The sequence below is a fragment of the Anomaloglossus baeobatrachus genome, chromosome 3, assembly GCF_048569485.1.
Source record: "Anomaloglossus baeobatrachus isolate aAnoBae1 chromosome 3, aAnoBae1.hap1, whole genome shotgun sequence".
In the NCBI taxonomy this organism is placed as follows: Eukaryota; Metazoa; Chordata; class Amphibia; order Anura; family Aromobatidae; genus Anomaloglossus; species Anomaloglossus baeobatrachus.
The window spans coordinates 351,271,014-351,415,192 of record NC_134355.1 but is presented as its reverse complement, the minus strand read 5'-3'; the positions used below and the strand labels follow the sequence as shown (position 1 = coordinate 351,415,192).

The window sequence follows — 144,179 nt, the reverse complement described above, 5'->3', positions numbered from 1 at the left end:
TCATTAATTCTCATCGGCATTTTACAGCCTTAGTTACAGCCAGTACTCTGAAGTACATAGACTACAGACTACTGTAAAGCACTCCACAGTAGGCAACAGTTTGGAAATTGAAATCCCCTCAATATTGCTCAGTATTTTCAAAAAAACTGCTGATACGAAATGGAGTGAAACAGATAACTCTACTGTCGGAATGGTATCTGTACATCCCCCTAATATATAATTTTAGCCCTTTGGATCCACGTGTTTCATTTAACATGAAATCAGTTTTTAAATCTGAAGATTGAAATGGGATGCAAACAGAGTTCTCATAAACTGGTTCAAATGTGGTTGGTACCACCAAAAAAAACCAAAACAGCAGCAGAAATAAGTAGTGTGGAAAAGGTGAGAACTAGATGCATTAAATGACAATGGGGCTAATCCTTGTGAGGATCTGTTGTACATCCCCACCAGAAATCCAACCTCTGATTATTGCCACAGAAATACACAAAAGCTCCGATACATCAAGACCACCATTGTTCCAGCCTTGAGGAGGAGACAAGGTGACCTGAATCATTAATAGGACTGGAGTAAGATTTGTGGTACAAGGTATGCCACAACTCATCATGAATCAGGTGAGCAGGTATCACTCTGCCCATGCAGTCCCGCCTCTGCCAATTTTGGAAAATGCCAACTATTGAAAAATTTCTGTGCAACCTAGACTGTGATATGATTTTCAAATTTCTCAAAGCTTTCATGTGGTATAAAAACTTTGATGAATCAGGTCCAATTTTGGAAAATGCTAACTATAGAAACATTTTGAAAAATGAAAACTATTTTCACATGTTAGTGTACCCTGAACTGATTTGTCCCATGAACAAAGTTTATTTTAATCAATAGGTCTTGGAATAAAAATAAATTCCACAATTTCTCGTGCTATAAAAAAATGTTCCTGTGCTGTTCCTGTGCCTTATAAATGTATATCTGCTATTTCATGGGTAATGGCTGACCATGCAGGAACAGTCAGCACACACCACAGCTTCTGGCCCTTGAGCAGGGACAAAACAGTATACAGACAAGAAAGCATGAGATTACCGCTTCTTCTTTATGTGAGGTATAACATTTCCCTGATGGTTTATAAAGGTTTTATCTCATAGGAAAAAAAAAAAAAAAAGTTTTACCTCACAGAAAGAACCAGTTGTGATCCCATGTCTGTTTTGACGATGCCCAGAGAGGCATGTGCTGCTACATGTGCAGCTGAAATTTTGTTGTGGCGATTGAGCCGTAACTGTCTCCTGATGAACCCTATATATAAGTAGGGAGAAACGCGTTGAGACTGAGACTTTGATATGTATTACTGATTTGGATAAGGACTATGGAGAGCGTGGGAATTTTTGAATATTGGAGAGAATAAGTAGAATGGAGGTATTCTCTTGAAAATGTCTGAGATAAGTACTATTTTTTTCTGGTATCATATTTATCATCCTATGTATCCTGATCAATAAGGAGGGAGATATAGGGATAGATACCAAGGGACAGCCGCCGAGGAATGGGGGCACCGATTTACATTTAGGGTGCGTGTAACATCAGTTATATCTCCATTGCTAGGTAGTGGAGAGAACTAGCGAGGATCCTCCTAGAATCTATTATTAATGAATATTGGTTTATTATCCCAATGAAATATCTTTATTCAAGTATCTATATTTGACTAACGCTCTTTGTGGTCCTGGTCCTATCGGGTTATGTGATCACGGTGTGGGCTTGTTGGTGACTTTGTTTTTAAAAGAATATGAAATAAAGATGTGCTTTTATATATAGGAATTTAGGTAGTCCCTGGATAAAAATTGATTTAACTACCTTACAGTATATGATTTTCTTTTTCTGGTTGTTATACTGACGTTCTCCTGGCAGAAAGATCAGAACAAAGTTAACTTTATTAAACCCTGTTACATAGTGTTATAAGAAACAAAGTATAGAAGTAATGCATATAGACATGTTAAGTGATTTTTAATGCTTATTATTATTATTATTATTTATTATGATCATTCTTTACCACTACTTACTTTTCTGTAAAACAAATAACTGTTGTAAAGTCATCACTGAGCCGCCTTTATTGTGCAGATGCATCTCGCACCTGTTTTACACTTGGCATAAGTCGCAGGGTGCAATGTTCCAGAGCACAAATGGTGGGCCATTCAGTAAACGAGTCCACCAGGGGCAGCACTTCTTTGGGGCTTATACTTAGCAACCTACCAAAATTTATGGCAAACAATTTCTTTTTGTGGGACTGGGTAGAATGACTAAAAAAAGCATGTTATTTATGTTTACCATGACACTTGCCTTACAGGTGGTTAGGGCCCTGCTGACCTTAAACGGAAAGGCCCATCAGACAGTTTGCCGACCAAGAAAATGTCAAATGGTTGATAATTAGAAACTTAGGGTATAAGCATGGTAACACCACTGACTTAGGCAATTCACTTATTCCATCAAATACAAATGGAAGAAGAGACGGTGGCCCAGTACATGCGTGCTGTGCAGCAGGAAATGTCTCACATCACTAAGAAGACTGATGGAGAATACCAAAGGATGGGACAGCTGGAATAGGTGCTACGAGAACAGCTTGTTGTGGGTTTAAGAGATACCTATCTGAGACATGCCCTGAAGGAGTCTTACGTTATAACTCCAATATAAGCTTTCTGGTGGTTGGGGGGGAAGCTAGGGTTCAAGACCCAGAGGCACCAGCTATGAAAGATATAGCTTGCAGTTATGAAGTAGTCACCTCAGGGCTTCCCCACATTGAGCCAGACTGGGTCCAGGAATTGTGTCAGGAGATACAGGAAATCAGATGAGAATTACCCTCTATTCAAAGAACCATCTCAACTACCGCAGAGCTGAGCACTGCACCCCAGCATCAAGAGAGGCTAGAATAGGGTATCCCCCACCTAGAGATCAGCAGTACCAGCCATGTCGAACACCTGAAAAACATAGAGCCGAATGTTGGACCTGTAGAGGTAAAGGACACATGTCCATGAGTTGCCCTACCTGAGAAAACCAGTGGCAAGGGAAGGCCCCACCCATCATGGGTATCAAAGAAGAGAAAGGACCTGAAAATTTGTCCAGTCCTCCAAAAATTAAGTCCTCTTGGGGGAGTGCAGCAAAATGCCAAGATGTGAGGTAGACTTTGTCCTTGCCTCCGGGAAGACATTTGCCTTACCTTGGTGCCTAAAACCGACTCTTGTGGAGCCAGGGCGTGCAACGGAAGTTAAAGATGATGGCGACTTTAGAGAACAGAGATCAGACTCACATCTGATGACCAGTCCGGTTTTGAAACTGTTCACAAATGCAACAGAAGGAGGCACCGTGTACTAGGGTACACAATGATAAAAGTGTATGAAGTCTGCCCTGAAGGGGCTGAGAAAAAGACCAAAGCAGAAGATGCTGTACCAATGGGGTTGACGATGGTGAAGATAAGTGGTTTACTGTGCCTGCAGGTTTCATGGCGGCAACACCTTCCCCCCCAACTATACCCGAATAAGGAGCTGAACTTAAACTCGCTGTAACGCCACTGGTAGCCGCACTCCACTCAGCAGGGACGCTAATACGCTCATCGCCCTGGCCATGCAGCTGCTCCTGTTCCAGTTCCCAGTGCATCTCTTTGCTCCCAGGGCATGATCACACCACAGGGCGCGCGTGCACTCACTGCTTCTTAAAGTGGCAGTGTGCACATTCTGGAATTGTCCCCAGACAATCGATGGAGGACACTGGCTATTTAAGGCACTCTCCCCTTTTGGGAAGGGCCCATGAAATTTTAGTACACTGAGTGTGTCTTTCACCTGCTAGTTTGTTAGGTCCCTGTGACCTTGTTTCCTGCCTGAACACAAACCTGCCCTGTCTGCACAAACCCAATCCTGTTCTGTCAGTCTGAACCAGAACCTGTCCAGTCTGCCTGTACCCAATTCTGTCCTGCCAGCCTCAACCAAATCTGTCCAGTCTGCCTGAACTCATGTCCGTCCTGTTATCCTGTTCCAGCCATTCTCACTTTTGTTGGCAGTAGTTTAGACATTTCTGGTTGTGTGTTGAGTTATTTCGAGGATACAGCAAATTTACCTAGTTATTCAAGCTGTACACTGACTATTTTACATTGTACCAAAGTGTAATATCTTCAGTGTTGTCCCCTGAAAAGTTAATAAAATATTTAAAATGTGAGGGGTGTACTCACTTTTGTGATATACCGTATGTATAGAGTGCTGTTGAACATGTAACCCAGATGTCTGAAAATGATATAACCTTTCGAGATTTTTGGTACATACTTGGGATACTTGTAGTCACATCATCTGTCATTTTTATTGATAATATTTTCTATCATTATTATGCATGAAATATATTCTATGTTATAATGCAACATCTAGGAATAATGTTAATAAATGTGCCTTTTAACCATATTTTGCGTCCATACTCGGAGTATATATTACTGCATAGGATAGAAACAGAAACTGTTGCCTAGTAATCGGTTTTGCCAAGATTAAACACAGCTTCAAAAGCACAAACAGATCTCATTTAATAGCTCCCTTCAAGATAATGAAGTCCTCTGGGAATGCTGATTAGAGAAGAAGACTCAAGCATTTCCTTAGCACTTTAGAAAGAAACTTTAATTGTAAAATAAATACACTGATTTATTGAAAACATTATAGTTGTCAAGTCATTTACTGCATTAGCTCTTTTCCATTACTTTTAAGGTGCATTATAATGTACGACTATAGTGAACGAGCTATGTTAGGCATGATAATTTCATGATAATTGTGCAGGCTGCTGATCCCCCCAAAGGGCTCGCAGCAGACGACCGCATTTTCCGTCCAAGTACTATCCATCCAAAAATCGGATCCCATTCTGACCAAAATCTCACTTGAGCAATGCATGTGACTAGTTTTTACACACTGGTGACTTTGAGCTGTCATCACCAACAAAGGCTTTTGTATAAAGTATTAATAAAACTTCAGCAAGGGTGTTCAATACAGTTTTTTCCTGTGACATTTCTCATTATTACACATCACTAAATTTATGGGCACCTATGGTTTGATTTTACTGCCTGTGTGGATTGGACGGGTTGTTATCAACTTTTGGTGAGTAATTCATGTCAATAGCACCTTTAGAAATATGCAGTAACAAGCAAAACAGTAACAATGTTTTGATATTTTGACTTTCAGACTCCATATCTCACAATCCATTACAGCTTCTAACATGAGACTATCTTCATTTTATAGAAAATTTTCATGGCTATCTCATACATAAATTTGATTTGCAGCTTGTCAGCATATGTATAGTTATGCAGATTCTTGTCAGGTTACTGCATTGTTACTGTTTAGCTTCTGAAAATCTAAATGTAATTTCTGCTATTTAGTTAGTATTTTGTAAATCCACCTTTATCTTTCAACACTGCCTGAATCCTTCTGGGCATGCTCTAGATAAGATACAAACATGTCTCAACCAAAATCTGATCCAAGGTCTCTTCTGTATGTTCCCATTGTTGGTGCATACTGGTCAACTCACTTAGGTATGTATACAGATTTTTCATCAACTCTACCCACAAAGGTTCGATTGGCTTGAGGTCTGGGGAGGGAGGGGGTCAATCCAGCACCTCTACTTCATTGTCATTGAACCATTTATTCACCAATCTAGACATATCCTTTGAGTTGTTGTCGTGCTGGAACACGGTCATCCTTTTCATACTTATAGTACTCGAGTGTACAAAGCAGCTCAACTTTTAGGATACTCATATATAGCTCAGCATTTAAACCACCATTGATCCTGGTAAAGTATTCAACACTGTAAAACAACTGCATATCAACATGCTTCCTCCACTGAATTTGACAGTTCCTTTAATTTCTCAATCCGGTAACCCTTTTTAACTTTGTTTCTCCCAGACCTATTTGTACCTAGCAGAGCCTAGTCTATTGACTTTCTTTTCATCACTCCAAATCACCCATTTCCAATCTTCTACTGTCCACTCCTTGTACTTCTTTGAACAATCGAGTTGGCACTTGATATGATTATATTGAAGTCAAGGTTTCTTCCCGTTTTTTTGGAGCCACCATTCCAGACTTGTGTAATGTGCATCACACAGTGCTTGTAATAACGTCTGTGACCTCACTATTACGAAGCACATACACCCCCTCCACTGCCGTGTTTATTGTGTCAGAACTGGTAGACCTTGTAATGAGCAGACTTGTTGACCTCGATAGTTTGCCTAGATGTCCACCTCTTTGCACTTTGAATGGATGGATGGATTTCATTTCGTATTCTTCCTACTGTCATGGCACTCATATGATGCAGTTTGGCAATTTTCTTGGCCAATCGACCAAAGAGCTGAATGATGCGGTTTCTTTTCTCATGGGAAATCTTCTTCATAGCTGCTTCTTGATTTGAACAAGTGACTTTTTGCTTGGGAATCAACCTAATAAAACAATCAACTATTAGGAAATGTGAGAAGAGGTTGTAATTTGTAGTATTGAGAAAGAAAAAAATTTTTACACGCCAGGAACAAAACCGTAAAAATTCAGTAACACGACAAGAATCTGCATAACTAATTATTTGCTAAATAGTTGCAAATCAAATTTATGTATGAGACAGCCGAGATGATTGTCTATAAAATAAAATAAGTCTCACACTTAAAGTTATAGTCGATGCTGTGATATGGAGCCTGAAAGGAAAAAGTTCAAAACATTGTTACCCGTTTGCTCGCCACTGTATTTACTTAGAACACTGGTGACATGTTCAATATTTATTTCACCCACTGTATATTGAGGTCTGTTGACACATAGAGAAGTTTAATATTACTGTCCCGATTGGGTACACATTGTTGCTGTGCAATTACATTTTTGGTCAAAATAGTGGTATTTTATGCAATATATTTCATAAACTCTGGTTATCAGGTATAAGACACAATTGCATAGATCCCTAACTAAAACATAACATTTAATGATATTATTAAAATGGTCCGTAACCCCAATATAAAATCATAGAACAAACCGGTGCACAGCAGGGAGGAGTAAATAAATCCCGACAATATACACTCCCTCCTGTGCCCTACCTAGCCATGGAGGTTGGCACCCTAAATGTACGATATGGCGTCCCCAATCACCGACGGCTGTCCCTACTGTTACCCTGTAAACCCCTACAACCAAAGATAAAGTGCAGTGCGCATTACATAAAGCGATATAAGTGCAATAACCGGGTTCACAAAACCCCCCAGAATTCCTAGGAGGTCACCAGCATTCTCTAGGAGAACCACAACATAAGCAGGGACAGCCTGTATGATAACTTATCTTATCATTGCCTCATGCCTCGACGCGTTTCCCCAACAAATCTGGTTCATCAGGAGGCCGATAATTATCCAATGTGACTAGATAAACCAAGTAGCAGCAACCATGCTGCCAGATATAGACGATACTAAGAGGTATCCTTAGTATCCCTTAATATCGTCCATATCTGCCAGCTAAGTTGCTGCTACTTCTTTTATCTAGCCACATTGGATAATTATCGCCCATCCCCTGTAGACTGTGAGCCATCGCGGGCAGGGTCCTCTCTCCTCCTGTACCTGTCTGTGCCTTGTATTGTTTATGATTATTGTACTTGTCCCTATTATGTATACCCTTTTTCACATGTAAAGTGCCATGAAATAAATGGCGCTATAATAATAAATAATAATCGGTGCAGGGTGCCAAACCTGGCATTCCCATCAATAGATAAAACAAAATAGACTCTCTCCAATTCAAGTGAATGGGGCAGAATGAGGTTGAGCTGCAATACCAATGTTCAGTCACAGTCATCTGTACTGTATGTTGGTGTGCTGGGTACTGCATTTGAAAGGTTGCAGAACTCCAGCAAATGCTGATGCCCGTTTCGACTGCTGGTGAGGGTCCATAGAGTCGTACCCACCAACGAACATACGTTGATGGGCTATTCTAAGACATAACCTGAAAACTCCTTTACTGCTCTATAAAGTTGTTTGTATATATTGGCCACATCCAGAAGAGGTTATTATTTCACATGATCAAATACAAGAAGCACTGGAAATTATTGCACTGTTGGGACATTGTTGGGTAGACTATAAACTGTAAGGAGAACAGTTTTTTTTTGTTTTTTTTTAATAATAAGGAATAACAATGGCTATGCCCTATACTGTAACAAAAAGGAGGATTATGATTCTGCAGTCTGTCTTAAAATTGGTGAAAGTACATGCTGTGAGAGGGGAGATGGAGCTGCAGGAGGCAGACATCTGATAAGAAACAGATTTGGATTCACACCTTGAAGACTCTGGTCACACAACACAGAAAGAAAACTAAATACGGAAGTGATGTATAGCAACGCAAAATATTATATACAACTGTTCAAGCTACACATCATTTTTACATCTGCAGCAACCTAAACAGGGAATTACTTTATTTTTATTGTGATTATAGGAATGCTCTAAATCAGTTTGCAATTTCATTTCAGGTGATTTTTGCTTCCTAATAGCTTCTTATGCATATACAACAAAATTCATCAAATTGTTCCTCCAAAGGTGTTTGGAGTATAATCATCCTTATGAATAGAGGCTTGGAATGACAAATTAAAGTTAAAGACTAATGCAAAAATGATTCAAGATTTACATGTTTAAACATCATAAGTGTACATGCCAACACCACTTAAATTGATATAGATAAGAGAAATAAGAATAATAGGCACTTTATAAAATTACATATTTTTTATTTAAATCATCCCCTGAGGAAGTGAGTGACATGAAACGTGTGTTGGGGAGGTGGTACAGCATTCTCCTTGAATCCATTATGGGTAAAAACCCTATGTACTATTCTTGGTTACTGCAATGTACAGCCGACAATATTCTCTGCATGGGCATAATCAATGTAATGGTGTTATAAGCATTATTGATTATTGTTATATTCTATACTGCTCTGTATTATATACATTATATTATTTATGTACTGGTCAATCTACGCATTTAGTGGTATAATATATGCTCTATACTGTTTGAGAACCCCTGGTCAAAATTACTATTATTGTGAACAGTAAAGACACAAGCCAAATCTTTATTACTGCCCTATTCCTTTGTGCTTGATGTGCTTCTCATCCATCATGATTTCTGACTAGTGAAGAGTGAAGCCATGGATAAATCTGGTTCGCCAAACCAGTAGGTGAAGAAAAAAAAAAAACTAATCAGTGAGCAAATTTGATGCTGAACTTAATCTCAATCAACGAACCCCATACAAGTTGATGGGGATGAGACGTTTGGGGTGTAAAATGTCTGTAAAATAGCCGTAGGAAGCGCTAGGAGGCTGAGGTGGAAGTTAAATGGTAGTAAAAGCAGGATAGTTATATGTACTGTGTTTCTCGGAGCATCATGCTGTCAGACTTTTTTCTGGGCCCACTAATTAGCATTCATGAATATTCACTGCTTCCCCTCCCAACCAATGTGCCAGTGTCTGTGATTAGTTGCAGATTGCCATACACAGCCCCCACCCTGTGGTTTTCAGTTTGCTGTATAGTAGTGTAAAAAAAAAAAAAATTACATAGGCGCCTTCCATATTTTGATAGCCAGGGTGGGTAAAACTACAGCCGCAGCCCCCACAGGTAAGCTTTATCGTAGTTGGATATCAAAACATAGAGGGGGGAATAGGCTTAGTGTGCTACCCATTTTTTATGTCCAGCCATGGTAAAGCAGACAGTTGGGGGCTGGTATTATCAGGATGGGAGGCACCAAGGATATTGGCCCCCCCCAACCTAAAAATACCTGCCCGCAGCTGCCCAGAATTTTTGCATCCATTAGATGCAACAACTCCGGGCTTTACAATGGTCATCCTGATTGCCTTTGTGCGGTTGCAATCAGGATAATATAAAGGCGTAACACAGCTGTGATTTGTCAACTGCTATCAAGCCCTAGATTAGGTATGGGAGGCGTCTGAGACCCCATTACTAATCCTGAAAGTGAAAAAGAAAAATACAAACACTGAAAAAATCCTTTACTTGAAATAAAATACACAAACCCTCTTTCACCACTTTATTGACCCCCAAAACATCCGAAGTAATCCATACAAGCTCCCACAATGATCCCAGCACTGCTACATCCGGAGCCTGAAGAGAGGTGAAACATGTCTGCTCTCTACAGGCTGTGAAAACACTGACTGCTGCAGGGAGAGCCTGGCAATGAGCAGTGACGTCACTCAGCTCACTGGAGGTCACAACCAGATTCTCACAGTATGATCTCTGATGTCTTAACTGTTGAACTGTTTGACTGCTAGACACGGCTTTGACACAAAATCCGACAGTCGTCAGCGGCTTCAAAGTGAAAGTGCTGCCAGTCCAACAATCCAGCACACTTTCACTTTCACTTTGAAGCGGTTGCTGGATTATCGGATTGCGGGAATATAGTGAATACATTTTCAGCACCATATCTACATCTCTTGGCAAAAAAACAAAACAAACAACAAAACATAATGATGCTGTTTTGGTATGGTTTCTGCCAGGAGATGCAAATTTGGTGCAGAAATCTGGTGCAATCATTTCAGCACCAAATTTACATCTCCTGGCAGAAAACCTTTTTTGCCAAGAGATACAGATTTGGTGCTGAAATTTATACACCAAATTCCTGCCCCAAATCTGCATCTTATGGCAAAAAGAAATTGCATCAAAACTGTATTTTATTTTGATGGGATTTTTTTCGAAAATGCAGATTTGGTGTAAAATTTCAGCACCAAATCTGCATCTCTTGGCCAAAATAGCGGGTTTTATGCCAGGAGATGGATGCAGGTCTAATTGAACTCCGTTCACCTCAGGTGAGGTCACAGAGTTCAATGAGGTCACCTGAAGCGAGTTTACCTGCGGTCACAGGTGGAGTACCGTGGAAACCTCCAGCTCTGACCACACAAACCTAGCGACGTCACCACTCATAGCTGTGGCTCAGTCAGCCTCTGCCTGAAGCCGCAGTGGGTGATCACATTCTGTGCCTGCACTCTGCGACTTCAGGATGTAGCAGAGTAAGGATCGTCATGGGAACTCGTGTGGAGTATGTCGGACCTGGGTGTTTGTGGGGTGAATAAATTAAAGAATGTGGGTTTTTTGCATTTTATTTCAAATAAAGATTTTTTTAATGTTTGTATTTATTTCTTTTTACTTACAAGATTAGTAATGGGAGGGTCTCATAGACCCTCCCTGTTACTAATCTAGGGCTTAGTGGCAGCTGTGAGCTATCATGAACCCCTTATATTATCCCAATTACTACCGCACCAGGGCAATCAGGATGAGCCGAGTACAGTGCCGGGATTGTCGCATCTAATGGATGCAACAATTCTGGGTGGCTTTGGGCTGCTATTTTTAAGCTAGTGAGGGCCCAATAACCATAGGCCTAACTAGCCTGAAAATACCAGCCCTTCGCTGTCGACTTTATCTTGGCTAAAAACAAAATTGTGGAGAACCGTACCTCAGTTTTTAACATTATTTAAAATATTTAAAAAATGCTGCATGGGGTCCCGCTTATTTTGATACACAGCCAAGATATTGTGCACAGGTGTTGGCTGCAACCTGTAGCCGTATACTCTATCTACGCAGGGTATTTATATACAGGGGACCCTACGTCATTTTAAAATGTATTTATTTATTTTTACACTTTACTCAGGCAGACTGCCTCTGTAAGACCAACCAATCACGGATGCCGGCTGTCTGACTGCAACCAATTACAGACGCTGTCACAGACAGTGGGAGGGGGAAGCAGTGAATATGCATGAGGGATTATGAGAGGACCCGGAAGCAGTGTTACAGCCAAGCCATGGAGACTGGTAAGTATGTCCTGCTTTACCATTTTGCTTTTTCTCACAGTGATTTACCTGTGGTTGACATAGCAGTGATGGCTCCGGAAGTTCCCACAGCATAATAGCATGCCGATTGACTGCTCTGCAACTGTAGCGTACCACAGGGCCTTAGGGTACTCGTCACCGGACCAGTGGTTCCTTGGGGTAGCTGTGACTGGCCTGACACGGTTCAGTGACCCTGTCAGCTACATGAAAAACAAACAAGTGTCCAGTACAGATGTGGATGGAAAGAGGGTGACAGGCCCCTGGGAAGCGTATCACCGGCTGCAGCGGTGACTGGGGTCTCAGCCTCTTCCACTGCCGACCCTTCCTGCGACCAGTCCTCTCCCATGGGGCAGTACTGGATGGGGAATGGGGATGCTTCGCAGCGCCACCCGTGGTATGTGGGTAGGAATTAGCCGCCGCTGCCCAGTCTCTCTCCGGGGTAGGTGTTAGGTGCAGCCGGGATGGTGTCGCTCCCAACAGGCAGAGCGGGGAACCCCGGAAGGTCGGTGAGAATGGGCAGCGGCAGTTACTCACAGAGTCACCAGGTGCGGGTTCCAGTCACTGTATTTACTGGCTCAGGTGGTATTGCACCCGGGGTGCTGGTCCTTGCCGTCAGAGACTCCAGTTGATCCCGGATAGCTCAGAGGCTGGATCCGGTTTGGTAATCTGTGGCCTTTCTCCTCCATGCACAACTCTGTACTTTCCGCTGGTTTTGGTCCGTACAGGCCGGCAGCCCGGACCTCTCATGGGTCAGACCTCTGTCCCATCTCCCAGGCTCCCTCTCTGCTGCCACGCCACGGCCACCCAATCTGGGGCTCTGTACATCTCTTGTGCTCAGTCCCATGCTCTGGCGACTACTTTCTTTTAGTCCACGATTACAGGTGCCAGGTCGCGTCTGTCTAGGTGTTACTGGTCCCAACTTGGTTGTGCTGTCTCTGTGGTATTGTATCCAGACAGCTTTGTTCTGCCTCCCTGAGGGCCTCACAGCAACCCTTAGTGAGCTGCACACCGTGCGTCTGCTCTATCTCCTGTCCAAGCTGTTCTCTGACTAAAAGTGAAACTGCTTTGTTTTCTACTCCTAACTGCCCATGCCCCCCACCTTTGCAAGTGGCTATGGCAACCACTCCTGATCTAATTAGTGGAGGCCACCTGGCGTCTGCCAGGAACTGTGTATGTAGAAACATTGTTAACCCTTTCCTAGTGACTGCTTCTCCCTGCTGCATGGTGGTGTGAGGTGTGTGTAAACTTACCAGGCCAACCTCTCCCTGCCTTGGGAAGGATATAATTATATACCCTGTAGCGAACAGTCTCAAGGGCGCTACACAACCTTTTAACAAGCTTTATGCAGGTGATGAACCCGAACAGCAACCAGGCGTAAAGTCAAAAGTCTGTGTTCAGCTTTACAGTTAGGGTTCATTCATCCCTATTTCTGACCCATTAAAGGGAACCTGTCAGGTCAAATATGCACCCAGAGCCACGAGCATTATTGGGTGCATATTGCTAATCCCTGCCTAACGGTCCCTGTATACACTAGCATAGATAACGAGATCTTTAGAAAAAGCATTTCTAAAGATCTTTTACCGTGTGCTAATGAGCGAGAGCACTGTGGGCGTGCTAAAATATTAATGAATACACAGCGTCACAGGATGATCTCACTTACCTCTCTACCGCCATTGCGTCCGACAGGGGATTTCGGCTCAGTGCGCATGACCCTGGAGTTTGGGTCATGCACACTACTTCAGTTTGAAGCCAGGAAGCATACACCCGGCTTCATAGTGCGCATGACCCAAACTCCGGGGTCGTACCCACAGGGGCGTACTAACATGCTAATGAGGGGCGACTGGCCAGGCAACTAACCTAGGGGGCTAGTGCCTTCACTCATTGGCAAACGGTAAAAGATCTTTAGAAATACTTTTTCTAAAGATCTCTTTATCTATGCTAGTGTATACAGGGACGGTTAGGCAGAGATTAGCAATGATAAATCATAAAAATAATTAATAAAATCATAACGATATGGTTATGATTAAGGGCGTTAAGCCATAAACGCGTTAACAATGTCTCTATACATTGTCTGAACTGTACTGAATAAATCACCTGATCACGCAGCTGGATCACCTTCTTCATTTATCGTTGCTGTGCGGCCAGGGCAGGGCCGGATCCGAGTCTGAGGCACGGTGAGGTCAGACGTGGGTGAGCTGGATTCCTATACAAGAGATTAGCAATATGCACCCAGAACTGCTTGTGGTTCTGGGTGCATATTGCACCTGACAGGCTCACTTTAAATACTGGGTTTCTGAGAAAAATTAAAAAAAAAAACTTATTGTGGCATTATACAGAGTGCATAAACAGATTATAGAGAGTGGCATTATACAGATAGAAACTGTATGACACATTTGTAAGTGATCCTTAAAAATTGATGTAAAAAAAGTAAATAACAGCGGTCTTCATATTTTTTGTCTTATGCATGGAAGAGTGAGCATGGCCATACCACCAACACAAACATATCAACTTTACAAGTATATTTCAGGCCTTGGTATAGTGCTTATTTACATGCATGCTTCATCAGGAGTAGTACTTGGCTTGCATTCTATTCTTTTGTTTTGTATACACTCAGGGCCGTATTTGCCACTAGGCACCCGTGGTCCCGTGCCTAGGGCGGCACGTTGCGGGGGGCGGCACTTTCTGGCAGCAAAAAAAAAATAAAATAAAAAAAAAAATATATATATATATATATATATATATATATAATTATTTTTTTTTTTCCTTACATCCCCGCCCCCCGTCCCTCCCTCCGTTACACTCGGCTGTGTTCGGTGGGGGGGTTGAGGGGGAGGAGAGGCGCACTTCTGTCTATTTAAATACACGGCGGGCGCCAGGCATAGTGAGCTGATTAACCCCGGAAGTTCCATCGCCTGCACTTCCGGGGTCAGAGGCGCGCGGGCGCGACAATCAGCTCACTGCCCCGTGCTGCAGCGTCCAATGCTGCAGACAACACACGCTGCGGAGGAGGACGCGTCTGAAGCTGGAGCAAGCCAGCAGAAGAGGATAATCACCAGAGCAGGGCAGCCGGCAGCGGAGCAGATAAGGCAGAGCCTAGAATGTATGGGCACCTTACAGGTTAGTTGATGATGGTTGCGATGCCTCTTTTTGTCCACTATAATCATGCAAGGGGAGGCTGGGGGGAGAGAGGCTGAGGCTGGGGGAGGCTGGGAAGAGAGGGAGGCTGGGAAGAGAGAGAGAGGCTGGGGGGAGGCTGGGAAGAGAGAGAGGCTGGAGGGATGCTGGGAAGAGAGAGGCTGGGAAGAGAGGCTGAGGCTGGGGGAGGCTGGGAAGAGAGGGAGGCTGGGAAGAGAGAGAGAGGCTGGGGGGAGGCTGGGAAGAGAGAGAGGCTGGAGGGATGCTGGGAAGAGAGAGGCTGGGAAGAGAGAGGCTGAGGCTGGGGGGAGGCTGGGAAGAGGGAGGCTGAGGCTGGGGGGAGGCTGGGAAGAGGGAGGCTGAGGGGAGGCTGGGAAGAGAGAGGCTGAAGCTGGGGGGAGGCTGGGAAGAGAGAGGCTGAAGCTGGGGGGGAGGCTGGGGGGAGAGAGAGGCTGAGGTTGGGGGGGAGGGTGGGGGGAGAGAGAGGCTGAGATGAGAGAGGCTGATGCTGGGGGAGGCTGGGGGGAGAGGGAGGCTGGGGGGAGAGAGAGGCTGAGGCTGGGAGGAGAGGCTGATTCTGGGGGAGGCTGATGCTGAGGGAGGCTGATGCTGAGGGAGGCTGATGCTGAGGGAGGCTGGGAAGGGGAGGGGGAGGCTTGGAGGAGGGAAGCTGATGCTGAGGGAGGCTGAGGGAGGAGGGAGGCTGATGCTGGGGGAGGCTGGGAGGAGGGAGGCTGATGCTGGGGGAGGCTAGGAGGAGGGAGGCTGATGCTGGGGGAGGCTAGGAGGAGGGAGGCTGATGCTGGGGGAGGCTGGGAGAAGGGAGGCTGATGCTGGGGGAGGTTGGGAGGAGGGAGGCTGATGCTGAGGGAAGCTGGGAGGAGGGAGGCTGATGCTGGGGGAGGCTGGGAGGAGGGAGGCTGTTGCTGGGGGAGGCTGGGAGGAGGGAGGCTGATGCTGGGGGAGGCTGGGAGGAGGGAGGCTGAGGCTGGGGGAGGCTGGGAGGAGGGAGGCTGAGGCTGGGGGAGGCTGGGAGGAGAGAGGCTGATGCTGGGGGAGGTGGGAGGCTGATGCTGGGGGAGGCTGGGAGGCGGGAGGCTGATGCTGAGGGAGGCTGGGAGGCTGATGCTGGGGGAGGCTGGGAGGAGGGTGGCTGATGCTGGGGGAGGCTGGGAAGAGGGAGGCTGATGCTGGGGGAGGCTGGGAAGAGGGAGGCTGATGCTGGGAGAGGCTGGGAAGAGGGAGGCTGATGCTGGGAGAGGCTGGGAAGAGGGAGGCTGATGCTGGGGGAGGCTGGGAAGAGGGAGGCTGATGCTGGGGGAGGCTGGGAGGAGGGAGGCTGATGCTGGGGGAGGCTGGGAGGAGGGAGGCTGATGCTGGGGGAGGCTGGGAGGAGGGAGGCTGTTGCTGGGGGAGGCTGGGAGGAGGGAGGCTGATGCTGGGGGAGGCTGGGAGGAGGGAGGCTGAGGCTGGGGGAGGCTGGGAGGAGGGAGGCTGAGGCTGGGGGAGGTGGGAGGCTGATGCTGGGGGAGGCTGGGAGGCTGATGCTGAGGGAGGCTGGGAGGCTGATGCTGGGGGAGGCTGGGAGGAGGGTGGCTGATGCTGGGGGAGGCTGGGAAGAGGGAGGCTGATGCTGGGGGAGGCTGGGAAGAGGGAGGCTGATGCTGGGAGAGGCTGGGAAGAGGGAGGCTGATGCTGGGGGAGGCTGGGAAGAGGGAGGCTGATGCTGGGGGAGGCTGGGAGGAGGGAGGCTGATGCTGGGGGAGGCTGGGAGGAGGGAGGCTGATGCTGGGGGAGGCTGGGAGGAGGGAGGCTGATGCTGGGGGAGGCTGGGAAGAGGGAGGCTGATGCTGGGGGAGGCTGGGAGGAGGGAGGCTGATGCTGGGGGAGGCTGGGAAGAGGGAGGCTGATGCTGGGGGAGGCTGGGAGGAGGGAGGCTGATGCTGGGGAAGGCTGGGAGGAGTGAGGCTGATGCTGGGGGAGGCTGGGAGGGGGAGGGGGAGGCTTGGAGGAGGGAGGCTGGGAGGAGGAGGGCTGGGAGGAGGGAGGCCGATGCTGGGGGAGGCTGGGAGGAGAGAGGCTGATGTTGGAGGAGGCTCATGCTGGGGGAGGCTGGGAGGAGAGAGGCTGATGCTGGGGTAAGCTGGGAGGAGAGAGGCTGATGCTGGGGGAGAGGCTTCTGCTGGAGGCGGGGGAAGAGAGGCTGCTGCTGAGGGAATGGGAGAGAGGGGCCAATGCTAGAGACAGAGGACAAGGGTTGAGGGATAGAGCAATGACAATATCGATGGGGGGAGTGTAAGGACTCAGAATAAAAGGGGGGCAGCATTGGGAGCTCATTATGGAGAAGGGGCAGCATGTGTCGGCTCAGTATGGAGTGGAACAATGTAGGGGAGTCAATATCAAGAGTGGGGTAGTGTGTGTGTGTGTGTGTGTGTGTGTGGGGGGGGGGGGGTCTCAGCATAAGCGCTAGTGTGGTGGTCTTAGTATGATGAGTGGGGCAGCATGGAGGTGTCATTATGGAAAAGAGGAAGGCAGCATTAGGAGCTCATGGAGAGGGGCAGCATGCACGGGACACTGTGAGGAGGGGGCAGCATGCACGGGACACTGTCAGGAGGGGGCAGCATGCACGGGACACTGTCAGGAGGGGGCAGCATGCATGGGACACTGTGAGGAGGGGGCAGCATGCATGGGACACTGTGAGGAGGGGGCAGCATGCATGGGACACTGTAAGGAGGGGGCAGCATGCATGGGACACTGTGAGGAGGGGGCAGCATGCATGGGACACTGAGGAGGGGGAAGCATGCATGGGACACTGTGAGGAGAGGGAAGCATGCATGGGACACTGTGAGGAGGGGGCAGCATGCATGGGACACTGTGAGGAGGGGGCAGCATGCATGGGACACTGTGAGGAGGGGGAAGCATGCATGGGACACTGTGAGGAGGGGGAAGCATGCATGGGATACTGTGAGGAGGAGGCAGCGTGCATGGGACACTGTGAGGAGGGGGCAGCGTGAATGGGACACTGTGAGGAGGGGGCAGCGTGCATGGGACACTGTGAGGAGGGGGCAGCGTGCATGGGACACTGTGAGGAGGGGGAAGCGTGCATGGGACACTGTGAGGAGGGGGCAGCATGCATGGGACACTGTGAGGAGGGGGAAGCGTGCATGGGACACTGTGAGTAGGGGGCAGCATGCATGGGACACTGTGAGGAGGGGGCAGCATGATGTGTGCAGGACAGGACAGGACAGTGTGCAGATCATATTTCATAATTGAGGAAGGTGTGGTGGGTATAATTTATAAGGGAGGGCAGTGTGTAGTTTATTAGGGGCAGTGTGACAGTCACAGTATATAAGTGGGGACGGTGTGGTGGGAATATTTTATACTCATGCTATGTTTTGATGTGCCTGTGGTGATCCCCATTGGGTGGTTAGTGCCCTTCATTTCTCATTGATACTTTTTAAAGTGTTTTACAGGGTAGATCTGCCTTAAACAGATGTCGTGTGCGAAAACTCAGTTTTACGTTGTCACTAAGGGGCGCGACCACTTAAAGTGCCTAGGGCAGCACGAAGGCAAAATACAGCCCTGTATACACTGCACATTACTCTATATGTAAGGAAAGTACTACTTGCATGGTTGGAAATGAGGTATTTTCACGTGAATTGTCTGATGAATACAATAGAAATAGAAAAAGAAAAAGCCGTAAGCGATAGACGTAATTCATGTGCTCTATGGCTGGTTGTTCATTTGAGTGACTTGTATTAATAGTGAAAAGGCCATTGCAGGGACCATGTATAGTTAGACATGACGTTCTTTGATCATAATAGCTGATCACTAAGGGTTTTTAAAGAATGAGTAAGAAATAGATAAGACAGATCAGGTCAGACAAGACTTTCTACGAAGGATCGCTCCATAAAATCAATTTTTCCACATATATTTTTTTTATATAGGCATTTGTTTAAAAGTTTGTTACAGTTCCTCGTCTTCGGGTTCTCATGTGCATAGGATTTGTAGAACAAACCTGCTACTGCTTCTTTCATTATTGGCTCTGCAGGTTGCACACACAAAAAATCACTTTTCAGTCAAGTACTCTTACAATACCTGGAGTTTCTCTTGTTCCCTAGATATTTCACTTTGCTATTCTCTATGCTAACGGTTTTGGCAGAAAACATTAGTTTAAGGAGCTTTTTCTTTAGCTACAGAAAAGTTATTTGAGGTTATGTTACAGTATATGGATTGTTAATCCTTATGTTTATATTACCCAGATCATAACAGCAATTTAAGAAAAATTGGGGGAGGTTTCAATCCAAAAAGCTACCATATGTCTTTAAATACAGTATAGTATATATGTAAATAGTAATTTAAGGGCCACCCATTCACCCCTTAAGAATCAAGCTTCATTTCTCAATCTGACGTCATTTTGTGAGTTAATAACTCTGGAACACCAACATATCCCAGAGTCTTTTTTCATGACATGTTGTACTTCAAGTTAGTGGTTACATTTTAGTCAATATTATTTGCATTTATTTATGAAAATATAAAAATTTTGTAATTTTTTTTTAAAAATGTAGCAATTTTCAAACTTTTAATTTTTATGCCCTTAAATCAGAGCATTATTTCAATCAAAATCGTTAATAAATAACATTTGCCACATCTCCGTTACATGTGTACCATTTTTAGAACATCATTTGTTTCGATAAGAAGGTAGAAGGGTTTAAAATCTATCAGCAATTTGTCATTTTCCCAACAAAATTTTACAAAACCAATATTTTTTAGGGATAACATCTTTAAAGTTACTTTGAGGGGCCTATGTGACAGAAAGTACTCAAAGTGATAACATTTTGTTTATTAATCCTTTAGGTGCATCACAGTAATTAATGCAATGCGGAAGGAAAGATTTTACTTTTTTCCACAAAAACATTTCTTTAGCCAGAAATTTTGCATTTTCGCAAAGGTAACAGGAGAAAATGGACTGTAAAAATTGTTTCACCGCTATTTCATATGTGGTGGAAAACTACTGTTTGGGAGTACGGCAGGGCTCAGAAGGGAAGGAGCTCCATTTCACTTTTGGAACTCAAAATTGGTTGGAATAGATAGTGGACACCATGTTGTCTTTGCAGAGCTTCTGATGTGCCTACACAGTGGATACCCCCCCAAAAGTCACCCATTTTGCAAAATACATCCTGCAAGGAATTGATGTGTGGTGAGCACTATGAACCCACAGGTGCTTCACAGAACAGAATTTGATATACAATTTCTTCTGAGTATGCCAAAACCCCATATGGTATAGAAAACCACTATCCGGGTGCATGGCAGGGATCAAAAGAGTAGGAGTACCATTTGACTTTTGGAGCGCAAACATGGCTGGAATGGACAGTGGACGCCTTGTCACTTTTACAAAGCAACAGTGGAAACCCCTACAGGAGACCCAATTTTTTAAACTATACCCCTTGAGGAATTTATATAGAAGTGGGGTGTGCATCTTCAACCAACCCTAAAAAAATGTTGTTTTAGCCGCAATTTTTAATTTTCACAGGAGTAACAAGAGAAAATGGAACTTGTTGTACAATTTATCCCAAGTTACAGGGATACTCCACACATGGTCATAAACTCTGGTTTAGGCAATCAGCAGGGCTCGGAAGGGAAAGAGCGCTGTTTGATTTTCAGAGTGCAAAATTGTCTGAAATATATTGTGGATGCCGTGTCGTATGCGGAGAGCCTCCAAGGTTCCAAAACCGCAGGAATCCCCTAAAAGTGACACCATTTTGGAAAGTACAATCCTAATGCAGATTTTGAGCTGTTTTTAGATGGCTCCAGGTATTGCCATGAGAGGAGTCAAAGTTCAGGATATGATTGCTGTGACCGCCTTGCAAGATGTGTTAATACAGCAAGTTTTCTGGTCCTCCTGTTCAGCAAAGGAGGCGAAGCTGAAGGTACTGTCTGCAATGTGTACAACGGCAGAAGGTCAAACTGTGAACATTTATACCGACTCTCAATATTTATTTAGAGTGGCACATGACTACGGACCCATATGGAGGAGCAGGGATTTTGTTGGGTCCTCAAGTAGGCCTATATATACTTTAGCAAATATGAGGCAACTTTTTAAGGCTTTAAAGCTACCTAAACAGGTTGCTATTATTAAAGTCCAGGCTCACACTAATGAAAAGACCAAGAAAGCTCAGGGGAATGGCCTTGCAGACGCTGCCACTATCAGTGAACTTTGTGGATAGTGTGCACCAGGACATACCTATGGATTTTGACCTATTAGGTAACATATAGCAACAGTCCCCACCTAAGGAAAAAAATGGAACCGTAAGGGAACGATGTTTGTGTGTGATGTGTGGAGATCAGGTGAGAGGTATTGTCTTCTTAGGTCACTCTTCCCTATAAAGACCCATTTGACACATGATCAGATTCACTGTGCTACAGAAGCTATGGTAAATTTGGTGAATCAACACTGGTCGGCACCAGGATTTAATCATACTGCACATGTTTCTGCCTGTATTGTCTGTGCCCTCCATAATCCAAGAAAACCAGTTAAGGTTCCACAAGGACGGAGTCCAAGACCATTGTATCCAGTCCAGGTGCTGCAGATTGATTTCATACAATTAACCGAGGTAGGCACATGAATATGTCCTTGTGTGTTTTAACATCTTTTCAGACTGTCCAGAGGCCTGCCCTCTGCTCAAGCCAAAGCAAAATCTGTAGAAAAAAAAGTGATGTCAAAAGTGGTACAGTGGGTATGGAAAGTATGCAGACCCCTTTAAATGTTTCACTGCAGCTATTTGGTAAATTCAAAAAAGTTCATTTCTTTTTCTCATTAATGTTTATTCTGCACCCCATCTTGACAGAAAAAAAACAGAAATGTAGAAATTTTTGCAAATTTATTAAACAAGGAAAACAGAAATATCACATGGTCATAAGTATTCAGACCCTTTGCTCAGTATTGAGCAAAAGCTCCCTTTTGAGCTAGCACAGTCATGAGTCTTCTTGGGAATAATGCAACAAGTTTTTCCACACCTGGATTTGGGGATCCTCTGCCATTCTTCCTTGCAGATCCTCTCCAGTTCCGTCAGGTTGGATGGTGGACAGCCATTTTCAGGTCTCTCCAGAGATGCTCAATTGGGTTTAGGTCAGAGCTCTGACTGGGCCAGTCAAGAATGGTCAGAGTTGTTCTACCACTCCTTTGTTATTTTAGCTGTGTGCTTAGGGTTATTGTCTTGTTGGAAGGTGAACCGTCAGCCAAGTCTAAGGTCCAGAGCACTGTGGAAGAAGTTTTCTTCCAGGATATCTCTGTACTTGGTCGCATTCATCTTTTCTTCATTTGCAACCAGTTGTCCTGTCCCTGTAGCTGAAAAACACCCCCATGACATGATGCTGCTGCCACCACGTTTCCTTGTTGGGATTATATTGGACAGGTGATGAGCAGTGCCTGGTTTTATCCACACATATCGCTTAGAATTATCACCAAAAAGTTCTATCTTCATCTCATCAGAGCAGAGAATCTTATTTCTCATAGTCTGGGAGTCTTTCATGTGTTTTTTTGCAAATGCTATGTGGGGTTTTATATGTCTTGCACTGAGGAAAGGCTTCTGTTGGGCCACTCTACCATAAAGGCCTGACTGGTGGAAGGCTGCAGTGATAGTTGACTTTGTGCATCTTTCTCCCATCTCCCTACAGCATCTCTGGGGCTCATCCACAGTGATCTTGGGGTTCTTCTTTACCTCTCTAACCAAGGCTCTTCTCCCATGATTACTCAGTTTGGCTGGATGGCCAGGTCTAGGGAGAGTTCTGGTGGTCCCAAACATATACCATGTAAGGATTATGGAAGCCACTGTGCTCTTAGGAACCTTGAGTACTGCAGAAATTTTGTAACCTTGGCCAGCTCTGTGCCTTGCCACAATTCTGTGTCTGAGCTCTTTGGACAGTTCCTTTGACCTCATGATTTTCTTTTGGTCTGACATGCACTGTGAGCTGTGAGGTCTTATATAGACAGGTGTGTGCCTTTCCAAATAATAGTCCTTTCAGTTTAATCAGTCCTATCAGTTTAATTATAACGCAGCTGGACTCTAATGAAGGAGTAGAACCATCTCAAGGAGGATCACAAGGAAATGGACAGCATGTGACTTAAATGAGTGTCTGAGCAAATGGTCTGAATACTTATGACCATGGGATATTTTTGTTTTTCTTGTTTAATAAATTTGCAAAAAAAAATTCTTTTTTTTTTCTGTCAAGTGCGATGCAGAGTGTACATTGAGGGAAGAAAAATGAACTTTTTTGAATCTACCAAATGGATGCAATGAATCAAAGAGTGACAAATGTAAAGGCGGCTGAATGCTTTCCATACCCATTATATGTTGGTATGAAGCTCCAGAAATAATTGAAAGTTACAGGGAAGCACATTTCACAGAAGTATTGGAAAGGTTTTTAAAAGATGTGGGAATAAAGTAGGCATTGTGCACCCCACACCATCCTCCGAGCAGTGAAAAAGAGTAAATGGGACATTGAAGTTAAACATTCAGAAAATGATTGCAGACATTCAGTCCAGCTTTCTTGTTTGTGCAAACAGTTTTGTTTTCAGTCAGAACTAATCCCAACAAGAAGAGAGGGCTTACTCAATTTGATATTCTTTTTTGGGAGCAGTGCCAAGACAGGTTCTTATTTTACTCAACAGTTGCAGCACCTCAATATGAATCTAACTGGAGATGTGGGCACTGTACAACAGATATTGTCACAAACTCATCAGTGTTTTTTCTACCATGCTAGACCCAGACGGACTAGCGCACTGTCATACACTAAAGTCTGGAGACTGGGTGGTGGTGAAGAAGCACATGGGGAAAAGTTTGGAACCCAGTTTACTCCAACCTTCGTTAAACTGGAAAAAAGTAACCCATAGATACACGCTTCCCTTTGTAATGAAAGCAAAGAAAAAAGTTACCACTGGCTAATACGAGTTAACCCACATAATGCATATGTTCCAGATAAGTACTTTTGGTATTCTTGATTACAGTTCAACATATATACAGTGCCTACAAGTAGTATTCAACCCCCTGCAGATTTAGCAGGTTTACACATTTGGAATTAACTTGGCATTGTGACATTTGGACTGTAGATCAGCCTGGAAGTGTGAAATGCACTGCAGCAAAAAAAAAATGTTATTTCTTTTTTTTTTTTTTTTAATTGTGAAAAGGTTATTCAGAGGGTCATTTATTATTCAACCCCTCAAACCACAAGAATTCTGTTTGGTTCCCCTAAAGTATTAAGAAGTATTTCAGGCACAAAGAACAATGAGCTTCACATGTTTGGATTAATTATCTCTTTTTCCAGCCTTTTCTGACTAATTAAGACCCTCCCCAAACTTGTGAACAGCACTCATACTTGGTCAACATGGGAAAGACAAAAGGAGCATTCCAAGGCCATCAGAGACAAGATCGTGGAGGGTCACAAGGCTGGCAAGGGGTACAAAACCCTTTCCAAGGAGTTGGGCCTACCTGTCTCCACTGTTGGGAGCATCATCCGGAAGTGGAAGGCTTATGGAACTACTGTTAGCCTTCCACGGCCTGGACAGCCTTTGAAAGTTTCCACCCGAAGAGTCAAGGTTAACCCAAGGACAACAAGGAAGGAGCTCCGGGAAGATCTCATGGCAGTGGGGACATTGGTTTCAGTCAATACCATAAGTAACGTACTCCACCGCAATGGTCTCCGTTCCAGACGAGCCCGTAAGGTACCTTTACTTTCAAAGCGTCATGTCAAGGCTTGTCTACAGTTTGCTCATGATCACTTGGAGGACTCAGACAGACTGGTTCAAGGTTCTCTGGTCTGATGAGACCAAGATCGAGATCTTTGGTGCCAACCACACACGTGACGTTTGGAGACTGGATGGCACTGCATACGACCCCAAGAATACCATCCCTACAGTCAAGCATGGTGGTGGCAGCATCATGCTGTGGGGCTGTTTCTCAGCCAAGGGGCCTGGCCATCTGGTCCGCATCCATGGGAAGATGGATAGCACGGCCTACCTGGAGATTTTGGCCAAAAACCTCCGCTCCTCCATCAAGGATCTTAAGATGGGTCGTCATTTCATCTTCCAACAAGACAACGACCCAAAGCACACAGCCAAGAAAACCAAGGCCTAGTTCAAGAGGGAAAAAATCAAGGTGTTGCAGTGGCCTAGTCAGTCTCCTGACCTTAACCCAATTGAAAACTTGTGGAAGGAGCTCAAGATTAAAGTCCACATGAGACACCCAAAGAACCTAGATAACTTGGAGAAGATCTGCATGGAGGAGTGGGCCAAGATAACTCCAGAGACCTGTGCCGGCCTGATCAGATCTTATAAAAAAACATACAGATAGGGACTCTAGATTGTGAGCCCCAATGGGGACAGTATTGCCAATGTATGTAAAGCGCTGTGGAATTAATAGCGCTATATAAATGAATAAAATTATTATTATTATTATAAAAGACGATTATTAGCTGTAATTGCAAACAAGGGTTATTCCACAAAATAATAAACCTAGGGGTTGAATAATAATTGACCCACACTTTTATGTTGAAAATTTATTAAAATTTAACTGAGCAACATAACTTGTTGGTTTGTAAGATTTATGCATCTGTTAATAAATCCTGCTCTTGTTTGAAGTTTGCAGGCTCTAACTTATTTGCATCTTATCAAACCTGCTAAATCTGCAGGGGGTTGAATACTACTTGTAGGCACTGTATGTCCTAAATGACAGTCCATCCATGAACAGGTGTATAAAAACACTTTTTATACACATATTCATGGATGGACTTGGTTTATACCATCTCTAGAGGACATTTAATTGCACATATATTGCTGTATATATATTTATGTGATACAATTTTTGTTGAAATTGTTGGTAATCAATTTACTGTGGTTTTGATATGGGGGTTGTGACATGACTTATTTCTGGGTGTGTTTTTTTGTTTTGGTTTTTATGCTTTTAACCTGGTTACAATAAAAGGATATACTTTTTATATATATATTGACTTGGATGTGCTCCTTTTTTGTGCAGTACTTTCTCTTCTCTTACATTATGGTCCTTTTACTGCATGGGTGAGCACTCATCAATTATTACTTCTGGCGGTGCGCCCTTCCCTCTTTTTCTTGTTATCCAAATGTATTTAGAAAAATGCATGTCACGAGGATGGTGTGGGTGTACCGTCTGTGTGACATCCGTGTTTTTTTCACGCACCCATAGACATGCACTGGAGTGACTCGCGCGAGAAACTCTAAAAATCGCAGCATGCTGCGATTTTTTTTCTCAGTCCGATTTGAGCTGAGAAAAAAAATAGCAGATCGGAGCTCCAACATTGATTAACTTTGGTCCGAGTGCAATGCGAGATTTTCTCACATTGCACTCGTGCAAGTTAATCACAAGTGTGACGCCGGCCTAACAAGAAAAGTAGGAAACTGGTTTGAGTGGAATTAAAGGAGAGGAAAATGAAGTAATGTACCAACAAAGTTCATAGAGTTGAGAAAAATACCTGATAAGTACACTCAAGTGAGCTTCTCTGCCAAGGGAAAGATTAAGGATTTAGAGAATATGAACACGTGTCAAGCACAATGAGATATATTCATAATAATTCAGGGGCAAGGGCATCATTGTTTCATCCAGGTGATAAGGCACAGTGAGAAAATAGGTGCTCAGATGAGGGAGACAACAATTGTGGCCAATTCACACAAATACTATAGTCCCATGGCTAACAATGCTAATGAACTAATGGAATACAATATCAGTTAATGTTGTTTGTGCACATAATGCTCATCACTAGTTATCTAAAAAGAACAGGAGGAACATGCACTGTAGCCAGCTATGTGGTTTGGTAAGAAAAAGACCTGTCGTACAAGAATATGTCAACATGTGTGTTAGCAAAATGTGATGCAATGAAACAGGGAATAAAATGCAAAACCCTAGTGAAAAAATTTGGATCATCTCACAATAGTAGTTTTAGCTGTTGAGAATGCACATCATATTGAAAAGTTAGCTGAACCTTTTGAACGTTTTACTAGTTGTGAGTTTGATGCTTTAAATGTATCTTCTACATTTACAGGATAATTGATAAAAGTGACAAACCAACACAATTTTATTAGATTATCTTACTGCTTCACAAAAGAGGGATATGTCAAATAATAGGTCCAGCCTTTTGTCACTATATTGACACATCTGGGGTTCTGCAGGTAAAAGACGATATAAAAAAAAAAAGCAAAGCAACTTCGGCAAACTAACTCACAAGAACATTGGAATTCCAAATAGCCTAGTTGGTTATCTTTGTTAAATCCAGCTAATTGTTCTAAGGGTGTAGGTGGTTGGTTTTCAGGGATATTACATTTCACAGTACAAGTGATTTTTCCATTAAGCTCCTTGTTTGAGAGCAGCAAGTTGGGCAAAAAGTACTAAGACATTAAACTTTTGAATGCACATGTCCAATTGTTCAGAGACATGTCACATTAAGCTCCTCTGAAAAAGTCATAGCATATTTTAGCATCATCCTGAAATTTCACCAGAAAGCCAAATATCCTTAACTTTTTGTGAGTAGTATATATTATGACTATATAAACAGACATGGCGTGCCATTGACGTTTCAGAAACAAGAATAAGATGAAGCTGTTTGAGGAATGTTCTGCCAGACAATACATTTGGGCATGCAAATAAATCAGGAACCACTGCTACAGGTGTTATGGATTTCAAATGATCGTTTTTAAAGGCTACAATGATAGAAAGCAGGATGATATTGGAAGCTAGAATGGAATTCTGTGCTCTTCAATGAAAAATCTTCCTTTTGTCTTTGACAAAATTATGTTCACGTAGTCTGGAGACCAATCTCCAGCTAACACCTAGAAAAAGACCTCACAAAAAAAAACCGTTTAGGTGTCCCAGAAGCAATTTTGCAACACAACGCTAGGCCACATGTTACTCATTCCACTCTGTGCAGCTTACATGGCCTTAATAAATTAACATGGTCTACATCATTGAACTCGTCTTCTATGAAGCACACCTGTAATGTCATTAATTGACAACTGCAAAGGGATCTGCAAGCAGTGAGTATTCATTATTATCATGCCCAAGTGCATTCAGCGTGTCAGAGCATTTCTCAAATGATTATTAACCAGATTGATAGCATGCCAACGCGTGTAAGTGCTTGGAATTTCTGAGCGTGGCAATCATCCGGGATACTGAATGAGTTGAGAGGTTTTGAAATTTTGGTTCATTTTTTTCATCATTTCAACATGTCAACAGAGACTCATTCTCAGCATTGGTGGAGATTCCAGCAGTAAAATACTATAATCACTGGTGGTCAACTGTTATCAATAACTTTTCAGTTCCTGTGCAGTGCCACAATGCTTTTGTAAACAAAGGAACCCATTACTGCAAAAATTTAACTATGTTTTATATATATACACAAAAAGAATCAACACAAGACTGGTTCAGAAATTTATATTTTACAGGAGTGTCAGAAAAGACCTATACATGCAATATTCATATGAAAACAGACAAACTGAAATATGACAGCAGCACAATTTTTGCTCATTTTATGCATGAGCATTAAGTCAAAATAACATTCACTCCATACACTCTGAATGAAAATTAATAAAATAAGGTAACATGGTGAATCCTTTTTTTCATGTAAACAACATTTGTTACAAGAGAATTTTCCTTCTCACATTATATAATAAAACGCAACTAGAAATAAAAAAAAAAGAAGTGTATTCATAATTTTATAAAAAGGTAAATTCTGCAGATCGAGCAGAAAGGAAACACTTTTGGTATGAAACATGTTAAGTATATCAACACTTTCAGTGCTTGAACCTAAATTAAAAATTGGCCAAAACTGAAAAACTGACAATATGGAGATTGTGGACATGAGGGGAAAGCGAGGTGTTTCATATTTCACAGAGAAGCCCACATTCTAAGAAGTAGGAAATGGTGACATTATGACCTTAAACTCCCGTCAAAGATATTGCCCTCTTAATATATTCTAATCATGTTACATGGCATTGTGTGCTTACACTTCCTAATTTTGTCTTGCTATCCAGTTAATTCTTCTCTTTTAACTACTATATCTAGAAACAGGAAGTCAATTTTCCTTGCATGAAATATCTTCCGCTTCAACACATGACCCAGCTGCTCTGCTCGTCCCCCCCTGCCATTAACTTTAGCAGTGATGACTCATGCACGGAAAAAGAATTCCTGTGACTGCATAGAGATAAGAAAATTTGGCTAGTCTGTTTTTATTCACGTGATGTCAAACACCTAATGGAAAAGAGAAGGATTAACTAGGTAGAAGTGCAAAATAAGCAATTGTAAGCAGACAGTGCTATATCAAATCATGACAGAAATATATTAAGAGGATACAAATTTGATGAGAATGCTTCAACAAATGTGGCAAAAAAATACAGTAAGAAGATAATGTGGTCTCGTCAAGGAGTTGATTGTGTTGATGTTAAAAAGTGCATTGTATGCCACACAGCATGTTTCTGGATAGGGGTATCAATAATAATGCTAGCTATAAAAACACGTCTTTAAAAAGATCTTTATGTTTAAATTAGGTTTATATGTAAGCGCATTTATTTTTTAATGTTTCAGATCACCATCTATATAAAATAAAATATCTTGCAATTTTCTACACTGGTCATTAGGCCTAATATTATTCATACTTCCTGCACTTTTCTGCAGCCACAAGGACATTAGAAGCCATAGGCTGGCTTGGACGCTATTTGTATTATCTGAGCATAATTTAGGAAAAAAAAAAATTGTGAAGGGAGGAGGTAATAATACCATGGGACTCACAATAGTTTAACTGTATAAAGGATGTTGTTACTATTTCATTGTAATTAGGTTCTTGATGATAATGTGGCTGCTTAAACGTTTTCTGCACAGAACAGGAAGTGTGAGTCTAATGCAAGGCTTAGTGGACAAAGTGAATATTGCAAGATTTCTGTATTTTCGTAGCATAGTGATAAGAATTAAATAAAATAAAAAAAAACCAAAACATTTTAAAAGTACATTTAAACCGGATTTAAACGATACAGCATTTTCTGATAACACAGTGGTATATTCAGCATGGCAGATTTGATAAAGAAATTTCTGAAGATGCCCCAATCTAATTGGAGCTTGCATGAGTATTTTGCAGAAACCCTATTCTGATGAGTGGAACCAATTTCCATGCACAAAAATTTCTACAACAAATCTGCCCATATAGGAGAAAATAGATTTCAAATCATTTTAGAAGTCTCCTCAGGAAAACAAATGACTAAATGTGTATCACTGATCGTCTAAATACTGTACATGGATAGAGGCAGTGACCATTATTCTTGTCCTAATGACATATTACTTAAAACATAATAAAGAAATTTATTGAATCAAATGCCAAAAGGAGAACTCCTTAACTTTAGATATAAAATCCTTTAGGAAAAAAAAGGTCAGTGCTAAGTACATCCGATAGATCCCACATCACTATGCACATAACTAGTGCCATTTACAGCAAAGTTCCAGTTAAAATTGCCATCACATAGTGATTATACACGTTCCAGACTTAAGTAGTGGAGTTATGCTCCTTGTTATTTGCCTTTTCTGCACCAAGTGTCTGCTATTTCCATACACAAGGCAGAAAAAAGTAATAGTGGCAGTAGTAGACACTGTTTTACTGCAACAAAAAATAAGGATATATTGCATCTTAGGCTCTGTTCGCACCAAAAAGTTTCAATTCCGTTTTTCTTTAATGGATACCATAATAATATCTAGATAGCCCTATAGTCAATAAGTGCTCTCTATTGAATTTTGCATCAGATATGCAACACAGTTGTCTCTCACGTGAATTCCTGCTCTTTCCTAGGATGGAAACAGCAGATGCCACTCAATAAGGTAGGGGTGAATACTCGTAGTCATGGGCTAGTCATTGTTTAGGCCTCTGTACTGTGTGCAACTGCAGTATTTGTCACTCATGGTATTGAATTTAATGGATGCATTAAGCTTTTGACTGGGAGTATCTATCTTTTAAGCTGGCTTTCTTGCTATTGGTCCATTGGGTACACACCTAAATTCCAATTTTCAGTGTTTTCGATTGAAAATGGCAGCTCAGTGATTAACACTGTTGCTTTGCAGTGCTGGGGTCCTGGACATCTGCAAGGAGTTTGTATGTTCTCCGCATTTTTCATACATTTCCTGTTGGTACTCCATTTTTCTCTCACACGCCTAAGACATACTAATAGAGAATTTAGTTTCTAAGCCCAAATGTGGACAGTGAAGATGATGATGTCTGTAAAGCACTGAATAATATGTAGGCACTATACAGAGCCTTGCGAAATTATTGCCCCCCCCCCCCCTTGAATTTTTCAACCTTTTCCCACATTTCAGGCTTCAAACATAAAAAAGGTAAAAAATTAAATGTTATTGTGAAGAATCAACAACAAGTGGAACGCAATTGTGAAGTTGAATGAAATTTATTGCTTATTTTAAACTTTTTCAAAAAATAAAAAACTGAAAATTGGGGCGTGCAATATTATTCATCCTCTTTACTTTCAGTGCAGCAAACTCACTCCAGAAGTTCATTGAGGATCTCTGAATGATCCCATGTTGTCCTAAATGACTGATGATGATAAATATAATCCACCTGTGTGTAATCAAGTCTCCGTATAAATGCTCCTGCTCTGTGATCGTCTCAGTGTTCTGTTTAAAGCGCAGATAGCATCATGAAGACCAAGGAACACAACAGGCAGGTCCATGATACTGTTGTGGAGATATTTAAGGCCCTGTGCGCACACTGCGGATTTTGCCACGGGTTTGCTGCAGAAAATGTTCATAACCTTTCTGCAGTCATTACCCAGCAAAACCTATGGTAAAAAAAACATTGGTGTGTGCACACTGCATTTTTTCCACCACAGGTTTTGCTGCAGAATTTCTGCAGCAAAAAGAATGAACATGTCACTTCTTTTCTGCAGGTACCTGTGGTTTTTGCCACAGACAATGGTTAAAAAAAATGCAGGGACCAACCTGCGGCAAAACCACGGGTGCGGTTTTACCGCAGTTTGCGCCGCGGGTGCGGTATTCTGCCAGTGGGTGCTGATTTTTCTTAAGAAAAGTCCATTTTCTAGTGCGCACATAGCCTAAAGCCGGATTTGGTTACAAAAATATTTCCAAAACTTGAAACATTCCAAGGAGTACTGTGCAAGTGATCATATTGAAATGGAAGGAGTATCATACCACTGAAAATCTACCAAGACCCGGCCGTCCATCCAAACTTTCATCTCAGACAAGGAGAAGACTGATCAGAGATGCAGCCAAGAGGCCCATGATCACTCTGGATGAACTGCAGAGATCTACAGCTGAGGTGGGAGAGTCTGTCCATAGGACAACAAACAGTCGTACACTGCAGAAATCTGGCCTTTATGGAAGAGTGTCAAAGAGAAAACCATTTCTCAAAGATATCCAAACAAAAAAGTGTTGTTTAAAGTTTGCCACAAGGCACCTGGGAGACACACCAAACATGTGGAAGAAGGTGCTCTGCTCAGATGAAACCAAAATCAAACTTTTTGGGCACAATGCCAAACGATATGTTTATCATAAAAGTAACACAGCTCATCACCCTGAACACACCATCCCCACTGTCAAACATGGTGGTGGCAGCATCATGGTTTGGGCCTGCTTTTCTTCAGCAGGGACAGGGAAGATGGTTTAAATTGATGGGAAGATGAATGGAGCCAAATACAGGACCCATTCTTGAAGAAAACCTGTTGGAGTCTGCAAAAGAGACTGGGATGGAGATTTGTCTTCCAACAAGACAATGATCAAAAATATAGAGCAAAATCTACAATGGAATGGTTCACAAATAAACATATCCAGGTGTTAGAATGGCCAAGTCAAAGTCCAGACCTGAATCCAATCGAGAATCTGTGGAAAGAGCTGAAAACTGCTGTTCACAAACGCTCTCCATCCAACCTCACTCAGCTCAAGCTGTTTGCAAAGGAAGAATGGGCAAGAATTTCAGTCTCTCGATGTGCAAAACTGATAGGCACATAGCCCAAGTGACTTCCAACTGTAATCGCAGCAAAAGGTGGCGCTACAAAGTATTAACTTAAAAAGGGGACAAAATATTGCACGCTCCAATTTTGATTTATTTAAAAAAAGTTTAAAATAAGCAATACATTTCGTTCAACTTCACAATTGTGACCCACTTGTTGCTGATTCTTCACTAGAACGTTGACATTTTTATCTTTATGTTTGAAGCCTGAAACGTGGCAAAAGTTTGAAAAATTCAAGAGAGCCGAAAACTTTTGCAAGGCACTGTATGAACAAGTATATTAAAGCCACTGACAGAGTCACAAGCGGGAGGGGGTTCAGGCATTTTCCAGCGATTTAAAAATAATTTTAGAAAGCCATGTAAATGATCAACTTCATGTTGGTAATAACGGTACTTGGAAAACGTTCAGAGACTGTCTGACCATAGCCTAACTGGAACTTGTGCTCGCCAACAGTACTGTGAACAGTTATGTGGGATCTACGTGAGGTGATATCTACTTGACCAATGTTTTAGCGTTTTTTTGTAAAGAATGTATCAGAATAAAGAACAATTTTGTAAATGCATTGCATCGCTTACCTTGTACATTTCTGGAATTATACTCTGTGTGGAGCTGCATTCACAATTCTGATGTCAATGAAGAACAGTCACACTAATATATTGTAGTTAGAGCATACATTTCTGTTACATCACATTACTGTACGTTGCCTGATATAAAGACTACACTTCCAAGAACGTAAAAAGCACCGAAAACAAAGAATACTAGATTTTACCTTTTAGGACTGAAATTGTGAATGTATCTCTAGATAGTTTTTAAGGTAAGTAATACAATGCATACCCAGAGTTTTTTTACTTTTTATATCGCTTAAATACATTTGTAAACTTTAAAAAGGTCCATCTAAAGGTGGATATACACTTAAGGAAATTTTTCAGCCTGTTTTTGATATGTAATCTGACAGCAGCATGAGGTAGGGACACAGACTGATTTCAGCCATGAATCACTAAAATGAATGGGCGCCACAGTTCTAATAGAATCACAGTTTTCACTGCTGCAGATTTAGCAGAAGCAGAACATGAAATGTTGAGCCCTGCATAACTCCACCTCAACACTGATTGGTTGCTGTGTACACTGTATATCGACAGAAACCTGCTAATCAGTGCTGGGGTCTAGGTTAGACTAGGAGGCACAGACACCCAAGTCCTGTAGTGATAATCTCCTGCTCATAAAACACTGTATTTAAAAAGAGGAAAATACAGCCCAGTAAGTGACACATTGCTACAATCAGAATCTGAGCCCCTACATAATGGTGCTGCCAGATTACGTAACAAAAATCTGGAGACAGATTCCCTTTAACCTCCAAGCAAATCATAACCAATAGTAAACTATGTATGGAAATACATACTGTTAAAAGGGAAATTCTTATTCTTCTAATTAAATAATCTATTGAAACAATCAACCTTTATCATCTTTTTGCAAATATTCTATTATCTTGGCCCCCCAAGATTACATTTTAATGCATAAGGCCTTGTGACATGCAATATGTATTGTACTTCAATTATAAAATGGCTTATTAAAAAAGGAAAAAAAAAAAATTCACTTGATTGTAAGAGAGACTTTTGGGACTTCCTGAATGTATGTCCAAGCTATTGGGTGTTAAAGAGAACCCTAGAGGTCCCCTGTGCCCCCAGAACCACCAGGAGTTGTGTCTATCCATCTATGTTTCCTTACTAACAGACCCTTCATTAAAAGTCATATAAACAGATCTTTAGAAAAAGTATTTCTAATGTACATTTATGATATGCAAATATTCCCTTTGACTAGTCGATGGGGCGTTTCCATAGACTAGTCGTCCCACTTAGCAAGTTATCATGCCCCTATGGGCGTGACTATAAAAAGTGGCGTCATCAGCAGCGCTCTACAAATTATGCTCATGTGTGTTGCTTTGTTCACTTACATCATTGAACCTCTGAAGCCGGGTGAAGGTGTCCCGGCTTCTGAGAGGTGCACTGCGCATGATTCGAAGTCCAGAAGATGGCTCACGTACACAGAAGAGTCGACGAACAGCCGTCTTCTGCACTACCGATTATGTGCAGTGTACCTCTTTAAAGTCGGGATACGTACATCCAGCTTCAGAGGTTCAATGATGTAAGTCAAGAAATACAACTACGTGCATGCCTTCATGGGCATGATTTGCAGAGCACTGACGATGATGCTGGGTCTTGCAAATTAGGTTATCAGTCATTCCCACAGGGGCATGATAACACGCTAAATGGGTTAGTTAGTCTAGGAAAACTAACACCCCATTGACTAGTTTGCATATTATAAACAGACTTTAGAAATATTTTTTCTAAGGCTATGTTCACACAGGGCTGTTTTGTAATTTTTTTTCCTGACCAAAACTTGATCTTGTGGTAGGAAACCTCCTTTCAGTCATCTGTGTTTTTGGTGCGTTTTTCTACAAAATGAGTTGTATCAATGAAAAAACATTGCAAAAATGCTGCAAAGAATTGACATGCTCATTCTTTGAAATTTGCAGCAAGAACGTAGGTATTTGACAAAACAGTCAGGAAAAAAAATCTGCAGGTGTTTGTGTGCACGAGATTTTAAAAATCTCAGACTTTGCTGGTACTGTAAAAAGCAGCTTTTTATTAGCATGAATTTGCATAAAACCAAGGCAAATCTGCAACTAAAAACTTACAAAAAAAGCCCTGTGTGAACATACCCCAAAGATCTGCTTATGTGTCCAATGTAATTTAGGGATTGTTAGGCAGGGAATTAAGACAAGTGGAGACAATTGCTGGTGGTTCTTGGGGCACGGGGGACCGGTCAGGTGCCCTTGAAAAAGTTACAAAGTTATTCTATAAAACTTGTCAATTGTGAAATATTCCCTAACGGAAAAGATATCCTGAGATAACTGGCTTTAGTTTTTGCAAGTCAATTCCATTGCACACTGGTCTGACAAAGTGAAAACAGTGCTATCAAGTAATCTATATTGTATGTGAGAACACAATCATCCACAGTTCATTCAAAAAGAAGCAGAAAATAGAAATTCCAGTGACACAAAAAGAAAGAAACTTGGCCAGAACTGGCTCTAATGTACTAGCCAAGGTAAGTCAGGAAAAAGTTGTGCTTTATCAAGAAAGAACGGTTCTTTAATCAAAGTGGTTCTGCTTACAGACTGAAAGTTCAGCACCAACCTAGCTTTCTAAATCAATAGTTACAACGTCCATGGTGGTTGTTGAGCGTCTTCTGCTTGTTCTAGACAAGCTTGAATTCATAATGCAAAAGTAAAAATGGCATGACTTCACTAGAAATCAAACAGCAAACACTAATACATTACATTTTCTTGTGGCTTGCATCATTTATAAACACAAAAAGCACAAGAAATACTTTGTCAACTATTTGTAAAAAAAGATAAGATTATAATCAGGGCACAAACCAAGCCTATGTTGTTTTATGGACAGCCAATGCAATTACTTGTGGTGTTCTCTCACTGCTCAATAATGAAATGAGAAATCAATGGAAATCTTCAAGCAGAAACTGGATAAACATATAGCTGGGATGGTTTAGGAAAGCCTGCACTCGCAGGGGGTTGAACCCAATGGCCCTTGAGGTCCCTTCCAACTACCATTCTATGATATTTTGTTGTCCAAAAGTACGGACACTCACGCTGCTCACTATCTTTCGTACAGTCCTTAGCATCTTTTCTTACTGCTGTGCACTGAAACCCGAGGTTTCTTCATGCTAGGCAAGGACTTCTAGCCACATCCAGGATGTCTCTGTGCATAAGGCTGTGACTTCATGTCGTCTCAACGTGTTCACAATCTTCCAACCACAACTATTTCTGGGATAACCCTGAGCATCTGGGCTGTAAGGTTGCAACATGAGCTGCAAACCTATGACATACATGAGCAACAAAGTCCTGTGTTTAGAAAAGACAGAAAGTCCAGGCCTAGCGTCAAAAGGGCCAGCATTTCAGTGCACAGCAGCGATAAGGAGAGGCACCAAAAGACCATAAGGGAGACAAAAAGCAATGGGGCTTGGCAGAAAAGTGAGCATTTGTTTTGTAATTTTTTCAACATGTTACGTTTATTGTGCTGTGGGGTCTCTCCAGACCCCTCAGGGTCTGGAGAGACTCTGGAATGACACTCTGGAATGTGTCATCAGAAAATGACCTATTTTATAGGAGGGTTTTTTTTTCCCATTTGAAATGTTTTCTTTTTACATTTTTAGCGATCTGTATTAAAAGTAAAAATTAGACATCTTGCAATTTTCACTGGGGCTATTCTAGACTCATTCTTCAGGTTGCAGGAAATCTACAAGTACAGTAGCAGCAATAGTCTAAGACATTATTTACTAGATTAGAGCATTAATGAGAAAGTCATTGTGAATAGAGGAAGAGCTGTACCATCAGCTATTGTGAATAGTGGACCCAGCTTCATCAGTCTGTGTATAAAAGGTGTTGCCTGGCATTGCAAGCCTGCCTCTTATGACAATGACCCTTCTGTATTTATCAAGGCAGGTACATAAGATGTGCCAAATTAATTAAGAGGCATTTGTCTAATTTTTATCCCAATGTATGCATGTTTTTATTCTTAAAGAAGCACTACTGCTTACATTTTTATACGCTACACCAGGGGTCTCAAACTCGGCTGGGTGTATGGGCCGCACACAGGAAAAAAATAATTTGAGGGGCCGCATTGCTTTCAGGACAAAGTGACATTGGTAGTGGTACCATTTTTTCTTTCTATACAACCTTGAATCACTGTTTTTGAACATTTTTCATTTGTCCATTATAACAAAGGTGTAGTGTGTGTATATGTATGTATATATATATACATACATACACACACACTTTTTTTTACATTTTTTCCCCTTTTTGTAAGTAATACAGTTTTACAATAACCACCGCATAGTAATTTTGGCCAACATCTTGTTGTAGTAGTAATGTAGTAATGTGCCCCATCTTGTTTCCCATTCTGTAAAAATGTGTGCATCCTTGTCCCCTTGTAGCAATGTGCCTCAGCTAACACACACACACATCCCCCCCCCCCACCCTGTGCAGCCTCAGCCAATACACATCCCCCCCCCCCACCCTGTGCAGCCTCAGCCAATACACATCCCCCCCCCCCCCACCCTGTGCAGCCTCAGCCAATACACATCCCCCCCCCCCCCTGTGCAGCCTCAGCCAATACACATCCCCCCCCCCCACCCTGTGCAGCCTCAGCCAATACACATCCCCCCCCCCCCCACCCTGTGCAGCCTCAGCCAATACACATCCCCCCCCCACCCTGTGCAGCCTCAGCCAATACACATCCCCCCCCCCCCACCCTGTGCAGCCTCAGCCAATACACATCCCCCCCCCCCCACCCTGTGCAGCCTCAGCCAATACACATCCCCCCCCCCCCACCCTGTGCAGCCTCAGCCAATACACATCCCCCCCCCCACCCTGTGCAGCCTCAGCCAATACACATCCCCCCCCCCACCCTGTGCAGCCTCAGCCAATACACATCCCCCCCCCACCCTGTGCAGCCTCAGCCAATACACATCCCCCCCCCCCACCCTGTGCAGCCTCAGCCAATACACATCCCCCCCCCCACCCTGTGCAGCCTCAGCCAATACACATCCCCCCCCCACCCTGTGCAGCCTCAGCCAATACACATCCCCCCCCCCCACCCTGTGCAGCCTCAGCCAATACACATCCCCCCCCCACCCTGTGCAGCCTCAGCCAATACACATCCCCCCCCCACCCTGTGCAGCCTCAGCCAATACACATCCCCCCCCCCACCCTGTGCAGCCTCAGCCAATACACATCCCCCCCCCCACCCTGTGCAGCCTCAGCCAATACACATCCCCCCCACCCTGTGCAGCCTCAGCCAATACACATCCCCCCCCCCCACCCTGTGCAGCCTCAGCCAATACACATCCCCCCCCCCACCCTGTGCAGCCTCAGCCAATACACATCCCCCCCACCCTGTGCAGCCTCAGCCAATACACATCCCCCCCACCCTGTGCAGCCTCAGCCAATACACATCCCCCCCCACCCTGTGCAGCCTCAGCCAATACACATCCCCCCCACCCTGTGCAGCCTCAGCCAATACACATCCCCCCCACCCTGTGCAGCCTCAGCCAATACACATCCCCCCCACCCTGTGCAGCCTCAGCCAATACACATCCCCCCCACCCTGTGCAGCCTCAGCCAATACACATCCCCCCCACCCTGTGCAGCCTCAGCTAACACACACGAAAACATTCTTCTCACCTGCTGTCAGCGGCATGCAGGCACGTGGACTCGGTGAAGCCTCAGCTACCACACACACACAGTGCAGCCTCAGCCAGCAACAGAACCACACACACGGCATGAGACACAGACAGACACACACACACACACACACACACACACACACACACACACACACACACACACACACACACAGACTGCAGCCTCAGCCAGCAACACGAAAACATTCTTCTCACCTGCTGTCAGCGGCACGCAGGCACGTGGACCAGGTAATGATCACAGCTGCTGTCATCGCTGAACGTTCGGCCGGCGCGTGCAGAGCAGTTCTCACTGCACAACAGCCACTGGCCAATCACAGGCAAGCATCTGAGGTCATATGCAGCAGGTGCTTGCCTCTGATTGGCAGGCGGCTGTCATTGCGTTCTGCAGCGAGAACTTCACTGTGCGCGGCAAACACAAAACTGTAGGCTGAAATAAATAACTGACAGCTGCGGCCCCTGCACCGGTCGCCATCTTTACCAGGTCCACGGGCCTGCGGGCCGCAAGAAGCCACCTGAAGGGCCGCATGCGGCCCGCGGGCCGCGTGTTTGAGACCCCTGCGCTACACCATTGCAAATGTATTAATATACACACACCGATCATCATCTTGCTGGGTTTCCAATGCTCCTCCGGTTTTCTACCGAGTCACAAGACGGCTATTCCGACTTGCTGACTCACACTGGCCTGTGAGTTGAGCTGGAAGCTGCTTTTACAATGTAAGCTTATTGAGCCATAAGCTTACATTGATGGTCTGATGGTCCGTAGACTTGCATTCTAAAAGCTGGAATAGCCATCATATGACTCAGAAGAGGGCTGGAGCAGCACTGTAAACTGGCAAGTATATTAAGGCTAGTTTCACTTGCGTTGAATCTTATCCGTTGCATTGCGTTGTGTGACGGATGCGATGGATGTGTTGCATATAGTGGCACAACGGATGCAACGAATCATACAAAACAACGGAATCTGCTTTTTTTTTTCTTTTACCGGTTTTACCGACGGCAGACTATTGTGAACGATCAGCTGATCACCCGGCTACCGGGCGATCAGCTGAGCGCTCTCAAAAGCCGGCTGCCGGGCGATCAGCTGAACGCTCTCAAAAGCCGGCTGCCGGGCGATCAGCTGAGCGTTCGGCCACCGCCAGACCAAACAAAGTTTCTGGGAATTAAAAAAAAAAAAAAAAAAAAAAAAAAAAAAAAATGGATGAGCATGCACAGTGAAAAAATAAAGGATTCCGCCGCTCAACACAACAAAGTTACATTCTGCGTTCCTTCCACCCGGCGGAAGCAACGCAGTGTCGGCCAGCGGAAGCAGCGCAGGTCCATCAGTCGCAATCTGTCATCCATACAAGTCTATGAGAAGCAGTGGAATCTGTTAACCTGTTAACAGATTCTGCTGTTTTCCAAAATGGCGGATTGCGACTGAAGGAAAACAACGCAAGTGTGAAAAACTAGCCTAACACACATTTACACAGGTATAGTCAATAGGCATGTTAATAGGAGTGCTTCTTTAAATTCTGATGAATTTCTCAGCTGTGATTGGCCACGTCACCTCCCATCCAAGCTCTGCCCACTTATTAAAAAGTGGACAGAGCTGACCAAGACCAGTGAATGCATCAAAAGTCGCCAAGTTTTAGTGCAATTACAAGTTATGAAAAAAAAAAAATGGGAGTTTTACTAAATCGGGATTGTACAAGTCTAAAATTGTCCTAATGACGAAAGTAAAAATTGCAAGGTTTCCATTTCTTTTTAAATCCAGATTGCAATATTAAAAAATTGAAAAATATATACATTTAAAACAGAAAAAAACAATTTAACTATTTAAATGAGGGTAATTTTCTGATGCTACATTCTCACTTTTAGTTTTTAATGCAATTTAGGCAGGTGCTGAAAATATTAGTGTCCTGGGTTGAAGCGCCACCTATGAAGAAATTATATTAAAGGACACGTTGCATACTATTAAAATCCTATTGGCGAATTGATCATTTCTGCATCCAGCTGCCCATAGGCATGTGTATTTCAGCCCTGATTATAATGTTAGATTCCCCATCGTGACTGAAGACCTACCTAGTGTGTTCAGGCACTGTACAGTACATTAAATGTAGATATATTCTGTTACAAAAAATATTGAATGTCATAATATGTCCACTGCTATACAACAAAAGGGAATGAGGGGTGAGAGAAGCTCTGATAAAGTGCAAACACGTTTTCATCCATCTGCAGGGGTACATGTCAGTTTATCCCTTATATAGCAATGTCATTAAAGGAAAGAGGTGAAAGATATTCAAATACACTACCGACATTGGGAAAGAACTAAAGAGACCCTGCAAAGTTTAGCTACAGAACATTTTTTGGCTCAAATCTAATAGCAAAAGCAGCAACATTTGTTTCAGAAAAATGACACATCCACTGATTGTAGCAGCATTCAAGGTGCCCGCACTAACACCAACCGCAGGCCTGGTAAGCATTAACCTGACAGACTACTTCTCACATAAGGATTTACCAAAAATCCTAGAGGTAACATGTTTTTTTTTTCATGTACATTGCTTCCTGGCAGAGAACAGAATTCATCACTTTTTGCACAAGGGAAATAGTTGAAAACACGTAACAAAATATTTCATAGCAGTCACAGTAAGAAGAAAAACAAAAAAATATCACACTACAGATCTGTGTTCCCCACACACATATATGGCGCTAGGGCGGATTCTTCTTCTTGTGTGTCCAGGTAACTGGGGTAAGAACTTGAAGTACTTGGGCATTAGATCTAAACAAGCATCCCGAAATTTCTTAATCCTCCAGTAGTAGATTATTGGGTTTAGTGCAGACTTGAGGTAGCATAGCCAAAGAAGCCACGTGCTTATCTCAAAAAAGTTGCTCTTGTTGTAAAAGTCACTGTTAAATGTAGCAACAAGGCTGTAAGTCGTGAATGGTGCCCAGCAAACTATAAAGACAATGAACAAAACTAATATGGTAGTGAAGGCACGAGTTTTAAAGCTGATGTCTATATTCATTTGGAAAGGCCGTTGAAGGCTCATGAGACCTAGCTTGCTCGCCTGGCTGAGGCATATGCTATCCGGATGGCTATGTATACGGACTGCATTGTGCCGCACAGTGTTCAATATGCCCATAAAAGCATAAAGCATCACCATAAAAGGAATAAAAAAGAAAATCAGTACCACAAGAATCACGTATGCTTTATAACCAGCATTCGTAGTGTAGCCAAACACGCACTGTGGAGCTCTAGACGGTACTTGTAGGTGCGGGTTCCCAACAGCAAGAGGAAAGGCTACGCAAAAGGAGGTTGCCCATGAGATCACAATGAGAATCTTTGCCCGATAGGGATTCAGTTTGTCTTGCTTCTGTACAATAATTAGAAACCGGTCTATGCTTATTATAAGCAGGATAGCCACACCTTCTATTACAAACAGCCAAAAAAACATGGCAGATACTCTACAGAAAACTTCCCCGAAAATCCACTCTGTCATAATGATCGTTATCAAAGCAAAGGGCATGTTGAGAATGGAGAGCAGTAAGTCAGCAAATGCCAGGCTTGCTAGAAGAATGTTAATCGCAGATCGCATGGCTGCTTTTTGGTAGACCATAAGACAAACGACAAAGTTTCCAAGGAATGATAGTAATAGAATAATAATCATCACTACAGAGAGTATTATCTGAAGCGGTAAATTCAAGGTCTCATACAGATCTTTTGCTGCTTGTGTGATAGAAGCAGTTGTGTTCACCGATAGGGTACCAGCTGTGGTCATGGCAACTGGACTATATTTTGGCGGGAGATCCAAACTGCCACGGAATGTAGGCTGCGGCGTTGTTACGTTGGAATAGCCATTTACATATATGATGTGTGTACTATACGATGTCACGGGATGAGCAGGTGTAAGCATCGCTGAGAACACCATACTTGTTCAGTCCTGATAAATCAAGGCATGCCAACAATTCTGGAGAGATGTCGCCTTCCATGAGTCTTATTCCGCAGGGGGTAGTGGTGTAACAGAATATCCATGGTTACTTCCCGAGATGTCTTCTGCAAAACTGAAAACAAGCAGAAAAGCACACAATTCAATTAACGCTCTAGATCTTACAGTGCACACAAAAATATGAACAAACAGATTTTCAATCTAAACACGTCAGAACCTAAAATCTGGGGGGGGGGGAAAGAGGACAGTAATTGTTTAAATTACATGAAGTTAGGAATGCACACTGCAGGTATATCCCAAAAGTGCATCACATATAACATTATATACACCTGCAATTAACACAGAAAGCACCACTCCAGCATTTGTTTGTTTTTTTAGGCCTGAAGTAGTGCTTTTCATCTAAGTTCCTGACTATACTTATATACTCACCTGCCGCCATCTTCAACTTCTACCACCGCCACTTCCATCGGTTTCCAGCAGTTTGTGACCAGTCGGATCGCTCCAGTATTTCATGGAGCAAGAAGGAGGTCACTCTTCAATTTAAGTCTATGGGAGCTTCGTTCTCCCTCTCGTAGATTCGCATTGAGAGGTTGTGACGTAACTTACGACTTCCGGCTAGTCATAAGTTATGGTTACAAGATGTCACCCCGGCGCAGTGTTGGTAAAAGCTAATGACAACAGAGAGAGAGTATGTATATTTATAGGGGCAGGCACCACACTAAAGGTGAAAAAAACCCAACAATGATGGGGTGGTGCATAAGTGATGTGATGAAAACTGAATACTTAGTAATCTAGTGTGCACCTACTCCTGATGATCTATTTTTTTTAGCTTACAGAGATATCAAAAGGTTAGATTTTGGTACTAATCGGTATATTAGTGTGCAGCATAAGCGCACACAGCTATAATAATCGTGTGATCAAGATGGGCAATATTTTTGTGGTATATTGGCAATTGGGGACATCATAACTACAGAGTTACAGAAAATTGTAAAAACTATCCCCAAGAGGTGAGTATTCTAACCAGAGGACCCAACATCTATTCATCCAGAATTCTCTATAAAAACGGGTTTACAATCATGATAAGTCCTTTAATGTGAACCTGACATCTTATAAATGTTGCTCAATCTATGGGCACTGGCAGAATGTTTTCAGCCATGCAGGTCTGACTCTGATACACTGTGGTGTTTCAGAGAAAAAATGTCTTTCAAAGCCACTGGGGAACGAATTCCTGGAAGCTATCACCACCCGCTGCCCTGGATTGACAGATCTCTGCCTATACGCAAATGTAGGCAGAGACCTGTCAATCTAGGGGTGTGGGCATGGATCCACAAAGTCTGTCTGACTTGTCATCAGCACGGCTTGGTCCCTGGTGGCTCCTAAAGGGAATCTACCACAAGGTTTTTGCTAACTCACCTAAGAACAGTAATGTAGAGACAGAGACCCAGATTCCAGCAATGTGTCACTTTGTAATTTTGATAAATTCAATGTTTTCTCTCCTGCAGACCTAGCAGTTATACAGAGCCACAAATATGTTGGACTACTCTATGAAACTCAGTTTCTGAACCACTAAAAAGTTGCTTGGCTTCTAAAGGGTCTCCTGAAACCTGTGCCGCAATTTACAAAAGCTGGATCACTAATACTTAAGTTGGCGGCAGGGAGCATGACTGAGATGTGTTAATATATCTATTCCTCTGGGAGCACAAGGGGTGTTTACTCCAGCTTCATCCTCCTCAATGTTTTTGTTTTATTCCTGGGCACAGTGATTCTCACTTCATAGGTATAAAGCTGTCAAACAGACAGAGGAAAGGGAGGATGAAACTGGAGATCTCTTCAAGCAGCACATTGTGGGTTAAAAGATATATTTTATCACACATCACAGCTGTGTGCTCCCGCTCACTGACTGAGTTGTGTTTGATATAGCTAGTCATTTGAAACACAGATCTCGTGAGCTGTATGTCTTCAGTATGTGCAGATACGTGACTAGCAAGGGTTGTAATTTGAATATCAGGGTCTCTATTTTAGTTTATTCTTTGAGAAATCTCCTACCCTTAGGAGTGCATTCAACAACGCTGAATGTAAACAGCTTGTAAAAACAGAAGCTTGCCACTTGTAACCATCACATGTTTAGGTGCTGCGACTCATTTTTCCAGTTCATTTCAATTTTGAATACCTAAATTACTTTTTCTAACAAATCTAAGTAAATAAGTATAAATAACAGGAGTTAATCTGTCTTGTCACAATAATAAAGAATGTATGCTAAATGTTAGCCCAACTGATGTAGCTCAAAGCCTATATAAATCTCCAATGACAGTGGGTACCACGTTCCACCACCTATACAATCAAGTAAATTGCAACCAACCTGATAAACCTGTGAGCATCTGGATATTCTAGAACGGTTTAAGCTTCAAAGAGCTCTTTGAAATGATAGAGACATCAGCTGGGGCCTCATTTATGGTCCAACTATCTCCATGGCAACCATATAATCCATCTGGCATAAGTATCCTAAATTCCCTTCATTTCTATCTGTATTAGATGCCTAAGAGAAAAAAAAAAAAGAAATCAAAGATTAAGAGGAAATGCATTTATACATTTTTGTGAAGTCAAAAGCTGTAGAAAACAGTCTGCCGATGAATGCAATTCTCACAGATAATTGAAGACTAAGGGCAAGAGAGATAAACAGAGTACAAAGCCAACAGTGAACTCGGCAATATGGCCAATTATTCCAGAAAACTCTGGGCAGCATCAGCATAGTAAACCAGTCTACAGCAATGTGCGTGTACAAGCACAGCTATGGCTGGCTGCAACGCTCACACTTATGGGGAAGGTTTTCTGGCCGTTGTTGTGATAACAGTTTGTCTCCTATGGCCAGTCTAGTCTCACAGAAAGGTAGCACAAGACGAATTTGACGACACTCAGGAGAATGCACTAGTCCTGAGCCACATAAGTATTACTTTTCCCTCTTCAGGTCTCTTTTGGCATGTTTAGATAATGTCAGCGAGAAGAGTGTCTGATAAATGGAATTTCAGCTAAATTGCAAGCAGTTTCATTACAATAGTGGAAAAGCTTCAAATGCCAGAATGTGACATGTCCACCATAAAAACCCAACTCATGCCCAGTTTAGGAGTTCGTGTGAGGATCGTCTACGACTGTAGAGCTTAAGCCCACCTTCTACAGCCATGTTACTTTCAGGTCTAACATTCTGTGTAGATTTAATTTAATTATATCTTTAAAGGGACAAATTTAGTTTTTTTTTTCTAAATCAACTCCCCAAACCTCCTTAACAGACTAAAACTGGTACTTAATATATATACACCAACCTTAAATTTTAAAGGATTGAGCCAAAAATAGTAAATTATACCCCATCTATAAAAGGGGCTCTGATATCAAGAGAATAAGGCTTTGTAGACCCTTCTCGAATGGACCAGAGATGCTTTTGTTTGATATCCACTCCATTCCTAATTATCCATGAGACTGCTGGAAATAACCGAGAAATGTAAGCTTTCTCCAGTAGTGCCATACACAATGAATAGAAAGCCAAAGTCATACAGATAGGGAATTTAGATTGTGAGCCCCAATGGAGACAGTGTTCCTGATGTATGTTAAGCGCTGCGGAATATGTTAGCGCTATATAAAATAAAGATTTTTTATTTTAATAGGAGACTTTGACCATGAGCTTCTCCATTCCACTCAAAATAAAGCTGCAAAGACCTGTTCTCAGGTCTCCGATCTTGGGATTGCTGGGGATCTCACCTCTTTATAGAGAGGGGATCTTACTTTTTTCGAAGTAGCCCTTAAAGTATGTTGGAGTAAAATGGCAAAAAATTTATTGAAGGGGTTTTCACTCTTAATACATGTATTACCTATACACAGAGAAGGTGACAAGTTTATGATCAATGTGAGATCTGAAATGTGTGATCCCCACTCCATTCATATCTAGGGACTGATGGAGTGGCTATCTTTGGCAGTCCAATAGAAAGGAATGGAGCTAATGCTCCATTAACTTGGGCTTTGGGACATCCATTTCACCCATTCTCTTAAACAGTAGGGTATCCAGTTGTCAGACACCCAGCAATCATTTATTTCCCATCTAAGGGTGGGTGCACACGATCCGCACATGCTGTGTTCTGGATGCGTGTCTTCTCCTGCGGAGACGCGAGTGTTCTCTGCAGGAGGCCTCAGCTGCCCATGCCCATGACCAGGCTTCGGGCAGCTGCAGACTCTCACTCTGTTCTCCCCACAGAGAACACTCATGTCTCCGGAAGCATAAACTTACATGCTACAGCACGGAAAGCTGCGTCGCAGGTTAGTTTACACTGTGGAAAAAAAAAAAAAAAGCACAGTGGCCATGAGATTTTTATTTCTACGCTTCTACTGTACAATACCTTTTGGAAGCAGCGAAAATACTCTGCGTCCAAAATGCTGCTATACTGGATCGTGGGCATATACCCTTACTTGTAAATAGGTGACAAGTATATTAAGTGGAAAACCACTTTAAGAGATGTCCTCTTAATAAATTTGGAGCACCATGGCCTATCAAAAATACAGAGACCTCAATGATGGTAAATTGTTGGAAAGATGCCAACCATACACCCTTGCCAGATAACCGTGACCACTTTTCACACTTTTAAAAAAGTCTCCCTTAGAGATAAATGATAACATCATCCATGTTGGTGGAAAATATTGTAGCTAGATATTGGTGAAACACATAATTCTTACACCGCCCGCCTAAAATTTGTGTGTAGGTGAAAAGGCGCCGATTTTAGTGCAGCATCTGGCTAGCATGTATAATGGCAGAAATCACTCCCTTGGGCCGGTTTCAGACGTCTGTGTTTAGGGTACATGTGACATCCGTTTTTAACACTGATGCCACACGTACCGATGTTATTCTATGCTGTACTCACACTGTCGTATTTTCACACGGACCGTGTGACCCCGCACGCACACACGGAGACATGTCCGTTTTTTTCTCCAGCAGCATGGGTGTGACACGGATCGCACACTGACGTGATCCGTGTGATATCAGTGTGACACGTACCAGAGAAAACACGGGCCTTTTAAATAAAAAGATATTCTATATTTACCTGTATCCAGCGATGCTGTCTTTGGCTCTGCTGCCTCCCGCTCATTATACTCACAGAATATTCACTCCACTGAGGAGCTGGAAGCTGGAGTTACGCTGGGGACTTCAGTGCCAGGGACCGCATCACTGGTGTCTGGCGAGTATCCTGCAGTGTGTGTGTGTGTGTGTGTGTGTGTGTGTGTGTGTAGTAAGGACCTGGAAGCTAGATCATCGATCGCGGGGACAGCATCGGGAACTCAGTTGCCAATGAGAACTGATGAACCCGTGAAGTCACCGTCCTGACACCCGCTGTAGCTGTTCATTGTGAACCCCAATGACCTCCTGGACGTCACAGCACACACACACACACTGCTTGCGGAATACTCACCTATCCCCGATTCAGTCCTCGGCGGTGCGGTTCCCAGCGCTGTCCCCGCGATGCTCCGGCTTCCAGCTTCTCAGTGCTGTGTAATCGATTACTACAATGAGCAGCGGTTAGAAGCGGGAGGCAGCAGAGACTAAGAAAACAGCGCTGGATATGGGTGAATATAAAATATCGTTTTACTTCAAAGACCCGTGACATACGCGTGACACACGTATGTCCATAACCATGCATGTGGCTTGTACCTGATTAAACACAGACATTGAAACCGGCCTTACTCTTGTACAAAAGAATCCAGATGGTGATCAAAAGGTACTAAACACATTATACAGGAACAAGAAAGATGGATTGCATGCGGAAAAAACATATCTGTCACACGACAACACAAACGACAATGGGGGTAGGTTTCATTTTGGAGGTCTGTCACTTTCATAGGGAAAAGTAGTTCAGCAATGCTGCATTTTTTTTTCCTTCCAATGGAAATGTTGGAGCTTGCAATGGAGGCTTGAACACAAGTGTGATCCAAACAATCTTTTAGATGTTCCGACAGGAATTGAAAGAGAAGCATTTTCTTAAAATATTTTGGATGAAAAAAGTTTTGCATGAGTCCGCAAAAATGTAATACTTCATTGTAGGACAAGCCATTTAAAGACTATGTACACATTTGAGCCTTTGTTTTTATTAATTACAAGTAAGAGATGTTTACAGTTATTTTCCATTTGGTTTGTGGAGCTTGCATGTACACTATACACTATAGTACAGGCTGCTAGATCCCTTCTGTCCTCATTCCCGCAGACAAGCTCTGTGATTGCCCTCTATGCAGCCATTCTCTGACCTATTAGAAAGCTAAAGCTTTGATTTGTGTTTATTTAGTGGTTTGGTTTTTACATTTAAGCTTAGATGAGATTAAGAAAGGGCAGAAATGTACTTCAAGGAGCAATCACAGAGCTTGTCTGCAAGAATAAAGGACAGAATGAGATTGAGGAACCTGCAATGTAGGGGTATTACATGCAGGCTCTGCAAGTCAAAAGGTAGCACATGAAATAAAAGCCAAATGTGAAAGTGTTCAATGGTGTACAAACTCATGGTTTCACATTTTGGAAACTATGCTTTTATTGTCCTTATAGCAATTAATCCCCCTTTGGAAAACAGACGTAACTGTTTCTTAACACTAAGTACTTCACAGCGCTGGCGGATACAGACTTTTAGAAAAGGACTCCTGTGTAAGAACAGTACATTGGCCCTTTTCAGTCCAATAACTCCTCAAAATTCACAATTTCATCTGCTTTGGAGGTGGAAATCGTCCCCCTCAACCTATTGGGCCCCTGTGCGGCTGCATAGGTTGCCCCAATATGTCCCCCCCTTCTTTACAGCAAACTGCAGGGGAGTTGTGTAGTGCCATTGACAACAGGAGAAAGCTGCAATACTTAGTTAAGCACCTGCTGCATGTGCTGGATCTGGAGCTAGCGCCGATCTCCGCACTTTAACCCCTCATACGCCACTGTTAATTTTTGAGTGCCGAACTGTTTTAGAATACTGTTAATAGTGACAATGGCATGTGAGGCGTTTGTCCAGAAGGAGATTGCACCCCTTGTGAGCCCATCTGCATACCCACAGTGCGAATGCGGAGGACCAATGGGTTGCTATGGTATAACAATGGTCTCCATGTCTGCCATATACTTGATCTCACTGTAGTCTGGGTTTCAACTGCACTACACAATTGGTGCAGAGTAATGTGAAGAATTGATCTCAGGTTCAAGTATTTCAGTCATAGGGGTGAGGCCGGCTATGTTTTAATCATTGCTTAGTACATAGTGCATGGTAGCTGTAACCACACCCCGGCAATGACTGACAACCCGCTCTGCATTATATCAGTACAGAAGCAGCTATCAATCACTGCCATGGGCATGGTTACAGCTGCCACTCACCATTTACTGAACCGTTAGTCAGTGCCGCAGGAGTGGTTACAGCCACCTTTCACTATGTACTGAGTGGTGATTGAAACCTAGCCGACCGCACCCCTATGACTGAAAGCCCAAGGCTGCCGGGAGGAAGGAATAAAGTTAGTCTCACAGCTAGGAGGAAATTATGTGGGGTTGTCGAACAGCGTCAGAAAGGTATTAATCTGCAGATTAACCTCCGTATCTGCAGGTTAATAGCATTTTTTTTTACATGACAGGTTCCCTTTAAAAGGAATTAAAAAGTTATCCGGATTCGTAAACACCATAAAGAACTATCAATGAATATTACAGCTTGTCACACAAACCTACAGGATTAAAAAGGTTTTCCCATGAACAAAGTAAATTTCAATCATTAGATCTTACAATAATAATTTACACAATTGGATGTATTTAAAAAAAATGTTTCTGATGCTGATATCTTATACATGTGCCCCTGCTATGTTCTGTGTAATGGCCGAGTCTGACCGTAGAGGGACATGGTCTGATCATACCACATCTCCTGGACAGGGGAGGAAGTTATATATATAAAAAAAAAAAAAAGTGTACCGACATTACAGCAAATCATTTTCTCTGATGTAAAACATTTTAAAAAAAAACAAAAAAAAACAAACAGGCAGGAAAATGTTTCACCTCATAAAAAGTATCAGCTGTAATCCCATGCTGTAATGTCTGTACACTCTTATGTACTCCCCTGGTCAGGAAATGTGGTATGATCAAACCATGTCCCTGTACAGTCAGACACGGCCATTACACAGTACATACCGTGTTTCTCTGAAAATAAGACCTCCCCCGAAAAGAAGACCTAGCCGCGGTCCAATAATGAAGTGTCTATGCATGGGTAAAAAAGTTAAAGACACTGCGAGACACACTATTATAGACAGCGGACACTCCCAGAAGAGAGAAGACTGAAGACCCAGCGATCATACTCCCAACCGGGAGCAGGTCAGAGCATCAAGGTCCTGCGGCGGAACATACACACACACACAAATCAGATCATATATACAGTACAGACCAAAAATTTGGACACACCTTCTCATTTAAAGAGTTTTCTTTATTTTTATGACTCTGAAAATTGTAGATTCACATTGAAGGCATCAAAACTATGAATTAACACATGTGGGATGAAATACTTAACAAAAAAAAGTGTGAAACAACTGAAAATATGTCTTCTATTCTAGGTTCTTCAAAGTAGCCACCTTTTGCTTTGATTTTTGCTTTGCACACTTTTGGCATTCTCTTGATGAGCTTCAAGAGGTAGTCACCGGAAATGGTTTTCACTTCACAGGTGTGCCCTGTCAGGTTTAATAAGTGGGCTTTCTTGCCTTATAAATGGGGTTGGGACCATCAGTTGTGTTGTGCAGAAGTCTGGTGGATACACAGCTGATAGTCCTACTGAATAGACTGTTAGAGTTTGTATTATGGCAAGAAAAAAGCAGCTAAGTAAAGAAAAACGAGTGATCATCATTACTTTAAGAAATGAAGGTCAGTCAGGCCGAAAAATTGGCAAAACTTTGAAAGTGTCCCCAAGTGCAGTGGCAAAAACCAAACACTACAAAGAAACTGGTTCACATGAGGACCGCCCCAGGAATGGAAGACCAAGAGTCACCTCAGCTACGGAGTATAAGTTTATCCGAGTCACCAGCCTCAGAAATCGCAGGTTAACAGCAGCTCAGATTAGAGACCAGGTCAATTCCACACAGAGTTCTAGCAGCAGACACATGTCTAGAACAACTATTAAGAGGAGACTGTGCAGCAGGCCTTCATGGTAAAAATAGCTGCTAGGAAACCACTGCTAATGACCGGCAACAAGCAAAAGGAGACTTGTCTGGGCTAAAGAACACAATGAATGGACATTAGACCAGTGGAAATCTGTGCTTTGTTCTGATGAGTCCAAAATTTAGATCTTTGGATCCAACCACCGTGTCTTTGTGCGACGCAGAAAAGGTGACCGGATGGACTCTATATGACTGGTTCCCACCGTGAAGCATGGAGGAGGAGGTGTGATGGTGTGGGGGTGCTTTGCTGGTGACACTGTTGGGGATTTATTCAAAATTGAAGGCATACTGAACAAGCATGGCTACCACAGTATTTTACAGTGGCATGCAATTCCATCCAGTTTGCGTTTATTTGGACCATCATTTATTTTTCAACAGGACAATGACCCCAACACACCTCCAGGCTGTGAAAGGGCTATTTGACTAAGAAGGAGAGTGATGGGGTTCTACGCCCCATGACCTGGCCTCCACAGTCAACAGACCTGAACTCAATCGAGATGGTTTGGGGTGAGCTGGACCGCAGAGTGAAAGCAAAAGGGCCAACAAGTGCTAAGCATCTCTGGGAACGCCTTCAAGATTGTAGGAAGACCATTTCCGGTGACCACCTCTTGAAGCTCATCAAGAGAATGCCAAGGGTGTGCAAAGCAGTAATCAAAGCAAAAGGTGGCTACTTTGAAGAACCTAGAATTTAAGACATATTTTCAGTTGTTTCACACTTTTTTGTAAAGTATTTCATTCCACATGTTTTAGTTCATAGTTTTGATGCCTTCAATGTGAATCTACAATTTCAGAGTCATGAAAATAAAGAAAACTCTTTGAATGAGAAGGTGTATCCAAACTTTTGGTTGGTCTATACAGATATTATACACACACACACAGTGGAACCTCGTTTAACAAGTAACCCAGTTAACAAGAATTTCGCTTAACAAGCAAAGCTTGCTGTAAATTTGTAACTCTGCTTACGAGCAAGCTTTGCTGCACGAGCAAAATACTCAACGCACACACTTCCGGTTCCGTAAATCCACCACACTCTGATCCGCTCTTGCAGTCCACAGAAACACGCATAAGCACGCACAAAACACACACAAACATGCACGCACACACATACAGTATTATGCTCACCTTACCTTCCCTTCCGTTCCATCGCCGACATGGTTCTTGTAGTTTGCTGGCACAGGGAGGAAGCCTCACGGCGAACTACAAGACCCAGAAGGTAAGGTAAGGTGAGCATAATATGTACCTTCCATTACAACGCCGGCCTCCTGGGTCTTGTAGTTTGCCGCTCCAGGATGTGTATTGGCAAGCATCGCGACGAGGCAGGAACTTCCCCTGTCAGCCACTACTCAAAGGCAGCGCGCTGACCAGAGGCAAGTGGCTCCTGCCTTTAACATCAGCGCTCTGGGTGCGAAAGTTCCTCCCTCGCAATGATGGTTACCGGATACACAGCCCGTACTAGCGAACAGCAAGTCCAAGGAGGCCGGCAATGGAACGGAAGGTAAGGTGAGCATAATGTGTGTGTGTGTGTGTGTGTGTGTGTGTAATGGCACAATAGGGGACCAGGATGGGACATTTAACAAGTTGTGGAACGAATTGTCTGCATTGCAATGATTTCCTATGGGAAATCTTGCTTTGCTGAACAAGTAACTTGATTAACAAGCACACTCCCAGAACGGATTGTTCTCGTTAACAAAGGTTCCATTGTAAATTTTCTAAATATATTACAATATATTACACATATATATGCATGCATACATACATACACACAGACACACACACTACAGATCGCATCAACACACTCCCCACATCTAGCAAATCACTTGCTTCTTGGTGCGCGTAAGGACCTGCGACGCTTTGTATAAATTATCTTTATTATGATATCTATTAAATAAAAATAACCTTAAAATAAATTTGTTCTTGGGAAAATACCTTAAGTCACTTTACTGGTGCCGCACAATGAACAGGATGATTTGAAATAAAAAAAAAAAAATTGCGGTTTTGTTTTTATTCCTTCCCATAAAGAGTTAATAAAAGTTTGTTATTTTTAATGCACCCAAAGGCAATTCCACTGATAAATATAACTCCCCCAAAATGCGATCTTGGATATGACAATGCTGCTGAAATTATAAAAACACAATAGAGGGGAGAAAAAAAAAAAAGTGGGTTACTTTATAACGGCCAAAACAGTCTGTGATGCCAGAGGGCTAAGTTGTAGAACACAAAACACATCTCGCATCTGGTTCAGTGCAGTATGGTGAGCCAAGTGCGGAGATAAAATGACCACACACTTCAATATGCTGTTATTCATATTCATTCCCCGGCTTAATGTATGCCATAGAGACCCTCATTGTATTGTGCTGTCATAGTGAAAAGCAATATACAGAAAAGCGAGCACTTCAAGCTGCTTTATCAAAGAAACTTCTTAGAAAAGAAAGAGCAGGTTCTGCCAATGTAGCAGTGAAGGGCTCAGTGATTTTAAGCCCCCTCGGTATCAGTGTGTGCCTGTTAGTTTGTTGGGCTTGTATTTGACATATGTACTGTGTGTAAATCCTCATAATGTCAACTATACTCATATACTCTTATACTATATATACTCATGACTTTTCCGTGGCACAAGAGATTTGGTAAGAGACATATGGAAAGTGTGACAAGTTCCAATCAGATTCCTTTAGATCATTTATATCAGCATGTGCAGAGCATACAGTACGTACAGAAAGTATTCAGGCCCCTTTAAGTTTTTCACTCTCTTTCATTGCAGCCATTTGGTCAATTCAAAAAAGTTATTTTTTTTCTCATTAATGTACACTCTACACCCCATCTTGACAGGAAAAAACAGAAATGTAAAAATGTTTGCAAAGTTATTAAACAACAAAAACTGAAATATCACATCGCCATAAGCATTCAGACCATTTGCTCAGTATTGAGTAGAAGCACCTTTTGGGCTAGTACAGCCATGAATCTTCTTGGGAATGATGCAACAAGTTTTTCACACCTGGATTTGGGGATCTTCTGCCATTCTTTCTTGCAGATCCTCTCCAGTTCCGCCAGGTTGGATGGCGAACGTTAGTGGACAGCCATTTTCAGGTCTCTCCAGAGATGCTCAATTGGGTTTAGGTCAGGGCTCTGGCTGGGCCAGTCAATAATAGTTACAGAGTTGTTCTGAAGCCACTTCTTTGTTATTTTAGCTGTGTGCTTATGGTCATTGTCTTGTTGGAAGGTGAACCTTCGACCAAGTCTGAGGTCCAGAGCACTTTGGAAGAGGTTTTCTTCCAGGATATCTCTGTGGTTTGCCACATGCACCTTTCCTTCAATTGCAACCAGTCATCATGTCCCTGCAGCTGAGAAACACCCCCTAGCATAATGCTGCCACCACCATGTTCCACTGTTGGGATTGTATTGGGCAGGTGATGAGCAGTGCCTGGTTTTCTCCACATATACCACTTAGAATTATCACCAAAAAGTTCTTCTCCCACGATTGCTCAGTTTGGCTGGACTGCCAGGTCTAGGGAGAGTTCTGGTGGTCCCAAACTTCATCCATTTTGAGGATATGTAACACTAACAAAAAAAAATAAAAAAATTCTGTTCTTGGGTTAAAAGTGTCATTTCCTGTTTTATTGTGCATTACTTATTTTGGAAAAAGGTGATGTAACCCCGAAACTTCGCTTGTGTGGCTGCCACAATGATTACTCCATAATGGTAACCAGTATCCTTCTCTTCCCCTTGCCCATTCGGCAAAGTTTTAAGAAGACTATGAAAATGCGATGAAATATGAGGAATATGGTTGGGAAGTAATTCGAAATTTAAAAATCGTTGCATTCTAGGTGAGTCTTCAAGGAGACTATACTAAGCTTCCATGCTTTGTTTGCCTTTGGGATAGCAGGGACGCTACCATAGACAACATTGACCTGAATGTACTGAGTTTTCATGGGGAACAAGAACATTAAATGGGAGCCACTTGTAGACCCTCGAAAGGTACTAATGCCACCTTTCCACATCAAACTAGGCTTCATGAACCAATTTGTCACAGCTTTGGACAAGGAATCAGTGCCATTCAAGTATCTACAAGATTTAGTCCAAAAGCTTTCACAGCAAAAGTTAAAGTTGGTATTTTTTGTTGGCCCTCAAACCAAGAAAGTTATGGAGTGTCAAGAGTTTCCCCAAACTCCTCAAAAGAAAAGAGAAAGAAACATGGATCAGTTTTGTTAATGTACAACCCCTGGCAAGAATTATGAAATCTCCTGGCTCTGAGGATGTTCATTCAGTTGTTTAGTTTTGTGCCATGTCTGTGATCTGCTTTTTTTTTTTATAAACAAAAGTAAAGTAATTTCAAATGGCAACTTTCTAGCTTTAAGAAATACTAAAAAAAAATCATGATAACATAAACGTGCTAGCCAGTAACGGTTACTTTTCAAGACCAAACAGGGGGAAAAAAAAATTATGGAATCACTCAATTATGAGGAAAAAAGTATGGCATCACCCTGTAAATTTTAATTTCTAAAACTAACACCTGCATCAAATACGCTTTGCTCGCTAGTCTGCATCTAAAAAGGAGTGATCACACCTTGGAGAGCTGTTGCACCAAGTGGACTGACATGAATCATGGCTCCAACACGAGAGATGTCAATTGAAACAAAGGAGAGGATTATTAAACTCTTAAGAGAGTAAATCATCATGCAATGTTGCAAAAGATGTTGGTTGTTCACAGTCAGCTGTGTCTAAAATCTGGACCAAATACATGGGAAGGTGATTAAAGACAAACATACTGGTAGACCAAGAAAGACATCAAAGTGTCAAGACTGGAAACTTAAAGCAATATGTCTCCAAAAGAGGGCATGCACAACAAAACAAATAAGGAACGAATGGGAGGAAACTGGAGTCAATGTCTGTGACCGAACTGTAAGAAACCACCTAAAGGAAATGGGATTTACATACAGAAAAGCTAAACAATAAAAAGATGACTGCCTGAAGGGAACATGTAAATTTCCACAGTCATTGATATGGGGCTGCATGTCAGGGAAAGGCACTGGGGAGATGGTTGTCATTACGTCTTCAATAAATGCCCAAGTTTACATTGAAATTTTGGACACTTTTCTTATCCGATCAATTGAAAGGATGTTTGGGGATGATGAAATCATTTATCAAGATGATAATGCATCCTGCCATAGAACAGAAACTGTGAAAACATTCCTTGAAAGAAGACACATAAGGTCAATGGCATGGCCTGCAAATAGTCCGGACCTCAATCCAATTGAAAATCTTTGGTGGAAGTTGAAGAAAATGGTCCATGACAAGGCTTCAACCTGCGAAGCTGATCTGGCAACAGCAATCAGAGAAAGTTGGAGCCAGATGAAGAGTACTGTTTGTCACTCATTAAGTCCATGCCTCAGAGACTGCAAGCTGTTATAAAAGCCAGAGGTGGTGCAACAAAATACTAGTGATGCATTGGAGTGTTCTTTTGTTTGTTTTTCATGATTCCATAATTTTTTAATCATAATTGAGTGATTCCATAATTTTTTCCCCCCTGTTTGGTCTTAAAAAGTAAGTTACTGGCTAGCACATTATGTGTTCATGATTTTTTTTTTTTAGTGTTTCTTAAAGCCAGAAAGTTGCTATTTAAAATGACTTTAGTTTTGTGCCATGTCTGTGATCTACTTTTTTTTTAAAACAAAAGTAAACAACTGAATGAACATCATCAGAGCCAGGTGAGCCCATAATTTTTGCCAGGGGTTGTAGTTACAGACTTCCTTTGGAAATCATAAAGCTGAAAACTATGTTGTATTGGTTGAGATTGGTGAAGCAGAATGGGTTGTACGAGGTCTCAAAATCCATATCCTTGATGTCCATCTTGATACTCAAACAGAAGATGGATTCCAAGGAGCAAGGAGAGCATTTTCATTAAGGCCTCTTTCACACGTACGTGCCTCCGCTACGTGTATGGTCCGTTTCCTCATGTACCGGAGACACGTACACACAGACCTATGTCTTCCTATGATAAAAAATATATATTATTATCAGCTCACCAAGCCTGCTGCAGACCTATAGCCGTCCTGTGGGAGATGATCAGCGCACGGATGGTCAGAAGTCACCAAGTAGAAATAGAATGTAAATCCAGCGCAATCACATGAGCTCTGACCTGGGCACATCTATATTTTTTATGCTGCATGTACCTGCTTGGATTTTATGGAAAATCAATAATAAAGAAGATAACTTTTTTAAAAAATTCATGTGATTGCGCTGGATTTACATTCTATGTCTTCCTATGGTGTCGGACACACGTAAGTATTTTCGCACGGAACCGGTGTCCGTTCCTTACTTACGTGTATCCGTGTGTTTCTCACGGCAACATGTCAGTTTTCTCTCCGGCATCACACGGAACGCAAACGTGCCACACTCAATGCAAACGGACCACACAGAGGTGTTCCCTGTGACACGCACTGGAGAAAAGACATGTGTGAGAAAAAAACCCAAACCTTTACTCACCTTCTCCTTTCCTGCAGTCTCTGCCGCTGTCACTTGCTGCCGACCACCGCTCATTATGCTCATTGAATATTCACTTCACTGCGGCCGGAAGCAGCAGCAGAGAGGAGTCGGCAGGACCGGAGACCGAAAATCAGCACCACGGACAGCGACGCCAGGGACAGGTGAGTAGAAAGTTCCAGTCTCTGTGTGTGATCACGGATAACACACAGAGAACACACGTTTGCCATACACACGGCACACCGAGGGCAATACGCACCTTTGACACGTCCGTGAAAAAAGTGCAGGATTTTCACGGACGTGTAGAAGAAGCCTTAGATAGCAAATTTCAAAATATAGGATGCCAGGGAAACTACAAGGAAAACCTGATGGGCATTTGGGAATTAATGCATAAAAGTGATATTCCCTCACAAAAGTAAACATTTCTAGGTTTGTTATCAATTTGTAGCATTTTGATTAAAATATGCTAATGATTTGAAATATATTGTATTTCGTTTTCATTATGAACTTAAACCCAAACATTTGTAATTTTTCTTAAGCCGGTGTTCCAATTTCAACTTTTCAGTGTCCTGCCCGCAAAAATCAAAGTTTTTGCAGGCTAATACATTTTTTCCATGTTGTTATGATATAACCAATTAAGAAATTACATTTATTCCCTGGGAAAAAAAAAATCATGTTACATAGTGATATGGAGGCCACTGTGCTCTTAGGAATCTTGAGTACTACAGAAATTTTATAACCTTGGCCAGATCTGTGCCTTGCCATAATTCTGTCTCTGAGTTCCTTGGACAGTTCCTTTGGCTTCATGATTCTCATTTGGTCTGACATGCACTGTGAGGCAAAAAATGACATGCGCATTTTCTCAAGAAATTCTGCAGAAAGAATGTTCTTGAGAGAAAAAAAAAACCCAGTGTGCGCACAGCTATTTTTTTTTCCCATAGGTTTGGCTGGGGAATGTCTGCAGAAAGGTTACAACCATTTTCTCAAGAAATTTCTGCAGCAAAAACGCAACAAAAACCCGAGGGTAAAAACACAGTGTTTGAACAAGGCCTAAGAAAAACAGGATGCTGTCTAGAACTCAGGACATTATGGAATTACTTCAATGAATTTTGTGGTAAATTAACCCATGTCTTTTTTTTTTTTTTTATCTGAAAAGCAAAAAGAGAAAAAAGAGGAATCACCCAGATTTGTGAAAAAACATGGGTAAGTGCTCAAATGTTCTTATGGATAAAATATCGGAATAAAAAACGATGACGTGTAATAAGTAGGGCTGAGCGGATCCGAACTGTAAAAGTCCGGATCCGCGCTGTTTCAAAGATTTCCAGGTGCCAGACCCGGATCCGGGATTCCGGGTACACGATCTGGAACTGGGGAAAATAACTGAAAAACAGAAATAAAACAGCGTTTCATACTTACCGACACTCTGTGTCATGGAGGCACACTGCTTCCGGGTCAGGCATTCACTTCCTATAATGTGCATCATATACACACAGCTTTCCGTGTTTTCCCGCCCACCGGCCGTCCTCTCGTCTGTGATTGGTTGCAGGCAGACGCGCCCCCAGCCTGTGACAGTATCTGCCTGCCATGCAGTCATCGCGGCTCAGTCATTGTCTGCACAGCCAGCGGTCGTGCTCTATGGCCGCTGGCTGCGTTGTGTAGCAGAGCAGAAGCGACATGGGACCTCGTGTGGACTACGGCGGACCTGAATGGTGTTGGGGATTAATAAAGAGGTGAAGGAGGGTGTGTTTTATACTTGATTCCAAATAAAGGATTTTTTTCTGTGTCTGTTTATTTACTTTCATTTACAGGTTAATGTGATGCAGGTATCTCATAGACGCCTGTGCTATCACTGACCTAGGGTTTAGTAGCAGCTGTGCGCTGCTATTAACCCCTTATTACCGTGATTGGTACCGCTCCAGGCCAACGGGAAGAGTCGGTAAAACACCGGGATTGTCACATCTAATAGATGCGGCAATACCGGACGGCTGCGGGCTGAGAACACCAACCCCCAGCCGGCTTTATCTTGGCTGGGGATAAAAATAAGGGGGGGGGGACCGTGCATCGTTTTTTTTTCTTTAAATTTAAAAAAAACCCCAAAAAAACGGCATCACCGCCACACCCGTGCACACTTGACAGGAACGTGCATGTGTTTCTAGGTACATGCACGCTCATGTTCAGAGAGCAGCAGGCTGTGCCGGGTGCTGTCATGCCAGACTTGCAGGAGTCTGACAGCACATCACCGCCACAGCCGCACTCTTCTGACAGGAACGTGAATGTGTTTCTAAAACACAGGCACGTTCACTATACTGACCCACAGATACTTGCACTGCTTTCCCCGCCCACCGGCCATCCTGCCACCTGTGATTGGTTGCAGTCAGCTGACACTCAGGGTGGTGGCGCGTCTAACTGCAACCGCAAAACAATGAATATTGAATTGTCGGCTCCGGAAGGGAAAAGCGTGACCCGGAAAGGAGTTGCTGCCATGACATAGCTTCGGGTCAGTACACCGCGCACGCTCCTACCCCCCCCACCTTTCCCCCCCACAAATGTTTTTAATATCATGATTTTGGTCCCCATAGACTTATATGGGTACCGGAATCCGGAGAGGATCCGGATTTTTTTTTTTTTCAATCCGGCAATGATCCGCTGGTTTCGGATTTTGGCGGATTCGATCAACTCTAGTAATAAAAGATTAAATAAAATCATGCATTCAGGGTAAAAAGAATAAAAATAATAAAAGTGATAATAAAGTGATGTATCTGCGCAGTGATGTTGTTAATTTAGTAGTAAAATATCCAGTGTTGTGGGGGTTAATATACATATATGCATTGCAATGTTTTTAAGAAAAATACACACAACATAGGGATTAGAACATAGTGCAGTGAGACATTTTCCGATGGAACATGTAATCTGATGGTGCAGCGGCTCTGTTTTGCACCTTGTGCGTCTTTATCTCAATGCACTATGTTCTAATCTTGTACCTATTTTTAACCCTTTGATTATTTTTCAATCCCTCTCTCTCTTTTTTTTGGCAATTATCTGTATATTAACTCTTAATACTGGATGTATCTAACTAATCTTATATTTGTCCATCATATTGTGTATTTTTCATACACACATTGCAATGCATATATGTATATTAACCCCCAAAACACTGGATATTTTACTACTAAATTAACAGCATTACTGCACAAATAATTTATCAGGAGAGATAACTGTATTATTCTGGTCACTGCTTTATGGTGATAAGCGCAGTGTGACACCCGGTTTCCTTCATCTTATCTCCTCTGAATACTTCGGGGCTGCAGCTTTTTTTCAACTTGGTACTACGTGAGTATAGGAGTTGTGAGTTTATCTAACTTTTTCAATTTGGTTTTTATCTGGTAAGACCCTATTACGCTACTTTTTCCACAGCTTCTATACTCCAGGGTACAGAGCATGGTAGTGCTCACTCATCACTACTCGTTACAACTACTGAGCACCAAATCATAATAGTGCTCACTTATCACTAGTCGTTACGAGGACCAACCACCCAATCATGATCGTGCTCGCTCATCACTAGTTGCGAGTAGAGATGAACTAATCTGAGGTTTGATTTTCGAACGGAACACCTACTTAAAAAAAAAAAAAAACAAGGTTCAGATGCTTTACGTCGCAAGAGCAATGTTGTGCTCAGGTATGCTTGGTGCTCAATCCTGTGCGAACAACTTGCAGTGTTTGAAAGGCTCACACTGGGGATAACAACAGCACAATTACATGTCGTGTGCAACCCAAAAAAAAATTGTTTGAAAAAGACCACCCACCCTCCCGTGGAAGCGATCTGCTTGTGGCTGCATGTTCGTTGGCGGAGACTCAAACTGCAAATCCATTACTTGCTCCGGGGTTCGGGTCAAGCTCAAGCTAGTGGAGGCTCGGCACCTTGGCTGCTGGCAAAACGATCCTCCACGGAATCGTTCATCTGTAATTACAAGTACCAAGCACCCATGCATGGTAGTGCTTGCTCATCACTAGTCGCTACGAGTACTGAGCACCCAAGCATGGTAGTGCTAGCTCATTACTAGTAGTTATGAGTACCAAGCACCCAGGTATGGTAGTACCCACTCATCACTAGTCGTTACAAGTACCGAGCACCTGTGCATGGTAGTGCTGGTTCATCACTCGTTATATGGTCTATGCAGAATAAAAAAAAAAAAACTGGATCAGTGGATAAGATTAGCAGTGGTTGTCTGGAAAAAGATATTTAGTGAGCACTACTTATTGAACATTTCCTGTATTATGGATGAATAAACTTAATTTTCATATCCTTTTTTCACATTCAGAATATATTTTAGGCCCCTTAAATAAAATTGATTGATAAGTAAATAACTGTTCATCTAGTCGACAGATTCCTATAAAAAGGAGCCAAGGCACACCAGATAATATCTAGGCGCATGTGTGCATCATATCTTCCTCATCACTTCAGCTTCTTAACCCCTTAACGACCTTGGACGTACTGAGTACGTCATGGTCACATGGTGCTAAACGACCCATGACGTACTCAGTACGTCCTGGCGAAATCGCGGTCCCGGAGCCCCGGGGAGTGAAATTTGTTTACCTAAACGGTGGATTCGGGAAGGAGGGGACCTCTGCCTGACCTCAGGAGGGGTGGTGCCTCCTCCCCGAACCTACAGAGGCTGTGATTGGCTGACGAACGCCGCTCAGCCAATTACAGTCACTGTAATGTGTCAGCCATTGAAAATGGCTAACACATTGCAATCCAGCCATAATCAGTGCTGCTGTAGCACTGATGACTGGCTGGAGCTGGGTGAACTTTGTTTCACCCGCCCCCAGCTCTGATTGGAGAGACCGGCCTTGTGACCGATCTCTCCCAATCACTGTGGATCTTGTGCCGTCACCGCTACCCTCAGCTTCACTCCGTCCGTGAAAGCTGATGAGAGCGGTCGCTGCAGGTGCCCATCGGTAAGTTATAGCACCCCCCCCCCCCCCCCCGATCCCCCGCCGCTCCCCGCCGAGATCCCCCGCCGCTCCCCGCCGAGATCCCCCGCCGCTCCCCGCCGAGATCCCCCGCCGCTCCCCGCCGAGATCCCCCGCCGCTCCCCGCCGAGATCCCCCGCCGCTCCCCGCCGAGATCCCCCGCCGCTCCCCGCCGAGATCCCCCGCCGCTCCCCGCCGAGATCCCCCGCCGCTCCCCGCCGAGATCCCCCGCCGCTCCCCGCCGAGATCCCCCGCCGCTCCCCGCCGAGATCCCCCGCCGCTCCCCGCCGAGATCCCCCGCCGCTCCCCGCCGAGATCCCCCGCCGCTCCCCGCCGAGATCCCCCGCCGCTCCCCGCCGAGATCCCCCGCCGAGATCCACCGCCGCTCCCCGCCGAGATCCACCGCCGCTCCCCGCCCAGATCCACCGCCGCTCCCCGCCCAGATCCACCGCCGCTCCCCGCCGAGATCCACCGCCGCTCCCCGCCGAGATCCCCCGCCGCTCCCCGCCGAGATCCACCGCCGCTCCCCGCCGAGATCCCCCGCCGCTCCCCGCCCAGATCCACCGCCGCTCCCCGCCCAGATCCACCGCCGCTCCCCGCCCAGATCCACCGCCGCTCCCCGCCGAGATCCACCGCCGCTCCCCGCCCAGATCCACCGCCGCTCCCCGCCCAGATCCACCGCCGCTCCCCGCCCAGATCCACCGCCGCTCCCCGCCCAGATCCACCGCCGCTCCCCGCCCAGATCCCCCGCCGCTCCCCGCCGAGATCCCCCGCCGCTCCCCGCCGAGATCCACCGCCGCTCCCCGCCGAGATCCACCGCCGCTCCCCGCCGAGATCCACCGCCGCTCCCCGCCGAGATCCACCGCCGCTCCCCGCCGAGATCCACCGCTGCTGTCCCTGCCCGCCACGCCGCTGTTCCCGCCGCTGTCCCTGCCCGCCGATCCACCTCTGCTGCCCGCCACGCCGCTGTCCCTGGTCGCCACCGTCCCCTTTCAGTCGCCGCTGCACCCGATCGGCCGCCGCCTCCATCGGCTGCCACTGCACCTAATCGGCTCCCCCCCTCCATGTGCTGCCTCCCCCCCTCCATGTGCTGCCTCCCCCCCTCCATGTGCTGCCTCCCCCCCTCCATGTGCTGCCTCCCCCCCTCCATGTGCTGCCTCCCCTCCCCCCCTCCATGTGCTGCCTCCCCCCCTCCATGTGCTGCCTCCCCCCCTCCATGTGCTGCCTCCCCTCCTCCATGTGCTGCCTCCCCTCCCCCCCTCCATGTGCTGCCTCCCCTCCCCCTCCATGTGCTGCCTCCCCTCCCCCCCTCCATGTGCTGCCTCCCCCCCTCCATGTGCTGCCTCCCCCCCTCCATGTGCTGCCTCCCCCCCTCCATGTGCTGCCTCCCCTCCCCCCCTCCATGTGCTGCCTCCCCTCCCCCCTCCATGTGCTGCCTCCCCCCCTCCCCTCCCCCCCTCCATGTGCTGCCTCCCCCCCTCCATGTGCTGCCTCCCCTCCCCCCCTCCATGTGCTGCCTCCCCTCCCCCCCTCCATGTGCTGCCTCCCCCCCTCCATGTGCTGCCTCCCCCCCTCCATGTGCTGCCTCCCCCCCTCCATGTGCTGCCTTCCCCCCCTCCATGTGCTGCCTTCCCCCCCTCCATGTGCTGCCTTCCCCCCCCCTCCATGTGCTGCCTTCCCTCCCCTCCATGTGCTGCCTGCCCCCCCCCCATGTGCTGCCTCCCCCCTCCCTCCATGTGCTGCCTCCCCTCCATGTGCTGCCTCCCCCCCCATGTGCTGCCTCCCCCCCCATGTGCTGCCTCCCCCCCCATGTGCTGCCTCCCCCCCCATGTGCTGCCTCCCCCCCCCATGTGCTGCCTCCCCCCCCCATGTGCTGCCTCCCCCCCATGTGCTGCCTCCCCCCCCATGTGCTGCCTCCCCCCTCCCTCCATGTGCTGCCTCCCCCCCATGTGCTGCCTCCCCCCTCCCTCCATGTGCTGCCTCCCCCCCATGTGCTGCCTCCCCCCCCATGTGCTGCCTCCCCCCCCATGTGCTGCCTCCCCCCTCCCTCCATGTGCTGCCTCCCCCCTCCCTCCATGTGCTGCCTCCCCCCCATGTGCTGCCTCCCCCCCCATGTGCTGCCTCCCCCCCCATGTGCTGCCTCCCCCCCATGTGCTGCCTCCCCCCCATGTGCTGCCTCCCCCCCATGTGCTGCCTCCCCCCCCATGTGCTGCCTCCCCCCCCATGTGCTGCCTCCCCCCCCATGTGCTGCCTCCCCCCTCCCTCCATGTGCTGCCTCCCCCCCTCCCATCAGACTCTGCCCCCCTCCCTGATCTGCTGCCTGCTCTCTCCCATCCTTTTCACCCTCCTTCATCTGCTGCCTCTTCTGTCTGCTGTGATTCTGCTGCCTAGATCCATCCTGTAAGGTAGGTATCCCCATCTCACCCCCCCATCCTCTGCCGCTCCTCCATCCGCTGCGCCATTTCCCATCATCCATCCGCTGCGCCCTTTCCCATCCTCTGCCGCTCCTCCACCCGCTGCGCACTTTCCCATCTTCCATCCGCTGCGCCCTTTCTCATCTGCCGCCCCGCCCTCTCGCATCGCATTATCCAGCGCAGTTGCTCACTTCCAGACTGCAGTGGATGATGCGATACGAGACTCGTGCATTGCTCTCACGTTTGGCACTGGTCTTAGTGGCAGGCGCTCTTTTTTTTTTTTTTTTTTTTACTGATGTCTGTATTTTTTATTTCGCCAAACTAATTTTTTTTGTATGGGGGGGTCTAGTTTCCAAAATGGGATCACATGTGGGGGAGCTCCATTGTTTAGGCACTTCAGGGGGGTCTCCAAATGAAACATGGCGTCTGCTAATAATTCCAATCAATTTTACTGTGAAATGGCGCTCCTTCTCTTCTGAGCCCCGCCGTACGCCCAAACAATTGATTTCCACCACATATGAGGTATCGTCGTACTCAGGAGAAATTGCACAATACATTTTATGGTGCATTTTTTCCTGATACCCTTGTGGAAAAAAAAGCTACCTGTTTGAAAAAACAATTTTGTGGTAAAAAAAAGAATAAAATATTTTCACGGCTGAACATTACAAACGTTTGTGAAGCCTCCAGGGGTTCAAAGTGCTCACTAAACAGCTAGATAAATTCCATGAGGGGTCTAGTTTCCAAAATGGGGTCAATTGTGGGGGAGCTCCATTGTTTAGGCACTTCAGGGGGGTCTCCAAATGAAACATGGCGTCCGCTAATAATTCCAACCAATTTTGCTGTGAAATGGCGCTCCTTGCCTTCCGAGTCCTGCCGTGCGCCCAAACATTTGATTTCCACCACATATGGGGTATCTGCGTACTCAGGAGAAAATGCACCATAAATTTTATGGTGCATTTTTTCCTGATACCCTTGTGATAAAAAAAGCTACCTGGTTGAACCAACAGTTTTGTGGTAAAAAAATTTTTTTTTCTTTTCACGGCTCAACGTTATAAACTTCTGTGAAGCCCCCAGGGGTTCAAAGTGCACATCAAACATCTAGAAAAAATATTTGAGGGCTCTAGTTTCCAAAATGGGGTCATTTGTGGGGGAGCTCCATTGTTTAGGCACCTCAGGGGGTCTTCAAACCCGACATGGCGTCCGCTAATGAGTGCAGCTAATTTTGCACTCAAAAATTCAAATTGCGCTCCTTGCCTTCCGAGTCCTGCCGTGCGCCCAAACATTTGATTTCCACCACATATGGAGTATCTGCGTACTCAGGAGAAAATGCACGATACATTTTATGATGCATTTTTCCTGATACCCTTGTGAAAATACTAATTTTTATGGCTAAAGTAACATTTTTGTGTTAAAAAAGTAAAATTTTCATTTTTTCGTCTACATTGCTTTGGTTGCTGTGAAGCTCCTAAAGGGTTAATAAACTTCTTGGATGTGGTTTTGAGCAGAGTGAGGGGTGCAGATTTTAGAATGGGGTCACTTTGGGGTATTTTCTGTCGCCTAGGTTTCTCAAATCACTCCAAATGTGATGTGGTACCTAAACAATTTTTTTTTGTAAATTTTGTTGGAAAAATGAGAAATTGGTGATGAACTTTGAACCCTTCTAACTTCCTAACGGAAATTTTTTTTTTTTCAAAAATTGCGCTGGTGTAAAGTAGACATGTGGGAAATGTTATTTAGTAACTTTTTTGTGTGACATTTCTCTCAGATTTATGGGCATAAAATTTCAAATTTTGAAAATTGCAAAATTTTCAAAATTTTCGCTAAATTTCCGAAATTTTCACAAATAAACGCAAAACATATCGGCCTAAATTTACCACTGACATGAAGTACAATATGTCACGAAAAAACAATGTCAGAATCGCCAGGATCCGTTGAAGTGTTCCAGAGTTATAACCTGTCAAAGTGACACTGGTCAAAATTGCAAAAAATGGCCGGGTCTTTAAGGTGAAAACAGGCTGGGGGCTGAAGGGGTTAAACACCCGGATAGTTCTTAAATTGCAACTTACAGACTGAATCAACTATTATACAAAAAGGTGATAAAGACACAGATTTTCTTCTCACCAGATCAGCAGGCATAATCACAGTCACCACTTTTACTACCATTTCCTTACATTTTCTAAATATGGATATCATAGAATATGTCAACACAAATCACACAGCTCAATATTTTTTTTTTTCTTACAAGGCACCTGGCGAAACAACTGCTTTTACTGACAATTTAGATAATGGTACAATTTTATAGAACAGCGGAACTAAAAAGAAGAACAGATCCACGGGTGTGAAGCATTTACAATATAATGTAATGCACATTCATCAATATACTTTACAATACAAAGCACTCACAACTTCTGTTTTTTTTTTTTTTTTTTTATAATTGCCATCAATAGTGCAGATTTTTTCAGAAGCAAGTCTACTAATTTTTCCCTCTATTGGCATGCGCACCATTGCCAAAGTTGTACTGCCGCTTTGAACTGCTTGCGCGATCGCGCTAGCAGTTCAAAGTGGTCTTGGAGTGGAGGAGACATTACTCCTAGCACCAACACTCACTCTCCTAGGCTGCAGGCACTAGAATATGCTCGCCGATTAAGGATATGAATATTCCCCTCTCCCCGCACTCTTAACCCCACCCACCTCTTTGTACTGAAGCCAATGCTGAGAGGAGGGTGAGATTATGGGCGTGGGGAGCAATGAATATTCATGTTCTTTAATAGCAGCATGTTACCACCCAGCCGCTAGCTTCCTGCAGCGGCTAGGCGGTCGCGTGTGCGGCTATTAAAGAGAATGATTATTCACTGCTCCCCACGCCCATAATCCCGGGCATGTGGAGCTATGAATATGCAGCTGACGGCGGTATAAGTTGGTGCGCATGACAATGACATCATGTGCTGCACTGCTTACACACTGTAGTCAGGTGCTGGCAAGATAGCATCTGAGGAGGACACTGGGGGAGCAGAGGGAAGGTGAATATAATTTTTTTGTTTGTTTTTTTTTTTTTACCATGTGCGGCGTGATTGGGGATCATATGTACCAGGATGTGGACAATATGGGGTCATCTATACGAAGATGCGGCAAATATAGGGCCATATGTGCCAGGGTGGGGCCATCTATATCAGTATGGGGATTGTTTTTCATCTTTGAATTATATAAAATCTGACATCAGAAACAGACTAATGACTAACAAATGACCTCAATGATGCATGTGTTGCTCTCAAACTCAAAGAATGAGCCAAGTTATCAGCTGTGTCCAAACCGCTGGGGTGTTTCTAGAAATCCTGTGCCCACTATGCTTCTTTTTTCCGCAGCAAACACTGACCTACAGAGCGTCTTTGCAAACCACAGCATGTCAATTGTTTGCTTCGAAATCGCATGCGTCCTGCGAAGGGAGAACACAAGCAGGAGACCACAGCGCACCAAACCCTGATCGTGGGCACAGTCAGCTGCGGTCTCCTGCGTTCTCCTGTGGAGGAGACATGCGGCCCCGCCGGTCATGACTCGCTGCGTTCTGAACGTTCTGGGCAAATACCCTTATTGTTCAAAAGCATGCCAAATGCTTTTAAACTTTTGTTATTTAGGTTAAATTGCCCTGTTAGCACTTCCCAATAAATAACTTGGTTCTGGGTTGCATTTTGTGCACTGGGTCTTTGAAAGGCTCGACCATCACTGGTCTACTGCAATCACAATATCACTGAATTCTTCCATGTTTCCCAGGAGATCAGTCATTCGCTTACTTCCTACAAACGTCATCCAGTATTCTGGTTTTAAAAGTTCAAATACAGCATATTTGCTTAAGAAATGTCTGTATCTACCAGAAACTTGCTTAGCTATACTATAGTTTTTTTCTGCAGAATATTTTGCAAAGTGTTGGTGCAACATTTCTCAATACAATGTAGAGTAGCTCCAAGATGACATTGGATTCCAAATACCCAGTTTCATCTGAGCAGCACATTAAAATAGCGCATTCGAAATTGAAACAACCTGGTTACCAGTTTTTCCTGTGCTAATAATGTGACCACAACTTTATATAGAAAACTCCGTTTTCTGCAAGTTTTGACCAAAGTCGCTGTATAGTCCTAGCCACAGACAAATCTCAAAAAAGCAACACATTTTCCAGATTCTTGTTTGCATGTGGCTATCAAAGTAAACAGTTTATAAAAGTGGTTTCACACAGAGAATTTGTGAAGAACGCCGAATTTGTGGAAAAGGCAGGTTAATCCAGCAGGAAGAAGTAGTATAAAATCCTTCACTTATGTTGCCTAGTCCTTATAATCCACCCCTCTTTAGCTCAAAAACATGCATCAAAGACTACAGTGGAATCTTCCTAAAAATGTGGTGTGTTCTGCTAAGGCTTTCACACTATGTTTTTTTAACATGCGTCATGAACGGTTTTTTGCTGCAAAAGCGGATCCTGCTTTTACAGCAAAAAAACGCATGCAAACGCATGTGTTATTTTGCAGGATCCTGTCACTAAGTTTATGGGCGGGCATTGGAGTCATGTGATCGGGAGTGAGGGGAACTGAACGTGAAAGACTGGGAGCCGACATCTGACAGCTGTGGAGGCTCGTAACCAAGGTAAACATCTGGTAACTTGCTTGGATACCCAATATTTACATTGGTTACGAGCGTCTGCAGCTGCTAGGAGCCGGGATCCCTGCACCGTTACCAACGTAAACATCGGGTAACTAAGACCGCGGTTACCCGATGTTTAGCTTGGTCACGAGGGTCCTCCGCTCTCAGGCGGGGGAGAGTGGAGAGAGAGAGAGGGGGAGGGAGAGAGAGGGAGGTGGAGAGAGGGACTGATCACCCGAGGCTGGTTTCTGGGCATGCTCAGTAGAGCAAGCAGGATCCTGTCTATCAGCATGCCAGCATTCACATGCCTTTGCATGCTGTTTAGTCAGGATCCAGCAATTTGCAGTATTTGGACGCAGCTCAAAAACGCTACCAGTAGCGTTTTTGAAAAAAGTTAAAAAACTGCAAGTCGCTGGATCCTCACTATAACGCACGCAAACACAGGTGAATGCATGTTGGCGCGAGTCCATTGCAAATGCATTGAAATGAAAACGCATTTGCACTGGATCAGTTTTTGCGTTAAAAAACGTTCATGACGCATGTTAAAAAAAGTGTAGTGTGAAAGCAGCCTAAAGGCTACTTTACACACTGCGATATCGATCCCGATATCGCTAGTGTGGGTACCCGCCCCCATCTGTTGCGCGACACGGGCATATCGCTGCCCGTGCCGCACAACATCGCCCAGAGCCGTCACACATACTTACCTGTCCGGCGACGTCGCTGTGACCGGCGAACCGCCTCCTTTCTAAGGGGGGCGGTCCGTGCGGCGTCACAGCGACGTCACTGAAACGTCACTGAACCGCCGCCCAATAGCAGCGGAGGGGCGTAGATGAGCGGGACGTAACATCCCGCCCACCTCCTTCCTTCTGCATAGCAGCCGGGAGGCAGGTAAGGGGAGCTTCCTCGTTCCTGCGGCGTCACACGGAGCGATGTGTGCTGCCGCAGGAACGAGGAACAACTTAGTTACTGCTGCAGTAACGATTTTTAAGAATGGACTCCCATGTCGCCGATTAGCGATTTTGCACGTTTTTGCAACGATGCAAAATCGCTTATCGGTGTCACACGCAACGGCATCGCTAATGCGGCCGGATGTGCGTCACAAATTCCGTGACCCCAACGACTCCGCATTAGCGATGTCGCAGCGTGTAAAGCCCCCTTAAGGGTGCTTTCACACTACGTTTTTTTAACATGCGTCATGAACGTTTTTTTGCTGTAAAAGCGGATCCTGCTTTTACAGCAAAAAACGCATGCTAACGCATGTGTTATTTTGCAGGATCCTGTCACTGGATGTTTAGGGGCGGGCATTGGAGTCATGTGATCGGGAGTGAGGGGAACTAAACGTGCCAGACTGGGAGCCGGCTTCTTACAACTGCGGAGGTTCGTAACCAAGGTAAACATCGGGTAACTTGCTTGGATACCCGATATTTATCTCGGTTACGAGCTTCTGTACACGTAACCAACATAAACATCGGGTAACTAAGAGAAGTGGTTACCCGATATTTACCTTGGTTACGAGTGTCCGCAGCTCTCAGGTGGGAGAGAGACAGGAGAGGGAGGGGGAGAGACAGAGAGAGAGAGGGAGGAATGAGAGGGTGGAGGGAGAGAGAGAGAGGGGGAAGGAGAGAGAGGGAGGTGGAGAGAGGGACTGATCACCCGAGGCTGGTTTCTGTGCATGCTCAGTAGAGCAAGCAGGATCCTGTCTATCAGCATGCCAGCGTTCACATGCCTTTGCATGCTGTTTAGTCAGGATCCAGCAATTTGCAGTATTTGGACACAGCTCAAAAACGCTACAAGTAGCGTTTTTGAAAAATGTTAAAAAACTGCAAGTCGCTGGATCCTCACTATAACGCACGCAAACGCAGGTGAACGCATGTTAACGCGAGTCCATTGCAAATGCATTGAAATGAAAACGCATTTGCACTGGATCAGTTTTTGCGTTAAAAAAAACGTTCATGACGGATGTTAAAAGAACGTAGTGTGAAAGCAGCCTAAGGCTGCTTTCACACATCAGTTTTTTTGCATCAGACAAGCCGGCTCAAAAACTTATGCAACGGATGCGGCGAAAAAAAACGGATCCGTTGCATAAGTTCTTCCATGTGTTAAGGTGAACTCTTAATCAGAGATCACTAGTTGCCTACTGCCTGGTCTAAATGGTGTGGATCGAGTGCATGCTTGAAAACATGAGATCAGACACAGTCGGATATTCATCTTTCCTCGACAGAAGTCAGCCCATGCTCTGCTTTATTACAACTGAGCTTGCTCTGATATAACCTTGCAAAGGGGCATGGTCAGCCCCACAGTGAGCATACTTGGATGTGTCCATTGGTCAGTGGGTTGAACAATGTTAGTCCATGAGCTGATTGGTGGGCGTCATTGTAGGCGGGTCTATGATGTCATCGGATGGATCCATGGTGATGGTGATGGGAGGGACATCATCTGGTGGATCCATGCTGATGGTAGGGTCTGTGATGTCATCGGGGGCAATCTTGACTTCCTCTTAAGAGAGTGACTGGCTTATGTATAGAGAATTCATTTCATTGAACACACTTCTCACAGTGCTCTATGTCCAGAAGTTAATTAAGTATTTCATCTTATGGCTCTCCTCAACACATGCGGCCCGTCCGTTTGACGGGTCCGGTTTGATACTGAGCATGCCGCAGGACGGCGCATCCGGTGTCCATAGGCTTGCATTGTAAATTGCGCTGCATCGCACCGGATCCAGCGCGATGCGGTTTTTCGCCGCAGACAAAAAACGCTGCAAGCAACGTTACATCCGGCCGCCGCATCGGCTAAATATGCCACATCCGGCAAAAACCAGACGCAACGCAAGGCCATGCGGCACAATCAGGCGCAAATGCAAGTCTATGAGGATAAACCGCATCCGGCGGCAAAAAAAAAAAAAAAAAAAAAACAAAAACGGGATGCGTTTTTTTTGCAAAGCGCCGGATTGTACCTGATTGCAAAAAACTGATGTGTGAAAGCAGCCTAACAGGTTCCCTTGTGGGAATGATATATTTAGCACAAAAGATTAGATTAGATCCTGACATGGAAAGGAATAGCCACAATATAAGAATCACTTGGCGTTACCCACAGAGGATCTACCTATCGCAGGACATCATATTTTTGTGGAGTGTTCCTGTAAAGTCTGGGTCAAGAACTTCTTTAACCCGTTAATAACAGTCACGTTCATTCTTATTCCTCTTCTTCCAAGACCCATAACTTTTTTTTTTTTTTTAATTTTCAGTCGTCATTGCTGTATAAATGCAAGGGTTTTTTTTGTAGACTAGTTGTAGTCGTTAAACCAAATCATTCATGTTTTGAAAAATGTGGAAAATTTCCAAGTCAGGGTGAAAACCCTCCTGCTATTTTGATAGTTTTTGGTTTTTCGATTTTTACGGCGTTCAATGTGTGGTAAAAATGACCTTGTCAGTACAACTATGGCAATAAAAAAACTTTTATACTTATAAGGCCGGTTTCACACATCCGGCTTTTTGCCGTTTTGCCGGATGCGGCGCTCTCCCGTACAGTTAATACAGTACAATGACAGCGCTGTAACTTCCGGGTCACATGCGCCGGTCACATGACAGCATGTGACCGGCGCTTGTTGCGCTGTCACTGTACTGTATTAACTGTACGGGAGAGCGCCGCATCCGGCAAAAAGCCGGAAGTGTGAAACCGGCCTTACACAGGTCTACAAAAAAAATAATTTTTTGCAATCATTGCAGGTGATTTTGTACTTTTCTGAATCATCTTTTTGCCCTGATTTAAAAATGTATATAGTGTTTGTGCAGCACATATAGTTTCCATGGAGCAGCATCATTATTATAAGATATAGGAAATATATTGCCGACATTAAGAAAACGGTAATCTACGGTACATATCAGAAAAAAATGCTTCACCTTACAAAACAGTTTTTATTGAACCAAAATAATTTCACATGCAAAATAGAAACCAAAATATGAGCAGAAATTAAAAGTGCTTGACTTAGACTGTCATTGATACAATTTTTCAGGGTTGTCCTTATATAACATCCAACAGTAATCTGCCATCATTGAGTAATTCCAAAAACCCTGGTAGTGGTGTTCCATTACTTTAAATGTCCTGGTGAAACTAAAATCGCCTTGTTCATCGCTTACATCCCCAAGAAGCTTTTCCAAGATCTCAATTCCTTATCATTTAGGTTATGTGCGCACGTTGCCTTTTTTTTTTGTGACCACAAAGATGCAGCGTTTTTGTCCGCTAAATAATGCACAAAAACGCACCCGCGGTAAAAAAAAAAACAAAAAAAAAAAAAACACAAAAAAAGCATGTGTTTTTATCTGCGTTTTTGTTGCTGCGTTTTTTCCCCAATGCATTGCATGGGTGAAAAACGCTGGCAAAAACGCAGAAATAATCGATATGTTGCATCTTTGTGGTCACCATAAAAACGCACCCAAAACAAAACTGCACTGTGTGGACAGCAAAAAGGAAAACTCAGACTTTTCTGGGGAAGCAAAGTCATGCAGTTTTAAGACCAAAAACGCACCCGAAAAATGCGCAAAAATGCCGCGGAAAAACACACCGTGCGCACATAGTCTTAGAGTTCCTTCAAAAACATCATCTCTCATAAGCTTTCTGATCGGAGGACCAACAACTACCCCTACCTTCAGTTTGGCAGGTGAAATGCTGGAGAATTTCTGTGAAATGTGGTGGAACCCTTGTGAATTTGTCTTTGCCATGGCTTTCACAAAGTTTTTAGTCAATCCCAACTTTATATATAGTGGAGGAAGAAAGATTTTTATTGGAGCAACTAAAGGATTATGCTGAACATAGTCTCTACCTGGAGCATAAATGTTTCTCTGTCCCCAATTATGACTAACATAATGGTCTACTGTATTTCTACTATCCCATAAACACAAGAAGCAACAGTATTTTGTGAAACCTTCTTAATTTCCCTTTAGCAGACCAATCACTTTCAAATCTCCACAGATATTCCATTGATGATGCTTATAATGTGCAGCATCCAAGATTTTCATAACTTTCCTTTAGATGACATGAGTGAGCAATAGGGATTGATGGTTTCATATTCCCATTGTGAAGCAAGACTGCTTTCAAACTTCTCTGGGATGAGTCAATAAACAATCGCCAATCTGCAACAAGATACTCTTGATTCAGTTCTTCAAAGAGGCCATACACATTTTTACAGTACACCATTGGTCCATCAACTGTGACAAATTGAGTGAAAGTGTTACTTTTGTTTCGGTAATAACACACTTTGACATCATCATGAAGAAGATTCTTCTGTTTCAATCTAGATGCAAGAAGTTCAGGTTTATCTTTTGACAATGAAAGATCTCTGATGAGATAATTTAATTCATGTTAAATAAAGCATTCTCTCAAAAATATTATGTATTGCAAAGTGTGCACAGTACCAACATTCTAAGCTGTACTATTGAAAAAATGAGATTTTTGGCAAAAAATTGCAATTTTTCGAGCCACCCCGCCAACGTCACGGCAAATCTCCTGGGACAGTCCTAACACTAAAATATTTTTATTTAAAGTGTGCCATGTGGCCTCACATATGCAAAATTAGGACTGCACAGCACGTACCTTGTGCTTTTCAGTCACCGTCTCCATGACTGATTCATGGTTGTGGGCGGGACAGGCCCGAGCACATGCTGCTTAGAATAAATAGCCAGTGGACGGGGTTGGATGGCAAGTGTGAACAGCCACCAACCGCCAAAAATCAGGCCAGATGGAAAAATAAACATGAGGTGCACTGCAAGATGAGAACCAACTGGCCGTGACGTTGGCGGGGTGGCTCGAAAAATTGCAATTTTTTGCCAAAAATCTCATTTTTTCAATAGTACAGCTTGGAATGTTGGTACTGTGCACACTTTGCAATACATAATATTTTTGAGTGGAGGTTGTTTTTATGCTGTTTTTTTCTGGTTATATACGGTCCCAGTTGGTTCTCATCTTGCAGTGCACCTCATGTTTATTTTTCCATCTGTCCTGATTTTTGGCGGTTGGTGGCTGTTCACACTTGTCATCCAACCCCGTCCACTGGCTATTTATTCTAAGCAGCATGTGCTCGGGCCTGTCCCGCCCACAACCATGAATCAGTCATGGAGACGGTGACTGAAAAGCACAAGGTACGTGCTGTGCAGTCCTAATTTTGCATATGTGAGGCCACATGGCACACTTTAAATAAAAATATTTTAGTGTTAGGACTGCCCCAGGAGATTTGCCGTGACGTTGGCGGGGTGGCTCGAAAAATTGCAATTTTTTGCCAAAAATCTCATTTTTTCAATAGTACAGCTTGGAATGTTGGTACTGTGCACACTTTGCAATACATAATATTTTTGAGTGGAGGTTGTTTTTATGCTGTTTTTTTCTTGTTATATAGGGTCCTAAATAAAGCATTCTGGCTGCTCAGCTGCTTCATCAGGTACCTACTCATCTTGACTTCAGCTCCATAGTCTTCATATTCTATATCATTTTCGTCCAATCCAGACAACAGTACTAGAGAAACTGGCAAGGTACCATCATGTGGAACTGGCCTAACCGCAGACTCAAGTTCAGGATAATTAATCTTATGTTTGTTCTTTGAAGAAAAGCCCTTCAGTTTGACAAAACAAAAGTAGCAATCATCACTATGACTGCTGAGATCTCTCCACATCATGGGAACAGCAAATGGCATAGCCACTTTCCTCATATTCAGTCATAAAGACCATTTGAACAACCTGAGCATATCACATGACGGGCCCAGCATACATTGAAAATGCAGAAATATTTTTACCTCAGAAACTTTATGTGATAGAGAAAAATTAAGCATATTTTTGGAATCAGCACATCAAACTCCATAAAACAGACATATTACCTTTGCTGATTTTTTTTGTGTTCACCAGTGTTATTTTTGTAGCTTTTTTGATCTGTAGCGTGTGCAATATAAGAGCTTGTGCTTTATTTGAAGAGCTGTAGTTTTTATTAGTACCATTTTGGCTTACATGTAACATTTTGCTTGCTTAGTATTGCATTTTTTGGAGGGCTGGATCAGCGACAAAAAAAAAAAACAGCAATTCTGGCGTCTCTCTTTCTGTTCATTATGGTATTTACCTTGTGGGTTAAACAATTTCATATTTTGATAGAAAAGGTTTAGAAATCTGATTTAATTGTTTATTTTTGAATGGGGAAAAGGGTGGTGATTCAAACATAAGTTTTATTTTTTAATATTTTAAAATCATTACTTTTCACCTAATTTTGTATTCCCAATGTGATCAATTGATACCATGTACTACGTACTACAAAACGTCCACATTGAGGTCATAGTACAAATGATTATCTCCTATGAAGCCCAGCCTATGGAAAGTAAAGTGGGGGGGGGGGGTTGAAGGGGACCAGAACAATCATCTCACCAGGATAGTGATATAAGAGCACTATCAGGGAATTACAGCAACTTTTAAAGGGAATCTGTCAGCAGTTTATTTGTACATGCTCTGAGAGCAGCATGGTGTAGGCAAAGAGACTCTGAATCCAATGTATCACTTAGTTTACTGGGTGCAGCAGTTGTAACACAATCAGACATTTTCGATGTAGCTTGTAGCAGAGCAGAGAAAGCTAATACCACCAACACCACAAATCCTTATGAACATTTTTTTTATTAACAGTGAGCTGCTTATCAGAGGAGGCATGGTTGGATAAGGTTGCAATCACAATGATAATATCCTAATGATAAAACCTTCACTATATGTAAACAGCACAAAGCCCGATAAGCAACATATCGCTGAATTTAGTGATTCAATGCATATCTCCTGCTGTTTGCAGATTACATAGCATAAACCCGCTGACAATCTAAGTGGATAAACTGCAGTGATCAGAGCAAGCTTCCATTACTGCTGTGACGGCTTTTGCACGCAGGCATATATATTGGACAAGTGCATGTGAGAAAAAACAAAAACACTGCACTCAGACCAATGTTATTCTATGAATGACACTCCTCACGCTCGCAGCAGAGCCTGAGCCGTATCTTTAGCATATTGCGTCCAATGCTCTCTTGGAGGCAGGTTCTGACTGCACAACAAAGCCAGCACCGGAGTGCATGAAGCACCTGTCAGGTTCTGAGCCTGCTCCCTACACCTGCACCCTCACTAGGATGTTCTAAGTCCAGGGGATTTATGGTGTTAAATGACTCAGAAGGCACTGCAGAAAATTGCTTTGTTTTAAAAAGCATATAGTTTTATTACAGTAAAATAGGGGCTACTCTAGAGCATTACAGAGACTGAAGTTAGAGTAGATCTACACTGTATACTCTCAATAGATGTGCAGTAGAAAACATCACCCACAGTCGATTATGAAAAGAAAGCCTCATTATGGAATAAAAAAAACAAACAAAAAAAACCCAAAAAACTATGCCATTCAGGCAGGCAAAAGGCAAAAGGATGCTTCTTTTGGCCTCTATTGGGTGACTGTGGGGATGTGTTGGGGCATAAGCAAGGTGAAGTTCATTCTTAGGCTCCCCTCACACGTCAGTTATTCTGGTACGTATGTTGCAGTTTTTATACGTACCAGAATCACGGACATATGCAGACCCATTAAAATCAATGGGTCTGTGCACACATCAGTGATTTTTCACTGACGTGTTTCTGTGTGGTGTACATGCGTGTCCGTGTGCTCTGCACGGAGACAAGTTTGTTTTTTTCTGGCATCACTGATGTCCCACGGACTACACTATGGTGTGATCTGTGAAACACGTACCAGAAAAATCCCGTACATTTAAAATAAAAAGCTTTTTATACTCACCTTCTCCAGCGATGCTCTCTCTGGCCGCTGCTGCCAAGCCGGCTAATTATGGTCATGAATATGCAGTTATGCACTGCACAGCCGACCCGGAAGTAGCTGCAGAGGGGAGACAGCAGTGGCTGGAGATTGCATCTGGGAGAGTTCAGCACCACGGACAGCCACGACGTGGACAGGTGAGTATAATAAGTGCCTGATCTCCATACGTGTGCCAAAATCACAGCACACAGAGGGAAATACTAACTTTTATCACATCAGTGAAGAACATAGACGTTTTTCACTGACGTTTGAAGGGTCCTTACAACGTTATCACTGTGTCAAAATTTAGCTCTAAAGTTGAGATCCTCATGGACCTCAGTATCAAGACAATGTAGTTGATGCCTATGTTCACATACTACAGTTTTCCCTAGACAAGTGTGTAACTGAACTACAATGAAAATACGAGTAGATAGGTTTCCATTTATGAGGGTCTGTATAGGCAATATATAAGTAATATTTTATTACAGCGACCCTTCCGCTAGCTTCAATTTGAATCCTTTAGCAAAATTAAGTTTACGTCTGAAATCACATATGCAGTTTTTGAAGCATTTCTTAAGCTAAAGCCAGAAGCGGATCTAAGAACAATGGGGAGTAATAAAAAGGATTTCTATTTCTCTCGATAAATTTCTGGCTTTGGCTCCAAGAAAAGCAAATGGCATCAAAAACTGCATGCGGCGTGCCTAAACTAACAAATGCAGCCCCAGGCAAGCCGCAGAAAACTATTATTTCTTGTATGATTTGTTACTTAAAATAAAAAACCTTTTAAGCTTTAGATTATTCCCTCCCCTTCCGTGAGCATTCATACAGCCATAATCTATAGTGACAAAAGTGGGTTTAATATTGGGATGTATGCCCAAGAAAACTTTTCCCAAAGATTTTTGGGTTTTTTGGACTAAAACATGCAAATCCATTTATGAAATTCATTCTATACAGGTGAATGTTTCTGCAAACTTCATTGAAATAAATGGGACAGTGGCCTTCTGTGAAACTACCCAAATTATACAGTTTATACGATTATTACACAACAAAAAAAAAAACAAAAAAAAACAAATCAGGATTACTTACCGGCAATTGTTTTTTCAAGAGCCACGACAGATGCAACAGAGAGAGATAGGTCCGCCCCTCATTTGGACAGGAAACTCACTAAAATAAAATGGCGGCACCTCTCTACTGCATCAGTTAGGTTACAGAGCAAAGGGAGGAGCACCAGAAAAACCAAGGTTAATCCAACACCAATGAACACACACCCTATTCGTGGAAGGCAAAAATGTGAGCAAAAAGGAAAATGAGGTGGGAAGCAGTGGCCGGAGAGTGGTCAGAGAAGACCAAGTGGCTGCTCTGCAAATGTGATCCAGAGGCACATCTGCACATTCCGCCAAAGAGGTCGACACAGACCTTGTAGAGTGTGCTGTAAAGGGTACTTTACACGCTGCGATATCGGTACTGATATCACTAGCGAGCGTACCCGCCCCCGTCTGTTGTGCGTCACGGGCAAATCGCTGCCCGTGGCGCACAACATCGCTTACACCCGTCACACAGATTTACCTTCCCTTCGGCATCACTCTGGCCGCAATCCGCCTCCTTTCTAAGGGGCGGTTCGTGCGGCGTCACAGCGGCGTCACACGGCAGCCGTCCAATAGCAGAGGAGGGGCGGAGATGAGCGGCCGGAACATGCCGCCCACCTTCTTCCTTCCTCATTGCCGGAGGATGCAGGTAAGGAGATGTTCATCATTCCTGCGGTGTCACACATAGCGATGTGTGCTGTCGCAGGAACGACGAGCAACATCGTATCTGCAGCAGCAACGATATTTGGAAAAGGAGCAACGTGTCAACGAGCAACTATTTTTCATATTTTTTCTCCCGTTGATAGTCGCTCCTTGGTGTCACACACTGCGATGTCGCTAACGGCGCCGGATGTGCGTCACTAACAACGTGACCTCCGACGATATATCGATAGCGATGTCGCAGCGTGTAAAGCACCCTTAACTCCTGGAGGTACTGGACTACCTTGAGCAACATATGCCTTCTTGATAGCTTCTTTGACCCATCGGGCAGTAGACCCTTTTGAGGCCGAACAGCCCTTCCTCAGCCCTTGAAAACAAAGAGTGCCTGACTCCTCCTCAATGGGGCCGTGACTTCCAGATAATAAAGAAGAGCTCTTCTAACATCTAGGGAATGAAATTTCTCCCCTGGGTTATATCAAAGGGACAGAAGGAGGGAAGGATGATCTCCTGTGAATGGTGGATGTTTCCCGCCACCTTAAGTAAAAAAAGGCTGGGTCAGTACGCAGGATAACCCTATCATACTTAATCAGGGTATATGTAGGGCTAATCGAGAGAACCTGAAGGTCACTAACTGTACGGACTCAGGTCAGTGCAATCAGAAGAGCCACCTTGAGTGTCAGGGAACGAACAGAGGAGTGGGCAATGGGTTCAAAGGGGGCTCCCGTAAGTGCATCCAACACCAAATTAAGATCCCAAGAAAGAAACGCTAAATAGGGAACTGGGATCTGCCTGTAACAGGAAGAAATTAATAGTTTACTCCATCGATTCCCTGCCAAATTGTATATTTACAGGGCCCCTAAGGCTGACACTCGCACTTTTAAGGTGCTGACCGACAATCCCAACGCCAAACCACCCTGAAGAAATTCCAGAATTTTAAAGACAGGGCCACCCTCCTGGGAACTACCGGTGGAGGAGAGAAACTTCCTCCATACCCAGGCGTAAATCCTAGTGGTGGAGGGCTTCCTACTACGCAGGAGAGTGGAAACCAGGTTTGAGGAAAACCCCCTACTTTCTAATAATCACCTTTTAAACTCCAGGCAGTCAGATGGAGGCTGGAAACCTGGGAATGGAACAGTGGGCTCTGGGAGAGAAGATCCGGCCTCTCCGGCAGAACCCACGGATCTGACACTGACAGCCTCTTGAGCCAGTAGAAACAAGGCCTCCTTGGCCAGAAGGGGTTTATTAGGATGACATGAGCCCCCTCGTCTCTCATCTTCTTTAACACTGCCGGGACTAAGACCAGGGGAGGAAAGGCATAGTGGAGACCCGAGGACCAAGAGATCTGAAAGGCATCTACTGCCCAAGGTCTGTCGTTGGGAGCCAGAGGGCAAAACCTGGTTACTTTTCGGTTGGACTTGGTGGCAAACAGATCTAGAACCGGTGACCCCCAAAGGCATACAATGTCCCTGAAAACTCCCGGGTGAAGGCACCATTCGCTTTGACGAACGGAACGGCGACTTAAGAAATCGGCCGCTGTGTTGTCCACCCCCCTGATGTGTAGGGCTGTAAGTGACGACAGGTGGACCTGAGCCAAGGAAAAAATGTGACGGGTGAGCTCCATGAGGGCTGGTGACCTTGTACCTCCCTGGTGATTTATGTAGGACACCGCTACTTTGTTGTCTGACAGAATAGATATTTGACGACCCGTGAGAAGAGGGAGAAAGGCGTGAAGAGCTTTCCCTATGGCGCAAAGCTCCCTGAAATTGGAAGAACCTTGGCCTTCTAAAGGACTCAATTGATCTTGTGTTAACTGGCCCCATAGGTGAGCCCCCCAGCTGAGTGCGCTGGCATCGGTGGTAATCGTATCTGAAACTGGGAGTGCCCAATGGACGCCCACTATTAGATTCCGGGTCTACAGCCACCAGCGGAGAAAATGACAGACCTGGGAAGAGTGTGTTATGAGTTTGTCTAAACACTCTCCTAACCGTAGCTGCGCTAGCAAGACCTCTTCTGAAGTGCTCGGAAATGTAGTTGAGCCCAGGGGACGGCCAGAATACAAGCCACCAGGGAACCTAAGAGTGACATGTCCTCTCGGAGGGTCAGGACTGGAGTAGAGATGGATGTGTGTACTTTTGCCCATACTGAAGCCACCTTGTCTTGGGGCAGAAAGCACCATTGGTTTAGAGAGTCCAGGATCAGGCCGAGAAAGATCTGACTGGTGAGGGGAGTCAGTTGTGTCTTGTCGAAGTTAAGGAGCCATCCCAGTCTCTGTAAGATAGAGATGATTGACTGAACTTAAGCCGTACAATATGCGTCCGATGTGCCAACTACTATGAAATCGTCCATATAGGGCACTATCAAAACTTCCCTCTCTCGAATGTGTGCCATAACCTCTGCCATCCCCTTCGTAAACACCCTTGGAGCCATAGCTTAGCCGAATGGAAGGTGCCTCATCTGTCCATTGATAGGTAGGGCCCCCTTAAAAACTGCTAGTGTGAGGGATGGATCAGGATGTGATAGTAAAGCGGGCTTTACACGCTACGATATCGTTAATGAATTATTGTCGGGGGTCACAGTGTTTGTGACGCACATCCGGCGTCATTAACGATATCTCAGTGTGTACACTTATGATTACCTTAAACGATCGCAAAAGCGGTCAAAATCGTTTGCTGCGGAGAGGTCGCCCTGAATCAAAAAATCGTTTTCTGCTTATTAGCGATGTTGTTCGTCGTTCCTGCGGCACCACACATCGCTATGTGTGACACCACAGGAGCGAAGAACATCTCCTTACCTGCCTCCACCGGCAATGCGGAAGGAGGTGGGCGGGACGTTACGTCCCGCTCATCTCCGCCCCTCCACTTCTATTGGACGCCTGTCGTGTGACGTCACTGTGACGCCGAATGAACTGCCCCCTTAGAAAGGAGGCGGTTTGCCGGCCAGAGCGACGTTGCAGGGCAGGTAAGTCCGTGTGACGGGGGTAAGCGAGGTTGTGCGGCACGGGCAGCGATTTGCCCGTGACGCACAACCGACAGTGGCAGGTACGTTAGCTTGCGATCTCGCTAGCGAGATCGCAGCGTGTAAAGCCCGCTTAAGTATCTCTGAGGTCGACCACTGCCATAAAACATCCTGGACAAAGGAGTTTTACTGCCGACCACACCGCCTCCATCTTAAAGTGGTGAGGGATGAGATACTGGTTCAACTTCTTTAGGGTGATTATTGTCCTGAATGACCCGTTCAGCTTGAGTATCAAAAACAGTGGGGAAGAAAATCCTCGTCTCTCTTCTCCTTTAGGAACTTCGACCAGGACTGACTTGAGTATGAGGTCTTGCACTTCCTGTTGCAGGGCTATTTGCTTCTCCTGTGACCTGCCAAGTGATGCAACAATTAAATGACCTTCTAAGGGCCGATGAAACTTGAAGCTTGAGACCAGATCTCACAATCTAAAGAATCCAGGAGCTGGAGGAAATTGTATGCCAGGCAGGAAAAAAAAAATAGGAAATTCTATCTCCCATCTGAAGAGTGTGATTACTGGGTAGACTTCTTACCTCCCTGGGAAGGACCAAACATGAACCCTAACCACCGCCTCTTACTCTCTGGCCACTTCTTTTGTGATGTTGTAGTCTTCCTTTTCGGGTACCTTTTCTTCCTAAAGGAGCTGGTTCTAAAGAAAGAAGAAAAAGTGGAAAAGCCTTTCTTCTTGTCTCCAGCCTTTTCAAGGATATCATACAGAGGCTTACTGAAAAGGAAATACCCTCCACATGGCACGGCACACAACCTGGACTTCGACTCTGAGTCCCCGGGCCAGCATTATAACCATAGTGCCCTCCTAGCCAAGTTGGACAAAGCTGTAGCCTTAGCTGAAAAGCATAGAGTGTCTGCAGACGCATCAGTCAGAAAGGCGGCAGCACCCTTGACCTGGGAGAAAGTGTCCAACAATTGATAACGAGGAACGTCAGCCTTTAAATGGTCCTCTAGCTGCTGCATCCAGACCATTAAAGACCGGGCCACACACGTTCCTGCCACCGAAGGTCAAAGTCCCGCTGACATTTTCCGTGCAGACTTAAGATAAAGGCCCTGTCACACATAGATAAATCTGCGGCAGATCTGTGGTTGCAGTGAAATTGTGGACAATCAGTGCCAGGTTTGTGGCTGTGTACAAATGGAACAATACGTCCATGATTTCACTGCAACCACAGATCTGCCAAAGATTTATCTCTGTGTGTGACGGGGCCTTAAGTATCAGCCTTTGTATCCAGGGGGTCTCACAAAGTGCCTACATCTTCAAACGGCAGTGCAGACTTTCTGGCTGTCTTGGAGACTGCCACGTCAATTTTGGGGCAATGGTCCCAAAGAGAAGAGTCCTGCTCCTGAAAGGGATACCGGGTCCGAAAGGAAAAAGATAAAGGATTTTGTAGAGATATCGTCGGGCTCACGGTGTTCGTGACGCACATCTGCCGTAGTTAGCGACGACTTTGCTTGTAACAGCTCCGAGCGAGTGTTAACAATCAAAAATACTTAACTAATCGTTGACACGTCATTTATTTTCAAAATCTCGTTGGTCGTTGTGGACGTAGGTTGTTCGTTGTTCCTGAGGCAGCACACATCGCTACGTGTGACACCCCGGGAATGACGAACAACAGCTTACCTGCGTCCTCCGGCAACGAGGTGGGCGTGTCTTTCCTTCGGCTGCTCTCCGCCCCTCCTCTTCTATTGGCCGCCTGCCATGTGACGTCGCTGTGACTCTGCACGAACCGCCCCCTTAGAAAGAGGCAGTTCGCCGGCCACAGCGACGTCGCTAGGCAGGTATGTATGTGTGACGGGGACAAAACGATTTGTGCGCCACAGGCAGCGATTTGCCCATGACGCACAAACGACGGGGGCGGGTGCGATCGGCAGCGACAGCGATGTCGCTGTGTGTAAATGGGCCTTTACACTACTTCAATACTAACGGTTTAACTTTTGAATGGACAGGGAAGGAGCGTTTTTGCTTATGCTCCAACCCACTGAACATTAGGCCCTCCAAAGATTCCGGGCCCTTATCACCCATCAACCCCAATGTGGAACGGACTGCCTTCACCAGTCGGTTAATATCCATAGTCCGAAAACAGGGTCTGCCCTCCAGGTCATCATCCGAGGAAGACGAGACAGAAGACTGGGAATCGGAAGATGATGACTCTGGATTCCCTTGTCCAAACTTTAACCTTTCTAGGGCGGTCTGCTAGTACTGGGCTGAGGTAACCCACCTAAAGTATCTTTGATCCCTGCCCTGATGACTTCCCGAAGATTACTATTGAAATCCGGGGCCTCCTCGGCTATCATTTTTTGCATACAGGCCAGACATAGTTTTCTTTATCTGATCTTGAAGGCTGAGGCGTCCTACATAAGGGACATTCTTTATTGTGAAGCTTTTCTGTACGCTTCTTAGGTCTATCCTAAGGGACAGGAGACAGAGAAGGGAAACCTAGTAAGACCCCATAAGGCGTCACTTACCCCCTGAGACCGAGGCTGTACCGGGTTCTTGCGAGAGGCAGGCGGAGGACTTCTGCGGGAATCTTTCGACCACCGGGCATGACTAGAGTGGCTTCCTACACTCTCTCAGTCTGGATGGTGACGGCAGCTTCTCCTGCGAAAGCTCCTGATCGTCCATGGTAAGTAACTCTACGGCAGAAGCAGAGAAGCGGTGCTTTCTGGAGTACTTTATGGAAGGAGTGATGGGCAGTGCCATCTTGCCGGAGCCTCCGCATAGCTCACTTCTGGCCTGGCATTATCTCCTGTCTGGCCCAGAACTCAGCCATGCTGCCAGAGCCCGAGCGTCATCCTCCATGATGCCAGCGAATCCCGGCCCTCGGTAGTGACCAGCGTGAACCACCGCAGGCGCGCCGGCCTGCGGAATACAGACCCGGTCAGACTGTAATCCGGTGCGTACCACTTTCAGCCGACCTGATAGGACACAGACCTGGAGGCCAGCTTATCAACTACAGGGGGACCAGAGCAGGACATAGACCTGGCCCGAAAACTGGCGCATACTAACCCCCACAGGACACAGAGCTGGCACGGTGTACCGGCGTATACAACTGCCAGGAAAAAGCCAAGCAGGACACAGACCCAATATATATGACCAGCGTATACCACTGCGGGGGGGGGGGGGGCTCACCCCCCGCAGGACACAGACCCGGACATGAGACAGGCATGTACAACCGCAGAGGTCTTACCCCCTGCAGAACAAAGACCCAGTCAATAGGAAAAATAAAAGAATAAAAAAAGAAGTTGAGGGCCCTGATTAAACATCAAGGACCCCAACTTTAGCCGTCCTTCACTGTGGCAGTGCCACAGCACTTCTGGGTCTCCCATCCTGGGACAGGAAATTGAACTGATATGGTAGAGAGGTGCCACCTGAGGGGCGGACCTATGTCTCTCTGGTGGCGCTGTCATGGCGACGGGAAAATTATTCAAATTATACAACAAAAAAAATACACATTATGGGTACTGTGTTTCCATCCGTGCAAACAACAGAGCAGAATAGAAGCCCAAAGATGATGTAAAGGTATCGATTCTGTGCTTGGTTGGGCAGACTGTGGGAATGACGACGGTGACAATAGTGACACGACCATTGCATTTTTGCTCACCGTAGTCTTATTATGGCCATAAGTACTATTCTATTAACAGTGATCCTTTGCACAAACTGCAAGAACAGTCACTGAAGGAATCTTTGTACAAAAGGCTATAAAACGGTTTCAGTTCTACAGCAAAAAAAAAAAAAAAAAACAAAAAAAAAACCTATTTGCAGATTCGCCCCCACAGTACCTGCATTAGATAACATAATTCTTTACACAGTTTTAAACAAAGTAGGAGATATTAAAACTAATGCAGAAGAAAAGTGACGCATTAACAGCTCCTCTATAACAGAATCAATCACAGGGTCCCAACAATATAGACTTCCACAGTTCCCTCATCACAGGTGCCTCCACTAGTGTCCAGTCTTCCACCCTACAGTACAGGTGCAGCACACTGGAGACCCAGGCTCCCTACTGATTTTAGTCGTTACCATGTATTATTTCAGACTAAGTGATCTTACTTTTCCGAAAAAAATTCTCATGCAGGATGGCTATTCGAACACACAACCAACTCACAGAATGGCAAAAAGGTAAATGAGACTGCAGCTAAGCTGTCACAGATCCGAGCCGTGATCTGATAAAGCAGGGATGACACAACCATGACATACTTTAGCTGGTTTGCTATTCTACAGTGCCCACTATTGTGCACAGGGTACAATTTATCTTTGTACATCTTATTCTCTTTTTCTATAAAATACATTTTTTCCCTCAGGAGGAATGGTACAAGATTGGCTATGAAAACCAGACCACCATTTCCCTTGTGTGGTTCATACAGGATAATGGCATCAGGCCTCATTCTGTAAAACGGTCTTTGTTGCTCATAACAATCAGAGCTCAGATCAGAGCAGTTTAAGAAATGAATGAGGCCCATCGTATCCTTCCCTGTAAAGTACAAGAAGGGAGGTATGCGTCGCTGAGATTATTAGCCTGTGATGTAAACGCTGAGGTATACTCCAGTATATAAGGTACGAAGAGAGTTTTTAACAGGGCTGGGTTTTTGTGAACAGCTAAAGAGATGGGTGGGATGGCTGCTCACCATATCTCCACCTCAGGGTGTGGTCCAGCAAGTAAAATTTAGGCTATGTGCACACTGCACCGCACCTAAAAGGTGCGCTTCAGAGCGCAGCTGAAAAGCTCCGTTCTGAAGCGCATGGTGCCGGCAGAGAACGTGCGCTCTGCCTGCAGCTCCTGCCATAGACAGAGCAGGGGCTGCCGGCAAAGCACACGGAAGAAGTGACATGTCACTTCTAAGAATGCGCGCTTCGGGCAGCAGCCGAAGCGCTGCGCTCTAAGACGGCACGTGCGCACGGCCCCTGCACAATCTTCATAGATTATGCAGGGGACGCAGGACGCATGCAGTTACGCTGCGCTACAAAGCGCAGCGTAACTGCATGTAATTGCGCAACGTGCGCACATAGCCTAAGGTCTCTGGAATCACTCTTGGTTCTGTGTGGAGGTAGCAGACCTCCACCAAGGTGCTGTGATTGAGCAGAGCAGAACCCCAAAATTTAGTGGGGGAACACGCACTTGTATGGACTGAGTACATAACCTATTTTCTTTGTGTCGGAAAGACTTTTCTTTTTTTTGTTTTACTGGTTTAGAAAGTTCAATAAACTAGTTGAAAATGTAAGCGTACATGTGACTACCTCAAGTAGCCGCTGAGTAAAGGCTGCTTTACACGCTGCAATATCGTGACTGATATCGCTAGCGTGGGTACCCGCCCCCATCGGTTGTGTGTGACACGAGCAAATCTCTGCCCGTGTCGCACAACATCGCCCGGACCCGTCACACAACTATCCTGCATAGCGATGTCGCTGTGACCGGCGAACCGCCTCCTTTCTAAGGGGGCGGTTCGTTCAGCGTCTCAGCAGCGTCACTGAACCGCCGCCCAATAGAAGCGGAGGGGCGGAGATGAGCGGGACGAACATCCCGCCCACCTGCTTCCTTCCGCATTGTGGCCGGGAGGCAGGTAAGGAGAGCTTCCTCGTTCCTGCGGTGTCACACATAGCGATGTGTGGTGCCGCAGGAACGAGGAACAACTTCGTTACTGCTGCAGTAACGATATTTGAGAATGGACCCCCATGTCACCGATGAGTGATTTTGCAACGATGCAAAAATCGCTCCTAGGTGTCACACGCAGCAACATCGCTAATGCGGCCGGATGTGAGTCACAAAATCCGTGACCCCAACGAGATCGCTGTAGCGATCTCGTAGCGTGTAAAGCCCGCTTTAGTTGATCCATCACAAACCGCCTCTTACCCACCAGAATCCCCAATGCTTCTTTAGATTTATAGCACAGCTGCAACGTCAACATTGCAGCGTGACGAAGCACCCGGATGTCGGCAGGAAGGAAAAGGTTTGCAGGACTCCCAACAAGCACCCTTATGTGACTGCTGGACTAAGGTCCTATCTTGAATTGCCAGGCAAAAGATTCAGTAGCATTTGTGACAAATCTTAGCCAATTTATTATGGAGGTCTTGCCGACCTCCAGTTCATTAATATTCTTAGATTTTCAAAGTCTTCTTCAAATGCCAAGAAAAATTTCCTATAGTGTTCAAAACAGGCAACTGTGACGGGCACTCCAGAATCTTCCAGGAAGTCTTCTGAAACCAAGCTGTTTTCTTTGACTTATGCTTGGGATCACTGTTGTGCTGGAAGGTCCAACTTCCTCACAGAAAGCATGACATTGTCACCCAACTTGTTCCAGTGCCAAAGGAAAAAAAAAAAAAACAAAGCCCAGAGCACCCATACAGGCAATGTATGCATCATTCATCCTTCTCCAGAACATACTACTGACCCATAGGTGTGTATAGTCATTTTATCACTGCACGGAAAAGCTGTTACCGTATATTTGGTTTTAAGAATATTGGAGCAGACTTGCGTTTCTGGGTCAGTAAAGATGTACGTCTTGGAGTTTGGGCACAGAGACCTTTAGCAAATCTTGCTGGAGGTCTTTTTCAGTGTCTTTAGAGACCAATGGTACAATAAATTATTTGATTTTCATCCAAATTGTCATCCATGCGGCATCTGCATTTATATACCAACATTTTAAAAGGAAACCGGTCACCAGGATTTCCCCATATAAAGTACAGCCAGCATCTTTTAGCCCTCTGTTACAGCAATCCCTTTAAAATATACATGAGCAAATACATTTTCCTAGGTTAAAAGGTGTCCCGTTTTTTTATTTTTATATTAATAATAGTGATTATGGAAACAAGTATTTTTAATAGAAAATTAAACTCACTGTTTATTTAGTTTTTATTTATTTCTATTTGTACTCAAACACAGAGGGCTGCCATCTTGGATTTGATGTGTATAACGACAGTTACCTCATTTATGGCAGCCCTCTTGCATTGATTCTGATTGTCGGGCTCCAACCCTATTCTCTAACACAGAGGGCTTCTGCGGTGAGCTGGACGCGCCCCCATCTTTGTGGAGCTCACAGCGTATGCTGCACTTTCCCCCTGTCACTCCGGGATGGGGTGCGTACCCATGCCGGGCAACGGTGACTGCATTGTAACTGATCCTGGCGTGCTACTCCCCACGCCTCCACTCACCTTCTCTCCCCGTATGCGCTCACCTAGGGCCTCCGCTCCTCGCGGCTCTGTGCTGTGATCGCTGATTGGAGGAACAGACACCAGGCTGACAGGACTGGCTGCCGGTCTGAGATGAGTGCATACGGCTGGAAGTAGTGATCGTGGGGTGACATCTGTAGTGCAGTGCCGCACAGGCTGCAGATCACCCTTCCTTGCCGCATGTCACCTCAGACATCCGATCCCGGCCAGCAGCACAGTATATGAGGGCACAGGAAATAGTGTGGAGCAAGATACAGTGTGGTGCGGGATACAGTGGGGCACTATGCCAGCTGTCCTTAGTAACACTTTAGACATTAGGATCACTTTGCGGTCACCAACAAAATGGCTCCGCACTATGATCCTAAACTTCATTCTCTCTTATCCTTTTTGATACACCCAGAACGGGAGGTGGGACATCACACACACGTGAGAGCAGATTCTGCCAACTTTTACTGCAGTTGTAATATGAGCTAGTTCTACAGTAGGATTTCAGCAGTTGCTTCCCCTAGTGTTTAAGAGTGGAAAATATCAAACTTTTAAAAGGGAACCTGCCAAGATCCCTTATGCGTACTAACCTAAAAGCAGGGTGATGTGTAGCCTGGAAACCCCTTCCTACCCCATCCCTATGTTGCAATATTGTGTAATATGAATGTATAAACAAACGTTTTATTACTTACATGTTCCCTATGTAAATGATCGGAGGCACTATTCCCCTGCCATCGCATCGCCCCGTGGGCGTCTGAATGCTTTCCATGGCATCACGCCCCTGTGGGCGTGATACCATGGATTTACATGAGTGATGTCACCGTCAGCTCCTTGAGATCCCGCGCATGCGCGTTCACTATTCAGACAGCCTTGTTATCTGGGTGCTTGCCTTTCAGCTTTAGACGCGTGTATGCTCAGAAGACTCCTGCGGTTCTGACCATGCGTAGAGTGCGTCTGAAGCAGAGAGGCAAGTACCCGGATAAAAAAGGCTGCGTGAATGTTCAGTGCACACGTGCGGGATCTCAAGGAGCTGACGGTGATGTCGCTCATGTAAATCCATGGTATGACGCCCACAGGGGCGCAATACCACGGAAAGCATGCAAACGCCTACTGGGCAATGTGACGCAACGCCTAGGGGACTAGAGCCTCTGATCATTTACATAGGGAACATGTAGATAATAAAACACTTGTTTATACATTCATATTACACAATATTACAACACAGGGATGGGTAGGACGGGGTTTCTAGGCCACACATCACCCTGCTCTTAGGTCAAAACGCATATGGGACCTGACAGGTTCACCTTCAATATTTTTTTTTATATTTTTCTCAATGAAAAACAAATAATATTTAAACAAAACATTAATACCTTACATTTTAGTTATTGATTTTTTTTTTGACGACGCCTTTCCTTTAATAATGGCAATATAGCAGTAAAAAATTGAGTGGAATATGGATAATTCACATTAGATGCAAATTTTTCATTTTGGGGGGGGGGGGGGTTGTGCATTCGGAAGTGAATAGTGCATGCAGCAATTTTCACGTGGACACTAGTTCCGCATGAAAAAAACCCTAATCTGAACAGACCTGTTAAATTACATCGGTCAGTGTGCCCTCTAGCTTTTTCTCGGAGAGAACACGTCCGTATAATGCAGTCAAAGTAATCCAGCTCACCGTTATAGTCTTCTCTTTTGTTTGGAGCACGGAAAATATTTCTGCCAACACAAATATAAAAGAAAAGGAAAATTCAGCTCCACCAACTTTGCAATCTTTTTTATTAGGCCAGGGTCACACGAGCATATGAAACATCTGTCCTATTTTCAATCAGGGGAGCAGGATGAATGAAATTCATTTGATATTCCGTATGTCATACAAGTCTGCCATTTTTTTGCTGGCCTAGCATCCGTGTGGCATGCATGTTTTTTCTCATCAGCTATTATTCTACAATAATTTACAGTGTTCTATGCTATAGAATAGCAAAGCCCAAAGCCAGGGAAGGAGTCTTGCGAGGATAATTTGCATATTCCCAGTGCCTTCTGGGATAAGTGAAGAGTCACCGCGAGCTCAAGGAGAACCGGGTTTTGGCCGTTACAGCCGGAAGGAAGACTTCTGAATTTTAGCCTGTCTTCTTCATTGTGAGCAAAGTGTGAGCAAAAGTAAGTGTGAGTAGAATTGTTTGTATTTAGTTGTTTAATTACTTAACATTTGTTTAGTGCTATCCCCATTAGAAAATGTGCTCCACTATTGCTAATGCGATCCAGTGTACATCTTGTCTCATGTATACAGTCCTTGAAAAGCCGTTCGAGGGTGCATACTGTTGTTCGAGATGTGAGCAAGTTGCACATTTGGAAGCCCAGATACTGGATCTAAATGAGCAGCTGGCAACTCTGAGATGCATTAGCAATATGGAAAGGAGTGTGCTGCTCACTGAGCAGCAGCTTGCTGGGTCAGATGTGGGGGAGGATCGTAGTAGGGAGCGGCAGGACGGTGAGGTAGGTAGCTGGGTGACAGTTAGAAAGGGGGGTAAAGGGAAAAGTGCTAGGAAGGCTAGTCCTGAACTGACACACCCCCAATAGGTTTGCAAACTTGGCAGATGAGGGGGATGTCATTACAGGGGTAGCATTTCTGCAGCAAGGCATGACCTCTGAACGCCAGAGGAGTGTCTGCTCCAGTAAGGGGGGGAATAGGAGTGCAGGGCAGGCAAGACAGGTACTGGTAGTGGGGGACTCAATTATTAGGGGGACAGATAGGGCAATCTGTCACAAAGACAGGGATCGCCGAACAGTGTGTTGTCTTCCTGGCGCTCGAGTTCGGCACATCGCTGATCGGGTTGACAGATTACTGGGAGGGGCTGGGGAGGACCCAGCGGTCATTGTACACATTGGCACAAATGACAAAGTTAGAGGTAGGTGGAAGGTCCTTAAAGATGATTTCAGGGAATTAGGTTGTAAGCTTAAAGCATGGACCTCAAAGGTGGTATTTTCGGAAATACTACCTGTGCCACGAGCCACACCAGAGAGGCAAAGAGAGATCAGGGAGGTTAACAGGTGGCTCAGGAATTGGTGTAGGAAAGAGGGTTTTGGGTTCCTGGAGAATTGGGCCGACTTTTCAGTTGGCTACAGATTCTATGCTAGGGATGGGCTGCATCTTAATGGGGAAGGTGCAGCTCTGCTGGGGCAGAAAATGGCTAGAAGGTTGGAGGAGTGTTTAAACTAGGAATGGGGGGCGAGGGTATTCACTTTATAGAAGGGGAATGTAGTGCAGATAGTGACCAGGGCACAAGTAATGAAATTGGGGGTGGTACGGGGGGGAAGGGTTAGGACAGTTAATACAGTAAGCAGGAATACAGGTACAGAGTCATACGTAACGTGCATGTACACTAATGCCCGAAGCCTCACAAATAAGGTGGAGGAATTAGAATTAATATTGTTGGAAGAAAATTATGATATAGTGGGGATATCAGAGACATGGCTGGATGAGAGCTATGACTGGGCTGTTAATTTACAGGGTTATAGCCTATTCAGGAATGACCGTACAAATAAGCGAGGGGGAGGTGTGTGTCCATATGTAAAATCATCCTTAAAACCCATCCTGCGTGACAACATATGTGAGGGTACTGAGAATGTAGAGTCCCTATGGGTGGAGATAAGGGGGGGGGAGAATGAATAATAAAATACTGATAGGGGTGTGTTATAAGACGCCGAATATTATGGAAGAGGTAGAGAATCTCCTCATAAAGCAAATTGATAAAGCAGCAAGTCTCGGAGAGGTAATTATTATGGGGGACTTTAACTATCCTGATATAAATTGGGGAACAGAAACTTGCAGTTCCAGCAAAGGAAATAGATTTTTGATAACAATGAAAGATAATTACCTTTCACAAATGGTACAGGACCCCACAAGAGGGGGAGCACTACTAGACCTTGTACTAACCAATAGGCCAGACCGCATATCAAATATACAAGTTGGAGTTGGGGGTTACTTGGGGAATAGTGATCACAAAATAATACGTTTTCATGTATTCTTTAGTAAGATGTCTAGTAGAGGGGCCACAAGGACACTAAACTTCAGGAAAGCAAATTTTAAACGGTTGAGAGATGATCTTAGTGCAATAAACTGGGATGATGTACTAAGTAATAAAAGTACACAAAGCAAATGGGAGACTTTTATGAGCATCCTGAATAGGGCTTGTGCAGAAAATATACCCTATGGGAACAAACATGCTAGAAATAGGAGGAAACCCCTGTGGCTAAATAGAGCTGTAAGGGAAGCAATAAAAGAAAAGCAGAAAGCCTTAAAAGAATTAAAGAGGGTAGGTAGTGATGAGGCATTATATAATTATAGAAAATTAAATAAAATATGTAAAAAGCAAATTAAGTTAGCTAAGTTTGAGACAGAGAGACTCATTGCGAGAGAAAGTAAAAATAATCCTAAAATATTCTTTAACTACATAAACAGTAAAAAACTGAAAAGCGATAGTGTTGGCCCCCTTAAAAATAGTCTTGGTGAAATGGTGGAAGGGGATGAGGGTAAAGCCAACCTGCTGAATGACTTTTTTTCTACGGTTTTTATACAAGAAAATGCCATGGCAGATGACATGACCAGTGATACCATAAATTCACCCTTGAATATTACCTGCTTAACCCAGCAGGAAGTACGCCGCCGCCTCGAAATCACTAAGGTTGACAAATCTCCGGGCCCGGATGGCATACACCCCAGAGTACTACAGGAATGGAGTTCTGTGATAGATAGACCATTATTTTTAATCTTCTCAGATTCCTTAATAACAGGGTCGGTACCGCAGGACTGGTGCATAGCAAATGTGGTGCCAATATTCAAAAAGGGGACAAAAACTGAGCCGGGAAATTATAGGCCGGTAAGTTTAACCTCTACGGTTGGTAAAATCCTTGAGGGTTTCTTGAGAGATGCTATACTGGAGTATCTGAAGAAAAATAACCTTATGACAGAGTATCAACATGGGTTTATGAGGGATCGATCCTGTCAAACTAATTTGATCAGCTTCTATGAAGAGATAAGTTCAAGTCTGGACCAGGGAAATGCAGTGGATGTTGTGTATATGGACTTTTCAAAAGCTTTTGATACGGTGCCACACAAAAGGTTGGTACATAAAATGAGAATAATGGGGATAGGGGAAAATATGTGTAACTGGGTTAAAAACTGGCTCAGTGATAGGAAACAAAGGGTGGTTATTAATGGTACGTACTCGGACTGGGTCTCAGTTCATAGTGGGGTACCACAGGGGTCAGTATTGGGCCCGCTTCTTTTCAACATATTTATAAATGACCTTGTTGGGGGCATGCGGAGTAGAATTTCAATATTTGCAGATGATACTAAACTCTGCAGGGTAATCAATACAGAGGAGGATAATTTTATATTACAGGGAGATTTATGTAAATTGGAGGATTGGGCTGAGAAGTGGCAATTGAAGTTTAATGTAGATAAATGTAAGGTCATGCACTTGGGTAGAGGAAATAACATTTATGATTATGTACTTAATTGTAGAACACTGGGTAAAACAGACACAGAAAAAGACTTGGGTGTATGGGTGGATGGTAAACTTCACTTTAGTGGACAGTGTCAGGCAGCTGCTGCCAGGGCTAATAAAATAATGGGATGTATTAAAAGAGGTATAAGTGTTCATGAAAAAAATATAGTTCTACCTCTGTACAAGTCACTAGTGCGACCGCACTTAGAATACTGTGTACAATTCTGGTCACCGATATATAAGAAGGACATAGCTGAACTGGAGAGGGTGCAGAGAAGAGCGACCAAGATTATTAGAGGAATGGGGGGGCTGCAATACCAAGACAGGTTATTAAACTTGGGGTTATTTAGTTTGGAAAAACGAAGGCTTAGGGGGGATCTAATCACAATGTATAAATATATGAGGGGACAGTACAGAGACCTTTCCAAAGATCTTTTTACACCTAGGCCTGCGACTGGAACACGGGGGCATCCGCTACGTCTTGAGGAAAGAAGGTTTAATCATAATCACAGACGAGGATTCTTTACTGTACGAGCAGTGACACTATGGAACTCTCTGCCGCATGATGTTGTAATGAGTGATTCACTACTAACATTTAAGCAGAGCCTGGATGCCTTTCTTGAAAAATTTAATATTACCAGTTATGTATATTAGATTTTATGACAGGGTATTGATCCAGGGAACTAGTCTGATTGCCGGATGTGGAGTCAGGAAGGAAATTTTTCCCCATTGGAACTTGTTTGCCACATTGGGGTTTTTTTTTTTTTGCCTTCCTCTGGATCAACATATTAGGCTACAGGTTGAACTAGATGGACTTAGAGTCTCCCTTCAACCTTAATAACTATGGTACTATGATACTATGAATTGTAATTTATCTGTAAAAACCAGACAGCGTACGGATGATATATGTGCCATCTGTTTTTTTCCTGCATCCATAGACTTGCTGCAATTTTTTTCTTATCACGAATAAATGAAAAAATATGCAAATATGACCTACATCACTGAATAACTTTGGTGAGAGCAAACTCTTATTGCACTAGCCAGAATCATACACTTGTATGACCCCTGTCTTAGGCCCTGCGCACACGCTGAAGATTTACCGCGGATTTGCTGCAGAAAATGTGTAACATTGCTGCAGTCAATTCCCCAGCAAATCCTGTGGGTTTTAAAAAATGCTGTGCGCACACTGCGTTTTTTTTTTTATACCCACGGATTTTCCGCTGCGGAATTAATGAGCATGTCACTTCTTTTCCGCGGGTACCTACGTTTTCTGCCATAGATAAATGGTAAAAATCCATGGGGACCAACTTGCGGAAAATCTGTGGTAAATCCGCAGCAAAACCGCGGGTGCAGTTTTACCCCGGTTTTTACCGCGGGTGTCGGATTCTTTCAGAGGGTTCGGTTTTTTCTTAAGAAAAAGGCACTTTCTAGTGCAAACATAGCCTTGGAGTAGATAAATCCACATGAATGAGGTGACTAAAACATATGGTACATTCTACAAACATCGCTACGCGTTCCAGACGACAAGCAACAGAGTGGAGCTGTTTGCAGCATAAAAGTTTTAGCCACGTCATCCACGTGGATTTAACTCCAAGTGCTCACTCATATAGAAATCGGATGAGTGCCATCTGATAAAAAAAAAAAAAAAAAGTATTGCACTCTGGCCCATGTTTTTTAATAAGGCAGTGTACTGTACTGTACTCAGGATGCGGAATTAAATTACAACATGCTGCGAGTAGTCGCGTCAATCGGAAGAGACTCACCTACTCAAGTCTATAGGCGCTAGGAAAAAAAAAAAAATCAGATTCCACATGGACCATCCCAGTGGCATCCATTTTATTTTTTACAGACATATTACCATTCTGTGGCATCGGATACTGTAAGTGGTCTAATAAATGATTGTAGAATAACAGCGTCTAAGAAAAAAACGCATTGCATATGGATGTTATCAGAGAAAATAACCGCATACTCGCATTGCACACAGAATGCCATACGGATATCACTTGTCCTACTCTCCTGGATGAAAATCGGACTGATTTTTCATAAGCTAGTGTGACCCCAGCCTAACAAAGAAGAAGACTGCAAAGTTTGTGGAGCTAAATTGTCCTGTCCATATAAATGGCTATACTACTGCAATAGATAAAACCTATTTATCAGAGAATGGTTACTTTTTTCACTCAGTATTGTTAACCCTATTAGAGCAAATAGATGAAAGGTGCCATTTTTTGCAGTAGGGCCCCCATAATATGAGTATACAGCAAATACCTTCCCTACTATACTATGTGGCCTATTTTCTACTGTTTCTAGGTACTGTTACATGCTGTGCGGTAACATACAAATACATTTATTCTGCATATTCACGCTTGAAGGCTAAAGCACAATGCTAACATCGACTTCTATTTCTAACGTGCTGAATACAACAGATAGACTGTATATCTGGGAATGTGTTAATTGGTTTTGCAATATGTTCTAAAAACTCGTCATCTGAAGTGATAATTGGCTGAATCGGTCACAGCATTCTAGGCAGTGACAGTCTAATATAAGTTCCTTTGACTTCTGTGAAAGGTCAGCTTCGTCTAATCACATTGACAAGTAGGCTATTGAAAGTGGCTCCGTGCAACACTATTAGGAGCCTGCAATTTCTATAGGTTCTGACAAGAGTTTAAGGATGTAAATTACAAGATGAAGGGGATGAGTAATACTCTACTGGAAAAAAAAAAAAAAAAAAAGTCTCTTCAAGCAGATGTGATAATGATACATCGCTATAATGCCGCACACGTATGCAATCGGTAGCTACTTTGTGGTGGCACCTGTAGATTGACCCACTAAAGTATTCCCATATTTATGGCATGTTTTAAGATGGGCTGTTTAGAAACTGGACAGTGGTATTCTCACAGGCAATGGCTAGCTTCACACCAGGCCGAATAACTGACCACTATGTTTTTAGAGTGTGGGGCTATCCGAAGGCACAAACTCCAAGCTGATGTACTCCTTGGTGCACTGAGCCCCTTCTTGTCTAGGTATTACTGCTCACCGCTTGAGTGCTGTCCATCAATTTTAAAGTAAATGTCTAACAGAAGGGACCATGAAAAAAGTATCCATAGAGTATCCATATACATAACAGAGAAAGTTCCCATGGAAAAGCAAACACAAAAAAGTAATGCAAGCATACATAGGGTCTTGCAAAGGCAATGCCTAGCATCCACAAAGGAGAAATGCCATAAGCTGCTGAAAGATGCTTAGCCCCCCACAGATCCGTAGAACGGGAGGTCCGCAGTGCCATGACCATTCAGGCGCTATTCTTGTATTACAACCCAGCCTCATTAATGTCAATAACACAGATATGCAATTCCCTAATCAGCACCTGGGTGATTTTCCTTCTCATTAATGGCAGTGCTCCATGCTGTTGGATGGAATATGCCAGTGATATGGTGACACATGTGCTGACTGCAATAGTCCTCTATTGAGATGCTTTCCTGCAATTATCTAGTGGACTCCAATCACTTGTCTCACGTGGTCTTCATATTCCAGGAGAAATGACTGACATTTCCAACATTAAGGCCTCCATACACATTAGATTATTGTCAGCTGCACCCGTCGAGATCACTGCGTTTGGCCACCAGACTATTCCCAGACATCATTTCAGACTGTTGATACTTTTGTCCCATAAAGAGATAAGCTGTCATGACAGATATGGTATGTGGCAGTGGCTCCTTTGTAGAAAATACCCAAGCGCTTCTCTGTATAGGAGAGATGGGGGTGATATCTGCCACAATCAACTGATAGCTATCAAAAGTATATAGGGGGGCGCTGGTAGAGATGGTATGCCGTGCAGCACCTTTTTTCTGTATCCTCCCTCCTAGTGCTTAAATAGTATAAGACATGTGTACACAACCATACTATACAGTGCCTAATTACCCCTGCCATACAGTGCTCAAATAGCATTTATGGAAGAAATCCAAAAAAAATGCTTAGCAAACAAAGGACAAATTGCTTACCATTTTGATAGCTAAATGCTGTGGTAAAGGGGACAGCTCCTGAAGGAGCACGAAAGCCAAAATCTATTAGGCTATGTGCGCACGTTGCGTAATTACATGCAGTTACGCTGCGCTTTGTAGCGTAGCGTAACTGCATGCATCCTGCGTCCCCTGCATAATCTATGAAGATTATTCAGGAGACGTGCGCACGTGGCGTATTAGAGCACAGTGTTTCGGCTGCTGCCCAAAGCGCACGTTCTAAGAAGGGACATGTCACTTCTTTCCTGCGCTCTGCATGCAGTCCCCGCTCTGTCTATGGCAGGAGCTGCAGGCAGAGCGCATGGAATCGGCTTTTCTGTTTCCTCAGAGTTTGCAGTGTAGGTTGGGGGGGTCTATGTTGGGTAACCCAACATATCTCAGAGATGCCTTCATTATATCCCTATATATAGTCACATAAGTCACTCAAAAGGTTAAAAAGTAAAAAAACACTGTACAGCATATGCCACTTCTGCGGGCTGCCCCTATATGGAACAGTGGGCTATGCTATTCTACACAGGTGGAAAAAGGTGGGCCAATGTATGGCAGACAGAAGCCAAAACATTCTTTCAGCCTCTGCAATGGGAACGAGTCCAGTATAAGGGCTGCTTCTCACTTGCGAGTTTCTCGCAGTAGAGCAATGCGAGAAAATCTCACATTGGAATCGGACACATGTTAGTGAATGATTCAGCTCTCATCTGCGATTTTTTTCTCAGTCCAAATCGGACTGAGAAAAAAAAAAAAAAATCGCAGCATGCCGCTTTTTTGTGACTTTCTCACACCATTTGTCCCAATGATTTCCTATGGAAGGGGATTAAAAGTAGGATCACACACGCGCACCAACGTTCACATTTGCGAGTGTGGCAGTAACGTCGCTCATTAAATATTCAACAGATGAATGTGACATCACATTCCCAAAGGTAAATTAAATGACACATGTGTAATAGCTTTTATATAATTAAGATGTTGCATGAAACTAGCATCGCAAATGCGACACCCACGCGAGCAAAAAGCATCACACTTGCGTTGCACTCGCACCTAACGTGAACTAAAATCAGCCGAGTATTTTTCAGCCCAGTCGGACCGATTTTACTCGCATAGATGTGTTTCCAGCCTAAGTTTGACTTATGTGACATGAGCTTTCATGACGTATATGTAAAGTGAATATTGCAAAAACACTCTGACTTCAGCGTTACATGTATAACAAAAACAGGATGGTGATTAAATATAACGTGGCTTTTGTAAAATGTACATAAGCAGTCCACCACATTCCATGGGGTTCAAAAGCTCTGTGTTGAACATGTCTGCAGATTTTTATTTTGCACCAATTTGGAATGATACCAGAGATACCACTGTGGGAGCTCAGATGAGAATCAGCTCGAGTAGGTTAAATGCAGTCAGAACAACCACTACTGGAGTTTAAAAAGCATCTATATCATTAAAAAAAATAACTTCAAATGTGCACAAATCAGTAAATCAGAGCAGTGATGTCGCTATTCAACCTTTATATGTGGAAATAAATTAAAGGGGTTGTCTGGTCTTAAGCCCTCTGCGCACACTGCGTTTTTTACCGCGGTTTTGCCGCAGCTTTGCTGCAGAAAATGTTCATAAACTTTCTGCAGTTCTTCCCTAGCAAAACCTATGGTAAAAAAGAAAATGCTGTGCGCACACTGAGTTTTTTTTCACCAACAGGTTTTGCTGCGGAATTAATGTGCATGGCACTTCTTTTCCACAGGTACATGCAGTTTTTGCCATAGATAATGGTAAAAAAAACCGCAGGAAACAACCTGTGGAAAATTAGCGGCAAGACCGCTGTAAAACTGCAGCAAACCGCAGTAAAACCGTAAGCGGTTTTCGGGCGCGGTTTGCTGAGGCTTTTTACCGCAGGTGCGGTAATCTTTCAGAGGGTGCGGAATTTTCTTAAGAAAATTCCATTTTCTAGTGCGCACAGGGCCTTTAGCTACAAGTCTGCAGCCACTTGCAGACTTGCAAATCCTCACAGCCACACCGCGGACACTGATACAGTTGAATAGCATGGTGAATTAGGGAGCTGTAGGCAGCCTGCACCTGTGAGTATGAGACTCCATGCACTGAAGGCATGATGATGTCAACACATAGTGCCTGCAGTGCAGAGCATCAGTACTAAATCTGCACAAACCGGAGGAGCAAACTGAGTAGTGTTTAGTTATTTAATGTCAGTAGCTGACAGCAGAGACTTAACGTTTTCATGCCAGGTGGGATCATCTTCAGCAAAATATGTGGAGATGGAGAGGAGTCAGTGTGGGGCAGGGCTATGGTCACCAAATTCATTAAATCTGCAGGCGTTTTCTATGCCAGAAATGCTACTACAGTCCTTGATTGAAGTAGCATTTCTGTTGCACTCATTTTCAGAGGTGTTGAATTAATTAAGGGACATGCACCTAGTAATTAATTTGGCGCTGTGCACTCCGTCAAAACTGGCTTAGTGCAAGATTGTGCTACACCAATCTAAAGGTAAAACCACTCCTGGCTGGGGATGTTAGCCATGAAAAGGGTTTCATGGGTGAGAACACTAAGGCTAGTTTCACACATCCGGCTTTTCGCCGGTTTGCCGGATTCGGCGCACGCCAGTACAGTGTATACAGTACAGTGGCAGCGCTGTAACATCCGGGTCACATGCTCCGGTCACATGAAAGCATGTGACCGGAGCTTGTCGCGCTGCCACTGTACTGTATACACTGTACTGGTCTGTGCTGAATCTGGCAAACCAGCGAAAAGCCGGATGTGTAAAACTAGCCTAAGGGACATCATTACAGTGTACATGCCTCAATAAGGCCCCTTTCACACATCAGTTTTTTGTCATCAGTCACAATCTGTTTTCTCGACTGTTTCCGTTGTAGATTGTGGCTAAACTAATGCAACAGATCCGTTTTTCGACGGATCCGACTATCTGGGGGCTAAATAATAAATTGAAGCATGCTCAGTTAAAAAAAAACTGAATTCATTGCTGGATTCCGTTATTTGACGGATTACGACGGATCCTGCGTCCATAGGCTTCCATTCTATTAAATGACGGACGGTGATGGATCCGTCGCTGTCCGTTTTTTCGACATACACAAAAACGTTACTGTGGACGTTGTCTCCATCCGACACACATTTAGCGACAGTGAGGCCATCTGTCTCAATCCGTCACTAATACAAATCAATGAGAAAAAAACGGATCCAGCGTCATCAGTCGCCGGATCCGTTTTTTTCAAAATTCGACAGATTGTGACTGACAGCAAAAAACTGATGTGTCAAAGGGGACTAAGTCTCTTTCCCTGTTTTTTATGCGCCCCTACTCGCAGTATAATATTCTTACATCTATAGTCAGCAGATTTCCGTAGTGACAGTTCTAGGAGTAAAATAAAACTACACTAATTAATAGCACAAAAAATAAAGAAATGATGGCGCAAGCTGTAGGTGGACAACAGAAACAGAAATTGGCATAAATTAAAGAGCAAATCTATGCCAGCCAAAGATTTGATTTTCAATCATAGAGACCGCCAGAGATGGCAGAATTTATGGGAGGGTACCTCTTAATTCATTTCTCCCATACAGTACATATTACATTCCCTGAATACATATCTATTTATCTGTTAGGTGTCCGGACACCTATTGTAACATTCCCTAGACTTCCATTGGGTATATCTTTGACAAAAGGGTAGCCATCTGGTTTAAAGATAAGCAGTTGCCCATAAACTTCGCTACATTTCTGGCAAAGTTTGTGTCACTAAAGTGGTGGAATGTTTCAAGAATTAAATGAAAAGAATTAACCAACCACGTAAAAAGTTAGTGACTTTTGAAGGCTTTTTACACCAGAAATCTTGCGAAACACCTTCATGATTATGTGCCTTTGTGTTTAATGTATGGTGTGAACATGCCCCAAGATTTGCAATGGATACAAGAAATCACTAACTTGGCAATGAGAGCAAAAAGGAACCTGTCAAGTCCCCAATCACTAATATAGAGGTATGGTTGGGAGATATCTGAATTCTTATCTGTTTAAAGCCCCAGTGTTTAAAGAGTGAAGTTTTATCAGGCAGTATGGCATAGGATAAAGAGTCAGGTCATCTATTCCCACAGGCAAGTCCTGCCTAAAATCTTCCAATCCTGCCTACCTAGATCTAACTGACAGCCTGCAGAATAGTTCTACCATAATGGGGACTGAATGCAGGCTGTCAGTCACCTCCTGGTAGGCAGGACTAGTGGGGAGACACCATACCAGACCATGCATACTGCTATATTAAAAATGGGGACAATTTGGCGAGCAGACTAGTTCCTTTTATTAGAATTACTCAGCAAGGTATATAGCATACAAGTAGAGTTTTATCAGACCAGTTGTGTCGTTCCATCCTGATTTTCAGAAGCATGGCTTCCAGGCTTGTGCTTGAAGCCATCATATCCTGTGGTGGCCACACACTACAGCAGCCAATTGTAAAGAGGGACGTCTGACTGCTCAATTCACTACATCAGCCCCCTTCTCTGATGTAAAGACATAAAAGCAGTCAGCCAGCCCCCTTCAAATAACTCATTCAGTTCAACGAATTAGACCTGATTTTCAGTGGCAGAAATTTCTACAATTAATCATCCAAGTGAACATACCACAATAAATAATAATAATAATAATAATAATAATTATTTTCCTATAATCGGATTTCAGACTATAGGTTGCTTTACACGCTGCGACATCGCTAACGATATATCGTCGGGGTCACGGTGTTTGTGACGCACATCCGGCGTCGTTAGCGACATCGCAGCGTGTGACAGCTAGGAGCGACGATCAACGATCGCAAAAACTTCAAAAATCGTTGATTGTTGACATGTCGCTCCTTTTCATAATATCGTTGGTGGTGCATGCCGCTGGTTGTTCATCGTTCCTGCGGCAGCACACATAACTATATGTGACACCGCAGGAACGATGATCATCATCCTACCTGTGTCCACCGGCAATGAGGAAGGAAGGAGGTGGGCGGCAGGTTCCGGCCGCTCATCTCCGTCCCTCCTCTGCTATTGGGCGGCCGCTTAGTGACGCCGCACGTACCTCCCCCTTGAAGGAGGGATTGTTCCGCAGTCACAGCGATGTCGCTGAACAGGTATGTGCGTGTGACGCTGCCGTAGCGATAATGTTCGCTACGGCAGCGATCACCAAATGTCACACGAACGATGAGGGCGGGTGCTATCGCTCGCAACATCGCTAGCAATGTCGCAGCGTGTAAAGCACCCTTAAAGCCTCAATCCTCCTACTGTTTTTAAGCGAAAAGGAGAATTAGATCCTGAAAACAGAAAATGTAATGGAAGATTAAAGACTCATTTACACATTGCGTTTTCCCATTAAAAAAAAAAAAAAACTTAGCATTTTACTATTCCAGCAAAGTGACATTTCTGAAATCTCATGCATGTTGCTTATTTATGCCATGCAGATATGAAGCATGTCAATTCTTTCAGGGTTTTTTACCCACTCAATTGAATGGCAGTGGGAAAAGCATTAAAGGGGCGTATTATAAGCGGGGGTTTTCCTGCCAAAAGTCACATTTTTGGTACAAAAATGTCTGCAGCAAATTCTCAATGAGTGCATATACCCTTACTTCTTTTGAATCCACTCTTGACTTTGGAATTAAATAAATATAAAAGGACAAATGAAATAAAATCTATTTACATTTCACCAGTATTCGGGAATAGATTGTCATTGGACTTTGGTCAGTATACCAATTTTTACCGTCATATCAGTATATACTGTGTCAAATTCAGACAAGTGTCCGTGTTTTGGTGTGGACCACTGGGTCTGTAATAACACGAAGGCATGTGAACCGCTCCATAAACTATAATAGGTACGCATTCTGTGATACACATGGATAAAACTCATAAGTGAAAAACTGATGTCCGAATGAGCCCTAAATGAGGTCAAAAGAAAAATGGTGATGTCGGCCCCTTCATTGACTGATGTGGCTCCACGGATGAGACTTCCAACTGCTGGGGTACAGCCACCATAGGGCGCCCGATTATGCACCCGCCATAGGGCGCCTCCATCACGCACCCGCCATAGGGCGCCTCCATTACGCACCCGCCATAGGGCGCCTCCATTACGCACCCGCCATAGGGCGCCTCCATCACGCACCCGCCATAGGGCGCCCCTCCACCACGCACCCGCCATAGGGCGCCCCTCCACCACGCACCCGCCATAGGGCGCGCCTCCATCACGCACCCGCCATAGGGCGCCTCCATCACGCACCCGCCATAGGGCGCCTCCATCACGCACCCGCCATAGGGCGCCTCCATCACGCACCCGCCATAGGGCGCCTCCATCACGCACCCGCCATAGGGCGCCTCCATCACGCACCCGCCATAGGGCGCCTCCATCACGCACCCGCCATAGGGCGCCTCCATCACGCACCCGCCATAGGGCGCCTCCATCACGCACCCGCCATAGGGCGCCTCCATTACGCACCCGCCATAGGGCGCCTCCATTACGCACCCGCCATAGGGCGACTCCATCACGCACCCGCCATAGGGCGACTCCATCACGCACCCGCCATAGGGCGATTCCATCACGCACCCGCCATAGGGCGACTCCATCACGCACCCGCCATAGGGCGACTCCATCACGCACCCGCCATAGGGCGACTCCATCACGCACCCGCCATAGGGCGACTCCACCACGCACCCGCCATAGGGCGCCTCCATCACGCACCCGCCATAGGGCGCCTCAAGGCCAAAGTCTCCTATTAGGAAATGTATAGGGCCATAGGAAGTCTTCCCAGACCTACTTATATGAGGCGACATATTGCTCGTGATCTTATCCGATTACAGCCTACTCACATGGGTAATGATCAGTGTGACTGGGAATTTACAGATTTGGGACATTACACGATATCATCGCCTTCATGTGGGACGCAAGGGGAAGAAATATGGATGACCCATTACACAAGGTTTATCTGATGGAGACCACCAATGGGCTGATCTGCTCAGGTCCAATCTATGGATGCCCATTGTAAACAGTACGAATCACTGGAAATGTCGCTCCATGGACAGCTAATGGTGGTCTAAATGCCAATGGTACCCATCTCCGCCAACCATTATTTGTCGTACAGAGGTAAGCACCAACGAGTTACCTCACATCGTCAGGTCTATGGGCACTGCCAGGTAGAATTAACCCTGTATATCCTGCAACTGAAGCACAGACACCAGGGTGCAGACAAGGGGTTAAGCAGGGGAGAGTAGGAATGCAGCCATTGTGTGGGGAGGGAAGGTACTGACCTGCGGTCCCCTCTCCCTCAGGCAGCGCGATGTACAGCCGCGTTCTCCCTGCTGCACGGCTCCATTCACTCTCCATCCAGCACAGCCGGGAGAGGGCCGCCGCTGCATCCCTGTCCTCGCTTTACGGTACCGTGCTGCATCATCTCCCCGATATTAGCCGCGCAGCCATTGTTAATAATAACCACCGTGCACGGAGCTGGAGGATGAGCTCCCTGTCAGCAGCTGCACTGAGGGCCGGCCCGCCGCACACCACGCCCGCCACCTCGCCATTGGCTCCTGCGTAACAGAAAGTGAAGGCACAGCTGGATGCCTGGCAAGGAAACTTCTCCGGCCGCCATGGGGAGCAGTCCTGCAGCTAATTTACCTCAGCAGCATGTGCAATATGGCCACAGTGAGAACCCGGAGCTTGCATACAGCAAAAGCCGGCATATAGCTATATACCGGGCAGCAGCGCCCCCTCACACACCAGGAGCTCTGCCAGTCACGGTATATATGGAGCCCAGGCACACATAGGTATATACCGGGCAGCAGCGCCCCCTCACACACCAGGAGCTCTGCCAGTCACGGTGTATATGGAGCGCAGGCACACATAGCTATATACCGGGCAGCAGCGCCCCCTCACACACCAAGAGCTCTGCCAGTCACGGTATATATGGAGCCCAGGCACACATAGGTATATACCGGGCAGCAGCGCCCCCTCATACACCAGGAGCTCTGCCAGTCACGGTATATATGGAGCCCAGGCACACATAGGTATATACCGGGCAGCAGCGCCCCCTCACACACCAGGAGCTCTGCCAGTCACGGTATATATGGAGCCCAGGCACACATAGGTATATACCGGGCAGCAGCGCCCCCTCACACACCAGGAGCTCTGCCAGTCACGGTATATATGGAGCCCAGGCACACATAGGTATATACCGGGCAGCAGCGCCCCCTCATACACCAAGAGCTCTGCCAGTCACGGTATATATGGAGCCCAGGCACACATAGGTATATACCGGGCAGCAGCGCCCCCTCACACACCAAGAGCTCTGCCAGTCACGGTATATATGGAGCCCAGGCACACATAGGTATATACCGGGCAGCAGCGCCCCCTCATACACCAAGAGCTCTGCCAGTCACGGTATATATGGAGCCCAGGCACACATAGGTATATACCGGGCAGCAGCGCCCCCTCACACACCAAGAGCTCTGCCAGTCACGGTATATATGGAGCCCAGGCACACATAGGTATATACCGGGCAGCAGCGCCCCCTCACACACCAAGAGCTCTGCCAGTCACGGTATATATGGAGCCCAGGCACACATAGGTATATACCGGGCAGCAGCGCCCCCTCATACACCAAGAGCTCTGCCAGTGACGGTATACAGGAAGCCCAGACACATAGGTATAATATACAAAAGAAAATGAATCCCTAGGTCCATATTCAGACATATATTATGAAGAGTCACCAAACACAAGTATGCTCCTACAAAAGACCTCCATGGAAATATTCATACAAAGTATGAATATTTCTATGGAGGTCTTTTGTAGGAGCATACATAGGTATAATATGCCTGGCAGCAGCGCCCCCTCACACACCAGAAGCTCTACCTGTGCCGTATACATGGAGCCCAGGCACACAGGTATATACCGGGCAGCAGCGCCCCCTCACATCAGAAGCTCTGCCAGTGACGGTATGCATGAAGCCCAGACACATAGGTATAATATGCCTGGCAGCAACGCCCCCTCATACACCAGGAGCTCTGCCAGTGCCGTATACATGGAGCCCATGCACACATAGGTATATGCCTGGCAGCAACGCCCCCTCACACACCAGGAGCTCTGCCTGTGCCGTATACATGGAGCCCAGGCACTCATAGATATATGCCTGGCAGCAGTGCGCCCTCACACACCAGGAGCTATGCCAGTCACGGTATATATGGAGCTCAGGCACACACAGGTATATGCCTGGCAGCAGTGCCCCCTCACACACCAGGAGCTCTGCCTGTGCCGTATACATGGAGCCCAGGAACACATAGATATATACCGGGCAGCAGCGCCCCCTCACACATCAGGAGCTCTGACAGTGCCGGTATACATGGAGCTCAGGCACACATAGATATATACCAGGCAGTAGTGCTCCCTCACATACAAGAAGCTCTGCCAGTGCCGTATACATGGAGCCCAGGCACACATAGATACAGTACATGCCAGACAGCAGCGCCCCCTCACACATCAAGAGCTCTGCCAGACAGTGCCGATATAAATGAAGCCCAGGCACACATAGGTACACACACGTGGTCAAAATTGTTGGTAACCCTTGGTTAATGAAAGAAAAACCCACAATGGTCACAGAAATAACTTGAATCTGACAAAAGTAATAATAAAAAAAATCTATGAAAATGAACAAATGAAAAAAGTCAAACATTGCTTTTCTGCTTCCACAGAATTTAAAAAAAAAATAATAAATAAAACTTATGAAATAGGCCTGGACAGAAAAGATGGTACCCTGAAAATAGTGTGACAAAAGGGACATGTTAAATCAAGGTGTGTCCACTAATTAGCATCACAGGTATTGTAATCAGTCAGTGGGCCTGTATATAGGGCTACAGATACTCACTGTGCTGTTTCGTGACATGATGTGTACCACACTCAACATGGACCAGTGGAAGTGAAGGAAAGAGTTGTCTCAGGAGAGTAGAAAAAAAATTATAGACGAGCATGTTAAAGGTAAATGTTATAAGACCATCTCCAAATAGCTTGATGTTCCTGTAACTACAGCTTCAGATATTGTGAGATAGTGAAACAGCTACCATTGTTCATGGCCATAAATATGTACCTGGTTAAAGATGTGCATGGCAAGCCCCTGTATCACCTCACAAGCATGGTTTAGATATTTATATTTATGTCTCATAAATGTGAACAGTGTATGTAACTTTACCACCTGTTTACTAACAGTAATGATGTGATAATACTTTACAAGAGACTAAAATGTCATTCAACCACAAGAGGTCGCTGTTTCTCAGCACAGAGGAAAGACTGCAATAGGTAGCTCAGATGGGGCGGAGCTACAAGCTGATGAAAAGGTACATCACAGGAAGTAAAGTGGCGGCCATCTTGGGAGCAGTTGACAGTTGGTAGTGAATGATCTCAGAGACAGAGGACGTGCAGAAGCGATAATATTTGCGAGTAGAAATCTATCATCTTGACCAGAGCTGTGACAGAGTGGAGCTGACCCTGTCCATATCCGAATCCTTACCAGATGGGAGAAGATTGCTGAAAGGACACTGTTGTGGAGTTGATAGGACGTTGCTAAGGAAATAAGACAGTTACCAGCAGTATTACTTAACTATTGGAGAGGCCTCTCATCTGACTGTGTACTTCAGACATTGACCAGAGCAGACCCGAGTCAGTAACATAACTGAGGCTCACTGCGCTATCGCAGTGAGTAACCGTGCAAACACCTCAACTCAGTTTGGCCCCAGAATATTTGAGTCTGAATCAGTGCCTGTAATTAGTTTAGATAGACATAATAACCCTGTCAGGCCGCAGTTACTGCACAATCATCATTTGGGACCATCGTTTCCATGACTACATCATCTAAGTCTTCGCCATTGAGGCTTCTGTGTGGACCACAACAACCTCACACCTGCAGATTGGAAAGGCCTATCACGGACTTTAGGCCATAATTGGGCTCATCTAGGGGAAAGCTTGTGTTGAACAATATATGTGTTATTTATTTGCTTTTCATTCTCTACGCTAATCAGCCATTGTATATAGTAAGTTGTTTGGTCATTCAAGGTGAATCTTGGGAAGGATTCTCCATTAATGTGCACTATATTTATATTGGGGCAGGGGAATAGTCAACTAGGGGTTAGAGTAAATTTATCTTAAGTTTGTAAACTGTTGTGCTATAACACTGGCGGCTTGTAATTCACCCCCATCCAATATTTTTCATGTTTAAGAGTATTAATAGGTAGTTGTCGGTTGGAATATCCAGTCATGCCTGTAGATAACGTATAGTGTATATATTTTAGTTGACTCATATTGTAAGGAGCCACGCTGTATAGCACAAGGGTCTCAGCCTCTTCGCTGAGTGTTATTGGCCTTTCCCTGAATGTCTTCCCCTGTTTTGATTGCATTCGTATCCAAAATGTAGTAAAGTACTTTCGTTAGTTGATCTAGTTTTGGGGCCGTTTATTTCCCGTTCGTGACTTCACTGTATCCTGAAGAGCCCACACCGGTACACGGCTTACAATATTATTCAGAAATTTAAGATCCATGGGACTGTAGCCAACCTCCCTGGATGTGGTGACAGAGGAAAAATTGATGAACAGAACAAAGAGACGGATAATACGAATGGTAACAAAAGAGCCCAGAAAAACGTTTAAAGAGATTAAAGATGAACTTCAAGCTCAAGGAACATCAGTGTCAGATCGCAACTTCCATCGTTGTTTGAGCCAAAGTGGACTTCATGGGAGACGACCAAGGAGGCACCATTGTTGAAAAAAAAACAACATAAAAAAAGCTAGACTGGAATTTGCTAAACTACATGTTGACCATTCTCAAAGCTGGGAAAATGTCCTATGGACAGATGAGACAAAAATGGAACTTTTTGACAAGGCACATCATCTCTATGTTCACAGGCAGAAAAATGAAGCATATCAACAAAAGAACTGTCCCTACTGTGAAACATGGATGAGGCTCTGTTATGTTCTGGGGCTGCTTTACTGCATCTGGCACAGGGTGTCTTGAGTCTGTGCAGGGTACAATGAAATCTCAAGACTATCGAGGAATTCTAGAGAGAAATGTGCTGCCTTGTGTCATGGGTCATGGGTCTTGCAACAGGATAATGACCCAAAACACACAGCTAAAAACACCCAAGAATGGCTAAGAGGAAAACATTGGACTATTCTGAAATGGCCGTCTATGAACCCTGACCTAAATACTATTGAGCATCTTTAGAAAGAGCTGAAACATACCATCTGGAAAAGGCAACCTTCAAACATGAGACAACTGGAACCGTTTGCTCTTGAGGAGTGGGCCAAAATACTTGTCGAGAGGTGCAGAAGTCTCATTGACATTTACAGGAATCGTTTGATTGCAGTGATTGCCTCAAAAGGTTGTGCAGCAAAATATTAAGTTAAGGGTACCTTCATTTCTGTCCAAGCCTATTTCATGAGTTTTATTTAAAAAAAAAAAAAAAGACGTGCGGTTCCCCCTATTTTGATACCCATTCAAGATAAAGCCCCACAGCTGGGGGCTGGTATTCTCAGGCTAGAGAGACCCAGCCTAAAAATTTCAGCCTCCAGCCACCCGGAATTGTCGCATCTATTAGATGTAACAAGTCCGGCACTTTACCTAGCTCTTCCCGAATGCCCTGGTGCGGTGGCAATCGGGGTAATGAGAGGTTAATAACAGCCCACAGCTGCTACTAAACCCTAGATTAACAGCGTCTATGAGACACCCCATCATTAATCTGTAAATGAAAGTAAATAAACACAAACACCGAAATACAAAAAAACACCCTCTTTCACCACTTTATTAACCCCAACACCCTGCAGGTCTGATGTAATCCACATGAGGTCCCATGGCGATTCCACCTCTCTTACATCTGAATCTCACAGCGAGCGCCATAGAACATGACTGCTGGCTGTGAGCTCCAGAAAATGAATGAGCTGCAATGTGAAGCATGGGATGTTAAGAGTCCGTTAGATGCAAATATTTTTTCCAAAGGCGTTTATTTTAACACAAGAATCTGTCTTCCAGCAAAAGAGAAATATCACCTGGCAAAAATATTGGTCTGGTATATAGGCTGTTACAGCTCCACAAAACAGAAAACATTATCCACACAGATTGCTGTTAATTGCAACCTTTTATACACATGGAAAACTCCCACAATCCCTTGCACCAGTCCCTATATAACACCAGAGATTTGCATTATGAGTACTTGGAGCAATACTCAAAAGTAATCCCACTTCTGACACCATATCATAGTTCTTGGCATCCTGTATATTCATGTGGCTATATGCAAGCTGGGCTTGTCCAGTAAGATATGGTGCTAGTCTCACCACCCATTGCTCCTTAGGCCACTGACAGGTGCTTGCGATTCTCTCAAATGTGGTTAAATATGCTTCAACATCATCTTGTGGAGTAAGTTTTGTCATATGAGGGTCTTTCCAAGGCGACTCCATTGCAGGTGGAGCACGAGAAGGGGGAGATGCTCGCTGTTCCTGTTTTAGCATCTGGAACAATTCCCTCCATCGTTCATCCTGACGTCGCAATTCCTCATGATGTCTCCTGGTTTCCTCTTCTTGTCTTCTGTCAGCTTGGACTTGCTGCAGAGCCAGCCATTTCATCAGCTCAGCAATGCTCTCAGGTAAAGTCCTTTCAAGTGGTTCAGCAGCACTGGGCTGTTCAGCAGCACTGGAGTATTCTGCCTCATCCTCTCTTTGTGCTGTGTCCTTCACTTTAGCTCTGGCACCTAGACCTTCCATAGCCTTGGTTTTTTTTTTTACCTCAGTTCGCTTTTCAGCTGGAGATCCTTTTGCTTTCACACGCCAGGAACGTGTCTTGTACATAACACCTTAGATTTCTGGTCTCCGAATGGAGGCGGGGGTTTCTGTACAGCGCTTCGAGCACCTCGTGTGTATTCATCCGCCATAAGCCAGAGCGCTTGTAGAGGAAGCACAGGGGAATCACCGTCATCGTGATACTGAGAAGCCGCCTGCTGCCCTGAGAATATGTCGGCCACCGCGAAAAGAGGAGCACGGCCACTGCTACCGCCACCTATGACTGCAAGCAGACGTTGTCACACAGGCTGGGGGCGCGTCTGACTGCAACCAATCACAGAGGTCAGGCCGGCTGGTGGGCAGGGAAAGCCGTGTATATTAAATGAGTGGCCCAGGAAGGCCACAGGAGCAGCGTACAGCAGCACGGGAGAAGCGTACAGCCGGGGCGGAGCCTGGGTAAGTAAGTCTTTATTTTTCCTTTTAGTTTCTCGAGTGTCAGATCCGGATCAAACACCCAGAATCCCGGGTCCGGCACCCAGGAAACTGAAACTGCGTGGATCCGGACTTTTACAGTCCGAGTCCTCCCAGCCATACTATTAGGCCTAAGCCACACGGCGAGAAAAACAGTGCGAGTGGAGTGCGATAAAACATCGCATTCCCCTCGGACCAATTCTAGTCTGTGTGTCAGCACACATGAGCGATTATTTTCTCAGCCCTAATCGGACTGAGAAAACAATCGCAGCATGCTGCGATTGTAAGCTGAGACTCTTTCTCTCGCACCCATTCAAGTGAATGGGGCGAGAGAAAAATCGCACTGCACTCGCGGTACACCGGTGTACCGTTAGTGCAGTGCGAGAATGACAATAGCCAACTACGCAGGAGAGAGGGAGAGAAATCCCTCCCTCCCCTCCTGAGTGCCGGCCCGCCCCCCGCAGCTGAGGTCTGCTCGCACGAACAGACCTCAGTAGCAAGGACACACGCATGACACTCAGCTCTGCTGTACTGCCAGCATGAGCCGAGTGTCATGCAAGTGGATCGCAGTAGTCCCCGTGTGGCCCCAGCCTAAACATGTGATTGGTGTGGGCGTAGTTCAGAACTGGAGTTTTTCCAAGAGTGAGTGTTACACTGTAGAAGCTTTGAGGTGTGGAGGCGGAGCTGGAGTGGAGTCTCAATGGGGCCCGCTAATTTTGCCAATATGGGGCTCTGAAATTCCTGATGGCAGCCCTGCCCCCAATACTGCAAAACTGCACATTTTATAGTGGCTAGTGCAATAATCATGTTGTATAGTTGTCATCTTGATATGCCACACCTGTGAGGTGGATAGATTATCTTGGCAAAGAAGAAGTGCTCACTAACACAGATTTAGACAATTTGTTAACAATATTTGAAAAGAGGTCTTTTGTGTACATAGAAAAAGTCTTAGATCTTTGAGTTCAGCTCTAGAAAAATGGGAACAAAAACAAAAGTACTTCAGGAAGAAGGAGGAAAAAGATTGCAATGGTTAAGGACTTACGTCCGAAACATATTTACTTCTTTAAGCGTTTTTAACGGTGTTGGTGAAGGGATGCTGCGATTTAAAAATTTGTGAATTTTCTACCATTAACCAATTCACAACCTTTAACGTATATATACGTCCTAGATCGTGTCCCCCGCTTACCGCGGGCTCCGGCGGAGAGTCCGCAGTAATCCCCACTCGTGTCTGCTGATCGGATCAACAGACATGTGTGGCTAAAAGGTGCCCACCGTGCCTGCTTACCACTTAGAAGGGGATCGCACGGTTCCCCGCTGCCATCGGCAGCCTTGTGACGTGATCATGGGGTTCCAATGTGTTGTGATGGTAGCGCGGAATCAGCTGATGACCCCTGATGCTACCATGACGTATTTCCTGTGATCAGATTGATTGGTACAGGGCATAACAAGAAAAAAATTAAAAATGCCAAAATTATGTTTTTGGTCACTGCAACATTGCATTAAAATGCAATAACAGGCAATCAAAATGTCGCGTCTATGCAAAAATGATTTCAGTTCTGGGTGCATATTGCTAATCCCTACCTACCTGTCCCTTTATACACTAGCGTAGATAAAGGGATCTAAGGGAAAAAGTATGTCTAAATATCTTTTATTTTATGCTAATGAGCACGGGGATCAGTCCTAAGGGCGTTAAATCCCCCGACTAGCCAACCTCTTAGGATGTTAGCCCGCCCACAGGGGCGTACTAACATGCTATTCAATTCAGCATCACCAGCAGTGACGCGGGTACCTGTGTTTGCTGTGACTGCGCTTCTGAATGCCGGGCACTTTCAGTCATGCGCAATATGAAGCTGGGTGTACGTGTCCCCGGCTTCAGAGAGGTCTACTGCCCATGATTGGAGGTGCCAGGCATTCAGAAGTGCAGTCACAGCGAACACAGGTACGCGCATTACCGCTGACGAGGCTGAATTTGAATAGCATATTAGTACACCCCTGTGGGCATACCAACATGCTAAGAGGGCGGCTAGTCGGGGAATATAACATTCTTGGGACTAGTCTCCGTGCTCATTAGTATAAAATAAAAGATCTTTAGAAATACTTTTTCTAAAGATGCCTTTATTTATGCTACTATATACAGGGACGGTTGGGCAGGAATTAGCAATATGCCCCCAAAACTGCTCGAGGTTCTGAGTGCATATTGCACCTGACAGGTTACCTTTAACCTCGTCACCCCCCAGCCTGTCGTCAACTTCATGACCAGGCCAATTTTTTTCAATTCTGCCCAGTGTCACTTTATGACTTAATAGCTCTGGAACACTTCAATATATCCCAATGATTCTGAGAATTTTTTTTTGGTGACATATTGTACTTCATGACAATGGTAAATTTAGGATGATATTTTTTGCATTTATTTATGAAAAACTGGGAAATTTCAAGAAAATTTTGAAAATGTCACAATTTTTAAACTTTGAATGGCCTTAAAGGTAAGGTGTCTCGTTTTGTTTTTTTATTTTTGTATTAATAATAGGGATTATGAAATCAAGTATTTTTAATGCAATATTAAATTCACTTTATTTAGTTTTTATTTAATTCTAGTTTTACTGAAACACTGGGGGCTGCCATCTTGGATTTGCTGTGTGTAACGGCAGTTACTTCAAATGCGGCAGCTCCTGTGCATAAGAGACAGTTGTCTGGCTGTGACCCTATTCTCTAACACTGACACTGCTTCTGTTGTGAGCTGGACACGCCCCCTGGAGATCACCGCCATCTTTGTGGATCTCACAGCGTATACTGTGTGCTGCACTTTCCCCCGTCACCCGTTCGGATGTGTGAGTACCGGCGCCGGGCTGCCACTGCTACCCTCCCCCCACCGCTGCTACCCTTTCCCCGCCGCCGCCCCTCACCCCAACCGCTCTCCTGCTCTCATGTGCTCATCTCGGACCTCCCCTCCTCAGCTCAGTGGAGCACAGTATACTGAGGAGCGCAGTATACAGCGGAAGACAGTGGAGCGCGGTATACAGCGAAGTGCGGAATACACCGGAGCGCAATATAAAGCTGTGCACGGAATACAGCAGAGCGCGGTATACTGAGGAGCATGTATACAGCTGAGCGCGAAATACAGCGGGGCGCAGTATACTGCGGAGTGAGGTATATAGTGTGGCATGGTATACTGAGGAGCGTGGTATGCTGAGGAGCGTGGTATACTGAGGACCACGGTATACAGCAGGGCACGGTATACAGCAGAGCGCAGTATACAGCTGGGCACGTTATACAGCGGAGTGCGGTATATAGCGAAGTGCGGTGTAGAGCGGAGCGTAGTATACATGCTATGCCAGCGGTCCTCAATGATACTTTAGACATTAGGATCGCTTTTCACTCTCCAACAACATGGCTCTGTACTGTGTCCAAAAACTTTATCTTCCCTTATCCTTTTGGAAACACCCAGAATGGGAGGGGGAAGTGACATCACAAACGTGAGAGCAGATTCCACCCACTTTTACTGCAGTTGTAATGTGAGCTAGTTCTACAGTAGTTCTACAATAGGATTTCAGCAACTGCTCCCCCTTGTGTTTAAGAGTGGTAAATATCAAACTTTTAAAAATATTTTTAGATTTTCTCAATTAAAAACAAATAATATTTAAACAAAACATTAAAACATTATTACTTTACATTGTTTAAGTTATTTTTTTTTACAACACCTTCCCTTTAAGCCAGACAGCTATGTCACACAAGTTAGTTTATAGTTAATAAATAACGTTTTCCACATGTCTACTTTACATAACCACTATTTTTCAAACATAATTTTTTCTTGTTAGGAAGTTAGAAGGGTTAAAATTATATCAGCCATCTCTCATTTTTCAAGCAAAATTTACAAAACAATTACAGACCACATCACATTTGAAGTGACTTTGAGAAGCATATATGACAGAACATAAAAAGTGCCAACATTCTAAAAACTGCACCCCTCAAACTGCTCAAAACCATATCCATCAAGTTTATTTACCCTCTCTTGCTTCATAGGAACAAAAGCAATGTGGCAGGACAAAAAGAAAATTTTACTTTTTCCAACAAATGTTCTTTTAGCCCCAAATTTGTCATTTTCACAAGGGTAACAGTAGAAATTGCACAGTACAATGTGTTGAGGAATTTTTTCTAAATTCGCTGGCACCCCATTTTTGGTTGAAACCCACTGTTTGGGTGCATGGCAGGGCTCAGAAGGGAAAGACCACCATTTGACTTTTTCAACACAAGGTTGGCTGGAATCGTTAGTAGACTCCATGTCACGTTTACAAAGCTACTGATGTGGCTAAACAGTAGAAACCTCCCACAAGTGACCCCATTTGGGAAACTAGATTCCCCAAGTAATTTATCGAGATGTGTGGTGAGTATTTTGAGCCCCCAGGTGCTTCACAGAATTTGTTGACATTGAGCCATGAAAATTAAAAAATAAATTTTTAGCACCAAAAATATTGCTTTAACCCCATTTTTTCATTTTCACAAGGGTAACACTAGAAAGTGGTCACCAAAATTTGATGTGCAGTTTCTTTTGAGTACGCTGATACTCAATATGTGGTGGAAAATCACTGTTTGGGTGCACGGCAGAACTCGGAAGGGAAGGAGCACCATTTCACTTTTTGAAGACTGGAATCATTAGCGGACTCTATGTAACATTTGGAGAGCCCCTGAGGTGCCTAACAAGTGGAGCCCCCCCACAAATGACTCAATTTAAAAAACTAGATCCTCCCCCCATGGAATTTATTGAGATGTGTGGTGAGCACTTTGAATAATGAGGTGTGTCACAGAAATTTATGACGTTGAGCCGGGAAAATGAAAAATAAAATTTAACACAAAAATGTTGCTTTAACCCCATTTTTTTTAATTTGCATAAGGGTAATAGAAAATGAACCCCAATATTTGTTGTGCTGTTTCTCCTGAGTACGCTGATACCCCATATGTCATGGAAGACCACTGTTTGGGCGCATGGCAGGGCTCGGAAGGGAAGGAGTGCCATTTGACTCTTTGAGGTCAAAATTGGCTGGAATCATTAGCGGACTCCACGTCACATTTAGAGAGGCCCTGTTGTGCCTAAATAGTGGAAATCCCCCACAAGTGACCCCATTTTGGAAACTAGGTAGCAGATGGCGATTACTACAGTGTATTTTTACTGTCTAATCTAGACCTATCAGCTAATCTGACACTAACCCTGACTTGATTCATTAAAAAAAATTGTAGTAGACAGGGTTACTACAGTAAATTTATACTGTCCCTCAGGCAACCTTCACACCTCCATGTCTTTGGGATGTGTGGTGTCCGTTTTCGCAGGTACCAAGACCACGTTCACAGGCATACTAATTAAAGTCAATAGAGATCCTCACACCTGTATTTTCACAGGGACCGTGAGAGAACTGTGTGTCCGGGTGATTCTCACAGAGGCAAGTCAGTTTTTTTCCCATCAGCATGGGTCAAATACGGACATCACAGATAGCATCCGTGTGACACGTACTGGAAAAAAATGGATGATACTGAAATCAATAGATTTTTAAGTGTAAAAGATGTGCAACACTAGAAAAATAATAGAGAAATGATAGATAGATAACTTGTACAGCAATTCAGCAGAATAAATAAATATATATTTAAAAAAAATAAAAATAAAAAAATAAAAGACGTGAAGTTCCCCCTAATTTTCATAACCAGCACAGGTAGAGCATCAGACATGGACTGCAACCCTCAGCTATCAGCTGTACTTTGGCTGGTTTTGTAAAATAGAGGGGATCCCACTCTGATTTTTTAAACTATTTGAAAAAATAATTTAAAAAAAATGGCCTGGTGTCCCTCCAGTTTTTCAAAACCAGCCAAGGGACAGCAGACAACTGGGAGCTGATATTATTAGGATGGGAAGGGCCATGGTTATTTGGCCCTTACCAGCCTAAAAATAGCAACCCGCAGTTGCCCCATAAGTGGCGCATCTATTAGATGTATATGGTGTAATTTATAGGCTTGAGGCCAGCTGTGAATTGACAGATCACATCAAACCCTGGTATTAGTAATGGATGAGTGTTTAGCAGACACCCCCATTACTAATCCATTAGTTGCAAATGGCCCAAAAGAAATATTTATAATAAAACCGGACACCAGCACTCATTCACCAATTTATATTAAACTAGCTGTACTACCCGGCTTCGCCCGGGTTAATAACTGCTGTTAACAAAATAGAATGTATTAACAAAAATGTATTCTGCACACAAAAACCACAAAACAAATAGATAGAAATGTAATTATTAAATTGTTGCCTATATTAACCAATCAGAGTTCAGATTAATTAACTGTAGCAAAATAGAAGCTAAGCTGTAATTGGTTGCTATTGGCAGCCTGATAAATCTCCAGGCAACAGAAAGCCCTCCCCCTTGACAGTATATATTAGCTCACACATACACATAGTAGACAGGTCATGTGACTGACAGCTGCCGTATTTCCTATATGGTACATTTGTTGTTCTTGTAGTTTGGCTGCTTATTAATCAGATTTTTATTTTTGAAGGATAATACCAGACTTGTGTGTGCTTTAGGGCGATTATGTGTCGAGGTTGGTGTATGTGTGGTGAGATGTGTGCTGAGGGTGGTATATGTGTTCAAGTACGTGGTAGTGTGTGGCGCATTTTGTGTGTGTATTCATATCCCCGAGTGTGGTGAGTATCCCATGTCGGGGCCCCATTTTAGCAATTGAACGGTATATACTCTTTGGCGCCATCGCTCTCATTCTTTAAGTCCCCCTTGTTCACATCTGGCAGCTGTCAATTTACCCCCAACACTTTTCGTTTCACTTTTTCCCCATTATGTAGATAGGGGCAAAATTGATTGGTAAATTGGAACGCGCGGGGTTAAAATTTCGCCTCACAACATAGCACCCGGCGCTGCCCGGGATAGTGACTGTCTCTCTGTTTCTCTCCCATTCTGTCTGTCTCCCCCTCTGTATATATCTCTCTGTCTCTCTCTATCTCTTTGTCTGTCTCCCTGTCTGTCTCTGACTGTCTCTGTCTATTTCCCTGTCTGTTTATCTATCTCTTTCCCTGTCTGTCTATCTCTGTCACTTTCCCTGTCTGTCTCTTTCCCTGTCTTTCCCTGTCTGTCTCTTTCCCTGTGTCTGTCTTTTTGTCTGTCTCTTAACCTGTCTCTCTTTTTCCCTCTCTTTCCCTGTCTGTCTCTTTCCCTGTCAGTCTGTCTCTTTGTCTGTAATAACAAATATATACTCCGGCACACTAGGGAAAGTATGAAAAGAGTCCAATATGGTGCTCAAAATTTTTTTTTATTTATATATGTTCTTTTATTGTCCAACGTTTCAACCCGAAGGTTATCTTCAAGGACTGATTTTTTATATAGAAAAGAAAAGATATACAATGTCACAAATAATGCAAGATACATGAACATTTTACAGGAAAGGAAATGTACACGTTACATAATTCAGAAGCAAAAAACAAAAAACAAAAAAAGCTTTCCATAGGGATATATGTAAAGAATTCCCATGGTCACAGTGGTAGCCCCCTTAGGGGTAGAACAATATGCTATATCATATTTGAGAAAAGGAGCGGCAGCGGGTGACATACCTATGTCAATTGTGAATAAATTTTCAGAAAAAGCACCCAGGCATCTCAGGTAAATGCGGAATTTCCTATATCAGAATAATGCTATAAAGACAAAAAAATAAAATTAAAATAAATGGATGCTGTTAGTACATGTCACCAAGTTTACTTAGAGAGAGGATAGAGGGCATCAAGGGCATACCTGTAGAGGTGAGTACCAAATGTCAAGGCCTCTAGTAAGTGTTTATAAGACGAAATGGAAAAAAGGACCTAGTCCGTCTAGAAGACCAAATTATACATAAATGAGTAAATGGGATTATAATGTGAAAACAGCGTGTTGTGAACTCCATATGTGGGCATACCTTCTGAGTAGAGGAGGTGGGACCGTAGGTCTGGACTATTATTTATGTGCCAGGGGAGAACCTCTGTGGCTCCGTATTAGTGTAGTAGGTGTTTATTTAAAGAAATCTGTTATATCCTATATGAGGTGAAAGATATAGTCTTTTATCAAGCATATTTATAGACGCTATGGGATAGAGGTCCCAAATGAGACAAAATGGTGTACTGTCATAGTTACCATAGGTATTCAAGGAGTCTTAAAGTCGATCCCCAAAGGGCATATGAAATGGCTGATAACGGAGACAAAAGTAATACAATCATATATGAGAGGGTGAATTAGAGTCAGAACAGTATGGGAAGTGGAGGGTGAATAGAGATATGACATACCTCACTAATGAGTATTAATAATGTAAGTATCATGAATTGGAGGTTAGAATCGCTTCTGGATAAGACACCAGGAGTCATATACTATGGGTATGTGACCGCTGCAGCTGTGGTGAAAGCAAGGAGGACAATATAAGGAGCACAGGTAGAAATGTCAGCAAGGAGAAAAGAGGAAGAGATAAAGTGTGACATACCTCCCTAGCTGGAAATGTGTGCAAGGTGCACTATTGTGAGCTGGCCAAAGGCTCTGGTGGAAAAGGGAGAGGAAAGGGTTAACAATATCCAAGTGGGAAAATCGGGCTGTGGGATCTAGTACATACCTGTGTGATAGGGATTCCCAGGTGGAGCGTCAGGTGACATGACTGGAGCGGTGAGGGAACTATTTATATGGTGTAGTGGGGGCATCCACTTCCTAACGAAGTGGAACGCACCTGTGGCCCGCATGTGACCGCCGACGTGATGACGCAATGCCCCGCACCTGCGCGGTGAAGCAGGACGCCGAGAGCTTGGCGCTCCGATCCCGCGCATGCGCGGAAGGCACAGCATCCACGCCGGCGTGTGGTGAGGCCTAGGTGTGCGCGCGTAGGGGCACATGACCGCCACTATGTGACGCCGCGCCTCGCGAGCGCGCGAGGGGCAGGGGACCCCGCGCACGCGCAGAGTGAGGACACTATTGGAGCAGTGAAGACCGGTGTCACTATACAAACCTACAGGGTGAAAGCTGTAAGGGAATGACGTGCTGGAGAGAAGTGCAATCAAGTGGCATGAGGAACCTAGGTATAAGAAAAAGAGAATTAGGAGAATAAAAACAATGTATTTTAGCTAATGAAAAAATTGCAGCCTTATATATCTCTCATACACCGCTGGGAACAGTCATAAGAATTATAACAGTAAGATTAAATACCAATCATGTACATAAGAGACCTAGTGGATCACATCATATTCCCTATTTAACCCACTGGGTTCCAAAGTCCTCAATGTATGAATCCAGAAGGCTTCGCGTTGTTTAAGAATCCTAATTCTATTACCACCCCTCCTTATAGGTGGTATATGTTTAATGATCTGATACTTAAGTTGGGCCACAGTATGTCCATGTGTCACAAAGTGATGTGGTATGGGTAATAGGTCCTGTTGGCAACGAATGGTAGATTTGTGTTTATTGATACGGTCCCGGATATGTTGGGTGGTTTCCCCAACATACCCGAGACCGCAAGGACATTTTATAAGGTATACCACAAATGAGGAGTCACACGTCAGGTAGTCACGAATGTGGAATATTTTGCCCATATGTGGATGGGTGAATGTGTCTCCGCGAGTTAAATTATTGCATTGTAGGCAATGCAGGCAAGGGTAATTGGCAACTTTAGGGGTACCCAAGAAAGTTTGACGTGATGTTCTGGTGGAGGATCCAATATCGGCCCTAACTAAATTATCTCTTAAATTCTTGGGTCTCTTGTAGCAGAACAAGGGAGGTTGAGAGAACTCGGACACAGTAGGATATGAAGTATGTAGTAATGGCCAATGTTTAGCAATGATGCCTTTAATCAATGGCGAGAATGGGTGATAAGTGTTCACACACGCCAGACGGGATGTATTGGTCTGTGCTGGGTTGGACCGGGATATACGATTGTTGGCTATGTGGGCTGGATAGCCCCTCGACATGAATTTAGAGCCCATTTCCTGGAGTCTCAATTCACGCTTTTCGGGGTCAGACACAATCCTCGCCACTCGTTTAGGTTGTGATATGGGGAGAGCTTTTTTAGTATGGGCCGGATGACAGCTAGTAAAGTGGAGGAGACTGTTTCTGTCTGTTGATTTCACATAGAGATCAGTACTGATCAGGCCACTGGGGGAGAGTTGTACCAAAGTGTCCAGGAAGCTGATTGAATGTGGGTCATGGTGTATAGTGAAGGTTAAGCCTGTCCTGTATGTATTGATCTGTTGAAAGAACATATTCAGGGAGGAAGAATCACCATGCCAGATCATAAAAACATCATCTATAAACCTCTTCCATAACACCGACTGTTGTTTCCATAGGGGATTTGTGTATATGTAAAGGGCCTCAAAGTGTGCCATGTAGATGTTAGCGTACGGGGGTGTCATGTTGGACCCCATGGCAGTGCCCCTACGCTGCAGAAAAAACGAATCTTCAAACATGAAGAAGTTATTGTCCAATACTAAATGGAGGAGGTCCATGCAAAATGAATGCTGGGTAATGGCGAAAGAACCCTGTAGATCAAGGAACCAGTCAACTGCTTGGATGCCGTCAGTATGTTCGATGCTAGTGTACAGGCTATTTACTTCGAGTGTGACAAGTAGGCTGTTGGTTGGAATGACAGGTAGTTGGCGCAAATATCCGAGGAAGTCTGATGTATCCCTAAGATACGACGGTATGGTGGAAATCAGTGGTGTAAGAATCCTATCTATAGTAATAGCCAGGGGTGACAATACAGAGTCCGTGGATGCGACAATTGGACGGCCAGGGGTGCCCAGAGATTCTTGTGAATTTTAGGTAAGGTGTAGAACACCGGTGTGACTGGATCTGATTTGATCAAGAACTCTGCTAATTTGTTGTCTATGGAACCCTGTTGTAAGTGGTAATCCACTATGTCTTTAATTTTGACCTGAATCTCTCTGGTGGGGTCTCTAGAGATGGGTAAATATGTGGTCTTGTCCTCTAGTTGTGTGAGGATTTCAGAGACAGGATTGTGTCTGACCCCGAAAAGCGTGAATTGAGACTCCAGGAAATGGGCTCTAAATTCATGTCGAGGGGCTATCCAGCCCACATAGCCAACAATCGTATATCCCGGTCCAACCCAGCACAGACCAATACATCCCGTCTGGCGTGTGTGAACACTTATCACCCATTCTCGCCATTGATTAAAGGCATCATTGCTAAACATTGGCCATTACTACATACTTCATATCCTACTGTGTCCGAGTTCTCTCAACCTCCCTTGTTCTGCTACAAGAGACCCAAGAATTTAAGAGATAATTTAGTTAGGACCGATATTGGATCCTCCACCAGAACATCACGTCAAACTTTCTTGGGTACCCCTAAGGTTGCCAATTACCCTTGCCTGCATTGCCTACAATGCAATAATTTAACTCGCGGAGACACATTCACCCATCCACATATGGGCAAAATATTCCACATTCGTGACTACCTGACGTGTGACTCCTCATTTGTGGTATACCTTATAAAATGTCCTTGCGGTCTCGGGTATGTTGGGGAAATGACCCAACATATCCGGGACCGTATCAATAAACACAAATCTACCATTCGTTGCCAACAGGACCTATTACCCATACCACATCACTTTGTGACACATGGACATACTGTGGCCAAACTTAAGTATCAGATCATTGAACATATACCACCTATAAGGAGGGGTGGTAATAGAATTAGGATTCTTAAACAACGCGAAGCCTTCTGGATTCATACATTGAGGACTTTGGAACCCAGTGGGTTAAATAGGGAATATGATGTGATCCACTAGGTCTCTTATGTACATGATTGGTATTTAATCTTACTGTTATAATTCTTATGACTGTTCCCAGCGGTGTATGAGAGATATATAAGGCTGCAATTTTTTCATTAGCTAAAATACATTGTTTTTATTCTCCTAATTCTTTTTTTCTTATCCCTGGGTTCCTCATGCCACTTGATTGCACTTCTCTCCAGCACGTCACCCCCTTACAGCTTTCACCCTGTAGGTTTGTATAGTGACACCGGTCTTCACTGCTCCAATAGTGCCCTCACTCTGCGCGTGCGCGGGGTCCCCTGCCCCCCCGCGCGCACGCAAGGCGCGGCGTCACATAGTGGCGCCCCGCCGGGGGCGCGCCGGTCATGTGCCCCTACGCGCGCACACCTAGGCCTCACCACACGCCGGCGTGGATGCTCTGCCTTCCGCGCATGTGCGGGATCGGAGCGCCGAGCTCTCGGTGTCCTGCTTCACCACGCAGGTGCGGGGCATTGCGTCATCACGTCGGCGGTCACATGCGGGCCTCAGGTGCGTTCCACTTTGTTAGGAAGTGGACGCCCCCACTACACCATATAAATAGTTCCCTCACCGCTCCAGTCATGTCACCTGATGCTCCACCTGGGAATCCCTATCACACAGGTATGTACTAGATCCCACAGCCCGATTTTCCCACTTGGATATTGTTAACCCTTTCCTCTCCCTTTTCCACCAGAGCCTTTGGCCAGCTCACAATAGTGCACCTTGCACACATTTCCAGCTAGGGAGGTATGTCACACTTTATCTCTTCCTCTTTTCTCCTTGCTGACATTTCTACCTGTGCTCCTTATATTGTCCTCCTTGCTTTCACCACAGCTGCAGCGGTCACATACCCATAGTATATGACTCCTGGTGTCTTATCCAGAAGCGATTCTAACCTCCAATTCATGATACTTACATTATTAATACTCATTAGTGAGGTATGTCATATCTCTATTCACCCTCCACTTCCCATACTGTTCTGACTCTAATTCACCCTCTCATATATGATTGTATTACTTTTGTCTCCGTTATCAGCCATTTCATATGCCCTTTGGGGATCAACTTTAAGACTCCTTGAATACCTATGGTAACTATGACAGTACACCATTTTGTCTCATTTGGGACCTCTATCCCATAGCGTCTATAAATATGCTTGATAAAAGACTATATCTTTCACCTCATATAGGATATAACAGATTTCTTTAAATAAACACCTGCTACACTAATACGGAGCCACAGAGGTTCTCCCCTGGCACATAAATAATAGTCCAGACCTACGGTCCCACCTCCTCTACTCAGAAGGTATGCCCACATATGGAGTTCACAACACGCTGTTTTCACATTATAATCCCATGTACTCATTTATATATAATTTGGTCTTCTAGACGGACTAGGTCCTTTTTTCCATTTCGTCTTATAAACACTTACTAGAGGCCTTGACATTTGGTACTCACCTCTACAGGTATGCCCTTGATGCCCTCTATCCTCTCTCTAAGTAAACTTGGTGACATGTACTGACAGCATCCATTTATTTTAATTTTATTTTTTCGTCTTTATAGCATTATTCTGATATAGGAAATTCCGCATTTACCTGAGATGCCTGGGTGCTTTTTCTGAAAATTTATTCACAATTGACATAGGTATGTCACCCGCTGCCGCTCCTTTTCTCAAATATGATATAGCATATTGTTCTACCCCTAAGGGGGCTACCATTGGGACCATGGGAATTCTTTACATATATCCCTATGGAAAGCTTTTTTTGTTTTTTGTTTTTTGCTTCTGAATTATGTAACGTGTACATTTCCTTTCCTGTAAAATGTTCATGTATCTTGCATTATTTGTGACATTGTATATCTTTTCTTTTCTATATAAAAAATCAGTCCTTGAAGATAACCTTCGGGTTGAAATGGACAATAAAAGAACATATATAAATAAAAAAAAATTTTGAGCACCATATTGGACTCTTTTCATACTTTCCCTAGTGTGCCGGAGTATATATTTGTTATTATATCTATTTTTCTCTAGAGCACCTACTTAACTTAAGTGGTTGAGCCAGGTTTATTCTTTGTCTGTGTCTGTCTCTTTGTGTCTGTCTCTTACCCTGTCTATGTCTGTTTCTTAGCCTGTCTGTGTCTGCCTCTTTCCCTGTCTGTGCCTGTCTCTTTCCCTAGCTGCATTGTGACACGCCAACATTCCATATAAGGGCGTGGTTGCGCATTCTTCTGAAGTTCTGGCTGCACTGTGGCTCGCAGCTCCATTCGTTTTAATGGAGGCAGGTTTTTTGGTGAATAACTGTAAAGCACGGGGTTAAAATTTCCCCTCAAAACATAGCCTATGACGCTCTCGGGGTCCAGAAGTGTGAGTGTGCAAAATTTTGTGGCTGTAGCTGCGATGGTGCAGATGCCAATCCCGGACATACACACACATACAAACATACACACACACACACACACACATATACACACACATACGCACATTCAGCTTTATATATTAGATAATCCTTTAAATTCCGCCATATTCCACAAGGAAGTCTTACAACGTTCTTCCAAAGCAAACCTGAAAGACGTAAAGTGAGAGAATTAAAGATAAAGACACCCTCATTCACCAATTTATTACCCATCAAAAGCCTAATCCGGTCTGCCGTAATGCATATTCCCACAAAGTTCCCAGTCTCATTGTCCCAGCGGGCAGTGTCGAGCAGTGGCATCATGAGTTTACCAAAGTTCATTGCCATGATTCTCACACAAAGTAGCGCGAGAGCGAGTGGCTATGACGAGCGGTGACGTCATAACTTGAACGCACTTTACAGCCCCCTGCTCTCACGATAATGTGTATGAGAACCGTGGCAATAAACTGCAGTGAACTCATGACGTCACCTCTCATCACTGCATGCTATTGTGTGACCCACATGATGCGACCTGTAGGGCCCTCATGAGATCATCGCAGTTCACGCCCGTGGTTCTCACATAGCACAGAATGAGAGCCAGCAGTGGCTGCTGTCCCAGCCTATAGGGAATGTTCTATTCTTTATAGGCTTGAACAGTGAGTCTGGGAACAACGTGGGATCTTCATATAGATTATGGCTCACCAGATTAGGATTTTGATGTGTAATAAATTGATGAATGAGTATGTGTCTTATTTTTGGTTTTTTTACGTATCTCTTTTTATGTTGTTAAGATTTTCTTTGGAAGAAGATTGTTTGACCTCCTTGTAGATTATGGCAGAATTTAAAGGCTTTTTATTTTTGACAAATTGTTGAGTGAGGATTGGTATTGGGGGGGTTTATTATAAACATTTTTTTTTTTACCTTTTACAGCTCCTGGATTAGTAATGGGGGTGTCTGATAGACGTCCATCCATTACTATACCAGAGCTTGATGCAAGCTCTCAATTCACAGCTGGCATCAAGCCCATATATTATCCCATTTGTCACTGCACCAGAGCAACGGTATGAGTAGAGGCGAAGCACAAGGATTGGCACATCTAATAAACACGTGACTTCTGGGGCAGCTGTGGACTGCTATTTGTAGGCTGGGGAGGACCCAATAACCATGGCCCTTCCCACTCTGAGAATACCAGACTCCAGCTGTCAGCTTCACCTTGGCTGGTGATCCAATTTGTGGGGTACCCCACATATTTTTCGATTATTTAATTTTAAATAAATAATTTCAAACAACAGCATGGGGTGACCTATGTTTTCGATTACCAGCCAAGGTAAAGCTGCAGGCTGCAACTGTCTGCTTTACCTTAGTTTGCTAACAAAAATAGGGGTGACCCCACATCATTTTTTTTTAAACTATGTTTTTTTGTGGCTACATACAAGGCTAAACACACTTTAGTACCACATGAAAGGCACTAAAGGGTGCAAGCTTACAATATGTAGTGGGGTGAGACATTATATATTTGTTTGACCTCTTTCACATATCTATTTATCTATCTATCATTTTTCTAGCTTTGCATATTTTTTACACATAAAAAACATTCATTTCAGTATCGTGGTTTTTTTCCAGTACTGCTTACACGGATGTCACACGGACGTGTCACACAGACGGCAAATGTATGACACACACGAATGGCTATATGGACGTCCAAAACAGACCATGCAACATGTACATTTTTCACACAGACGTGTGAAGGAGGCTTAGGGTATGTGCGCACGTCTACGTTCTATTCTGCAGCGTTTAAAGGGTGCTTTACACGCTGCGACATCGCTAGCATCGGCTACCGATGTCGCATGCGATAGCACCTACCCCCGTCGGTGGCACGATATGTGGTGATCGATGCCGTAGTGAACATTATCGATACAGCAGCGTCACACGCACATACCTGCTCTGCGACGTCACAGCAGCGTCACTGAACCGCCGCCCAATAGAAAAGGAGTGGATGAGATGAGCGGCCGGAACATGCCACCCAACTCCTTCCTTCCTCCTTTTCTGGTGGACGCAGGTAAGGAGATGTTTGTCGTTCCAGCGGCGTCACACACAGCGATGTGTGCTGCCGCAGGAATGACAAACAACATCGTTACTCCAGCAGCAACGATAATTGGGAAGAGGGGGGCATGTCACCAATGAGCGATTTTGAATGTTTTTGCGATGATTCAAAATCGCTCATAGGTCTCATACACAACGACATCGCTAAAGCATCTGGATATGCGTCACAAATTCCGTGACCCCATTGAGATCGCTTTAGCGATCTCGTAGCGTGTAAAGCCACCTTAAGTCACTGCATGTGCGTTTCAAAACGCAGCCAAAAAATTGCATTTTGGAACCATTGTACATGCAGAATTCATGCGTAATTCATGCTTGCTCTGCCATAGACAGAGTGGGAAAAGCATCCGGAACACAGAAAAGAAGTGACATGTTGCTTTTTAGTACGCATCGTTTTGGCCAGGGCTGTGGAGTCGGTAAGCCAAACCTTCGACTCAGACTCCGACTCCTCAATTTCCCTTGCACCGACTCCACGACTCCGACTCCCACATATATTGCTTATAGTGAAGTGAAAAATTTATTGTAGTACAATGTGAACATCAGACATTTAATCATTTTTATGATACAATAATCAAGATATTTAGATAGAACATAAAATATATTTATTGGAATACAACTTTAGAACACAAACTGTAATAAATTGTAAATATGTAATACACTATGTAATATACAGTAGATTGCATATATATTTTGTGTGTGTATATATATATATATATATATATTACATATTGTATTACATATTTACAGTTTATTACAGTTTTTTGTGTTCTAAAGTTCCAATAAATATATTTTATGTTCTATCTAAATATCTTGATTATTGTATCATAAAAATGATTACATGTCTGATGTTCACATTGCACTACAATACATTTTTCACTTAAATATAAGCAATATACTAAATGTTATTTTATTATTTAGTATATTTTTGTTGAAAACTGTTTTTTGCCACTTACATAGTGTATTACATAGTGTTATATATAACACTATGTTATACACTATGTAAGTGGCAAAAAAACAGTTTTCAACAAAAACATACTAAATAACATTTGTGCAGTCTACGAATTTGTTCTAAGATATAGAATTGCTTCCATCAGATCCTCCTTCGCAGATTACCTCAAATCTGACCTAATAATTATAAGGCTAGAGAACAACCTCTCTACGCTAACTTGGGTTGGAGGCAAAGCCGTAACCACATGGTCAACATCTCTAATAATTTCCGGGTATAAAGGCATTGCCTCATGCACAGTCAGTTTTCATGAATGGTTGAATTTTTCTATTTCTTTGAGAGCAAGTGAAAAATTTTACTGAAATCTGGTCAATCTGCTTGCTATAGGAGAAGGAGTAAAATCTTTTTCCTTGCGGCAACGCTTTGCCTGCTCCATGTCATCCAAATACTTGTCAAAGTTAAACTCATCTGATGACGATGAAGATATGGCAGCAGTAGCACTGTCAGGCCCCAAGACCTCTTCTGCCTGGCAGTCCCGTAGCCGCTCATCCTAACTGCTACCTCACTCAAAGCTTCTTTTCCTTTAGTAAGCTGTTGATCATCAAGCAGTATACGATGACTTGGGTCCACATAACCAGCTGCCAAAAGAATTTTATTTTCCAATAGCTGTGTCTCTCTCTGTTTCATTGAAGCAGAAATGCCATCTAGGATTAAACCTCTTCTTTGGGACAGGCAAAATAGCAAGTTCTTCCACTCCCTTATGAAAATGCCAGGAGTTAAATCCTCAGCTTGTAATTTTTTAGTCACAGTAATTGGGTGATTAAGCAATTCCTTCAATTCAGCCACCTGTGTCCATTGACCTTCATTTAAGGTTACTTATCTTATCTATAAGAAATTATTTTAGTTCAAGCAATCGCTCAGTCATTAAATAAGTGCTGCCTCACTGAGTGGCTTGATCAACAATTGCCCCTTTCCCAGCACGTCTCTTCAAGATGGAGTCAATTTTAGGGATTCTGGCGGCAATAACCAATTTCCTCACTTTTCCAATCAGATTTCCAGCATGTCCCCCCAGTTTCACACATCCAGCTTTTCACCGGTTTGGCGGATGTGGCGCATGCCAGTACAGTACGATACAGTACAGTGGCAGCGCCGCAACTTCTGGGTCACATGACAGCATGTGACCGGAGTTTGTCGCGCTGCCACTGTACTGTATACACTGTACTGGAGTGCGCCGCATCCACCAAACCGGCGAAAAACCGGATGTGTGAAATCGGGGTCCCTCTTGCAGACTATCTCTTATTGCCAGCTGCAGCGTGTGCAAAACACAGCGCATGTGATGAATATGAAAGTGTTTTGAAGCAACTTCAACAAGATCATCTAATCCTAAAGTATCATTTTGCTGTTCTTCTGTTGTAATATCTGTTTGTTCCTCAGTTACATGAACAGCACTGTGGCCTTCCATCTCAAACATACTGAATCCTAAATTTTCTTGTAGATGTTGTTCATTACTCTCATTCATCAGTTTAATTGTACTTATCATGTTTGAAGCATTGTCCGTTACAATAGCAAGAACCTGTTCTTTTTTGAGTTTGTAATCTTGCAGAACTTTTTCCACAAAGGCCTGGAGAATCTGGCTGGTGTGATGAGCTTTACTATCTTTTACTGCCAGTGTCTTGCTAACAATTTCTTTCTTGTCACAAACATATCGAACATTGATGGTAAAATAATTCAGTGAAATGCAGTGACTCTGGGCATCCCAGCAAAGGCAATGGGTTTCAAGACATGACATTCAGACACATCTATTTGTGAGGATCCGTTTTTGTGCTCACAAAGAATGAGCATGTCAGTTTGTGGCGGTTTTCTAATCTGCTTTTGTTATTGAAAGCATTATTTATGAGCTCAAAAACCTTTCAGGTGATGCGGTTTTTTAAAAAGCTGATCTGCTTTTGCAGCTGAACGTTTTTCAAAAACCGCAGCAAAAACGCTGTGTGAATGTAGCCTTAGATCAGGAATAGAACAGCCATTTATAGGACATTTCATAACTGTCCCAAATTCCTATGAAAAAAATATTCAGCACATTCTGCATCGCACTACTGTCCCCAATTTATTTTATATTTTAGGAGTCGGAGTTAGTGCATTTTATATCGACTCCGACTCCACCAAAATGAGCTCCGACTCTGACTCCACGACTCCGACTCCACAGCCCTGGTTTTGGCAAAATTTTTCAGCAGCCGAAACACTGCGTTCTAAATGTGCAGATGGAGTTTGCACAATCTTCATAGATTGTGCTGGGGATGCAGGACGCATGCTTTTACGTTGCGGTGCAAAACGCAGCGTAAAAGCATGAAAAAAAGCACACGTGCACACACAGCCTTAGGGGTACTTTGCACGCTGTGACATCGCAAGCCGATGCTGCGATGCCGAGCGCGATAGTCCCCGCCCCCGTCGCAGCTGCGATATCCTTGTGATAGCTGCCATAGCGAACATTATCGCTACGGCAGCTTCACATGGACTCACCTGTCCTGGGACGTCGCTCTGGCCGGCGACCCGCCTCCTTATTAAGGGGGCGGGTCGTACAGTGTCACTGCGACGTCACACGGCAGGCGGCCAATAGGAGCGGAGGGGCGGAGATGAGCGGGATGTAAACATCCCGCCACCTTCTCCCTTCCGCATATCCTACGGGAGCCGTGGTGACGCCGGTAGGAGATGTTCCTCGCTCCTGCGGCTTCACACACAGCGATGTGTGCTGCTGCTGGAGCGAGGAACAACATCGGACCATCGCGTCAGCGTAATTATGGATTACACCGACGCTACACCGATCATACGATTACGATGCTTTTGCGCTCGTTAATCGTATCATCTAGGCTTTACACACTACGATGTCGCCTGCGATGTCGGATGTGCGTCACTTTCAATTTGACCCCACCGACATCGCACCTGCGATGTCGTAGTGTGCAAAGTACCCCTTAATCTATCCTATGAACTAATCAAAATTATTTTTATTTGATTCTTATTTTACTTTTTAAAAAAAAACAAAACAACAACAACCGGATGCTAATCAGTGATGTGAGTGACCGATCAGTGTTCAATGATTGCAGGATGCATGCACAGTTGTTGTACAAAACAGGGATCACATCCCACCACCTGTGCACTTGACCCGCTCCCGTCCCATCTCATCCCCAAACAATGTGCAGTCTTTGTCTCCACCCATCTATTCAACCTATCACTAACAACTAGTGTATTCTCATCATGCTTTAAACATGCCTCAATCACACCCACACCAATCACATCACCTCCTTACTAACCATAATCCCACAATGTCTGTCTGCTATTTCATCCTTTTTCTCTGCTCAACTTCTAAAACTTAACATGGGCAAAAAAGAATTAATTATCTTTCCTCCTTCACACTCTATCCCCCCCAACAGACCTATCCATCAAAGTCGCTGCTCACTCTCCCCAGTCTCGCTCCCCTGCTGCCCGTGGGTAACCTTTGACTCTCCTCTCTCCTTCAAGTCACATATCCAAGCCCTCTTCACCTCATGCCGACTCCATCTCAAAAATATTTCCCAGATTTGTACATTCTTTAACCAAGTGTAGCGCTGCATCCCTGCACTCCTTGTTCTCCCATCTTTCAGAGACGCGCTGTCACTCACCTATGCAGCCGGCTTCCTCTATGCTGCTTAGCATCCTTGCGCTCCTCCTCATGGGTGCCTCCTCCTTTCCCCTCCCAGAGCCTGTGCATGTTTCACAGGACCTCTGGGAGCCACTCCTAGGAAGTGCCTCTTAGCCTATCGCTGAGGGGTACTGGGTATTTAAGGCATGCTCCCACTAGGGAAGGTGCCTGTTCAATATCATCAGTTCCTAGTCAGTTGTACTGTGCATAACTAGTTGTCAGGTCACCTGTTCTGTCCTGTCCTGCTTGCTCTGTCCTGTACAGTCCTGTTCATGCCTGTACCTGGTCCCAGCCCATCCTGCCTATTGGCCCCTGGTTCCAGTCCTGTTCCTGCCTGTAATTGCTACCAGTCCATCCTACCTTGCTGGTGCTAGAGACTCTGTCCATCCTGGCTGTGCCATCTGCTTTGCTAGTTACTTTGCCTGTCCGTCCTGTCTTGCTGGTCCTAGAGACTATGCCTGTCCATCTTGCCTGTGCTGTCTGCTCTGAGCCACTCTGGTGGTCCCTTTCTGCACTTGAGACTTAGTCCTGTCGGCACCTGTGTCCGTCCTGGGGGTGAGCTGCCACAGTCCCGGTCCTCTACCCCACGAAAGGGTAGGCTCGGGGTCTCCCTGTGGTCCAGTGGGTCCACTTTCGCTCGTCGCAGTACCATCTTCAGTGGTGAGTGTCGCGGGCGGAGGAGGGGACGCTGCGCTCTCCCACTGCTCGGGTCCGGCCGCTGCTGCTGCGGCTGCTGCTGCTCGGTGGTGGCTCGAGCGGTGGGCCGGATCCCAGGGACTCGAGCGGCGCTCCTCGCCCGTGAGTGAAAAGGGTGGGGATTGGTTGGTGGGGATTTGGTTATTGTCCGTGACGCCACCCACGGTTGTGGTGATATTGGTGACACCACCGCTGCTCTGGACAGGGGATCCCGGGAGCGATGACAGGGAGCAGCCTGAATGTTAGTTCTCCCCTCCGTGGGTAGGGGGTTGGTTGTCCCGGGGCCCGGTGATGGGGTAGGGATGGATGGCAGGCGGGTTACGGGGCCTGGTGAGGTGCAGGGTCGCGGGGGCAGCGCTGTGCCACACGGCACGGTGGTACTCACTCAGCCAATGATGAGGACACAGTTCTCGGGAAAACACACGGCTGGATGGACGGGCCCCACAGACGGCTGCGGTGTTGTTTCTTCCGGCAGGTTGATGGTGACTGCCTTTCCCTGCACCTATGTAGTGTAACGGTTCCAATGGGTTCCCACCGGTAACCCGCTCCCCAGCTTGGATGGGTGCTGGAGGAGCCCCTTTTGCCCGCAGGCTCTGGCCCTGGGAACTTTAGCCTTGGCGGTGACTGTGTTTCCCTCTCTCGGTTGGACGGTTGCCTTCTGTCGGGACTTGGCTGCTGGTAAACCCAGGAGGTTCCCTTCGCTAACGGATTTGGCAAATTCACGGCGACTCCTAGCCTTGCCGGGGTCCGTAAGCCCCTGCCGGATGGTGCTGGCTTCTCTTTGCGTACCGGTCCGGTACCGCCAGGCCACCGCCCATCCACGGTCCTTACGGTAAACTCCGATAGGCCACTCCTGCAGACGGTCACCACCGTCTGCCAACCTTGCTGTTCTGTCCGGGCCACACACCCGGACCAACTTCTGTCTGCTCCTTTACGACTTTTCTTCCTCTCCCTTTCACTTCCCTCACTCAACTGTCCTCTTTTCCCACCTCCAGGACTGTGAACTCCTCAGTGGGTGGGGCCAACCGCCTGGCCCACCCCCCTGGTGTGAACATCAGCCCCTGGAGGAAGGCAACAAGGGTTTTGTCTGACTTAGGTGTGCCTGACCAGGAGTGTGGGGTGTGTAGGTGTTGTTCTCTGTGGCCCCTGGCTTGTCCAGGGCGCCACAGTGAGCATTACACCAAGAAGCAGCAAAAACACTAGTGCATGCCCTCATTATCCTCTGCCTGGACTACTGCAACCCCCTGCTCTCTGGCCTCCCTTCTAACCACCTCACAACCTATAGTCTATTCTAAACTATGCTGCCTGACTAATCCACCTGTCCCCCTGCTACTTCACAATTTGTTTCTGCCAATCCCTTCACTGGCTTCCCATTGCTTAAAATCTCCAGTTCAAAACCCTAGCCATGACATGCAAAGCCATCCATAACCTGTCTCCTCCCTACATTTGTGACCTAGTCTCCTGGTTCTTACCTGCACATAACCTCCGATCCTCACAAGATATCCTCCTCTACTCCCCTCTTATCTCCTCCCACAATCGCATCCAAGATTTCTCCTGTGCATAATCTCGATCTCTCTGCCCCAACATATCAGTCTCTCTCCTACCTTGGAAGGCTTCTAAACGAATCTGAAGACCAGGGCTGTATTTGGCCTTTGTGCTGCCCTAGGCACTTTAAGTGGTCGTGCCCCTTACTGACAGCGTAAAACTATGAGTCTGTGCACACGACATCTGTGTAAGGCAGATCTACTCTGTAAGGCAGATCTACTCTGTAACACACTTGAAAAACTGTTAAACGCTAAAAGAACGAAGATTTGCACTTGCTGACTAGCACAATACAATTTCAATTTAAAAAAATAAAAAATATGGTAGTGTTTGCTAACTTGTCCTCCGCCTGAAAAACTCAAAGGATGTGTAATGGTGTGCACATACTCTAAATGCTACTTTACACACTGCGATATCGGTCCCGATATCGCTAGTGTGGGTACCCACCCCCATCTGTTGTGCGACATGGGCATATCGCTGCCCGTGCTGCACAATATCGCCCAGGGCCGTCACACATACTTACCTGTCCGGCGACGTCGCTGTGACCGGCGAACCGCCTCCTTTCTAAGGGGGCGGTCCGTGCGGCGTCACAGCGACGTCACTGAAGCATCACTGAACCGCCGCCCAATAGCAGCGGAGGGGCGGAAATGAGCGGGACGTAACATCCCGCCTACCTCCTTCCTTCTGCATAGCAGCCGGGAGGCAGGTAAGGGGAGCTTCCTCGTTCCTGCAGCGTCACACGCAGCGATGTGTGCTGCCGCAGGAACGAGGAACAACTTCGTTACTGCTGCAGTAACGATTTTTAAGAATGGACCCCCATGTCGCCGATTAGCGATTTTGCACGTTTTTGTAACGATGCAAAATCGCTTATCGGTGTCACACGCAACGGCATCGCTAATACGGCCGGATGTGCGTCACAAATTCCGTGATCCCAACGACTCCGCATTAGCGATGTCGCAGCGTGTAAAGCCCCCTTTAGGCTATGTTCGCACATTGCGTCGTGTCCATGCTTCAAATTCTGCAGCGATTTGGCAGTGCATATGCGCTTCAAATCGCTGCAGATACACTGCGTAATGGATGCAGTGTGTGTGCAGAATAGATGCCGATTTCATATGCTATGGATCCTGCCTCTCCCATAGACAGAGTGGGAGCAGTATCAAAAGCGCACAAAATAAGTGACATGCTGGATTTTTAATTGCAGAGATTTTGTCAAATTTTTGAATCTCAAATCGCTGTGTTCGAAAAAGCATTGTGCGCACGGATTATGCCCAATCTTCATAGATTGTGCAGGGGACGCAGGACGCATGCATTTACGCTGCGTGCTATACGCAGCGTAAATGCATGAAATTATGCAACATGCGCACATAGCCTTACAGTTCACATACCCTTTAGATATAGTAGTTAAGGTGCTCGTACACAGACTACAGTTGGCTGAACCCGGAGATAGACCGGATTGGCCGACAGTCTGATTCTCAGGGAGATGAGGACCCAACAGGTCCAATTTCCTACCGTGGATCCTTTATTTCTCTAAGAGAAATCACCGCCAGAGATGTGTAGTAGTGTCTGTCTTATAGAGAGCACGAGCATTTAAAGTAAGTGCTCCTGTGTATGGGAGAGCCAGGGAGATAGCTGCCAGCCGAGTAATGGGACACCTGTCTATAGTGTATGGGAGAGTCAGGGAGATAGTTGCCAGCCAAATGATGGGACATCTATAGTGTATGGGGGCCTTAGGGCGGCTTTGCACGTTGCGACATCGCACGTGCGATGTCGGTGGAGTCAAATTGAAAGTGACGCACATCCGGCGTCACTTTCGACATCGTACTGTGTATATGCTAGATGATACGATGAACGAGCGCAAAAACGTCGTTATCGTATCATCGTTGCATTCACCGACATTTCCATAATGCCGGTGCCGCAACAGGTACGATGTTGTTCCTCGTTCCTGCGGCAGCACACATCGCTGTGTATGAAGCCGCAGGAGCGAGGAACATCTCCTTACCTGCCGCCGGCGGCTATGTGGAAGGAAGGAGGTGGGCGGGATGTTTACATCCTGCTCATCTCCGCCCCTCCAACGCTATTGGCTGCCTGCTGTGTGACGTTGCTATGACGCCGCACGACCCGCCCACTCAGGAAGGAGGCGGGTCGCCGGCCAAAGCGACGGTCGCAGGGCAGGTGAGTGCATGTGAAGCTGGCGTAGCGATAATTTTCGCTACGCTAACTATCACACGATATCGTACCTGCGACGGGGGCGGGGACTATCGCGTGCGACATAGCAGCATCGGCTTGCGATGTCGCAACGTGCAAAGCCCACCTTAGTCAAATACTCGTTTAGCTGACGTATGGACTCAGACAGCTATATATTTAGTCTAGCACAATGACCCTATAATAATCTACTATCAAGTCTAATAAATTAAATATTGCTACATCTAAATGACTACATCACCAGAACCAACCTCATATCACTGCTACATCACCAGAACCACTATTGGTACTTGATTACATCACCAGAACCAATTTGAATTCAAGAATACATCACCAGAACCAAAACCAGCCCAACATATAATTGTCTGACATGAAACTGCAGCTCCTACTATGTCTGTAACAATGGTAAGGAGATACCAGGAGTTGTTACCGGCCATCATCAGACTGCAAACCATACATGAACCACAGTACTGATGGTGCAGGCATTAGCACTATTGAACATTTAAAAAATACCTTAACTTTTTGGAGAACTCTTCTATGTTTTAGGTCCATTAATTCTGAGCAAATTACTGCGGGTCTGGGTTCTGAGATCCCCATAGACTGTGCAAAAGACCCCTTAGAAGTCCACAGCTTAGGAGACAGGACTATAACTTTTAGGCTGGAATCACACGAGCGTATGGCATCTGATGCAAGAGCATCGGATGCGATATGCTAATGACCCCCGACTCAGGCTCTGCTGCGAGTGTGAGCTGAGTGTCATGCGACTGTGACCCGATTTTGTGATCGGGTCACAGCTGTGAAGCTGAGAACGGGCGATGCAGAGGAGCGGAAGGGGTTAATCCCCCATCTCCTCCATTGTCAGCCTGTGCTTTTAACCCGTGTTACCCCCTGTTATTATATTCTTGTGGCTGAGAGGGTGGCACATGCGGTCACAATAGCAGTGGAGATCAGCTGATCTTCGCGATTAACTGCCGAATAGGACATCGTGTCGCCCCCGGACACCTGGTAACAGGGTAACACGGGCTTCACAAAGATGAGGAGATAAGCGCTATGTGCAGGTGCCAACTCCGACGCCATCTTAGTGAATAGAAAAATTAGCAAAGAGCCAGAGAGAGGGAGGAACAACAGGGAAGAACAACAGGCAGGGGGGCAGGAATACTTATGCATAATCCACCCTGCTATTATCTGCTGCGGTGCAACTGTCACTCAAAAAGCTGACGAATTTTTAACCTTCACTTTCTTGGATTTGAAAACCTAAACATCCGAGCTGACCACTACAGATATGTATAGAATCAGCCTGATAGTGCCAGTATAGCCCTGGCTTTAGGTTATATAGGAGAATCCTAGTGATTGGTTCCCTTTAAATAAGCCCCATGCTGTGCCCCTGAAAAAATTATTGCTTTTCACTGTGCTCCTTGCAAACCAAAAAAAATTACTCCACACTGTGCCTCTTACAGTAAATGGCCTCCACGCTATCCTTTCCTATAAAATATTCCCATTACACTGTCCTCTCTTGTATACTATGACCACCACACTGTCCGCCCTTGTGTACTATGAATGTCACACTGCCTACTAATAAGTAAAAATGGCACATTGTCCCCCCTTTTAAATTATACCCACCACAGCTGCCTCAATTATGATTCATGATCTGCACACTGTCCTCAAATGTCCCATTCATGCTGCCCCTGTCCGTACTGAGCCCTCACACTGCCCCTCTCCATACTCCCACGCTGCCCTTTCTCCATAATGAGCTCCCTATGAGGCCTGCCTCTTTTCCATAATGATACCTCCACGCTGCCCTACTCATCATACTGAGACCGCCAAGCTACCTCACGCCTAATGCTGAAACCCCCCCACACTATCCTATTTTTCTTACCGAGTCCCTTTCATTGCTCCACTCCGTACCGAGCCCACCCATGCTGCCCCCTTTCCATACTGAGTCTTCACACTGCCCCTCCCCATATTGAATCATCATGCTGTCCCTTCTCTATAATGAGCTCCCCTTGTTGCCCCCCTCTCCATACTGAGTCCTTACTTCTCCCCAGAGATTTTGTCCCTTGCACTCTCACTCTGTAAACCCTAAACCCCCTCTACAGCAATAAGCCCCCTAACTTTGACTCTATAGCAATAGGCCCCCTAAACCCCCCCTCTACAGTAAAAGCCCCCCTTATCCTGCCTCTCTCCCCCCAGCATCAGCCTCTCTCCCCCCAGCCTCTCTCCCCCCAGCCTCAGCCTCTCTCCCCCCATCCTCCCCCAGCATCAGCCTCTCTCCCCCAAGCCTCAGCCTCTCTCCCCCCATCCTCCCCCAGCATCAGCCTCTCTCCCCCCAGCCTCAGCCTCTCTTCCCCCAGCCTCAGCCTCTCTCCCCTGGCCTCAGCTTCTCTCCCCCCAGCCTCAGCTTCTCTCCCCCCCAGTCTCAGCCTCTCTCCCCCCAGTCTCAGCCTCTCTCCCCCCAGTCTCAGCCTCTCTCCCCCCAGCCTCAGCCTCTCTCCCCCAGCCTCACCCTAGCCTCAGCCTTTCTCCCCCCAGCCTCCCCTCAGCCTCTCTCCCCCCAGTCTCAGCCTCTCTCCCCCCAGCCTCCCCCCAACCTCAGCTTCTCACCCCCCAGCCTCAGCCTCTCTCCCCCCAGCCTCAGCTTCTCTCCCCCCAGCCTCAGCCTCTCTCCCCCCAGCCTCCCCTAGCCTTAGCCTCTCTCCCCCCAGTCTCCCCCCTGCCTCAGCCTCTCTCCCCCCAGCCTCAGCCTCCTTCTCCCCAGCCTCCCCCAGCATCAGCCTCTCTCCCCCCAGCCTCCCCCAGCATCAACCTCTCTCCCCCCAGCCTCCCCCAGCATCAGCCTCTCTCCCCCCAGCCTCCCCCTGTATCAGCCTCTCTCTCCTCAGCCTCCCCCAGTATCAACCTCTCTCCCCCCAGTATCAGCCTCTCTCCCCTCAGCCTCCCCCAGTATCAACCTCTCTACCTCCCACCTCCAGTATTAGCTTCTTTACCTCCCCACCCGTAGCATTAGTCTTCCCCTCCCCCTCAAGCCCTGTCTGTAGCTTTAGCGACAAGAAGGGGCGGGTACAGGGCCCCCGCTTGCATGATTATAGTGGACAAAAAGAGGCATCGCAACGATCACCAACTAACCTGTAAGGTGCCCATACATTCTAGGCCTCTGCCTTAGCGACACCTCCACCTTCCCTACGAATATTCAGCTCTGTGAGCGCATACCTGCTCCGGTGCCCGCTGCACTGGTCTGGTAATTATCCTCTTCTGGCTGGCTCCAGCTTCAGTCGCGTCCTCCTCCGCGGCGTGTGTCGTCTGCAGCATTGGACGCTGCAGCACGGGGCAGTGAGCTGATTGGCGCGCCCGCGCGCCTCTGACCCCGGAAGTGCAGGCGCTGGAACTTCCGGGGTCAATCAGCTCACTGTGCCTGGCACCCGCCGTGTATTTGTATCAACAAATAAACAAAAGTGCGCCTCTTCTCCCTCTCAACCCCACCCCTCACCCCCC

At 44.8% G+C, this 144,179-nt stretch overlaps 1 protein-coding gene and 1 long non-coding RNA gene across 2 annotated transcripts; both read right to left on the bottom strand.

Moving 5' to 3' along the window:
- Positions 1-40,450: 40,450 nt before the first annotated feature.
- Positions 40,451-108,575, bottom strand: GPR63 (G protein-coupled receptor 63). Its single transcript, XM_075338397.1, has 3 exons — positions 108,375-108,575; positions 45,559-45,735; positions 40,451-43,314 (listed from the first exon to the last, which is right to left on the bottom strand). Exon 3 carries the CDS (start codon positions 43,179-43,181, stop codon positions 41,922-41,924), a length of 1,260 nt encoding a protein of 419 aa, XP_075194512.1. The 5' UTR covers positions 43,182-43,314; positions 45,559-45,735; positions 108,375-108,575; the 3' UTR covers positions 40,451-41,921.
- A 14,370-nt stretch (positions 108,576-122,945) lies between these two features.
- Positions 122,946-124,002, bottom strand: LOC142295285 (uncharacterized). Its single transcript, XR_012751408.1, has 3 exons — positions 123,963-124,002; positions 123,837-123,889; positions 122,946-123,024 (listed from the first exon to the last, which is right to left on the bottom strand). It is a non-coding gene; the product is annotated as an uncharacterized LOC142295285 (long non-coding RNA).
- Between the last annotated feature and the right edge of the window lie 20,177 nt (positions 124,003-144,179).

Coding starts and splice junctions, on each gene's coding strand:
- GPR63 (XM_075338397.1), bottom strand. CDS start 43,181: ATGGTGTTCTCAGCGATGCTTACACCTGCTCATCCCGTGACATCGTAT.